This window comes from Phyllobates terribilis, unplaced genomic scaffold, assembly GCF_046119375.1.
Source record: "Phyllobates terribilis strain yellow unplaced genomic scaffold, ASM4611937v1 Scaffold_5__5_contigs__length_657084704, whole genome shotgun sequence".
Classification (NCBI taxonomy): domain Eukaryota; kingdom Metazoa; phylum Chordata; class Amphibia; order Anura; family Dendrobatidae; genus Phyllobates; species Phyllobates terribilis.
In genome coordinates, this window is record NW_027362765.1 from 137,457,997 (window position 1) to 137,602,175 (window position 144,179).

General features: G+C 42.5%; 4 protein-coding genes across 5 annotated transcripts; 1 reads left to right on the forward strand and 3 right to left on the reverse strand.

The window, feature by feature from the left end:
- Positions 1-3,921: 3,921 nt before the first annotated feature.
- On the reverse strand, positions 3,922-45,604 carry VAPB (VAMP associated protein B and C). Its single transcript, XM_073683055.1, has 6 exons — positions 45,380-45,604; positions 18,422-18,574; positions 14,024-14,127; positions 13,168-13,248; positions 9,546-9,719; positions 3,922-5,374 (listed from the first exon to the last, which is right to left on the reverse strand). The coding sequence occupies exons 1-6, from the start codon at positions 45,435-45,437 to the stop codon at positions 5,216-5,218; spliced, it is 729 nt and encodes a 242-aa protein (XP_073539156.1). The 5' UTR covers positions 45,438-45,604; the 3' UTR covers positions 3,922-5,215.
- On the reverse strand, positions 20,789-23,574 carry LOC141270957 (zinc finger protein 862-like). The gene is made up of 2 exons (XM_073681052.1): positions 23,328-23,574; positions 20,789-23,253 (listed from the first exon to the last, which is right to left on the reverse strand). The coding sequence occupies exon 2, from the start codon at positions 22,593-22,595 to the stop codon at positions 21,621-21,623; it is 975 nt and encodes a 324-aa protein (XP_073537153.1). The 5' UTR covers positions 22,596-23,253; positions 23,328-23,574; the 3' UTR covers positions 20,789-21,620.
- Positions 45,605-59,467: 13,863 nt separating the features above from the next.
- RAB22A (RAB22A, member RAS oncogene family) lies at positions 59,468-81,716 on the reverse strand. Its single transcript, XM_073683056.1, has 7 exons — positions 81,556-81,716; positions 78,543-78,622; positions 73,377-73,458; positions 65,864-65,935; positions 64,465-64,571; positions 62,231-62,340; positions 59,468-59,718 (listed from the first exon to the last, which is right to left on the reverse strand). Exons 1-7 carry the CDS (start codon positions 81,589-81,591, stop codon positions 59,624-59,626), a joined length of 582 nt encoding a protein of 193 aa, XP_073539157.1. The 5' UTR covers positions 81,592-81,716; the 3' UTR covers positions 59,468-59,623.
- A 19,956-nt stretch (positions 81,717-101,672) lies between these two features.
- Positions 101,673-138,717, forward strand: LOC141272388 (serine/threonine-protein phosphatase 4 regulatory subunit 1-like). Of its 2 annotated transcripts, none has more exons than XM_073683057.1 (20): positions 101,673-101,782; positions 104,505-104,549; positions 110,491-110,623; positions 111,497-111,603; positions 112,027-112,169; positions 115,924-116,070; positions 116,263-116,370; positions 119,182-119,247; positions 119,535-119,693; positions 123,050-123,204; positions 123,776-124,146; positions 125,046-125,251; positions 126,606-126,686; positions 126,788-126,973; positions 127,242-127,403; positions 127,792-127,892; positions 131,380-131,500; positions 132,337-132,471; positions 132,709-132,850; positions 133,800-138,717. In XM_073683057.1, the coding sequence occupies exons 1-20, from the start codon at positions 101,776-101,778 to the stop codon at positions 133,952-133,954; spliced, it is 2,730 nt and encodes a 909-aa protein (XP_073539158.1). In that variant the 5' UTR covers positions 101,673-101,775; the 3' UTR covers positions 133,955-138,717. The 2 variants fall into 2 exon arrangements, with proteins under 2 accessions (XP_073539158.1, XP_073539159.1); XM_073683058.1 differs by having other exon boundaries at positions 123,779-124,146.
- Positions 138,718-144,179: the final 5,462 nt, after the last annotated feature.

Below are 144,179 nucleotides of genomic sequence, written 5' to 3' on the forward strand. Positions count from 1 at the left end.
TGAACGAGGTAAGACTGCACTACCAGACCCAGCCAACGTTCATGAGTGGAGCTGTTCTGAAGAACTAAAAAATATTAGTGAACTCTTTCTCCAATCTCTTGGCAAACCCTTTAACTCATTCTGCAGCAACAGTCCAAACGTAATACAAAGATTATGTAATACTGGGCACATAAAGGACCATCAACTTAGAAGCTGGTAATAGCTACACGTATGAATGTAAACTTTTTCCACATTGACGGAACTTCAACATACCATTTTTCTCTATGAACTGGCTTCAGGGAGGAGGGGGGTAAACAAAGGACAAAATGGCCGAAAGATAACGATGAGTTGCCACATGGCCAGTGTTAATAGCTCTGTAATTCAAGACCCCTTGTCTTTTTAGGTGGAGTGGTCCTTTAATAGTGCAAAAAAACTCAAAATGCAATTTAAATTGGATATGAAAGATTCATTTAATTACATTCACGCACATGTAATGGGGCAAGATGTACGGAATTTGCAGCGGTGCCATCGGGTGGACAGAAGTAATAAGAGGTTTCTTAAAAGGTAAAGTCCACCAATAATATTTCACAGATTAAATCTACATAAAATTGAGATCATCTTTAGCTTGACTTCTCTAGTGATGCTTTATAAGCTTGGTGCGACACCTGTCAACACCAAAGTTTGCTAGGTGTCTCTGCTACATTGCACCGCCATACAAGTGAATAGGGCCCCATTGCAACCTTCAGGGTACAGCAACAAGCAAATCACAAAAATCAAAAGCAGTTGGACTTTTTGCAACTTGCTTGTGGAGGTCGCTGTACCCTGGGATTGTAATGTGACCCCATTCACTTGTATTGTGCTGTGATGTAGCAGCGACACCTAGCAAACTTTGGTGCTGTGGTCAAAGTCGCAATTTAGCCCCAGTCTAATTCTATGTTCTATGTACCTTCATTAAGATAGCTAAATTCAGCAAACCGTGTATTGTGGGAGCTCCGGTGACAATTACATGGTTGGAGCAGAGGTGCTAGCACACATGAGCAATTTTTACCTTCGTTTTGGATGTAAATGGGGTAGAAAACTACTTTAAAATCAGCACAAGAAAAATATCTGACTCAATGTAGATTTTTACTGTAAAATATTGTTCTAAAATGGGGTCTACTTTTAATTCAAACAATTTCTTAATACATGTATTACAAATCCCCCCTCAAAAAAAAAATATCAGAAAAGGATGGAAAGGAAAAGGTAAGTGCTTCTACCCCAGGATGACAGCTGCCTCTATTAAACTGCACACCAAACCTTAAGGGTATGTGCACACGATGCAGAAATGAAGCAGAAAATTTCTGCATCATTTCTGCATCTCCCTGGCAGAAAAAACGCATGCAGATTGTGCATGCGTTTTTCCTGCAGAATACATGCGGATCCACATGCAGATTCACATGCGTTTCCGCATGCAGATTGACAAGCGCTTTCCAGGCGATTTTAGCATCACCTGGAAAGTGCTTGATAACTAGGTCACACTATATAAATCCATGCAAACAGCATGGATTTATACAGTGTGAACCGAGAGAGTGTATATACTTACCTCTGATGGCCCGCGCTGTCCTGCTCACTCCGTTCTCCCGGCTGCCGGCAACTTTGAATTGAAAGACCTGCCGACGTCAGCGTCACGTGACCCGTCACATGACTCTGACGTCACCGCAGGTCCTACAACTCACTGCAAGTGCCGGGAACCAAGCGGGAGCGCTGTGCGGGCCGACAGAAGGTAAGAATACATTTATTTTTTATTTTATTCTTCTTTTTACAGCTTTTTTAATGGTACCTGGGTGTGGATGAGACTCTCCTCTCCTCCACACCCGGGTACCATCCGCACATTAGAACGCACCAATTACGCAAGTACAAATGCTGTCTTGCGGAATTGGCGCGTTCTAATGCAAGTCAATGGCGGCGAAATCGCCGCGTTTCCGCAAAATTAATTGACATGCTGCGGATTTTTGACCGCAGCGTTAACGCTGCGGAAAAATCCGCATCATGGGCACAGCACATGCGGATTTCCATTGGGGAACATTGCTGCCCTTCTACCATGCGTTTTTCATGCGTTTCCGCGGCGTTTACGCAACTGCAAAAACGCCGCGGAAACGCATGAAATACGCATCGTGTGAACACAGCCTAAAGGGGTTTTCCCACGAACAAATGTACATTTTAGTCAATGGATCTTGGAATAATATTAATTTCCACAATTGGATGTGTTTAAATAAAATGTTCCTGTGCTGAGATAATCTTATAAATGTGCCCCTGCTGTGTACTGTGTAATGGTTGTGTCTGACCGTACAGGAACATGGTCTGATGATACCACATCTCCTGGGCAGAGGAGGAAGCAAAGGAGTATACAGACAGGACAGCACGGGGTCACAGAAGATTATTTTTAAACAATGTTTTACTTCAAAGAAATTATCAGCTGCAATCCTATTCTGTAATATCTGTATACTCTTTTCCTTCCTCCCCTGCCCAGGAGATGTGGTATGATCAGACCATGTCCCTGTATGTTCAGACACAGCCATTACACAGTACACAGCAGGGGCACATTTATAAGATTATCTCAGCACAGGAACATTTTATTTAAACACATCCAATTGTGGAAGTTATTATTTCAAGATCTAATGATTAAAATGAATTTTTATTTTTTTTTTAGGGAAAACCCCTTTAAAAACTAGAAAAATAGGGTCAGAACCAAACCTTTATTTGGGACGGGCAATGCTATGGCTAACACCAAACCTTTCTCGTTCTATGCTCAGTGCCGAGGCAGCTCTGAGATGTGAACAGTGATCAGACTAGCTGCTATGTAAAACACTGCAGGATATTGTCACATAGCAACTAAATTACTGAGAAATGGATCCAGCACTGAAAGGAAAGAAGAAAAAAAAAGTCCTGGCTTTTACAGTGGAGCAAAAAGATTTGGGCTGCTCTAGTCCAACATCCAGCTGGGCCATACAGGGCAGTCGGACCATCTTCAGCCAACACCTTGGGCCCGGCATTCTGGGTGCCTCTTGCGTTTATTAGGCCCGGCGACATTACTTGAGGCCTAGTCACTAGTCCTCACACAAAATCTTGACACAAGTGCAAGGGGCACCCAGGAGACTAGACTCAAAGGTGAAGACAGCCCAGGAGAACCGAACTGGATGCTGGACAAAGGCAGTGCCAATTTTTTTTGCTCAACCCTACTTCCTTTATCTCTCCCATGCCTTTTGAAACCATTTCTGAGAATGACTGAAAAATTGTATGCGAGATTCCAGCCAAGCTTATTGCAAGTGTCTCAGGGGAAAGTACTGCCCTAATTGTGGGCACCAATTACTGTGGGCCTGAGTAACCAGGTCAGGGTGGGGAGGGAGCTTTTGTGGCTATCAAAAACTGGGCATTGTGTATCCTCAACAGTTAGGCCTCTTTCAGACATTTGTTTTTCTTGTAAGTGTTTCGTCCGTTTTCCACAGATAGAACATTATAGAATATGTGCACAAGAAAACAAAAATGGATGTCTGTTTTTTGATTCAAATCATGTATCAAAGTATCCAAAGCAAATCAATGGATCCATCCGAGTGCTGTCAAATTTTTTTCATTACTATTAAATGGTCTGTTTTGTTTCGTAAATAAAAACGAATGTGAATGAGGCCTTAGTCTGGGCTGCTAGAGGGATGGGGAAAAAAACGTAAAGGGGTTGTATGAGATTAGAAAACAGATCTGCATTTTATTCAAAAACATCGCCACTCTAGTACTTGGGCTACGTCTGGTATTGAAGCTCAGACATATATATATCCAGAATAAAGGCAAAATGCAATAGCAGACAGAACCACTGAGCAAGGGTGGCACAATTTCAATCTACAAACAAATTGAGATGCAAAATGCTCAAAACAAAAAGTTTACACAACATAAAAATAAACCACAGACAGATCTTTTTGAAAGATTTAATTTACAGCAGGGACACCTGATGGGTTAAATTTCTTCCCCTCCCCCCCCCCAGATTTTATAACTAAACCGCAAGGAAGGGCCGGAGGGCGCTAAATTTTCAACAAGACCCCATGTATTAAGATGTTCATACAAAACATTTTTTTGTTTGACCACACAGAACACACAAAAAAAAGAAAAAAAGAAAAGAAAAGACCCCCATAGATCGAGACAATGAACGCCAAACTATATACTGAGACATGTGCGGGTTTTATGTACGCACAACATAAACATGTCTGCATCCACATCGACAGATCACCTAAACAATGGGTAGAAGGTAAAGGATTGCGACGCGGGATAAACACTGTAAAATGGCTTTATTATGGGGCAGGGTAGAGCCGACTCCTTACCCTACCCTGTATAAAATACTATATGATGGTCTCCTTTTTGGTCCCTATTCCAAATAACTACTCCCAAGCACCCCAATATTCAATGCTATGCCAGAGCACCCCATCCCTGTTAATACAAGCCAATACCTGACACTTCTGTACATATAGACCGCGTCCTATAACCATTGCGAAAAGAAAAAATATCTCTGTACTGCACAGCTTTGGAAATTGGGTTAACCGAAAACACCCACCCCCCATATGGCTGCCCGCCCCAAACTTCAAACTGGCTACTGACTTTGTGCAAATCCAGGTAGGCTGCAGGACGCAGCACGGGAGATTTCTACACTTAAAAATGGACGTAATCCTTCATGAGCAGCAAGTATGACTATTATATTTATATATATTTATATATGTATACATAGGCAGGAGGGCAAAAAAAAAATATACATATACCACTTCCCCTCCCCCTCCCTTGGAATCAATGATGGTGCAACTGGACCTAATTTGATGACATTTGACTGAGATAAATCAGAAACACTTATCCAGAGGTTTAAAAATGTGTTTTTTTTTCCGCTGTTTGCTTTTTTTGTCTTTAAAACGACATTTTACAGAACGACGTTAAAGAATTAGGTGACTTTAGGTTATTTAATCAACAATGATCTTTGCTAGTGAATCATTCTGTACAATTTATCTGATCCTAGAAGCAAAAATGTTAGAACTGAGCAGGGGAGGAGAGGTGGGGAGGAACTTAAAGGCAGGACCTGTGAAATGTACATTTTTTTTCCTTTTTCTCACTCTCGTTATGAATAAATTTGATTTTTTTGATATGGCTAAACCATCGACAGTATGATTTTGTAAATTTGTTTTTTTTTTCTCTCTTTCTCTCTCATTTCCTTTAAAGCATGCGTCATCTACAAGGCCACTTTCCCTATGATTACACCGATAATGAAAACCAAGACTGCCAGGGCGAGTATCCGAGGATTTAAGCCTTCATCTTTTACAAGGCTAGAGGATGAAGAGACAGGGTTACTGGAAGCTTGAACTTTTCGCATTCTCAACCCATCTTCCTCCTGTTAAAATAAAGACTTGTGTTAGTGCACAGCCAAGTGGTGATAAATGGAATTGCAGCACAATAAAAAAAATTGTTATTGAGAGGACATAGCGGAGGATACCGTATTTTTCAGACAAGACGCACTTTTTTCCTCCAAAATTTTGGGAGCGTCAGAGGCAAGTAGCGAGTCACAGGAAGTACAAGCCGATTGCTGCAGCAAACACTATGCCCACTGTTAAATAAAAAAAAAAAAAAAAAGAATATTCACTGCTCCCCACGCCAATAGTCCCTCCCACCTCTATGCCCTGAAGCCGGTGCCGAGAGGTGGGAGGGACTATGGGCATGTGGAGCAGTGAATATTCATTGTCTTTAATAGCAGGAACACATGATCGCCCAGCCACTTTAGGAGCCGGCGGCTGCGGCTAACAGTGTGCCTGTTAGTAAAAGAGAATGAATATTCACTGCTCCACACACCCATAGTCCCGGGCGTAGAGAGAAGTGAATATTCCCGGCAGATGACCTTCGTGTGTGTGGGCGCATGGCAATGACGACATGTGCTGCTTATACGCTGAGATCAGCTGCTGGCATCAGAACAGGACACAGCGTTGAGAGGTAGCGGATGGAAGGAGAGTATTTTTTTTTTTTTTTTTTTTTATGTGCGCGGCGTGATGGGCATGGGGGTGGAGGCCATGTATACCCGGATGGGCATGGGGATGGAGGCCATGTATACCCGGATGGGCATGGGGATGGAGGCCATGTATACCCGGATGGGGATGGGCATGGGGATGGAGGCCATGTATACCAGGATGGGGATGGGGGCCATGTTTACAAGGAAAGGGATGGGGATGGAGGCCATGTTTACAAGGAAGGGAATGCCATGTATACCTGGATTGGGGGCCATATATACTATTATGGGGGATCATATATACCGGGATGGGGGATATTAGTACAGAATTGGGGGGACATTACCCCTGTAACAGTGTGAGCAGCAGATCCCCCCCAATAACAGTGCGCCATGATCATATTTTTTGCTTAATTTTATATTTATATATATATATATATATATATATATATATATATATATATATATATATATATATATATATATATTTTTTCCTCCACTAAAACCTAGGTGCGTCATATAGTCCAAAAAATCCGGTATATCCATATTATATACACATATATCTATATATTACACACATCTATATTGGAGTGTACGTTTTGCTTTTTTCCCTTATATTTTTTTGGGGGAGGGGGGCGGGGGGGGGTTGTGGAGGTGGTTTGAAAACTAAGTAAACAATACAAATTTTTATATTAACCCCTTCACGTCCTTGGGAATTTCATTTTTTGCTCCCCTTCTTCCCAGAGCCATAACTTTTTTATTGTCCGTCAATACTGTCATGTGAGGACTTAAACTGAAAACCTGCCATTATGATTCTCCAGGTCATTAAGAGCTCTAAGATACCAAACATGTATAGGTTCTTTTTTTATTTAAGTGGTGAAAAAAAAATCCAAAGTTTGTAAAAAATAAATAAAAAAATATCGCGCCAATTTCAGAGACCCATATCGTCTCCATTTTACAGTATCTGGGGATGGATGAGGGCTTATTTTTTGCGCACCGACTTGACGTTTTTATTGATACCATTTGGGAGTAAATACAATGTTTTGAATACCTGTTATTGCAATGTTGCAACCAAAAAAACTTAATTCTGGCATTTCAATTTTTTTTGTCATTATGCCGTTTACCAATCGGATTAATTATTTTTATATTTTGATAGATCGGGTATTTCTGAACGCAGTGAAACAAAATGTGTATTTTTTTTTTTAATGGGGCAAAAAGAGGGGTGATTTGAACTTTTAGATTTCTTATAAAAAATATATATTTTAAAACATTTTTTTTTTTACTTGCTTCAATAGTCCTTTTAGGAGACTTGAAGCTGCGATCTTCTGATCGCTTGTGCGACATATAACGGAGCTTCAGCCCTGCTATGTGTAGCAAAAATGATCATCTGCTATGAACGCCAGCGCTACGGGGCAGCGCTCATAGCAGATCTGCAATGGCAAGCAATGGGGGGGTGGGGGGTCTCCTGCAGACTCCCGGTTGTCATGTCAACACATTGGCGCCCCGCGATCGTGTGACAGGGGCGCCTAAGGGCGTGGTTTGGGATTTTGGATGCGCTTCCGAAGCAATCATATTAAATGTCACTTTCAGAGACTGACAGAAGCATTTAACTGTTAACAGCCGTGGGTGAATTGCGATTCCACCCGCGTCTGTTAGAAGCTCATAATAGCTGACCAGATCAGCTGACATGTGCCTGAAAAGATGGGGGCTCAACGCCAGAGCCCACCATCAAAGGGAGGCGATCTATGACATACCAATACATAATAGATCGTAAAGAGATTAAAGGGGTTGTCCACTCCAAAGCAAACTTTCGGCAGCAGTGCAACCTGCACTGCTAAGAGTGTGTAACGAACACACAGTCAGGATTCAGCTCTGCCTAAACCAACTTAAGAGTATTTGTAGTCATGCACCGATTAGAATCTCATCCACTTTTATTGAGAGAAGCTAGTCGGAGCATGATTACAAGGAAGCAAGCTGCATACTTAGAGTCACATGATGACCACTCGAACTGGCTAGCAGAGCCAAATCCTAAGGCTATGTGCCCACGATGCAGAAATGAAGCAGAAAATTTCTGCATCTCCCTGGCAGAAAAAACGCATGCAGATTGTGCATGCGTTTTTCCTGCAGAATACATGAGGAATACATGCGGATTCACATGCGTATCCACATGCGTTAACGCATGTGTTTCCGCATGCGGACTGACAAGCACTTTCCAGGCGATAGCATCACTTGGAAAGTGCTTGACAACTAGATCACACTATATAAATCCATGCAAAAGGCATGGATTTATACAGTGTGACCGTAAAAATAAAAAAAATAAAAGCTATACTTACCCCCCAATCCCCCGCCGCGTGTGCTGTCGCGCTCCTTCCTGGTTCCTTCCGGGTTGCCGGCATCTCGCGAGACAGCCAACGGTCATATGACCGAGACGTCATCTCAGGTCCTGGAAGGAGAAGCGCTGCAGGAGCCGCCGGACAGGTGAATATAAACTTTATTTTTTATTTTATTCTTTTTTTTACAGGTACAATGGTACCCAGGTCTGGATGAGAGTCTCCTCTCCTCCAGAACTGGGTACCATCCGCACATTGAAACGCATATAATACGCATGTACAAATGTACAGACACGGATTCTATGCGTCTCAATGCAAGTCCATGGCGGCGCTTCCGCAAAATTAATGAACATGCTGCGGATTTATGAGCGCTTCAGAAACGCTGTGGAAAAATCCACAGCATGTGCATTGACATTGCGGAATGCCATTGGGGACCATGGGGTGCGGATTACCATGCGTTTTTGATGCGTTTCCGCAGCGGAAATGCATGAAAAAAGCACTGTGTGCATGCAGCCCAAGAATGTGTGTATTACATACAGTATTCAGAAAGCTGCTGAACACTGGAGTTTGCCCGGGGGAGGGAGAAACCACTTAAAGCCTTGGTGTAAGATAAATGCAGACAAAAAGTGAGGCTCAATTATAGTGTAAAATTCTTGGCTATAGCATTACAGCTTTTTAGGTTTTTGGAGGAGACAGTGGTTTCGACATTGCCTCAATCCACACTCCCCATTGGAGTTGGGCTGCCAAACTAATGTGGCTTGTGTCAAGTCTCAAGGGGAAAAAAAAAAAAAAAAGTAACACATTGCCATGTTAGATAAAGCAACGGTCTTTTTTTTTTTCAAAGTGGTTGGAAGGTGAAACATTTTGAAAGGGGTGCTCTGCAAAACCTCTATACGTCAGTATAGTCAGAAGACTCTCTTAGCAACACTGCAACTTCCTTCTAGCAGACCCTTGAATTTTGAACATCAGGGGCATAACTTTGCGATATGCCACCCATGTCTTTGATTGGAAAAGCCCTTTACTTCCCCTTTTATTTGAATGGTGGACAATCTGAATGATCACTAGACTGAGGTGTGAACAGTGTTGTGGTTGGCGATTTGGATTCACACATGTTCCTACGACAAAGCTGAATGGCTGAAGTTAGGTGCTATCAATGGGACACTGGCAAATAGGAATGCACCCTCGGATAACGCCACATAAAAGTGCTGCAGGGAAAGTGATTGGTTTTAGGTCAGTACCTTCATCTTGATGTCCTCCCGTAGTCTCTGGACTTCTGTCTGCAGCCGCTTATTATCTTCTGACAACTTCTTATGCTCGGGGTCGTCCAGACTGGAACTTATGGATTTGAACATAGAGCTGGATTCTGTTTTTGTTACACTGCTAGAGAGGACCTTGTTTGGTTCACCATCATGCTGAAACCCAACAGAAAAATAAGAAAATTTAAACCCTTCCTGCAGAGCCAATTTTTATTTTTGCGATTTTGTTTTTTCCTCCCCTTCTTCCGAGTGTCATCATTTTTTCTATTTTGTAACTACCTTCCTGTCTGTGGGCTGTTTTTTTTTTATTTTTTTCAAGGGGAGGGGCGTGAATGAGGTGTAGCTTTGAGTGACACCATTCACTTCACCATATAATGAACTGAATAATGGTGAAAAAATAAATACTGCCATAGTTTCTTGGGTTCTGTTTCTGCGGCATTCAATCACCAGTAAAAATTACCTGGCAACATGATTCTCCAGGTTTGTAGGATTACAGCAATACCAAATTATAGTTTTTATTGATACTATTTTGGGGTATGTGCCAAGTTTTGATTGCTTTTTATTGCATTTTTTGGAAGCGGTGTCGCGACCAAATAGCATCAATTCTGGAGTTTCTAATTTTTCTCTAGTTCGTTACATTGCAAAAAGTTCTACATTCTCCATCACTAGACTATTAATGACCAGCAATGCCATTTGTTGTGAGAAAAGCATCCAGACCTTTTTTAAATGCTCTTATAACATCTATCATTACTACCCACTTGCGATATAATCAGACTATGGCGGAATGCTTTAACTGTAAAGAACCCTGCCCTAATTAGCTGCTGGAATCTCTTTTCCTCCACACAATAGCTGTCCCCTGGGGTCCTTTGTATTGGACACACATGTATTTGTACATATCAATGAGTTCTCGGAGGCGGTTTTAATTCTAAAGGCCCCGTCACACATAACGAGATCGCTAGCGAGATCGCTGATGAGTCACGTTTTCGTGACGCAATAGCGATCTCGCTAGCGATCTCGTTATGTCTGACAGGTAGCATCGATCAGGCCCCTGCTGTGAGATCGCTGATCGTTACAAAGCTTCCTGGACTATTCCTGGGTCGTTGCGCTCCCGCTGGGCAGTGTGCATCCCAGCGGGAGCGCAACGACCCAGGAATGGTCCAGGAAGCTTTGTAACGATCAGCGATCTCACAGCAGGGGCCTGATCGTTGCTACCTGTCAGACATAACGAGATCGCTAGCGAGATCGCTATTGCGTCACCAAACCGTGACTCATCAGCGATCTCGCTAGCGATCTCGTTATGTGTGACGGGGCCTTAAGCCAAGCATACCCAACCTCTCATCACAGAAGAGACCTTATATCCCAATCTAGTTACAGCCTTTGAACTGATTGACTTCCCAATATCCTTTTTAAAATGTGGTGCCCTAAACTGGATCACATATTCTAGATGTGGCCTTACAAGTGATTTATAGAGGGGGTAATACAATGGGATCGTAGGATTTTCTCTCTTTTTATACTCTCTAAAATGTTGTTTGATTTTGCAGCTGCTGCCTGACATTGAGTACTGCTGCTTAGTACATTAAGTACTGCTGCCTAACCAGAATAATTAAAAGTGTTAAATACACTGCTCAAAAAAAAAAAAATAAATAAATAAAGGGAATACTTAAACAACAGAATATAACTCCAAGTAAATCAAACTTCTGTGAAATCAAACTGTCCACTTAGGAAGCAACACTGATTGACAATCAATTTCACATGCTGTTGTGCAAATGGAATAGACAATAGATGGAAATTATTGGCAATTATCAAGACACCCTCAATAAAGGAGTGGTTCTGCAGGTGGGGACCACATCTCAGTACCAATGCTTTCTGGCTGATGTTTTGGTCACTTTTGAATGTTGGTTGTGGTAGCATGAGACGGACTCTACAACCCACAGAAGTTGCTCAGGTAGTGCAGCTCATCCAGGATGACACATCAATGCGAGCTGTGGCAAAAAGGTTTGCTGTGTCTGTCAGCGTAGTGTCCAGAGGCTGGAGGCGCTACCAGGAGACAAGCCAGTACACCAGGAGACGCGGAGGGGGCCGTAGGAGGGCAACAACCCAGCAGCAGGACCGCTACCTCCGCCTTTGAGCAAGGAGGAACAGGAGCACTGCCAGAGCCCTACAAAATGACTTCCAGCAGGCCACAAATGTGCATGTGTCTGCACAAACGGTTAGAAACCGACTCCATGAGGGTGGTATGAAGGCCCGACGTCCACAGATGGAGGTTGTGCTCACAGCCCAACACCGTGCAGGACGCTTGGCATTTGCCACAGAACACCAGGATTGGCAAAGTCGCCACTGGTACCCTGTGCTCTTCACAGATGAAAGCAGGTTCACACTGAGCACATGTGACAGATGTGACAGTCTGGAGACGCCGTGGAGAGCGATCTGCTGCCTGCAACATCGTTCAGCATGACTGGTTTGGTAGTGGGTCAGTAATGGTGTGGGGTGGCATTTCTTTGGAGGGCCGCACAGCCCTCCATGTGCTCGCCAGAGGTAGCCTGACTTCCATTAGGTACCGAGGCGATATCCTCAGACCCCTTGTGAGACCATATGCTGGTGCGGTTGGCCCTGGGTTCCTCCTAATGCAGGACAATGCCAGACCTCATGTGGCTGGAGTGGGTCAGCAGTTCCTGCAAGATGAAGGCATTGAAGCTATGGACTGGCCCGCCCGCTCCCCAGACCTGAATCCGATTGAGCACATCTGGGACATCATGTCTCGCTCCATCCACCAACGTCACGTTGCACCACAGACTTGCTTTAGTCCAGGTCTGGGAGGAGATCCCACCGGAGACCATCCACAACCTCATTGGGAGCATGCCCAGGCGTTGTAGGGAGGTCATACAGGCACGTGGAGGCCACACACAATACTGAGCCTCATTTTGACTTGTTTTAAGGACATTACATCAAAGTTGGATCAGCCTGTAGTGTGTGTTTCCACTTTAATTTTGGGGTGACTCCAAATCCAGGCCTCCATTGGTTAATCAATTTGATTTCCATTGAAGATTTTTGTGTGATTTTGTCATCAGCACATTCAACTTTGTTCTGTTCAAAATATTCAATGAGAATATTTCATTCATTCAGATCTAGGATGTGTTATTTGAGTGTTCCCTTTATTTTTTTGAGCAGAGTATTTCTACATTTAATCATTTGGACTTCTGCAGGAACGTCGATACCAAATGTACTTTTTATTATTTATTTTTTAATGGGAAAAAGGGGGCGATTCAAACTTTCATAAAACAATCCAGCGATGGGGAGCTTTCAGAAGGACCCTGGCAGCTATGGCAACCCACTGGCACCCCACAATCACATTGCAGAGGGACCTTAAGAGCACTAGAACAGGTGTGACTTAAATGCCGCTGTCAATCTCGGACAGCACATCTAAATAGTTGAAAAGCAACAACTAATCGCTATTGTTAGTGGCAGATGCTGGCTGTATAACACAGCCAACAACCGACCTATGAGCAGGCTCAGTCCCTGAAACTAGAAATGTAAGACCAAACCCTAGAAATACACTAGAAATTGGTGATACAAACTGAAGTAAAAGAAATGCCGATTTACTTACAGGCTTGTCATTTTCAGAAGGTAGCTCAAACAGGCACCGGAGTTTTGAATCCATCAATTCATCCGGCTTCGCTTCTTTCCACTAGAAAATTAAAGAAAGCTTTTTTAAAAGCATATCTAACATATATCCATTGAATATAGATTGGATAGGTCCACAGCTTTATGTTGTTGTGGAAGTCTGAAAATCCACCTGTTGTCTCACCCTAGGCTCAGATTACTGCTCATTCTTCCCATCCATGCTTTAAACTGCAGCTTTGATTGTTCAGATTACCTACTGTCTAAACCAGGTAGCTAGTGCATGGAGAGCTATTTCCCATTACAGCAAGGGAAGAATGAATGGAACATAAAATAAAGTAAACCACCAGTTAAAAACTTATTCCCAAGTGGTTAAACACTTAGCAATTCTGAGATCTGCACAGCCATGTCTGGAGTGAAGCGGATGCGAGCGTTTGATCTCTGCTCCATTCATCATCTATGGAACTGAGGGAGAAAGCCTAGTACAATCATCTGGTAGCTTGATCAGTCCAATAGATGATGAATGGAGTAGGGGGTCAAACGTGCACCTCGGCTCTAGTAAAGATGGGGCACAGCGGAGGTTGGTTCCCTGGTTCCACTAGCCCTTGCCTTAGGATAGCTAGGGGGCTGACCTATTTGTGGGGGATAACTTACTATCTTGGGCATCATATTTTGGAGAAAAAAAAAATCCATATACAAATATACTGAGCCATACAGCTATCAATAAGGGGTATCTGGCGAGATGTTATATTAACAGAACATTTGATTGTCTAGTTAGAAAGAAATGTAAAAGAACTTGGTTTTGCAGTGTCATATTTTTTTATTATGTTCTATATACTTACAACAGCTTCCATGTCGGAGGTGTCTGGCGGCGCATAAATGGACTGGACCATGAACTTATGCTTGCTTTTCTCATTAGGATCATAGTCAAACGGTTGGAGCATAACTACAGATAAAGAGGGGAAAAGATTTAAAATTCACAGATGCAATACTTGATAAACCACAAGGGGGCAGATATTTCATAATCCTGTCATATAAATGAGGCAGATTCAGTTCTAACTCTCCGCTGCCACACAGATGGCATTTCTCCAGGTCATGTGTCCTTGGCTCTTCAGGTTTCTTCATGCTGCGATCATGATGGCTTTTATTTTTACCTTTCATTAATGAAGTGTAATGAATTATACTGGGTGGAGTATTTTTGGGAGGGAGCGCATAAGTGACAGTGATAAACATACAAATTAAAAGAACACACCCAGCTACATAACTACATGTGTGCAGACGAGGACGGAACCAGTCATTATATAGGAATGTTAGATTATGAGGAGAGAGGTAGATATACAGTACAGACCAAAAGTTTGGACACACCTTCTCATTTAAAGATTTTTCTGTATTTTCATGACTATGAAAATTGTACATTCACACTGAAGCCATCAAAACTATGAATTAACACATGTGGAATTATATACTTAACAAAAAAGTGTGAAACAACTGAAAATATGTCTTATATTCTAGGTTCTTCAAAGTAGCCACCTTTTGCTTTGATGACTGCTTTGCACACTCTTGGTATTCTCTTGATGAGCTTCAAGTGATAGTCACCGGAAATGGTTTTCACTTCACAGGTGTGCTCTGTCAGGTTTAATAAGTGGGATTTCTTGCCTCATAAATGGGGTTGGGACCATCAGTTGTGTTGTGCAGAAGTCAGGTGGATACACAGCTGATAGTCCTACTGAATAGACTGTTAAAATTTGTATTATGACAAGGAAAAAGCAGCTAAGTAAAGAAAAAGGAGTGGCCATTACTTTAAGAAATGAAGGTCAGTCAGTGCGAAAAATTGGGAAAACTTTGAAAGTGTCCCCAAGTGCAGTTGCAAAAACCATCAAGCGCTACAAAGAAACTGGTTCACATGAGGACCGCCCCAGGAAAGGAAGACCAAGAGTCACCTCTGCTTCTGAGGATAAGTTTATCAGAGTCACCAGCTTCAGAAATCGCAGGTTAACAGCGGCTCAGATTAGAGACCAGGTCAATGCCACACAGAGTTCTAGCAGCAGACACATCTCTTCAACAACTGTTAAGAGGAGACTTTGTGCAGCAGGCCTTCATGGTAAAATAGCTGCTAGGAAACCACTGCTGAGGACAGGCAACAAGCAGAAGAGACTTGTTTGGGCTAAAGAACACAAGGAATGGACATTAGACCAGTGGAAATCTGTGCTTTGGTCTGATGAGTCCAAATTTGAGATCTCTGGTTCCAACCACCGTGTCTTTGTGCGACGCAGAAAAGGTGAAAGGATGGAGTCTACATGCCTGGTTCCCACCGTGAAGCATGGAGGAGGAGGAGGTGTGATGGTGCTTTGCTGGTGACACTGTTGGGGATTTATTCAAAATTGAAGGCATACTGAACCAGCATGGCTACCACAGCATCTTGCAGCGGCACGCTATTCCATCCGGTTTGTGTTTTTAGTTGGACCATCATTTATTTTTCAACAGGACAATAACCCCAAACACAGCTCCAGGCTGTGTAAGGGCTATTTGACCAAGAAGGAGAGTGATGGGGTGCTACACCAGATGACCTGGCCTCCACAGTCACCAGACCTGAACCCAATCGAGATGGTTTGGGGTGAGCTGGACCTGGTGAAGGCAAAAGGGCCAACAAGTGCCAAGCATCTCTGGGAACTCCTTCAAGATTGTTGGAAGACCATTTCCGGTGACTACCTCTTGAAGCTCATCAAGAGAATGCCAAGAGTGTGCAAAGCAGTCATCAAAGCAAAAGGTGGCTACTGTGAAGAACCTAGAATATAAGACATATTTTCAGTTGTTTCACACTTTTTTTGTTAAGTATCTAATTCCACATGTGTTAATATATAGTTTTGATGCCTTCAGTGTGAATGTACAATTTTCATAGTCATTAAAATACAGAAAAATCTTTAAATGAGAAGGTGCGTCCAAACTTCTGGTCTGTACTAATATAGATAGATAGATAGATAGATAGATAGATAGATAGATAGATAGATAGATAGATAGATAGATAGATAGATAGATAGATAGATAGATAGATAGATAGAGAGAGAGAGAGAGAGAAGGTACCATAGGTACGATAGCAATGCTGGTTCTCTCCCTCTGCCAGGCTGTGGTACCTGCCAATGATGACAGCACTACAGAGGGTCACAATTGGCAGCTGCACAGATGAAAACGTTGCAAGGAATCCCTGTAAAAGGGTTTCACCCCCAAACTATTTATTTTTGCACATAGCTCTTTCGTACGTAGACATGTAAAGGAATAGCTGGACATGGACAGTCCGACACTCCTCTGTTATTGAGAAATCAGCGTTTGAGTTGATATGCAAAACAAGACTTTATTTCTTTATTTTTAGTGGGGGTTGAAAAAAAAAAGGGGTGATTCAATTTGATTTTTTTTTTTCAATAATTAAAATTTTTTGTCCCTTTCAGGGGACTTGAATCATATATTGTAAGTGCATATACAGAAAATCACAATCTCCTATTAAGCCCAGCGATGGTCTGGATTTCTTGGAACACTGTCATAACAGGCCCACAGGCTGCATTGGCAACCCAACAGGACCCCTCAATTACGGGATTAAAATGTTGCTGTCAGAGATTGACCGTGACATTTCAGGGGTTAAAAGCAGCAGACGAAGCTCAGGTCCACTTTGCTGCTGTTAGAAACAGATGCTGACTGTGTACCACAGCCATCAACTCCCATACACCCGCTCCCAAATTGAAAAAAAAAAAAATTATATATTTATTAATAATATATTTTTTATTTATTTATTTCCATGGGAGCAATTCTTGACACGTCACCAGATCTTAAATTTAGGAATAAAAAAAATAAAAAAACTATGCAAGTTTGGTAATCACGTTGCCAAGTCATCCTATTTTTACTGCACAATGAAACACCCCCCCACCAAAAAAAAAAAAAACAATGGCTGAAATACTTTTTTTTTCCACTGCATTTTTTTTCCCAGTTAGTCCATAATATGGTTAATTGATCCGCATCATTCAAAGTACAGCTTTTCCCACAAAAAAAAACGATAAATAGTTGCAGCAGGAAGGGGGAAAACAACTCCACTTGTCTCTATTTGGGTTATACCTCTTTCTATAAATTCTACAGATATCAATGGACAGAACGGTGAGGAAGCACAAACACGTCTCCATCGATTTCAATTGGGACCGCTTTCTCCTACTGGGCGAAAGCCCCAGGGGAGTTAAAAAAATCAAGGCTGGGAGTATTCAGGTATAAGGCTGAGTTCACACGATGCGTATTTAATGCGTTTCCGCGGCGTTTTTGCAGTTGCGGAAACGCATTAAAAACGCATGGTAGAAGGGCAGCAATGTTCCCCAATTGAAATCCGCATGTGCTGTGCCCATAATGCGGATTTTTCCACAGCGTAAATGCTGCGCTCAAAAATCCGCAGCATGTCAATTAATTTTGCGTAAACGCGGCATTTTCGCCGCCATTGACTTGCATTAGAACGCGCCAATTCCGCAAGACTGCATCTGTACTTGCGCTATTGGCACGTTCTAATGTGCGGATGGTACCCGGGTGTGGAGGAGAGGAGAGTCTCATCCACACCCAGGTATCATTAAAAAAGTTGTAAAACAAGAATAAAATAAAAAATAAATGTATACTTACCCTCTGTCGGCCCGCGCAGCGCTCCTGCTTGGTTCCCGGCACTTTACAGTGAGTTTAAGGACCTGCGCTGACGTCAGAGTCATGTGACGGGTCACGTGACGCTGACGTCGGCAGGTCATTCAATTCAAAGTTGCCGGGAGAACGGATTGAGCAGGACAGCGCGGGCCATCGGAGGTAAGTATATACACTCTCTCGGGTCACACTATATAAATCCATGCTGTTTGCATGGATTTATATAGTGTGACCTAGTTGTCACAAGCACTTTCCAAGTGATGCTAAAATCGCCTGGAAAGCTCTTGTCAATCCACATGTGGAAACGCATGTGAATCCGCATGTATTCCGCAGGAAAAACGCATGCACAATCTGCATGCGTTTTTTCTGCCAGGGAGATGCAGAAATGATGCAGAAATTTTCTGCTTCATTTCTGCATCGTGTGCACATACCCTAAGAGGTCTCAGTCCTGCCTGCAACTATCCAATAAGAACAACTATTGTAAATTCATGTACATCTTAGATGATCAGACCCAACATCTTTCTTTGGTGAGAAGTTGATGGGAATCGCATACAGTTTTCCGGATTTAATTACCAAGGACTCACCAGATACATTGATGGAGGAGCCGGCATCGATGACCCCGCTGTTAGGTCTCACACAGTACCGGCGAGGTGCCGTGGTCTTCACTTTGAAACAAATGTTTTTTTCTGTTGGGTTCATGAGTTTCAGGTTTGTTGTTACGACATCTGTGAACGGACCTGTAACAGACAACGGACCTGTAAGAAGGGGCTGGAAGTAGGAGTAACTCCATTATCTTAACCATCATGAAATGAGCAGCTAGTAGGTCTACAGGGGGCGCTTCTGGCCACATACGCTGTTCGGGGATCAGGCCGAACATTGTCTAGTCTGGGTGCAATGTGAAAGCAGAACGAGCTATGTATGGGTTTGTAGCCTCTAAAACAATACCATCTTCATTCACTGAAAACAAGCAGAAATCTTGGAAAATGGAATTTGCATAACAAATAAGGTCTAAACTGGACCACTAAGGAGGTTTTATATAAGCTACTGGAGTGGCTGCAGGGGCTTGGGGGACTAAAAAAAACAACAACACTATTTTGGGAGCCGTGGCCTGGCGATGGAGGAGTAAGGTCACAAAATTCGCAGCTCCCGTCCCTGGACTGCCTCCACAGCCTTCCTAGCCCTTAAACTGCCGCAAATGACGAAGAGGAAGAAAACACCACCAGCCAATACTTACCTCTCTTCAGTGAGTATTAATCGTTTTCTCAGGAGCACGGCCTCCTCACTGGCGTCTGCGCTCTCCGATCACCTTTCCCGCTCTCCAGCATCAGATAAGGTGACCGTCTCCGGGGACTCACCGCCTCCCTCCTTTCCTGCTGAACGGATGCGGACCTCGCTGGTGGACTCAGATAGCTCCGATGCCAGGGCCCTTGATTCCGCAAGGACTTCTCATAGCACCCAATAACCTGCAAGCCCAAGATGTTTCACCAGAGGACTTTCAGCTTCCACACAGAGGCGCATCATACATGATCAGGATGGCCCTCAGCCCCCTGTTCTCTTGACTTGGGTGTCTTTCAGTACATATTGGGGACAGAGAGTCAGTGAATTTGTCCAATCCACAGTTCCTATTGCTTATAATGGTGGGGGACCCTCCTCTGCATTTCTGTGCCCTTCCTCACCTGGGTATATGGAAGGAGGCCCACATGAAACACCTTCATAACATGAAAGGGTATGGGAAGCTGTTAAGAGCACATAAGTGCCATTCCAACTAGGGAGGACAAGGAAAACTGTTTCCAGATTGGAGTCTACATATAAAGCAGAGACTGCTTCCATAAGAGGGAAGATGCAACAGTGAACAGAAAGTGATATCAATGGAGCTACAAATGCCTTCTATTACTCAACAACTGAATGTGAATGAACAAGCCATTTCTACTCAATCATATCAGCTGATTACAAAATCCTCACGAGATGGTACCACTACCCATCAAAAGTTACATGCTATTTTCTCTTCCGTCCCAGACACATACTGGCGATGTGAACAAGGAAAAGGCACTGTGCTCCACATTTGGTAGAAACCCAACCAAAACCTTTTTTGGAAGAAGGTATTCTCGGCATACCAGCTAATCACAGAGGAGGTAGGGTAGTAAAGAGCCCTCAAATAGCTCTTCTTTCCATCTTAACCGCTTCAATAAGCTACCAAAAGAAAGATATTCTCCGATTTCGCTTAACGGCCCGTTCTGTGATCCCACAACACTGGCGGTCGTCCCAAGTACCCTCCATGTCCAATTAGTACTCAGAAATGGTTGGTATCTGCCAAATTGAAAATTTGTCTGCTGAAAACTCTGGGCATTCAGAAACTCTGGAGCGCTTAGAATTTGTTTCATGACTCTACTCTTGGCCAGAACCGGGTTGGTGCTGTGAGAATATACTCTGTGTCCTCATCTTACCTCTCTTCTCTACCTTTCTTCTTTGGTACTTCTTCCCTCCCCCATTTTTTCTTCTTCTTCAAACTCTATCCTGTGAAGGTTTTTCTTATGATTGATTCTTTTATAGCAAGAAACATTACCATTGCCTATTTTGTCATCTCTAAAGTATCTGCTTCATCCTCTTATGATGGTCCAGCATGGCCATTTTGCTTATGTCAATGCAAGAAGTTTTCATTGCTATCTCATTTTAATTATCTGCAAAAGTTGCCCTTTAATAAAAAGATTCAACACACAAAAAAAAATTGTTTCCATTACTGTTTTCTCAGGGTAAAGACATTAAAGCTGCGAGCAGTGAAATATGGCGTTTTAGTGAAGGGAAGGAGCAGTCTAGATTTCTCAGCTGATTGTCTTGTGACACTTGTAGGACAGGTTTTCGACAACGTATTACATTTGCAAATGTACTACACCAGGGGTCGACAAAGTTGTTCAGAATCTAGGAGCCAGAATTTTTTTAAGCAAACTTGGTTTTTAATTTAACAAAAAAAACATTACAAACGTTATAAACAACATTTTACTTTTAAAGATAATAAATATTATATTTTGATATTTTAGATTTTAGGCAACATTCTAGTGTTTTTCACTTTGCTTTTTGTGGCCATGAACATGCCTTGTGATTTTAGAGCTGAAGTACCAGTGGTCCACAGCCTTGGCAGGATCAAACGCCTTCACAGATGGCCCATTCATGGTGATCATAAACAAGTCACTTAAACTTTCTTCTTGCATCCTTGATCTGAATTTATTTTTGACCATGTTCATCAAACTAAATCCTCTTTCACAACATGAGGTTGAGACAGGGAGCACCGCCACAATCGACAATAGGTTTCCCAGAACTGGAAATCTCTCGGTGTTGGAGAGTGCCAAATCCAGAAGCTCACACAGTTTCTTTCCTTTTCCAAGGACCTTAAACTCATACCACTCATTGAGGAGTGAGTGAATGCATTGGTCATCACTTTCAGGTGGAGATAGCTGTTTACGAAAATGATGAGCCAATGCAGTAATCTCAACCACACCGTAGTCTTGCAATGTTGTTCCTGCTGGCCAGGCAAAGGTGTCAAACACTGCGGTGGATCTTTCAATATTTATATCACTTAGAAATCGCACTGTCAAGTATTTAACTGCATGATTAATTAAATTAGCTTTTTCCTGCTGAATTGATGCAGCTACAGTGTTGCTCAGTCCATGTAGCTGTACATTTTGAAACAGTCCTTGAAGAGATGTTCCTGAGACAAATCTGGCCTCATGTTGTTTTGGTGCATCTCTAAGTGAATTGATTGTTGAAATTGTGCTTTTCACATGCAACTCAATTGTGCTTAAAAAAAAGCTCTTCCCTTTGAAATATAAGTGACAAGTTTTTAAGAATTTCCAGATAGTCCAGTAGAAAATGGAGCATGTGAACAAATTTAAAATCTGTGAGCTTTCTCAGTAAACCATGGGCAGCTGCAGAGGCACTGTCTTTTTCCGCAGCCACACTTTCTAGGTGGATTGTCACGCATTTCCAGTCTTTGACAAGTGCAGACAGAGCACCGACTTTGCTTGCTACCCATCTGACATTATGCAAGTATTGGAATTTCAGAATTGTAAGCTGCAGGTTTTCTGCTACTTGCTTCAGCTGTCGCATTCTCTTAGGTGAGTATTGATAAAATTGGTAGAGTTTCTTTAAAATAGAGTCAAAATCATCAATTAATTTAGCTTGTTTTACTGAACTTAATACACTTAAGTTCAATCGGTGTGCAACACAGTGAATGCCAATTAAATGACTGATGTTTTGGCGTATTTTCTGCACCAAGCCATTTTCGGTCCCAATCATGCTGGCAGCACCATCTGTACCAATGGCAATCAAGTGACTTGAAGAAAGCCAGCCTACAAGACCAAGTGTTCTAAGTTCTTCTGTGAGCGCTTCTAAATATCCATCTGCAGTAGCCATTTCAAGAGGAGAAACAGAAAGAAATACTTCTTTGACCCTGTTGTCCTTGATGTACCTGACATACAGAATCAGTTGTTCAACCCCTGCTTTGTCAGTTGAGCCATCTAGCATCAAGCCGACATATTTTGCCTCTTTGAGCTCACTGATTAGGTTTTTCCTGATTATTTCTGCCATATGGGAAATGAATTCTTTGCATCTTTTATCATTTGCATATTCCTGTCGCACAGCACTCCCTAATTTCTCCGTCAACTCTAGCAACCCTTCAAAATCTGTGAAAGGTCTGTTGTTTTTGGCAATATAATAGGCCACATTAAATAGAATGGTCATATGTTTAAAAATGTCTTCATCCATTTTCCTTATACAAGCAGCCAATGGAGTAGCTTCTGGAGCCAACGCTGCATGTTTAGCCTCCACACAATTTAGATGCTGGAGAGACTTTGCTGCTTTTTGAAGGTTTCAAGTTTAAAGGGTCCTGAAAATCCTTTTACGATCCTAGATGCTTGGTCAGCAATGCCAGGGAAGGAAGCACAAATCTCGCATATAGCTATACCAGTTGTATGGTCAAATTTAAGCCATGCGAGTTCTTTACACCACTCTTGCCTAAATCTCCTGGGTCCAGCAGTTTGACAACGGCTTGTTGATGGGGACTCCTCTGCTGGTGGGTCAACTCTTGTTTCTTCAGTTACCTGTTGCCCGGCACTTTCTACCTGTTGCACTGCGCTTTCAAGAGAGGTCTTTGTAAAGAACGGTGTCATTTTCAGTTGCTTTTCATTTTCTGGTATTCTCTCTGTTGCTCTGCGCTTCATTTTTTTCCTGAACCCAGAAAAGAAAAAAAAATGTGCACTTTGCTCTGCTATGCCAATTATAACTTACACATGATCTCTTTACCCTTCTTTGTCCGAGTGGACGAGGCAGTACTCCGGCTTCGTTCTCCCGGCGGCACCCGACTTTGTTCTTCCAGCAGCACTCCGCAGTCCGCCATATAGTACCCATATAATAATGGGATACACTGTGAATATACTGCCATATAGTAACCATATAATTACAGCATATACTGTGTATATACTGCTATACCCTACTTACAAAAAGATTTAGCAATGTAGGAAACTCCATTCAGTGGTGGTCCAGCAGGATAGGGTCTCTCAGCACTTCTAGAGAAGATTAAAAATCAATCTGCCTTATTATCCATATATTTTATTTTCTAACCATAAGAAGTTTCAAATCCTTTTTTGTAGGAACAACACTTTTCTAAATCAATGAAACAACATACTCACCTTAAATGTTTTTTGGAGGGAAAAGTAAAGATAAATTGTTGTTCCGTTTTTTTCTTGACATTTTGTTTTCAATTTTTACGAATGCTTTAAAAATTGCTTTTTAAAAAAAAATAAATAGATGTCATTACATTTATAAATTTTTTTATATTCTCAGTTTTTTTCTCAGAAAAATCAAAGAAACTAATTTTTTTAAAAAAAATGCCTGTTCCGTTTTTTTGTTGACAAACTGTACATATAGACCCCCTCACACACGGCGTCTCCCCGGGGAGCACGGCCTTTGTATGTACTTACACAGGTAGCGGGAGATGAGAACGGGCCCCCGGCCACAGCGATCCTTCCCCCGTAACCCAACTCTCCCTGTCCAGTCCCGGAGCATAAGGGGGGCGGAGCAAAGTGGAGAAGGCGGCCTGAGCGATACTATCCCTGCTTCCTCCGATTGGATGACTCCGTGCAGGAGGTGGGATTGGATTGAGAGTATTTTTTTTTCTTCTCAACTCCTCAAGCACCAGGCAACATTTTCTAGGCGCCAGACAACATTTTCTAGGCGCCACTGGCGACCAGGCGCCTGGGTTTGTCGAGCCCTGTACTACACATCACAACCAGAGTGGGCCTTCTGGTGGAAGTGAAGTGATAGATCATCAGCTCTCACTTCCTCTGAATATAAGTGATTTTTCCAAAGATCGGAAGAGTGAAGCCAGCGTTGACTGGCCGCAGGGATCACATGACATAACCAGAGCAGACTCTGCTGGAACAGCGCCACCTACTGGAGGCGAGTATAGGTGATGTTATTTTACGGAGGGTAAACATAGGGATTGAGAGGACAACAGTGATGGTCACAAGCCTTGGGTGCCAGACCCTCTGTGGTTGCTGCTTCAGTTTGATCACTATGTACAGTGTATGGAAAGACAGCAATAATAGTAGACAGACGATTTAGGAGGTGGAAACAAGGCTAAGAAAAATAAGCAATTCATCATTAGTCACAATATAAGAGGACGCAGGTCAGTAGAAAACTAAGGAAGAAGAAAACCCATCTGTCATTAGTACAGGACCAACATATGTATCCAAAGAATATCAACACTGGTAAAGTCTAAATATATACCAAAGTCTTAAAGGGACTGTCAGCATGATTTTAACATATGGAAGGAGTGGTATGGCTAAATAAGTGACTTTTCACGAATAAAAAAAACACCTCTTTTGTAGAGATTCAAAGTGACAGTCATGAGAAATCTGCAGTAGACCCCATGTTCAATTAAGGATGGAAGTGCACAGGGAGAAGTAGTCCAAGTGCAGTGACACGCCCCCAGTGCACTTCCATCCTGATATGCATATGGCTTCTAAATTAGATTTCTCATGACTCACATCGGATCGCTACAAAAAAAAGGGATCATTTTTAATAGGGGACAAGCGCTAGTCATACCACTACTTCCATATGTAAAAATGGGCTGACAGGTTCTCGTTAAAGAAACACTCTGGTCAAACATGAAAATTACATATTGTAGCATCATTTGCCATCTACATGAGTCTAGGGCTAGTAAATGAGTCAGACATACAGTACAGACCAAAAGTTTGGACACACCTCATTTAAAGATCTTTCTGTATTTTCATGACTATGAAAATTGTACATTCACACTGAAGGCATCAAAACTATGAATTAACACATGTGGAATTATATACTTAACAAAAAAGTGTGAAACAACTGAAAATATGTCTTATATGCTAGGTTCTTCAAAGTAGCCACCTTTTGCTTTGATGACTGCTTTGTACACTCTTGGCATTCTCTTGATGAGCTTCAAGAGGTAGTCACCGGAAATGGTCTTCAACAATCTTGAAGGAGTTCCCAGAGATGTTTGGCACTTGTTGGCCCTTTTGCCTTCACTCTGCGGTCCAGCTCACCCCAAACCATCTCGATTGGGTTCAGGTCTGGTGACTGTGGAGGCCAGGTCATCTGGCGTAGCACCCCATCACTCTCCTTCTTGGTCAAATAGCCCTTACACAGCCTGGAGGTGGGTTTGGGGTTATTGTCCTGTTGAAAAATAAATGATGGTCCAACTAAACGCAAACCGGATGGAATAGCATGCCGCTGTATGATGCTGTGGTAGCCATGCTGGTTCAGTATGCCTTCAATTTTGAATAAATCCCCAACAGTGTCACCAGCAAAGCACCCCCACACCATCACACCTCCTCCTCCATGCTTCACGGTGGGAACCAGGCATGTAGAGTCCATCCGTTCACCTTTTCTGCGTAGCACAAAGAAACGGTGGTTGGAACCAAAGATCTCAAATTTGGACTCATCGGACCAAAGTACAGATTTCCACTGGTCTAATGTCCATTCCTTGTGTTCTTTAGCCCAAACAAGTCTCTTCTGCTTGTTGCCTGTCCTTAGCAGTGGTTTCCTAGCAGCTATTTTACCATGAAGGCCTGCTGCACAACCCATTTATAAGGCAAAAAATCCCACTTATTAAACCTGACAGAGCACACCTGTGAAGTGAAAACCATTTCCGGTGACTACCTCTTGAAGCTCATCAAGAGAATGCCAAGAGTGTGCAAAGCAGTCATCAAAGCAAAAGGTGGCTACTTTGAAGAACCTAGAATATAAGACATATTTTCAGTTGTTTCACACTTTTTTGTTAAGTATATAATTCCACATGTGTTAATTCATAGTTTTGATGCCTTCAGTGTGAATGTACAATTTTCAAAGTCATGAAAATACAGAAAAATCTTTAAATGAGAAGGTGTGTCCAAACTTTTGGTCTGTACTGTATAATAAAGAGTTGTCAGTTTTCAGAGAAAATTGGGCCACAGGGAAAATTTGCTTTAAAAAACAAAAGGAGCATTACCTTACGATCAAAGTTACATCAGAGAAAATCCACCCAATGGAATCTCCACTGATCACCACAATGAGGGAACCCAGTCTCCATTGCTCAACTCCCCCAAAGGCCGGATGAGTCTGATATGAGAGGTGGCCAAGCATGCATCTTACCATTCCATTCATAGTCAAAGGCACTGGCAAAAACAGACGAGCAGAGACTGGAAAACTGGAAATGATGATTACCCACCGTCTCACCTCACAGCTAGCATGCTTTATGGGTAGATTTTTACCTATGTGATTAATTAAAAAAAAAAAAACATGTGCGCTTTCCTCCAAAAACAGCACCACATCTGTCCATATGAGGTACCTGCATTGCAGCTCAGTACTATTCACTTATGGCTGCAGTACTAGACAATTGATGGACAGGTGTGGCGCTGTTTCCGGATGAAAGCAGCAATGTTTCTCTAATCTGGGACAAACCTTTAGGCTAAGTGCACACGATGCGTATTTTGAAGCGAAATTTCCGCTTCATTTCCGCATGTCCTTTTTCCTGGAAAACGCATGCGGAATTTGGCATGCGTTTTTCGCGCGTTTTGCACATGCGGAATTGCCTTGCGGTTTCTACTGCATTGTAGATGGCAATTCCGCATGCGTAAACGCACAAAGAATTGACATGCTGCGGAATTTTCCGCACAACAAAACGCTGCGGAAAATTCCGCAGCGTGGGCATTACAATTGCGGAATGCCATAGGGGACCATGGCAGAAGGCTAACATGCGTAATTCATGCGTTTACGCTGCGGAATTTTCCGCACAAAATACGCATCGTGTGCACATAGCCTTAAACTACAAGAGAACACCTTAGTAAAAAAAAAAAGTCATATAGATTACCTAGACAATACAGTCAGCCAGCAAAAGGAATGTGGCTCCAAAAACCTTAACATATCGAAACCTGCCAAACTAGATTTTTAATCTAAATCTCCATGATCTCTCCAAGGACACACTATCACTTACAGGTCATCAGTTTTCCAGTTGGATCAATACATGAATGCTAGTTTAACCGATCCTTCAGAAAGTACTAAGGATATAGAGAATCCAAAGCCAATTCAGCTTCCTCAGAGTGAGGCCATAGGATAGGAGACCGTGAGGTATGGATAGGATAGGAGACCGTGAGGTATGGAGCCAAGTTCCTCCTTTAGATCCTAAAGATATCTCACCCTACTTCTACTGCAAGCTATGGACAAAAGCATTGGGACATGCCTTAATCACAGATCTTTTATTCAGTCTCATTGTCACAGATGTATAAAATCCATCACCTAGCCATGCAGTCTGCCATTACTAAGCGGGGTCGCTGAGTACTGAGGAGCCATCCATAAAAGTCACCAACGCTCTGCTGACTCAATAACTGCAGAGTCCAAACTTTCTGACATTCACATCAGCACAAAAACGGTGTACTGGGAGATTTATGACATGGGGTCCATTACTGAATAGCTGCATGCAAGCCTTACATCACCAAGCATAATGACAAGTGTCGGATGGAGTGGTGTAAAGCCCTCACCGGAATCTGGAGCAGTGCTAACATGTCCTGTGCATTGATGGATCACACTTCTCTATCTGACATCTCATGGATGAGTCTGGGTTGGTGAATGCCAGGAGAATGTTACCTGCCTGACTGCATTGTGCCAATTGTAAAGATTAGTGGAGGGATAATGTTATGGGACTGTTTTTGCAGAGGTCGGCCTACTCTTCAGTTCCAGTGAAGGAAAATCTTCAGTATACCAAGACTTGTAGCTTCCATCTTTGTGGGAACAGTTTGGGGAAGCCCTTTTCTGTTCCCCATGACTGTGCCGCAGTGCACAAACAAAGCTCTATAAAGATATGGTTGGGGGGAGCATCAAAAATCTTTGGGAAGAACTAGAACAGCGATTGTGACGAGCCTTTCATCCAACATTAGTGCCTGACATCACAGGATACTGAATGAATGGCCAAAAATGCCCACAGAGACCACCAAAATCTTAGAAAGTGTTCACACACGGGAATAAGCTGTTAAAAAAGGACCAACTCTATATTAATGCCTACAGATATAGAATAGGATGTCATAAAACCCCTGTAGGTGTAATAGGGAAGAGGGACAATATTTTTGTGTATAGCGTGTACGACCCAATCCCATAAGTAGCAGACTACCTATGGTGTTAGAGAATGTCTACTTAACTATAGAAAAAAGAACAATGTTTGGGAAAGGAAACATTTCTTACTGACAAATGACCCTCAGCAGGGACTCGTGAAATGGGTTGTATAGGAATAGAAACATGTCTGCAGTTTTCCAAACACAGTGATCCACAGGTTGGGTGAGGTATTGTAGCTCCAATAATTTCAACATAGCTTTTTTTTTTAGAAGAACGCAGAATGATTTTACGTTCCTAAGACACCCTATGAATCAGAGAATAAGGACCTCCTGTAGGTACTGGGTGCTACATTATGCCATATGGAGAACTTAAAATCGGACAGGCTCCAAGCACAAGATCTGAAACCCATCGGGGCAGCCCCAACAACATATCAATGGACGACAAACCCTAAAGGTTACACTCCAAGCTCTCATATCTATGAGGGATTACACAGGAGCCATGAGCTCCACTTTAAACCCCTTTTCTGCCCACCTCAGCAATGTCAGTCCTATTTATAAAGCTGGAAATGGTCTCCCACTGGATATAGCACCTTCTAAATTAGCTGCAAGGAAGAAAAAAAAAAAAAAGGACTCAAAGAAGGTCAAAAGAAATCAATGCAAAACACCATCCAGCGAACGGCAATATACCAGATGTGTAAATTATTGTGACCATGCGCTTGTTGCAGCCATTGTTTTAAATAATGAAATTAGGACAATTTCCCCTTATGTCACTGACTCGGCTTCTCTCTGGAGGGGATGAAGGCATTACAGTATGTATCAGTTAATAGTTATAATAGACACAAATACCAGTCTGGGTTTGAGCGGTGTCTTCATTGCAGGGCGATAGTATGGAGTGTGATCATGCAACTTATCAAGGATTTTGGATAATTTCTTACATTTTTGGTGACCATGTAATAATCCATAAACTATACAGTGTGTGCGTCAATCAATGTTTCTGATCAAGTGATAATTTTCTACAGTGATAATCTATATGTATATGTTCACAGGGAGTTTTTTTGTGGTTTTTAATTCAGATTCTGCTCCACAATTCACATTAAAAACGGTTTAAAATCTGCTTACAACTCGTTTCCAATGAACTTGAATGGAAAAATGCCCCTATAGAGCACGTCATATATATTATTTTTTTTATCCACGTGTTAGGAACAGCTTTCTGGTTAATTTAAGGTTTTTTTGTTTGTTTGGTTTTTTTTTTTTTTTACACACAGTTTTTATTGTGCTTTTTGATGCATTTTTGGAAAGTTTTTTTGCTATAAATGTGAAAAAAACACCCTATTGATACACTTCATGGTATAATTAAAAATACATCAATAACCAAACTGGAGACAAGTCAAAAACTGTATTCTCTTACAAAAATGCGTAAAAAAAAAATCATTTTTAGAAGTAGTTTTTAGACATTGATTTTATAGCAAGAAAAATCTCCATATGAAATACCCTAAGGTTATGCGCACATGGTGTCTTATTGCCTGGAATCCACCTGAAAAAGCGCCCCATAAAATGAACATTGATGTGCTCTATGTCAAAATGAAATCTCAAATGAAAAAAAAAAAGATCCACATGGTTACACTCCGTCTTTAAGCGCACCGTGGGCGTGAGTTTTGATAAAATCATACCCACAATATTTGAACTGTTAAACGTAGTTGGATCAAATTCAGGAACACAAATGCCGGAATATAAGACAACGGTTAAGAGGCTATTTTCTAAGTGATATATATATATAGCTATAGACACACACAATACATACATATCGGATTCCACAGTGGCGATATGGCGGTTTTCACACTTCATAAATACTCGCGGTCTGATCTCGCACATGCTGTAGCATGATAATAAAACACGCAGAGTAATGTAATTAGCATGGACGAGGCTTGGCTACAATTACAGAGGTTGGCAACCGTTGCAAGTTTATTTATACGAAGGCTTCTTTAGAAAGGCTCCCAACGCCTCCCCCCATCGCTCCTTTATCTGTCAGCTAGGCTCACCCAACCTTAGCGAGGTAGGAGAGAAACAGGAGCCCAGTCTGGGAAACAAAAGCCAGAAATTTCATTTTACAAGAAGCAGGTAATGACTGAGCAGCAAGCGCTGGGGAGAAAAAATGTGCCACTTCTTCTGCCCATTGCCACCAATCCATGTAATGCCAGTGCTCGCTATGTAATCTTACATAATCCATTCCACCGTGGGCCCTATGTCAACATTGCCTGCAAAAAGACTTTGCCTTGTTACCAATAGCAACCAGAGTCCGAGCAAGTACCCAAAGTCCTGAACTATGGAGCCCTAGGTAACGTGTGTTTATCGTCACATCGAGGAGGCAATCTCCATTTTGCACCCTATTATACCAATATAGTAATGTGGGAACCAAATTAAAGGCTTATTCCTATCTATAAACAAAAGCAATTTTCTGCTTATTAAAATATTCAGTGGTTTTTATATATTAACACTTCTGTTTACAGCTCATTACCTTGGAGACCAACCATCACCTCAGAACAACCAAACATGTGCAGCGCATACAAGCTCTTTTCTATTGAGCTTGCAAACACCCTTCTGAAGCTGGCCAGGTTTGTTGGCCCACACCGTTACCTCCCAATCCCGGCCAGCTTCAGCGCAGTGTTTACAAGCCAGAGAGCAGCGGTGGTCGGTCTCCTAGGAAATTAGCTGTAAACAAAAGAAAAAAAGTGTTGAAATTTTAAGAACGGCTGCAAGTTTTAAACAGTAGTGAATTGCAGAAGAGCTTGTTTTTAGGCTTCGTGCCCACTATGTGTTTTTCAAGCATTTTTGCAGGGAATTTCCACAGTGAAAACGCTGAAAAAACGCTTGGTAATACGTGCCCCATGGTCCCCAATGATAATCCGCATGTGCTATGCACATGCTGGGAAATTTCCGCTGCGGGTTATCATTGCGGAAATATCCGCAGCATGTCCATTATTTTTTGTGGAAACGCAGCGTAATTGCTGCCATTGACTTGCATTGAAACGCATAATATCCGTATGACTACATGTGCACATGCGGATATTAAGCGATTCAATGTGCGGATGGTACCCGGGTCTGGAGAAGAGGAGACTCTCCTCCAGACCCAGGTAACATAGTACCTGTTAAAAAAAGAATAAAATAAAAAATAAACATTATACTAACCGACGTCAGCGGTCGCGTGACCTGTCACATGACTAAATGATGTCATGGAAGGTCCTTTTACACCATCATGAGCCACCGGGGTTCCAGGGCACACCGAAGAGAAGACCGCGGGCCATCAGAAGGCGAGTATAATGTTTTTTTTTTATTATTATTATTTTTTACCATTTTTATTCTTTTTTTAACTATTAACTTGGTCACACTATATAAATCCATGCAGGTAGTGTGACCAAGTTGTCAAACACTTTTCCAAGTGATGCTAAAAATTGCTTGTAAAAGCGCTTGATAACCCGCATGCAGAAATGCCTTAAAAAATGCTTGACAAACGTTTCTACCTGACAGGACAAACGCATGTAAAAACACATGTAAAATCTGCAAGCGTTTTTCCTGCCAGTGAGATGCAGAAAACAAATCAGCAGCATTTCTGCATCGTGGGCACATAGCCTTAGAAGAGCTATTTGACAATATCAATCTATACAGATGGGAATAACCCTTTAAAGTCACTCTTACTTGTTACTGGGAACCGATGCACTCACTATACAAGACCCAGTATAATGCAACTATTAGATTGTACATGGAAAAATGACATGCATGTCTGGTCAGTAGTCAAAAGGTTGCATCTGATGAGTTATACAATTTAAAAGGGATATGCTTTGGAGAGAATCAAAAAGTGTATAGTGGGACCAATTGCAGAGTTGCAAAAACTTGGAGAATGTTACAGCAAATTGCTGCGGTTATGGGCTACATGATTTTTACCCGATGTCTGCAATTTGCGGTGAAGCATGTTCTTTTAATGTCTGCGGCACGGCAGCTTAGCCCTATTTAAATGAAGCTGAGTTGTAGCACCAGACACCACCCACAGAAAGCTGAGGCGCTGTTTTCAGAACCATGTTTTGTTTCATCCTGTAACACCCCTTTAAGCAGTGGGTATAATGGAAAGCCTCTTGGCACAGCGATCATTAGGTGGAGGAGGGGGGAAGTTTCCAGATAAAAATTCCCTGGAAGCATGAGAAAGACTGTAAACCTAGCACAGTAGATAAATCGCACGGCTCACAATAAAGACCTCTTGTTGCCGCTGCTCGTTTCCAAGGGGATTGGCCAACAAATCATGTCAAACGCTCAGCGGCTTTCTGAAGTTTGGTCACTTTTGCTGCTGCAAAGAACAAGTTCCAGCATATCAACCTGCACCAGGTGCCATCCAGACAGCGGGCAGGCTGTACCCGCTGGCGAAGTCTAAGGTCTATGTCCAGAGCTGATAACGCAGCTGTAAGGAGCTCAATGGTCCACTGCTCTCTGCCAGGAGTCAGATAAGCGATCACACTACCAGGACTGCTCCTCATTATTCACTTTACGTTTGCTATTCAACAGCCAAAAATTCTGCCCCTGGAAAAACAGGGTATTATTAATAGAGATGGGTGCGGACATAATCCAAGACTTATAACAAATGGGCTTATCAAGAATTTCTGGTGAAAATCATGGATGTACACACCGATATAGTAACCGGGATCAGCCAGCATACAGATGTGTGCACTGTACTATGTATTAGATTGTAAGCTCTACCGCACATACCCAGACTGTGCCAAGAGCCATCCTACATGTCCCAAGCCAATGTGTGTCGGTACAGATTTGCTTATTTTAATCACTACGGTAAAAGGAAACATGTCCGTTAAGCCATTTGTATAAAAAGGTGTACGTTTTAAGATTTTTGGGGTTTTTTTTTTGGGGGGGGATCAAAGTATGCCAATAGGGTGCCAAATGTCAAAAAGGTATATATGAAAAATGTTCATAACAGAAAATGATGGCCCCTTCAGATGAGCTAACACGAGCTTCCTGACTACAGGCCGCCAATCACCCACTGAATGGAGGCATAAAGATCATTGCATGGATAGGACATCACCCTATGTACACAGGGGATGAGCCGCCGAAAACATGATATTGTATGGTCACAGAGCTAGAATTTTATTAAGCGTACAGAACATACTTCAACCTGTCTAAACAGGCCAGTAACCGATCGTCCTGTAAATAGCCAGAGACTGTAAACGGTATAGATCCTTCTGTCTAATCTGAGAGCAGAATAAAGTAGTGACAGAGACTCCGATTCCAGCGATTTGTCACTTACTGGGCTGCTTTACTACTACTACAGGACTAATAAACCTGCTAACACATAGTCCTCTATATTCATGAGCTCTGTATAACCAAGCCCACACCACTGATTGGCAGCTTTCTGGGTACACTCTGAATAGGCAGAAAGCTGCCAATAAATGGTGTGGGCGGGGTTATATAGAGCTCAGCACTTAGAGAACTGCTAGATCTGCAGCCAATGAAAACAACATTTTCTTCTTGAGATGTTGCTCCAGTAAGCCGGTCAGACATGTTTTAGTCGCTATTTAACTGCAGGTTAACACAATATCGGCAGGTTAAAACAGTTTTTTGGAGGTAAAGAATTCCCTTTGAAGGGAATCTGTCACCAGGTTCTTGCTACTCCATCTTAGAGCAGCATAATGTAGCGTCAGATACCCTGATTCCAGCGATGTGTCACTTACCGAGCTGCAGTTTTGATAAAATCTGTTTATTCTCCCTGGAGCTGCTCACTTCCAGTCAGAGTGGTGCAGGGGGTTGTTATAAATCACTGCTCACTATACAGTGAAAGCGGCTGTAATAAGTCCCCGACACACTGATTGACAGCCAGGTATGCAACGTATGTGTACAGCGCAGGCCATCTACAGCATGTGACTGCTGCAGCCAATCACTGGTCTCAGCGTTCTCACATCATCTACCATGAATACGGAGGCTAGTTGGTTGTAGGGATCACGTGTAGTAGATGGGATGTCAGTCCGAGGAGTAGCAGAGAGGATGGGAGCAGCAGGAGCTTCCAAATGTAAGCAATATTATTTTTTTGTGGGTTTTTTTTGTTTGTTTTTTCAAGCATTACCCACACAAATGGACAACCCTTATTAAAACCAAGAGTAAAATGGCCTAACCTAAAAACAAAATGCAACATTTTCAGTGATATAATGTCGTCATGGAGGGAAAAAAACACAATGGAGGCCTTTACATACAGGAACACCAAGTATTTGGTAGAACTAATGCTTTAGGAAAAACAGACATTTTGCATAGAATTTACAGCCTGCGTGCCTGACAATAAGCTTGCAGGCTATATAGTGTATTATGTGAAGTGTGACTATACCTATACTGTCTGACAGTGGCTAACGCACCCCGCATTCAGGATAATCCAATATTCCTGCCCCCAATCCGCTCACGAGTGACCCATTGCTGAGGCTGCACAGATTCCCCGGTGATGTGACTCCACATTGTAGAGAGCAGCTGTGGAAATGACAGGTGCGTGTGAAGTGGGGACAGAAGATGCCACCTAGGGCTATAATAATCCCACACTCCGGCAGGACACTGCTGCACGGTCTATTTATAAGGACCATATTCCGCTCCTAAGTACCGACTGGATGGGCTTACAAGAAAAAAAACCATTAGAGGGGTTGTCCGAACACTTAACATGTTTTTACACATCGCTCAGAATCGTGTGAAATAATAAGAGTAGTAATCATCAGCTTACCAATCACCTCTCACTTTCAGGGTCACCCTGCGAGCTTTGGACTTGCTGCTCCATTACAGCTACAACCAGTGATTTGTTGCAGCGTTCATGTGTCGGTCCAGACGAGAATGCATAAGAGCAGTCATCCCAGATCAATCTGTGTAAGACTACGGCATGATCAGCCACCGAGCAAGCAAAACGCCTCTCATTTGTCAGCTGATTGGATCATTAATGAGGGCCATTAAATCAATGTTGTAGGTAGCACACTGCTCTGTGTAAGCTGAGGATGTGCTGCCGACAACACATAGAATGGGGACAGAAAAATAGTATTAACGATCGGTCTCAGTACAGTTTTGTTTGCTCAATGTGAATAAGGCAATAAACAAGCACTGATCAACTTGTATAGTCAATTGGTGCTTGTTTGGGCAGAAATTTGCCTGCCTATATGGGCCTTAGTGCACATTCACATATCAGTTTTCCACAGTCTGTACTAGGACTGCAACACGCAACCTGACCGTGGGGCTCCCAACGCAATCTAGCAGCTTCAAAAGAAAATAAAAGTATGTTAGTTTCAGGAGGTTGGACGTGGTGAATGTGCACCAAGGTCGGATTGAAATGACCCACAATTCCCAGACTGACCAAAGGTCTCCTGATCCAAACTTATAACTTCACAAGCAAATGAGGCAGTAAAGTTGAAGTTACACTGCACAATTAAGCTATGTGCACACGTTAATTATTTGGTGCAGAAATTTCAGTACCATTTCTGCATCTCTTAGCAGGAAAAATGCTGCATAAAATAGGTGCGCTGTTGCCACATTTTTTCTATGCGCTTTTTGGTGCAGATTTCCCCTACTCATTAGGCTTTGTGCCCACGATGCGTTTTTTAAGCATTTCTGCAGCGTTTTTACCGCTGCGGAAATGCTTAAAAAACGCATGGTAGAAGGCCTGCCATGTTCCCCAATGATAATCCGCATGTGCTGTGCACATGCTGCGGAAAGTTCCGCTGCGGATTATCATTGCGGAAAAACGCAGCACTACCAATTATTTTGCGGAAGTGCTGCGTTTTCGCCACCATTGACTTGCATTAGATCGCATGGATTACGCATCACTGTATATGTAGATGCGCATTTCATGCGTTCTAATGTGCGGATGGTACCCGGGTCTGGGGGAGAGGAGACTCTCCTCCGGACCTGGGTACAATAGAAAACTGTAAAAAAAAAAGAATAAAATAAAAAATAAATATATACTTACCTTCTGGCGGCCATCGCTGCGCTCCTCCTCGTTTGCAGGACCTGCGCTGACGTCATAGTCATGTGACGGGTCACGCGATGCTGACGTCGGCAGGTCCTTCAGTGTACCACTGCCGGCAAGGGAGAACGGAGGGAAGCAAGACACCGGGGGCCATCAGAGGGTAAGTATATATATTTTTTTTTTTATACCATTCTTTCGGTCACATTATATAAATCCATGCCGGTTGCATGGATTTATATAGTGTGACCAAGTTGTCAAGCACTTTCCAAGTGATGCTAAAATCACTTGGAAAGCGCTTGACAACCTGCATGCGGAAATGCAAGTGAAGAACGCTTCACATCAGCAAGTCCCTGGCAGGAAAAAAGCATGTACAATCCACATGTACAATCCGCATACGTTTTTTTTCTGCCAGGGAGATGCAGAAACGCTCAGGAAAAAATCCTGAGCATTTCTGCATCGTGGGCACATAGCCTTAGTATGAGTGAATCTGCAGCAAAAATGCTGAAAGAATTGACATGCTGCTAAACCTGCACCAAATCTGCAAGTCACAAAAAAGCAAAGTGTGCATGAGACTTCAGGATTCTCTTTCATTTTGCTGGCATCAGGAAACCCTTCAGGTTTTGTGTGCAAATCTGTAATGTGTGCACAGGCCCTTGTTGTGAAACAGCTCCTAGGAACAATTGTTTCCTGATGTTGCGGTCCGTATAATCTGGATGGTCATGCACTGGAGCCATTAAAATCAGTCACAATGTTATAATAACCCATGATAACATTAAATGAAAAGTCAGGGTGGGTCACATTCTGACCTTTATTCTAGAAATAAAAAAAAAGTAATTTAAAGAAAATAAAAACTGATCCTACACTCATCCAATACTCAAAAATACAAGATAAATTTACATTCAGCAGATCAGTTAAAAAAGAAAAAAAATATTAATGTAAGTGATGACAATTATAGCCATCTAAAGGGAATGTGCAGGTTAAAAAAAAACATGGCTCTCTCCTACAAAAATACAGCACCACAATAAGGCTATGTTCCCACAATCAGGAAATGGCAGCGCTTTGGAACCAGCATATTTTCGCTGTGTCCAAAGTGCTGCGTCCGATCACACAGGTAAATCCACACGTGTTCATTAAACAATGAGGAGTTACCGCACCCTATAAATTCTATTGAGGAAATTTCTGTTGCAGAGACTAGTGTCTCAGCAACAGAAATTGACATGCTGCAGCTCGTAAACCTCGTAAATTGTGAGCAGCAACACATCTCAGCTGCATTCACTTCAATGGGGCCTGAGCTGTAATAGACAACCCATGGACAGGTGTGGTTTTTTTTTCCTAAGATGAAAGACGACATATCTCTTAGCCTTTTAGTCTGTAGGTACAAAGAGACCATGGGACAATAACATATGGGGAAATAGTCAGGTGTTTTCAGACATCACCCTGGTGCACACTTACTGCACATCAATGGATTAAAAGATCGGCCATTACAAAGGCCTGAAAAATATACAAATTTCAAAGTTTTGTCTAAAGAGGGAAAAATAAAACCTAAAAGGGTTATATTCCCAGAATTGCAACGACTGGAACAGACCTCAGCTCCATTCATTGTTTATGGGAATATCAGGACAGGTAGACAGACCCCCAGTGTAAATATATGTAATGTCAGTGGCGTAAAGTGAAGCTTATGGGCCTCAATGCAAAATCTCCAACAAGATCCCCAAAACACGCAGATCTTAGCAGTAGTTTTTTAATATGAGACAAAAGGACATTTTGGGCCCCATAGTCTCTATGGTCCAGGTGGAATTAGAACCCCTGCACCTCTTATAGTTTCACCTCTGTGTAATGTAACGTGAGTGAGGTAATATACTCACTGATCGCTGTCTTCCCTGGTTTCCAGCTCCACTCATCTTCTCACTCACGTGACTGAAATTCTAATTTGTCGAATCACACTGTGCTGTGTGAGACCGAAGTCAATTTTAACAATGCAAGTCTATTGAGGCTCGTTCTGATACTCTATAGGCTTACATTGTAAAAAACGACTTCCAGTTCACACCCAGATCCCATTCTGGTCCGGCAAGTCTGAACAGCCATCATGTGAGTGAGAAGAGGTTCAGAGCGGCACTGGAAACTGGGGAAGATGGCAATCTGTGACGGCGAGTATATTAATGTGATTAAACTACATTACATACACATGCAAGTTTAGGGAATAAAAAATGTTGTGGAAATGCTTCTTTAATGCCTAATGAGTTCAAAATGTAAGCTGTTCAGGGATAGTAACAAAATATACGGCTAAAACCAGTCCCTGAGGAGGCGAAGCTTACGTAACTGTACATCCTGTGGTGGAGTGTATTCCATGTGATGAACCAACTCTGAGGTAATTATGTCATGGAGGAATAATCTCTTTCTACCATACCATCTCTTTCTACATACCACTATATGCTTCTGATTTTCCTTTTATCTTAATAAAAAAAAGTAAAATAAAAATGGTCATTCCAGAATGTAATATTCCCACAAAATGGGGCTGAACAGGGGCAAACAAATTAGTACGGAGCCATATAACTTGCAGTCTCGCCTATAAGCTCCATTCATATGGCTCAGCCGAATACATGAGAAGTAACATACATTTTGAAAAAAATAAGGTTTATGTAGATTAATGCATTATGACTCCATGCACCCACCATAATACCGCACCTATAGATTTATATAGGGTGATTTAGAAAAATACACCTCTCCAGTTTTTTGTGCCATAGTCAGAATTGGATTAAAAAATGTGAAGTATGAAAATTAATGTCTTGCACTTATCCTTCCCACTTCTAACTTTGTTTCTAAAAACACAAAACCCCAAAGCATGTAGGGGTATTTTTCCAGACAACACTATTCTTAAAGGGGTTGTCCTGTCGTTTGATACTGATATCCCATCTTTAGGATAGTGTCAACAACAGATTGGTGGGGTTGTGTCGGAATCTCACCGATTTTATATTGATCACCTATCTGAAGATTAGGTCATCAATATTATATTCCCGAGAACCCTTTAAAGTCCCCCATACACAGTAGGTTACAGTTAACAAAACTTAAAGGGGTTGACCAGTAAAAAAAAAAAAGTTATCAGCAGGATGAATGACAACTTGCTCAAAAAGCAAAACTGTTCAACCGCTCGGACTCGCACCGACAGGCAGAACAGGAGATTTTTATTCCCAATGGGGCACTTTTATCCCAGTTACAAAACGGAGCAGCAGGTTAAATGCCGCTCCATTCTTCCTCTATGGTAAAATTCCTTTAATTCTCCCCAGACAGATGAAGTTGAGGAAAATACGGATAAGGCTATGTGCCCACAATGCGGATTTGGTGGGTTTTTTTCTGTGCGGAAATGCAGCACAAACGCATTGCACATCTTATCCCATGACATTTTGCAAGTTCTGTGCACATGGTCAGGATTTTTTCTGAGCGGATTTTAGGTGTGGAAAAAACGCAGCATGACCATTTCTTGTGCATTTCCGCATGCAGATTTGCCTATACAATGCATTGGAAAAACGCACAGCAAATCCACAAGTAAAAACACTTAAAAAAAAAAACGCATGAAAAACACGCGTAAAATCCGCATGCGTTTTTCCTGCCAAGGACATGCAGAAATGCTCCGGAAAATGTCGGCTTCATTTCTGCATCATGCGCACATAGTCTAAGGCTGCGTGCCCATTATGCGGTTTTCAAGCGTTTTTGCCGCGGAATTTTCGCAGCGAAAACACTTAAAAAAACGCTTGGTAATACGTGCCCCATGGTCCCCAATGATAATCCGCATGTGCTGTGCACATGCTGGGGAAATTTCCGCTGCGGATTATCATTGCGGAAAAATACATAGCATGTCCATTAATTTCGCGGACACGCAGAGTAATTGCCGCCATTGACTTGCATTGAATCGCTTAATATCCGTATGAGCACATGTAGTCATGCGGCTATTAAGCGATTCAATGTGCAGATGGTACCCGGGTCTGGATAAGAGGAGACTCTCCTCCAGACACGGGTACCATAGTACCTGTTAAAAAAAAAGAATTTAAAATAAAAAAATATACATATACTCACCTTCCGATGTCCCCCGGTCTTCTCTATGGTGCGTCCTGGCTCCCTGGTGGCTCGCGGTGGTGTAAAAGGACCTTCCATGACGTCATTTAGTCATGTGACAGGTCACGCGACAGCTGACGTCGGCGGTTGCGTGACCTGTCACATGACTAAATGACGTCATGGAAGGTCCTTTTACACCACCGTGAGCCGTACAAGAGACCGGACACACCGGAGAAGGAGACCAGGGGCCATCAGAAGGGGAGTATGTTTGTTTTTTTAAATTTTTTACCATTTTTATTCTTTTTTTTAACTAACTTGGTCACACTACTATAAATTCATGCCGGTTGCATGGATTTATATAGTCTGACCAAGTTGTCAAGCACTTTTCCAAGTGATGCTAAAATCAATTGGAAAAGCGCTTGATAACTCGCATGCAGAAATGCATGCAAAGACGCTTGACAAACGCTTCTACCTGGCAGGAAAAACGCATGTAAAATCTGCATGTGTTTTTCCTGCCATGGACATGCAGAAAAAATCTGCAGCATTTCCGCATTGTGGGCACTTAGCATAAGACATGCTGTATTTCAATGCCCAATCCTCTTGCTCTTTAGGAAGATAAGTCAATACAGCAGATCTGTCGGGCAGTGGCTTGCTACTCTCTTTCCCTATTTGTGTATGGTGGTGGACGGAGTACAGAAAGATATCGGACGCCTAAGGTATATCTTCAGGCACTAAATGAGGCCTGTTCTACTGGACACTAGATTATAAATGTATACTCCTCTAGAAACATCCCTTCAAGGGGATAATGTTTCTGATCTATTGTGCAGTATGGGAGAACAGAGTGACCATAGTTATATAATGTACGATTCCATGGACCTTTGCGCCACTTTCCACCATGATGCATTTTATTTTACAACAATCCCTTCCGTCTGGGAAAAAGGGGTGGGGGGGGTGGGGGGAGACAACCCCATTAATAGGACGATGCCTACAGCAATGAATCAGATTTCTTAAATTTCACAAAGTGTGTAAGACTGTATATATATATATATATTACATATGTAGATATGTGCAGCGTTTCCGCAGGCGTTATCGTTCTCCGGATCTTCCTGAACAGCAGAGACCATTGCCCCCATGAGACGCTGGCTCTATCTGTGAAGCACTTTGACTCAAACTCAGTAATGGAATCTGCTGTAACGTCAGGGGCATAGGACACTGCTCTGATAAAAGCATGGAAAGGAGCCGGCCAGTACAAAGGCTTATGTCGCAGCAGCGTCTCGCTGCGCTTTATCTTTTCTTATGACCACTGTATGGTAATGACATGAGCATGACGAGGGGGCACAGTTTAATCAACACACAAAAATCACCAAAAAAAGTCCTAGAGACGTTCTTTCGGGTCGATAAAAATTTAATGCAGCCATTTGTTTCTGAGAACACTGACTGGCAACTAGTATGGCCGCCATTACACAGTCCTTTCCCATGCTGCTGGATTATACACCTGCCAGGTTATCCGAGGATACATCCCCCACCCCTACATCACTATAATACGAAGGCATTCAGTATTTCACACTCCCTATCATTGCAGTCAGGGCAGCCATGTTGGTTGCCATTCAGAGGGTAAATAAATGTATTGTGGTGACCAGTACCAGCCTGACCGTCAATTTCATGATCCACATTTACAGCATCATCTATGCCAAAGATGATGTTATTTGGGGTCGGGCATTGTGGCCATAATACAGATGGTAATATGTGCCCACATTGCAGTGGTCTGAATGAGGCCAGAGCTCACACTACACGTCCATTATGGAAACAGAATGGCAGAAAATACTCTGACACATGACATACAGCAATGGTGGCCAATAGCTTATAATGGGGTCCATCTGTCGTGGTCTCAGCCCTTTCACTGGGAATAGGCTTTCTTCACATCTGCATCAGAGCCTTCATTTTGAACCCGGACATAATTCTGCAGAAATAAAGCAGCATGCAGATTTTTTTTTCTGCACCTGACGGACTAAAATTTAAGTTAATGTGGTTTGTAAAGACAATGCAAATCAATTTGCAGGAACACGTCAGTAATCTGTGACGGCCTCCAACCTGTCAGCATCCACGGCTCCTCTTTTGATTGCCTGGCACAACGACGTCATTGTTGCGGCGTGATGCACAAGTGACATGGCGCCAGGACGGCTAATCAAAAGAGCCAGTAGGAAGCAGTTCTCAGGGCTCCAATACGGCAGCCACAGATCACTGGTGGTCGCTGGGCTAGGTCCTGCAAATTGATATGCACCATCTACAGTGGTCTGTTCATTTCGTTGTTCTGTTCCTACAACAGAGCCAAAAAACAGAAATGGAAATGCAAATATGAAGGCAGCAATAACAGCATCGCACGCGGCGACCATGTGGAGAATTGCGTTTAGGTTCAGAATTTCATACCTTCAATATCAAGGTCAAAATGGACATTTTTCTGGCCCAAGTATTGCAAATTGTATCATAAGTATTTAAAAAAAATTACCCAGATAGTACAAATAATTGTGATATTATATAGGTACAGAGTAATATAGGAGTTGATCAACACATGGCAAGTTCACAACTGCTGTAGTACATGTCCCATCATACACTGCTAGACAGTGTAACCCTGGATACAAAGAACAAGCCTGCAATTGGGGCTATGTGCCCACGATGCAGAAATGCTCCGGATTTTTCCTGAGCGTTTCTGCATCTCCCTGGCAGAAAAAAACGCATGCGGATTGTACATGCGGATTGTACATGCGGATTGTACATGCGTTTTCCTGCCAGGGACATGCGGATGTGAAGCGTTCTTCACTTGCATTTCTGCATGTGGGTTGACAAGCGCTTTCCCAGCGATTTTAGCATCACTTGGAAAGTGCTTGACAACTTGGTCACACTATATAAATCCATGCAACCGGCATAGATTTTATATAATGTGGCCAAGTTAGTTATATATAAAAAAAATAACAAAAAAACAAAAACATATACTCACCTTCCGATGGCCCCCGGTCTCCTTATCCGATGCGTCTGGTCTTCCTGGTGTCTGGCGGTTGTGTAAAAGGACCTTCCATGACGTCAGTCACGCGACCGCCGACGTCACGTGATCCGTCACATGACTAAATGACGTCATGGCAGGTCCTTTTAGATCATCGTGAGCTGCCGGGGAGCCAGGACACATCGCTATGGACACCGGGGCCCATCAGGAGGTGAGTATTATTTATTTTTTTTTTTTAACAGGTACTATGGTACCCAGGTCTGGTCTCTTCTCCAGACCGGGCTACCATCCGCACATTGAATCGCTTAATATCCGCATGTGCACATGTAGTCATGCGGATATTAAGCGATTCAATGCAAGTCAATGGCGGCCAAAACATCGCGAATACGCAAAATAATTGGTAATGCTGTGGATTTTTCCACAATGATAATCTGCAGCGGAAGTTTCCGCAGCATGTGCACAGCACATGCGGATTATCATTGGGGAACATGGCAGGCCTTCTACCATGCGTTTTTGCAGCGGAATTGCAGCTGCGGAAACGCTTAAAAAACACATAGTGGGCACACAGCCTGAATGTGATCTAATCCTTCAGGCAATCCTTATACACAGGGGACATCCGGGGGCTTCACATAGACCCCGCCGACAATTACATCTAAGAGCAAATAATTGGACTATATATAGTGCAGTGGATAGAAGACGCATGAATCATTGCTTTTCTTAGCTGTATTAAAGCCGGTGGTAGGGGAGGAAGATTTTCTGCTCTGATTGTAGTAAGGACTGGGAATAAACCCAATACTATGCTAATAGGAGAAGGCCGAGGATCACACTGCACCGGAGGGGGTCCGGATCAGAGGAGAAAATTCTGTAACGTGTGCGTATTATTTATTTATATATATATATATATATATATATATATATATATATATATATATATATATATATATATATATATATATATATATCGGAAAAAAAGAAAGAATTGCAATGTATCCATAAAAATTGGATTGATAATCCTTATAAGAGCCAATGCTTTTCTGAACACCCATAATGGGCGAGTCTCATCAGACATAGGTTAGAAACTAGCGCACGGCGCAATTATTTCACGAGCACGCTCATATGAACAGCCGAACACAAAATCGGTCCGAGTGCACTCAGAGAAAAAAAATAAGGTTCTCGGCCTGAGTGTGTGTGTGTGTGTGTGTGTGTGTGTGTGTGTGTGTGTGTGTGTGTGTGTGTGTGTGTGTGTGTGTGTGTGTGTGTAACATATATGAGAGAGTGGAGAGCACGCGTGTGTAATATAAAATATATATATTTCATATGCATGCGCAATATATATCACATACACTACCGGATGATAATGGGATCTTCATACTCCACCCCATATACACACTGAACTTCACATGATGACCCGGCTTTAAGGACTCATTGCTTAATTTCTGTCCATGACACCCTGTAACCTATAGATATCCTAGGGTCGTGTGCAGACTGCATAATCTGCCAATGAAAGTGGAATAGTGTTGTGCTACTATATGGAAGTGTGTGTGTGAGATTATATATATATATACACACATACACCATATAGATGCACAAGTCCATATATAGTATATACACACTATATATACCATATATATATATATCCACACAGATTACACACACGTGAGGCTGGAACATGCCGCATACACTGCTCCCATAGGCGCTGTGCAGACTTGTGCAGCACACACATAATCCGCACATATAGGGGGAAGCGCACACATAACGCATGACATTAGTCCCCTAATATTGTGCAATCCCCCATGGGCGGGGAAGCCACATGCCGCCCGTCCTTCTCCAGCACCTGCACCCCCGGGGTACCCCCCATCCCCCTCAGTTCCCGGGCGGACGCCGCCCCAGGGCTCCTCACCTTTAAATTTGAGCTCGTGCTGAGGCTCCAGGACAAGGACCTGCTCAGTTTTGGCCATGTCTCCTGTAGGGTGCTCTCCGGGAAGGGGCAGTGCATACAGCGGTCAGGGGGTGCTCGGGGCCTGTGCAGTGAGCAGTGCAGGAGCTGGTGATGCAGCAAAGCGGCGGAGGGCGGAGGCTGCTGACGTCACGCACTGCAAGGCCCTGGGCAACGGTCCGCCCGCCGCGCATGCGCAGCACACGGGGCGGGGACGAAGGAGAAGGAGGAGGAGGGCTGACTGCAGGGGACACGCAGGGCAAAAGCCGTGTGGCAGGGTGACGGGAGTGATGTGCACTGCGCATGTCTGTCCTCACCTGTATACATAATATACAGATGTGCCCGCACACAGCTCACTGCTCACATGTCCACAATTGTTTTGGATGAAACTTTAACCCCTTAATGGTACCTCGATATTATTTGTTAGTATCTTTTTTCGTTTTTATTATGTCAGAGAAGCCGTGTGAGGGATTGCTTTGGGTTTTTATTGGGGGTTGGGGTACTTAATTATCACTTTATTGTCCTGTGGTGTTTTTTATTTTGCTCCAAATTCTTCAAAATGACGCACACAACCAGGGGTGGATTATAAGTAGCCAGGACCCTGGGCAGTTTACAAGGCGTGAGCCCCCCCCCCCCCCGTCGCCCCGGTACCTGATGTGTCACGTGACATGTCACATGATCCCCCTTAGATAAATCACATGATAGGTCATGTGAGTAACATACAGGTGCTCTGGTGCAGATCTATAGACAGAAAAAGAGATTGCGGCGCGCTAAGAGCCCCACGGAAATGTCTCTGTACAGCTCTATACATAACATAGCGCTATACAAAATAGAGCAAGGGGCCACATGAGAGACCGTGACTGTTGTGGGGGGCCGAACCAATAGGCTGAAATTAATGCTGCTCAATATTAATATATTAATTAGAATTATTTTTTTACGTTAATTGTATGACTTAATATTGAGCACAATTAAAGGGAACCTGTTATGTCACTATTATAACTTACACTGTCCCCAGGTCCATGTTAGTGATGCAATGTGCACCACTAAGTCATGCTCTCACTGCGCAGTGTTGAGCTCACAGCTTCACTGACTGAGCGCAGGAGCCGCAATTCACGGCGTACGCGCGGGGACCCCATTCACTGTGCAAGTGCATTACACATTACCTGCGCTTGCAATGGGGGAAAAAGAATGCTGGTAAACATATTGAAACTGCGCAAGTGTGGAATAAACATTCAAATTCAATGGGCTGCGACCAGGCTGACTGAATACAGAAAGGGACACTACCAATGACTGAACGAGCAAGTAAGATTATAAGTATATAAAGTGATTTTAGTAAGTCACTATAGGAGTGATTTGCATGGGATAAGCATGTTAGTGATGCATATTGCATCACTAACATGGACCTGGGGACAGTATAAGTTATAGAAGTGACATGACAGGTTCCCTTTAAGTATGCTGACATCCCCCTTCATACAGTATGAACCCCCACATACAGCATAAGCCCCCACATAGCCCTCTACAAACAGTATGAACTTCCACATAATCCCCCTATATACAGTATTATCCCCCGCGTAGGCTCCTAGATACAGCATGAGGCACCGTGTAGCCTCCTAAATACAGCAGGAGGCCGCACTTAGCCATCTATACACATCAGGAGGCCGCGTGTAGCCATCTATGCACAGCAGGAGGCCGCGCGTAGCCATCTATGCACAGCAGGAGGCCGCGCGTAGCCATCTATGCACAGCAGGAGGCCGCGCGTAGCCATCTATGCACAGCAGGAGGCCGTGCGTAGCCATCTATATACAGCAGGAGGCCGCGCATAGCCATCTATATATAGCAGGAGGTCGCACAGCGGGAGGCTGCACGGTGCCCCCATACACAGCGGGAGGCCGCACGGTGCCCCCCAGATACAGCGGGAGGCCGCACGGCGCCCCCTAGATACACGGCGCCCCCTAGGTCTGGCAGAGCTCCTGCTACTGGTTTGATGCCCTTCTACGGCTTTCCTCATGTAATGGCCTGTATCATAGTATCTGTGTCATGTCCATCAGACCGTGCTGGGAGACACAGCAAACCTTGCGATATCATATATGTATGTGCCATTCTGGAGGACCTGTATTATCTGTACAACCTGAATGGGCAGCAGGTACCGCCTCGTACTAACATTAGTGACAAGGACACGAGAAAACTAGAGAAGATTCAGGTAAGATAATAAGAGAGTAAGGTTGCCTTCACATGTTTTGGCGCGCTGCAAATTTTTTCAAAATTGCAGCAAAAACATTGAGATTTTACCTCGTTCATGACAAAAAAAAAAATACGGCCTCAATGTGTGAATGCAGTGTGTCTTTAGCCACCATTTGCAAAGCTATTCAGCTTTTGGGCAGACAGATATCCCTGAAGTTTCATTTGACTTGGGGTTAGGCCAAGTTCAGACAGTTGAAATGAAAAACGGTCCAGTCGCCTATAATGGGTCTGTGTGCTCTCCTTGTGTGGTCCGTGTTGCACTTGAGCAAACCTTTATACTGTCAGGCTTAAGTGTTCCTTTAATGTTTTTGAAAAGTGTATATACAGGTGCATCTCACTAAATTAGAATATCATCAAAAAGTTAATTTATTTCAGTTCTTCAATTAAAAAAAGTGAAACTCATATATTATATAGAGTCATTACAAACAGAGTGATCTATTTCAAGTGTTTATTTCGGTTAATGATGATGATTATGGCTTGCAGCCAATGAAAACACAAGTCATTTTCTCAGTAAATTAGAATTAACAAAAAACACATGCAAAGGCTTCCTAAGCGTTTAAAAAGGTCCCTTAGTCTGTTTCAGTAGGCTCCACAATCATGTGGAAGACTGCTGACTTGACAGATGTCCAGAAGGCAGTCATTGACACACTCCGCAAGGTCACAGAGTTCCAATTTTCATTTGGAAATCAAGGTCCTAGAGTCTGGAGGAAGAGTGGAGAGGCCACAATCCAAGCTGCTTGAGGTCTAGTGTGAAGTTTCCACAATCAGTGATGGTTTGGTCATCTGCTGGTGTAGATCCTCTGTGTTTTATCAAGACCAAAGTCAGCGCAGCCGTCTACCAGGAAATTTTAGAGCACTTCATGCTTCCCTCTGCCGACAAGCTTTTTGGAGATGGGAATTTTATTCTCCAGCAGGACTTGGCACCTGTCCACACTGCCAAAAGTACCAATACCTGGTTTAAAAACAACAGTATCACTGTGCTTGATTGGCCAGCAAACTCGTCTGACCTTAACCCCATAGAGAAAAAATCTGAGAAATAAGAATAACTACATAGAATATGATGTGTATATGATTCTAATAATCCGGCATGACAAATCTCTCCTGGCTCCATTACATTATTCTCATTTAGCCAATAGCCATCCTATGTGTATAGCCAGCTTCAGTGTCTAAAGTTCCTTATGGCCTCATTCAGACATCCATTTTTGGTGTACATGTTTTGTGTTTTTCACGGTTAAACCACAGACCCATTGTATTCTATGGGTTTGTTCTCAGGTTCGGGACTAAGTATCCGAAAAAAAAAAAAAAAAAATACAGAGACATGTACATTTTCAAAGAAACTTGCCAATGCAAGTCAATGGGTCTGTAAAAAAAAAACCTGGACAGCACACACATGTGGTTCATTCTTACTGTTTAAAGGGTAGGAGAAGCTAGGAATTTCCATATCAGAAGCTAGAAATTTGCATAGTATCAAAACGGATGCCACACTGATGGTAAAAACAGACACACTGACCAAACACTGATGGTAAAAACAGACACAAGATCCAAACAGTGATGAAAATCATGTTTTTTAGTTTTGTTTTTCATGTCCAAGAAAAAAAAATGGACGTCTGAGTGAGGCCTAATGCTAAAGTTATACCATAAATCAAAAACCTAGGGAGCATAGAAGAACAAGAATCAGTACAATAAATCACATAGACCTGTTGATCATTGTGACGAAACAGCTTCTTATCTTAATCAGCCAGACATTTAGATTTTTTACGCCAAGAATAATACATTATTGTGTTGACTTTTGAATGTATGTGCATTTCTGTTGCAGGTCAAGAAGGATATATGATTATGTGTATAAACCTCAATGTTGACTTCTCTTGGTTTTGAAACAATAATGTTTGTTACAATGCTAATTGCATATTGTACTAAAGCCAGCTAGATGTTGATTTAAAGAGCCCCCTGCTATACCAACTGTGTAAATTGATTAAATGCACAAACAATGAGACCTGAGCCCCGTGGAATAATACCCTCCCTAATCCTTGCCCTGTGGATGTGTGCTTGAAAGGACAGTTGTAACTATTTAAGGGACATATGCCTCTGTAGCAGAGAGAATTGAAAGAGAGACTTTACAAAGAGAATCAAAGATCAGGCACACTCTTCAGGAGAGTAGCATGGCTCGATCCAGAGAGACACAGATTTGGATTCTACATAATTCCGGCCTAAGAGTATATGGCCCTGACTGGAAGGATAAGGATCTGCTCCACTGACCATCAGAGAACCCATGGATACATTTGGGGAGACCAGGTTGGGATGATGAAGTCACCTGGCCCTATGGATATGTTGTTTGGGGTTGCCAGGTGGAAACCTCTGGTCGCCTGGAACCCATGGAGACATTCGGAGAAGCCAGATTGAGACCAGCTGGTCATCTGGCCCCATGTAAACTCTTGGAGAGGCCAGGGTGAGACTCTCGGGTCTCCTTGTCTTGTACTTTGATGGACTGTCAGCTTCCTAAGCTTGCCGCTACCTTCTCCCAAAGTTGCAGCTGCTCTATTCCCATCGGGCCAGTGGAAGGGTGAGGACTGTGTAATGTACCATCTTGGGCATTTGCTGGGACTGCCCCACGTGTTTCTTTACCGTTTGGTGGTTCAATAAAGTATTGCCACACTGTTTTACCCTCACCCTGTATTGTCTGAGTAGTTTTACGCCCACGGAAGACCCCGGGTCTTCACAATCACAAAATACAAAATCTTTATTTGAAATAGATAAAAACAGGTTTTAGTAATAGTATATTATTAAGTGAGAATTACATAGGATAAACAGGCGAGCAACAACACAAACGTAAGGCGGTCACATCAGCAATAATTTTGCTAAGTATATAACACAGCCACCAAACTTTCACCAGTAAGGTGAAGGGGGAGAGTAAGAAAAACAGAAAGGGCACGAGGTACAAACTGGTGAAAGTAATCTTACCCATGTGCTGTAATGCCCAGGGGCAGCGGCGTGACGCATTAGCATCATTACAGCACATGGGTAAGATGACTTTCACCAGTTTGTACCTTGTGCCCTTTCTGCTTTTTTTTAACAGGCACTTGGAACTTTAGCTTTCTATGCTACCACACACGACAGACCCCATAAATGTGTACCATCAGGTAGATGACATTAGGAACTTTCCATAGGGTGATCGCTCTGTATGTCTTGAGCAGGATAAAAATAAGACTGTGGCACTGTGGGCAGGTTTTTTGTTTTTGTTACTCTCCCCCTTCACCTTTCTGGTGAAAATTTGGTGGCTGTGTTATATACTTAGCGACATTATTGCTGATGTGACCGCCTTACGTTTGTGTTGTTGCCCGCCTGTTTATCCTATGTAATTCTCACTTGATAATATACTATTACTAAATCGTGTTTTTATCTATTCCAAATAAAGATTTTGTATTTTATGATCAACAGGTCTATGTGATCTATTGTAGTGGGCTTCTATGCTCCCTAGGTTTTTGGTTTATGGTATAATGGTCCTCTCCATAGTCCATTTTGCTGGCTATGTTTATACAACTAATGCTGAAGTTACCTGAGGTGGCCCTCACCGGCTACCATCTGGCTTGCCCCTCTTGTGCCCTTGCTGGACTATGGAGCATTAGGTCACGTGTTGGTAAATAGGGCTATTTTATACATGTGTAGGCTTGTAAAAAAGTTTTGGGGTTGTCCCAAGAATTAAGAAGCATGTTACTGGTTCACAAAAACGAGCTTTTTTTTTTTTATTAGAAATTATTTTACTGTTTTCAGCAACAAAAATAAAACAAAGACTATTAAAATAGATTGCGGTTCGAAAAGTGTAATTCCTTCCCTTTACAATAGACGCTAATAACACAAATTAAGAAAAATAATATTAGCACAAAACACAATACAATGATTACATTTTTTCTTGGTACCAGCCCAAGTCCGAGGTACAAAAATTACATATTTTTTAGCGTTGCTTTTTAATATTAAAAACTAAATATTAAGCAGGATACCAGGTACATGGCAAATTAATTAGAGGTTAATTAAATAGTATGACATATCAGTTGCTCCATAGGTTATCCATGTACTGTATAGGGCCTCTCACATATTGTGGGTTTTGCCAAAGTGTAACAAAAACTACAGTATACGATGGGTGATGGTAATTAGAAATTAATCTTATTTATACATATATATCAAAAAATATAGTGAAAATCCATAGAAAATGCATCATTCTATATTACCGGTACTGTCACCTACATGTCAGTGAGTATTAGGCTGTGTGCACATGTTGCGGTTTTGCTGCATTTTTTCAGTGCAGATTTGTCACAAAACCAGAAGGGTTTCCTGATGCCAGCAAAGCAATTGAGAATCCTGAAGTCTCATGCACACGTTGCTTATTTGTGACTTGCAGATTTGGTCTCAATTCTTTCAGCGTTTTTGCTGCAGATTTCACCCATACTGAGGAGTGTAGAAAATCTGCACCAAAAACAGTAAGGCCATGTTCACACGTTCAGTATTTGGTCAGTATTTTACATCAGTATTTATAAGCCAAAACCAGGTGAGGAACAATCAGAGAAAAGGTATAATAGAAACAAATCACCACTTCTGTATTTATCACCCACTCCTGGTTTTGGCTCCCACTCCTGAGAAAAAATACTGACCGAATACTGATAGTGGGGCCATGGCCTTAAAAAGTGTGTTTTTGTCATTGAGTTTTTCCTGCCAAGAGATACAGAAATTGTGCAGAACTTTCTGCACCAAATACTTAACGTGTGCACATAGCCTTAGTGTCGTCCAATGTAACGTGCAGTGTCAGCCATCAAGTCTAAGAAAAGTACAAAGATGGATGCCGTGTAGGTATGTGTCTATATAAAATGCTTGCTATGGGGGTCACAATGATGGGTTCCACGCCTGGTTTAAGAACAACGTCCCATTTTGTACCGATGGGTATGAAGACGTGGCTGCACATGCGCGGCTTTCTCCATTCATTTCTATGGGAGCTGTGAAAGTGTCCCTTTTACTGCTCGGTTCATGGGATTGTCCCGCCAAAATCGTGACTGATGGCACAGCTGTACGTTGTGGACTTAATTTTGCATTCATTTATGTCTACAGTGGAATTAAACATTTGGCAGGTTTCTTGTTCCCAGAGAGCAATGCATTGTGGGAGCTTAGAGGATAATAATACACTTAATCTTATCCCTAAGGTAACACGATTGGCAGCACAGTAGCACTAGACCGCCATCTCTTTCCAAGGGCAACCATCCAAGTATCAAAAACAGCCAGGTATATACACATAAAAAAGGACTGAATGCTCAAAATCACTACAGCAACCAATCAGAAGGCTACTTTCATTTTCGAACTTGCATTGGAATCTGAATTGGTTGCCATGGGCACCGCAAGTTTTCCATTACTTCTACAATTGGCCTAGTGTCCTTTAATGGGCTCAATATGTCCATGAAATTCCCAAATTATTATTTCTATTGCTGGCTGTTCTGTTATCAGGAGCTTAGTTATATCACTAAACTTCTGAACTTCCTAACCTGCCATTAAAGGGGTTATCCAGCGAAGCTCACTCCTGCATCGGAGGGAAGCTGAGTCAATGATGTTACAACCCAACACACTTGCCGATCATACTTGCGCCTCAGCAGTTGAGTAGGGTCGTCATGTCATCGAATCACCGACATTGCTCACCTTCAGTGAGTGGTGTAGGATACATCATCATCCAAAGCTGGCCATATACATGAGTTAGCTGTTGGACGGACATTCGTTCAGACAGCTATCCCTTCTGACAATCATACACGTGAGCAATGAGTGTCCATGAGGAGAAAGGCAAAAGCTGCTGCCACACTCTTTTCTCCCCCGAAAACATAAAGATCAAGCTTTGAAAATACAACTACCTGATCCTCCTGTACACATTATATAGTTGTCTGGTTCTGCTGACTTTCATCTAATACATACATGGGCCTTACACCAAGTCACTTCCCTCACTATGCATCTCTTATAAGGCAAACTTCATAAATGAATCGGCTGTTCTACGAGTGGTATCAGCCATCCCTGATCTTTTTATGCCAATTTTTATTGCAGTTATCTAGCTTAGAAAATCCAGGATCCTTGTCTCTGGCTGAGTGGTGAGGGGCTATAAAGAGGGTCTCTCACTCTGGAGGACCTGTCTTGTCCTGTACTACAAAGACAACCTATGGATTTGAATGGGTATTGTGTAATGCTTCATGTCTCCTGTGGTGGCGCGGCAGGGAAACTTAATACTTCCAGGATTGCAAGTCAATGAGTGAGTGGAAACCATGAGACTGCACTCGGATGACACAATGGAGAAGATGGAGAAGTTTTGTTCTCCATCTTCTCCTCGGTGAGCTCAGATTCTCTCTTGCGAGAAAATCGGATCATACTATGCTGACACTCTGATCAGAATTTGAGCAGAGTGTCATTTGCATACTTGGATGAGAGAAATTTATGGCTGTCTGCACGAGCCCTTAAGCTTGGGGTGCTAACGATGGCACCTCTATCAGCAGCTAATTTTATGGGGATAAAACAGATGCAACCTTTAATGGATGTTAAAAAACCCATATTTATATACTATACTAGAAGATTTTGGCTTAATAGTGGGGGATGTTTAGGACCCTCATTACCAGACAAGAGATTAGTGGATGGCCCATTGATTTCAAGAGGTACTATGCAATGCTTCATTTCCATTATCACTTTTTTTAACACAAAACATACAGTTAGGTCCATATATATTTGGACAGAGACAACATTTTCCTAATTTTGGTTCTAGACATTACCACAATGAATTTTAAACAAAACAATTCAGATGCAGTTGAAGTTCAGACTTTCAGCTTTCATTTGAGGGTATCCACATTAAAATTGAATGAAGGGTTTAGGAGTTTCAGCTCCTTAACGTGTGCCACCCTGTTTTTAAAGGGACCAAAAGTAATTGGACAATTGACTCCAAGGCTATTTCATGGACAGGTGTGGGAAATCCTTTCGTTATGTCATTCTCAATTAAGCAGATAAAAGGCCTGGAGTTGATTTGAGGTGTGGTGCTTGCATTTGGAAGGTTTTGCTGTGAAGTAAACATGCGGTCAAAGGAGCTCTCCATGCAGGTGAAACAAGCCATCCTTAAGCTGCAAAAACAGAAAAAACCCATCCGAGAAATTGCTACAATATTAGGAATGGCAAAATCTACAGTTTGGTACATCCTGAGAAAGAAAGAAAGCACTGGTGAACTCATCAATGCAAAAAGACCTGGGCGCCCAAGGAAGACAACAGTGGTGGATGATCGCAGAATAATCTCCATGGTGAAGAGAAACCCCTTCACAACAGCCAACCAAGTGAACAACACTCTCCAGGAGGTAGGCGTATCAATATCCAAATCTACCATAAAGAGAAGACTGCATGAAAGTAAATACAGAGGGTTCACTGCACGGTGCAAGCCACTCATAAGCATCAAGTATAAAAAGGCTAGACTGGACTTTGCTAAAAAACATCTAAAAAAGCCAGCACAGTTCTGGAAGAACATTCTTTGGACAGATGAAACCAAGATCAACCTCTACCAGAATGATGGAAAGAGAAAAGTATGGCAAAGGCGTGGTACAGCTCATGATCCAAAGCATACCACATCATCTGTAAAACACGGCGGAGGCAGTGTGATGGCTTGGGCATGCATGGCTGCCAGTGGCACTGGGTCAATAGTGTTTATTGATGATGTGACACAGGACAGAAGCAGCCGAATGAATTCTGATGTATTCAGAGCCATACTGTGTGCTCAGATCCAGCCAAACTGATTGGTCATCGTTTCATACTACAGATGGACAATGACCCAAAACATAAAGCCAAAGCAACCCAGGAGTTTATTAAAGCAAAGAAGTGGAATATTCTTGAATGGCCAAGTCAGGCACCTGATCTCAACCCAATTGAGCATGCATTTCACTTGTTAAAGACTAAACTTCAGACAGAAAGGCCCACAAACAAGCAGCAACTGAAAACCACCGCAGTGAAGGCCAGGCAGAGCATCAAAAAGGAGGAAACACAGCGTCTGGTGATGTCCATGAGTTCAAGACTTCAGGCAGTCATTGCCAACAAAGGGTTTTCAACCAAGAACTAGAAATGAACATTTTATTTAAAATTATTTAATCTGTTCAATTACTTTTGGTCCCTTTATAAACAGGGTGGCACATGTTAAGGAGCTGAAACTCCTAAACCCTTCATCCAATTTTAATGTGGATACCCTCAAATGAAAGCTGAAAGTCTGAACTTCAACTGCATCTGAATTGTTTTGTTTAAAATTCATTGTGGTAATGTCTAGAACCAAAATTAGAAAAATGTTGTCTCTGTCCAAATATATATGGACCTAACTGTATATTAGAAAGGTGTCAGTACCCAACTAGGGAATTCATAAGGGTTCCTTGTTCACAAACCTTCTTCTACTACAACTATAGTGAGCATCTCTCTTGGGAGGAACCAGAACATCAGAATATTACATGGAAAGTTGATATATTTGAATGCAAATTGTGTAATGCTTTGTTTGTCCTGTGGTGGCGCTACAGGAGAATTGATCACCTGCTGACTGATTTTACCAAAATTAGGTCCAATTGCTGAGTATATAGAAAACAATCCCTTTAATAAATCTGCCCTACTGTGTCGGTGATTTGCGATGGTGCCATTCGCAGTGCCCATCAGGTCTATATTATAGCAACTACCAAGCATCTTGTGTAAATAATCCTGCGTTAAACATTAATAAGGTTACAATGACAATTATCAATTTCCAACTCGGCAAGGATCACAACCCACACACTAGCCGAAAAGGACAAGGAGATTTGACATAATGCAAAATATCAGCTAAAGCAAGTGTTATTTTCCTCTGTGTGTCATATCCACATGGATAGAACAGGCCGGCTGTTATCCCCACCTTGTGGACCTCACAAATTGTACTGTGAGCCTACAGGCACTATATTACTGCAATGTGCAAAATTCAGCAGAATTGGCCACTACGTTTCTACCCTTGTACTTCTGCACTGGATTCAATGAAGAGTTAGGAGCCAGAGATGCTAAATGTTACTCTGTGACAGTACACTAATTTCATTCTAGGACTTTATATTGTATATGACGCAAGATATCTAATGTGTATGGTGGGATCTTCCAATGGTTCCATAGCAGAGGTTGTTGAGAACTGCAACAATACCCAACCTATTGTCCCTGCAGGAGGCAAGCAGTGCCAGCATTTTGAAATAGCTATGCTCGGCCAAGGAACGCCTTCACGTTTATGGTGGATTCAGGCGATATAACAAACAATTGTCCAAAAACGTTTGCATGTGTATGGCTATGATTAAAGGGGTTCTTCGAGAATAGAAAAAAAAAATAACTGAAGGAAATGTCATTATAAATAAAGTCCTAAACACGGTACATTTAATTAGCTAATCACAATCGTTTTGACTGGAGAGGTGATCACTATAGAATTAAAATGACTGCCGCCTTGTTTCATTGATAGAAACCTGTCCTAGAATTGAGCATGTGCAGTAGGAAGCTCCACTGCTGCGACCTGGAGATACTTGTATTGTTATTCAGAAAGAAAGGGTGGACAGCAGTGTGAGCAGCCTCTTCAGTTCTTACCGGAGATACCAGAGGTGCTGAGGTATTAGATCAGATATAGATGGTAGACAGCAGTGTGAGTGGCCTCTTCTTACCTCAGCACCTCTGGTATCTCCAGTGTTAGCTCAGATATAGAGGGTGGACAGCAGTGTGAGCAGCCTCTTCTTACCTCAGCACCTCTGGTATCTCCAGTATTAGATCAGATATAGAGGGTGGACAGCAGTGTGAGTGGCCTTTCTTACCTCAGCACCTCTGGTATCTCCAGTATTTGATCAGATATAGAGGGTGGACAGCAGTGTGAGCAGCCTCTTCTTACCTCAGCACCCCTGGTATCTCCAGTATTAGATCAGATATAGATGGTAGACAGCAGTGTGAGTGGCCTCTTCTTACCTCAGCACCTCTGGTATCTCCAGTATTAGATCAGATATAGATGGTAGACAGCAGTGTGAGTGGCCTCTTCTTACCTCAGCACCCCTGGTATCTCTGGTATTAGATCAGATATAGAGGGTAGACAGCAGTGTGAGTGGCCTTTCTTACCTCAGCACCTCTGGTATCTCCAGTATTAGATCAGATAGACATGGTGGACAGCAGAGGGAGTGGCCTATTCTTACCCAAGCACCTCTGGTATCTCTGGTATTAGATCAGATATACAGAGTGGACAGCAGTGTGAGCAGCCTCTTCTTACCCAAGCACCTCTGGTATCTCCAGTATTAGATCAGACATGGTGGAAGCAATGTGAGCAGCCTATTCGTACCTCAGCTAATACTGGAGATACCAGAGGTGATCAGATAGTACGGGTGACAGTAGTATTATGAGGGCAGAGCTTCTTACTAGCACATGCTCACAGGCGTCTGTCGCAAACATTCTAGGACCAGTTTCTCTCAGCGAAACAAGGTGGTAGCCATTTTAATTCTATAGAAATCACCTGCCTAAGCAAAACAATTGTGATTAGCTAATTAAATGTATTTAGGAAATTATTTATACCGACATTTCATTTTAGTTATTTCTTTTTTTTTCTTCTATTCCCGGAGAACCCCTTTAATCCTTATTAAGACGTTCATTTTTCACGTACGTGTCCTATTTGTGCTTTTCGCAGATAGAACAAGTTCCTATTATAGTCTTTTGGGTTGTTTTGCAGACCAAGTGTTCAACCTTGGTCCAGCAGCCACATCAGTATCCAGTGGCCGCAGGACGGGACTCTGTGAACCGCTTCCTATCTGCCGACATACCCAGCGCCTCCTCTTATTATCAGGCCCATCGTATGGGTCACATAGTAACGATGACATTGCGCCTGTGTATACAAATCAGAAGAGGCATTGGGGATTTCAGCAGGTAGGAGACGATTCACAGGGCTCCCGCGCATCAATTCGCTCATCTTTACTGATAAATTGACAGCTGATCTCACAAAATCTTGAAACTGGACACCCCATGATGAGCTTATAATCCAGGGACCCTTTTAACAAAAGGAGATTGTCCAAATAGGACTACCCCTTTAAGTATTAATAATAGAAGATCAAGTAAAACAGAAAATACTAGCACGGTTCAGAAAAGCAATGAAAGTGGTAAAATAACATTACTTAAAATATGCACACAAGAGGAACGTGTGCCCATAGGAGAGTGATACTTCCCTTTAAGAGGTAAAGAAATGTCAAGAACACAATTAGCGTTCCTCAATTTATACTGCTGATACAATTCATGTCTTCCCCCCTATATTCAGATGTGCCCTGTCCCCTCCTACCCTATGACTATTTTGCCCCCTAAAGGACTATTCCAGTCACAGATGGGACCCCCACAGATTGCCTGAAGGAGGAGACTTATGTCCCTTATTTTCTCCTGGCGGTGGGAACAAGGCCAGATTTTCCAGTGGATTCCTTGCAGATCTGCAGCAAATTCCACAATGGAAAATTTCACCCAAGTCTGAACATATACCAACCAGCCATATACCTGTGGCAGTTGGACATGATCAGGACAGGGTACAAGCTTTTGGATTTAAGAATGGAGAGTTTCATTCACTGACAGCAAGCAGAAATGTAAATACCCATGAAGAGAAAAATAAAAGTCCTAAGAAGTTCAGATTAACTGCAGAACGGTAATAATTTGCTATTCTGTTGGGGCTTAATGTCCTCCTAGAGGACAGACATAGAAACCACGAGTTATAGTGCGAGATAGAAGAGTGTAGAGGGGGAAATCACAGATTCTGTACACGACTCGGAGTCGTAGGCAATAAAAACATGGACGGTTTATATACAACATTTTCCCTTTAAAGTAGATAAGAGTCTGTGCAAAGCTGGTAGCGGTGGAAGCATACACACTGTGTGCATAGTGGTATTCAGTCCGGGGGAGGCCCGACTGCCATAAAGTTCTGTATACTGGTACGTCTGGTCAACAGCATCTGTGATCAGCCTCTGATGATTGTCTTCGAAGCTTGAATCCCTTCCCAGTGGCAGCGCTGGCATTACCGGAGGGTATCCGTCTACCTGAACGGGTAAGGAAAAGAATAATTACAGCTACACCATTTGTGATTTATTCTAGGGTAGAGTGAAGCGAACCAGAACTGTAAAGTTCGGGGTTTATAACAGTCGAGAGAGAGGACAGAGAGAAAAAAAAAAAACGAAAGAGAGAGAGAGAAAAAGAGAAGGGTAGAGAGAAAAAAAGAGAAAAAGAGAGAGAGAAAAAGAGAGAGAAAAAGAGAAAAAAGAGAGAAAAAAAGAGAGAAAAAGAGTGAAAAAAAGAGAGAAAAAGAGAGAGAGAGAAAAAGAGAGAAAAAAGAGAGAGAAAAAGAGAGAAAAAAAGAGAGAAAAAGAAAGATTCTGTGGGGGTACTCTGTTTCCTTTGGCAGTCCCCTAGCACTACGACCTTTTTACAAAACCAAAGTTTGAGTCTCCATTGATTTTTATGGGGTTCAGGTTCTGGATAAAGTTTGGGTACAGTTCTGGTACCCAAACCAAACTTTGGACTAAAGTTCGGTCGAATTGGAACTTCCACGGGTCTACTCATCCCTATTCCAGGGTCATCAGCGTTATGAGGCTAAGTTCACACGACCATTTAAAAGATCGTCTGATTCTCATTCAGAAAAAAAAAGATTTTTACCTGGATTAGGATTCGTGTGCGTTCCGTTTTTATACATCACCAGTGGATGAAATGTACAAAACCACAAAACAGTCTCCTATGTTAATATTGGCAATATATACATAAAAACTGGATGCTGTATGGATGATCTGTATCATTTATTTTTTATTTTTTTCACACCCACAGACTTGAATGGGCAAGTCTCATACAAAATAAACAAGAGAATAGGCTTTTCACATGGACATTTGGTCCGTTAAAAAAATTTGTCATCTAAACAGCTCAAATGAATAACACATTGGTCCTAGTGGTATCCGTGCGGTCAGATTTTTGCTTCCAACAGCACTTGGATCAAAAATATGGTCGTGTGAACATAGCCTAACAGGGGTCTCCAGCCAGGTCTCTCGCACTGTACGAAAACTACAACTCCTGAGCAAGCAGGGCACGCATGGACTTTTCCAACAGTAGAAGAGCCACATGAGGAAAACGAGTAAGATGCTGATAGATGGAAATCATTTGTTCCTATCCACCTCCCTTCTATTAACACTGTCTTACTCAACACCTGAAAAAATATAAATGTACACCAATTACTTGCTCCATTAAACTTTACTTACCTAATATTAAAGATAATGTGCCATCAGAAAATAACATATTGTTCAAATGAAGTTTTTTGGGGATTTAAGATTAAGGTTTTTAAAGATTTTTTTTGGTAATCTGTTTTCATTTCCAAGTCCATACCTACAGTGAAATATCCTGAAATGCTGCAATTTTCACTACTGAGCCTCATAAAAAAATCCTCACATGTTCTCTTCTGTAGACATCACTTGTAGGATCACAATGACTGTTAACATTATATTGTTATACAGTAGATAACACAGGATCCACCATTCACAATAGCTGGATTGTGAATTCAGCTCCCTCTCTGCACAATGACCTCTGCACTGTTTAGAGAGCATGCCCACAACACTCCACAGAAGTTAATGAATATATCCAGAACATTGTGTCCCATGGCCCATGCAGCTGCTTTAAAGCACATATCCAAATACCGTAATGTGGTTAACAGTTGCATTATCAAGATGGCAGCCTGAAAACGCAAGTATAGGAAATACAAAAAATAATCTACTATCAGAATTTAAAAAGAAATGATAAAGAATATGTATCACTTTCTGGTTGTAATTAGTTAAAAACAAATGAGTGTTAAATTTCATTTCAAAATGACAAAAATGCGCAAATGGTCTTTATTAAAAATCTACTACAGATTTCTGTATCCAGCTCTTCTGCAAATCTATGTACACCAGACTGATTTACTGATGTAGTATTGTTACGGTCTACAACCAAACCTCATATATAATATTATAATCCTGCAGTCGTTTATTACTTAACATTCTCTTGAGCTCTATAGTCAAACTTGTCAGAGGAGGTTGGTATTATTCACACCCAACATGTCATATACGCCTGAAGAAACTTCCGAACTGTACTTTTCTTGCACACCGAAATTCAGAGTGATAGTGAAAGGAAGAGGAGACACAGAGTGTAGAGTATTGAGAGGGCATGCTTTACGGGGGATGCCCACTAAGCTCTGAACATGCAGCTCCACAAGCAGGTCTTGAAAATAAAAGAAGCGCAATATGGAAGTCGGCCAACAATACAGTGGATCGTGAACCTCTCCAGGTACCCAGCAAAAAGAGTTTCCTTATCTGTCATGTTGCAGTGAAGAACATGTTTTCACTCAAGAACAAAAAAGGATGACCTAGGATATGTTAGAAATGTTTGACAGATGTGGGTCCCGTCTCTCTACCTGCAAGTATCACCAGAATGGTGTTCTCAATCATCTTTCCACCTTATTAAGGTGATAGTGTATCAAAACAATAGAGCCATGTGCACATCTATATTAAGAACTCACCCATTCTCCTAGCTACTTACTAATCTCTACGAAGAGCTCATTGATGTTGATGGCATTCTTGGCACTTGTCTCCACAAACACAGCATTAATAGAGTCAGCATAATCCTTGGCATCTTTTTCCAGCACTTCTCTAAAAGAAATGGACAAAAAGAATACATTTGGTTACTAGCACAGTTTACTCTAGTTTAAGGATCGTACAGACCAATGTGTGATTGGGATGGGGCTGATCACAGGTACCTCCACTACGAAGCAAAAAGAAGCAGCCGCTGCAGTAACCAATACAGTGCCATTTTCATCCATATAGCAGTGTCTGATAAGGCACCTCAGCCACATGTACTTAGACCCGAATATGCAGCATTTCCCTTAAAAAATTTAACGGGTTTTTTTTTAAAAAAAAAAAAGTTGTCCCTGAACATTTTTTTAATATATAGGACAGATACTCCTATTCCCTGGTCCAAAGTTGGGTCTATGCTGCTGATCTGGTTTCTATGATTTGGCAGCAGTCGACGTTGTAGAGAGCATAAACTACTGAGCACACTGATTGGCTGCAGCAGTGATTTGAGCTGTCAAAGTGACGTTACCGCTGCAGCCAAATAACAGATCACAGACTTCAGCACCCTAACTAATACCAGTTCATGCAAATATCAAGGAGACCTGTTGGAGGGCTGATTTGCTGTATAAGACTAGCCAAGTTGGTGCTACCAACTATGAAGATAGGCGATTTGCATTATGCTGTCGTTTTTTTTTTTTTTATTGAAAGTGGTAAGTTAAAGGGATTTTCCACTACCGGACAACCCCAGCTTTGCAAATTCAGAAACTGAATTAAAATAAAAACAGTGTATACTCATTTGCAGCAGCGCCATTCCAGCGATGTCGGTGCCGCTGCTCCCGGAGGTAACGTGACATTGTTGTGAAACGTGACAGTTGCAGCCAACGAGCAGCCACTCGTCAGCTGCATCCTGTACTATTGTCAAAGACTTATACTAGGGGTCGAAACGTTGCTGCCATGTCTTATGTGATGCCATAATAAGGCAAGTAGATCATTTTTGGATGCTGAAACCAGCTTCTTTTATCAGAGCAAATATTGATGAGCTGCAGCTGACAAGCAGCCGCTTATTGCCTGCAGCTGGCACATGATATAATGTCATGTCATACCAGGGAGCAGTGGATTTAGCCGCCAAATACTGAGAGCCATACACATATCCAGCATAAATCCTACCTAGTCAGAATGGATACCTAAGGTGATAACTTTAGTGAGTCAATTGGCTAAAACCTTGGAAAGGAGTTTTACATCAACTTTTAATAAAAAGATCAGGCTATATGACTATGGTGGAATCATTCATTGATGATAGCAAACCAATTCTTTCAACAAAGTGAATTCATTACTAATGTCCTGGTGATTATATAGAACAAACATATTGCAAAACACTTGTCCATAGGCTGATCAGATCATTCACGTGGGCCCAGTAGGGGATGTGCTGCAGAAAATGTGAAAACTGTACATACCTGGACCATAAAATTGTACTAAGGATCGTTCACCCCAATAGAGTTTGCAATGTGCCCCATCCAATGGGCCCTAAGCAAGCGCTGATTGACTTGTTATATCATTGATCAGTGCTCAGTTTGGGCAGAAAGTTGCCTGTGTGAACCCAACTTTAGTCGGTATATCATAATATCAAAATATTATAGGTGAATCAAAAAATGAAAGCAACAAAAACATAGAATATATTAAATGCATGTAAACCAATGTTAAATGAATGAATGGAGGGGGAAAGGGATGGGTATACCCTTGAGTGTTTTTTAATTAGCCAGGTTGGTAGGCCACCCCTCAGTTGGTGTTCCAGGCGTGACACACGATGTCATGGCGAGCCGGCTAACAAAAAGAGAAGCCAGGGATGCCGACAGGTAGAAAACGGTTTGCAGGGCTCCTGTCCTACACCCATGGAATACTGACCTCGCCGCTGGATCAGGGTCCTGCAAATGTATTTCCTCATCTTTAGTATGGAGCTATCCACACATGTAAGACCGATTTCTAGGTCGCTGCCCTTTTTCTCAATCACTGCATTATTTTTTAGAATCTACACAGCCAAAGAAAAACCAAAAGGTTCTCAAAAGGCACAAAGTTGGTTGGGTATGAGCGGGTAACATCTCGGATTTCGGTCCAGGATGGTTGGATAACCCCACATGATGTGATGCTGTAGTGCTCCGCATCTGGGGAGCGGATCCGCACCCTGCATTTCTCACTGTGAGTTACCTGACATCATTCAGATCACATTTGTTTCCAGCTATCGCCACCACTATGTTAGGAGGTCCATGCTGACGTAGCTCTTTCACCCAATTTTTTAGTGTTGTGAAAGTTTCCTGAAAAACATACAATTTTAGATCAGTTATTTTTCTTATCTTTGCCTTAAATAATTAAAAAAATGCAAATCTTAAGTGATGATGGTACAATAAAGGCAAATGTATTTTGAGTGACAGCTTTCAGTCAAGTGTATACGCCATGAGTACTGACCGACGTATACATCACCCACTGACTCCCATGCAATCATGCATTTGCAGGATGCCTCTGCACAGAAAAGCTCAGATATACAATACATTTCTTTACAAACAGTTATAATACTGTACAGTGGCCCAATGTAGGCCAAAATGACAGTCTTTTGGCCTCCACTGGATGAATGCAGACCTATGAATACACTTAGCATATACGCCAAGAGCTTTTTCCAGCATATATATGAAGTGTACGGCTTAATGTGATGTGAACAGGACCTTAAACAGGATCTGTCACAAGCAAAAACCTGTTATAGTGGATGCACTCATTTAAAAAAGACAGAAGGTGGCACAAGGCAGTGATCAAATATTATTAGCATAGAGCATGGGGGATAAGCAGCTGCCAGACACATGGAACTGCTTATCTCGAGGGAATCAAAAGAGGAGAAAAATTCAGTCAATCAAATCTTGTTCTCCTTATTATGGAATATAGCAGTGTTAGCACTTCAAAAAATAAAAAAGGCCCAGGACTGGAAATAAACTCCCCAGGACTTACAATGAAGTGAATAAAAAAAACAGATAAAATCAGAAAATCTTTATTGCATATAAGGAACCTAAAATAATTACTGTTAAAAAGATGCCTCATGTGAGGGACAGAGAAGTAACCAGTGCATCACATAAACAGACGAATACATGTGACTTAAAACAGGTAAATGGAACATAAGTCTCAAATCAGTGACCACAAAAAATCCAGCATAGCACATGTACAAAAAATAAGCCAGTAGATAAATGTATATGATCGTGCAACAGTAAGAGGAAAGTATGATAAAGCAATCTTTACCTTACTATAGCACTGAGCAGAGGAGATATGCAGCACAGTGTCCCTCCACCCCGTTTCGCCCAGCTTCTTCCGGGAGCGTGTCAGGGTGGAGGACGGGTGCCGCATAAAAGGACAAACTGACCAATGAATTTGATTCACGTCATGGTCCAGTGATACGCACTGCGGGAGGCAGCGCATGGTTCTCCCGCGTGACCCCACATATAGAATCTCCCCTTGTTCTCCATTATGTCAGTTCCCAAACTAACATCTGCCAGAGCCCAAAAAAAAAAAATATGGAGCTGACCCCAAAACCATCAATACCCTACAAGTCTCAGGTATTTCTTACCTCTTTTGTGATGTCGTAGACTATGATGGCTGCCGCTGATCCCCTGTAGTACATTGGCGCTAAGGCTCGGAACTAAACCAAGGGAACAAACCAAAATAATTACAACAAATTTACCACAAACTCTTCCTAATATATAAGAAATATATATTATTAAGAATTAGTTATATTACAGTTCCTGTCACGTGTCATTAGTAAACAGGTGCATATAAACTATATGGAAAAATGTACTGGCCTCCTCCACATTCCCCATTCAGCAGCTTTTATTACCTCCCATTTTAAATCTATAGCCATTAATACGGAGTTGGTCTCCTTTTGTATCTATAACAGCTTTCAATCTTCTGTGAAGACTTTCTACAAGATTTTCGAGATGTCTGTGGGACTTTTTGTCCATTCATCCAGAAGGGCATCTGTGAGGTCAGACACTGGATATGGATGAACGGTCTTGGCTCACAATCTCTGTTCTAGTTCATCCCAAAGTTGTTGGATGCGGTGGAGGTCCAAAATCTGTGCAGCCGGTCACGTTCTTCCTCATGATACTCCCCCAACCATGTCTTTATGAACCTTGCTTTGTGCACTAGGACACAGTCATGGGGAACATAAAGGGCATTCCCCAAACTGTTCCCACAACGTAAACAATTGTCCTAAAAGTCCTATATGCCGAAGTATTAAGATTTCCCTTTACTGGACAAAAGGGCTTAGACCAACCCCTGGAGCACATCCCCATAGTATTATCCCTCCTCCACCAAACTTTACATCGGCACATTGCAGTCAGGTAATGTTCTCCTAGAGTTCACCAAACCCAGACTCCTCCATCAGACACCAGACAGAGAAGTGTGATCCATCACTCCACCGAACACATTTCCAGAGAGTCCAGTGGCAGCAGCTTTACACCACTCCATCTGACACTTATCATCATGCTTGGTGATGTAAGGCTTGCATGCAGCTGTTAGGCCATGGAAACCCATGTCATGAAATCCCCGGGACAGTCTTTTATGTGAATACCAGAGGAGGTCTGGACTTTGCAGTTATGGAGTCAGCAGAGTGTTGGTGACTTTTACAGTGCCTTGAAAAAGTATTCATATCCCGTGAACTTTTCCACATTTTTTTCACATTACACACACAAACTAAAATATATTTTATTGGGACTTTATATGATATACCAACACAAACTAGCACGCATTTGTGAAAGGTAAAGGAAATGATCTATATTTTTAAAATAATTAAAAAAACATGTTTCTGAAAACTGTGAGGTTCATTTGTATTCAGCACCCCCCCCCCCCCCCAAGTCAACACTTTGTAGGACCATCTTTCACTGCAATTACTACTGCAAGTATTTTGGGGTATGACTCTACCAGCTTTGCACATATAGAGACTGAAATTTTTGCCCATTCTTTGCATACTAGCTCTAGCTCAGTGAGATTGGATGGAGGAGTCTGTGAGCAGCAATTTTCAAGTCTTGTTACAGATTCTCAGTGGAATTTAGTTCTGGACTGTGACTGGTCCTTTCACACACATAAATATGTTTTGATCTTAACCATTCCATCATAGCTCTGGCAGTATGTTTAGGGTCGTTGTCCTGCTGGAAGGTGAAACTACGCCCCAGTCTCAAGTCCTTTGCAGCCTCTAACAGGTTTTCGTCCAGGACTGCCCTGCATTTAGCGCCATCCATCTTCTCCTCAACTCTGACCCCTGTCCTTGATGAAGAAAAGCATCCCCACAGCATGCTGCTGTTGCAACCATGTTTGATGAAGGAGATGCTATTTTCAGGGTGATGTGCAGTATTAGTTTTCCACTACACAAAGTTTTGCATTTAGCCCTAAAAGTTCACTATGGTCTCATCTACCCAGAGCACCTTCTTCCACATGCTAGCTGTGTCCCCTACATGGCTTTTTGCAAACTACAATTCTTAAAGAAGTTGTCCAGTACTTTTTTTTAAATTGCCCAATGTATTCAGCATGTGGGCATAAGTATATTAGTAAATAACGTGTTGCTGATAATGCCTGTGAGCGGCGCTATCGATGGCCGCTCACATGCATCACGTGACCCCGTGCTGACGTCACAACAAGTGAGGCGTGACTCAGCTTGGGGTCCCCGTGATGGCTGCTGGGTTGTGGGCGGGGATTATTCCCCGCGTCACACCCAGCATCCACCGTGCGCTTTCCCAATGAATGGGGAGAGGGAGAGCACGCGGTGGATGCCGGGTGTGACGCAGGGGAATAACTCCGCCCACAACCCAGCAGCCACCGGTGGAACGCGAAAGAGCGACCCTCGACTGCAGCCTGGACTTATCGTGACGTCAGCGTCGGCTGCAGCCGGGGGTCACGTGATGCCTGTGAGCGGCCAGCGATAGCACCGCTCACAGACATTATCTGCAACACAAGGTAGATACTTATGCCCACATGCTGAATACATTGGGCAACTTAAAAAAAAAAAAAAAAGTACCGGACAACCCATTTAAGGCTTGTTTTCAGAAATGTCTTTCTTCTTGCCACCCTCCCAGAGGCCAGATTTGTCGAATATACGACTAATAGTTGCCCTGTGCACATATTCTCCCACCTTAACTGTGGATCTCTGCAGCTCCTCCAGAGTGACCATAAGCCTCTTGGCTGCTTCTCTAATTAGCGCTCTTCTAGCTTGGGATGTCAGTTTAGGCTGACAGCCATGTCTTGGTTGGTTTGTAGTTGGCCATAATCCTTCCATTTTTGGATGATGGATTGAACAGTGCTCCATGAGATGTTAGAAGCTTGAATTATTTTTTTATAACTTAAAGCGCACGTGTCAGCAGGATTGTGCTCAGTAAACCACATACACTGTCAGGTGGGCACAGTTACACTGATTAAAATGATACCTTGGTTGATGAAATCTGTCCTGTGGTTCTTGTGTAATCTTTACTTTCAGTTTGGAGATAATGATATGCTTGTGCTCTGGGGCGGCGCTCTATCTGGTGCTCTGCTTACATAATCATCTGTATGCTCTTATGACAACTCACTGTGCCTTCACTGACCTGCCTCCTATTTACATAATGCATCTAGTAGTGCGGGGTTAGGTAAAATAGGAGGCAGGTCAGTGAAGGTACAGTGAGCTGTCATAAGAGCATAGAGATGAATATGTAAGCAGAGCACCAGATAGAGCCCCACACAGGCCGCCTCGAAGCACGAGCATATTATTATCCCCAAACTGAAAGTAAATATTACACAAGAACCACAACACGGATTTCACCAACCAAGGTATCATTTTAATCAGTGTAATGTCACCTACCTGACAGTTTATGTAGTTTACTGAACACAATCCTGCTGACAGGTGCGCTTTAAGCCTGCTATATTCTTCTTCACAACTTTATCCCTTACCTGTCAGGTGGGCTCCTTAGTGTTCTTGATGCTGTTTGGTCCCTAATGATCTCAAATAAACATATGAGGCTTCAAAGAACGGACGTAGTTATACTCACAATAATTTACACACAACTGAATTCAATTTATTAATTATGTGACTTCAGGAGGTAATTGGTCACTCAGCATTTTATTTCAAGGTATCAGACTACATGGGGCTGAATACAAATGAGCGTCACAATTTTCAGATTTATATTTTTTAAATATTTAGAAAACTATGTATAATTTCCTTTACACTTCACAAATACTTGCTACTTTATATTGGTATATCACATAAAATCACAATAAAATACATTTAGACTTGTGGGTGTAAAGTGAAAAAATATGGAAAAATTCAGTTTCAAGGCACTCTATGCCCTCTTCTCCTCAGCACTCGGTAACTCCGCTCTGTAACTTTACGTGGCCTCCACTTCGTGACTAAGTTGTCGCAGTTCCTTTCACTTTTCAATAATATTACTCACAGGTGATTTTGGGATATTTAGGAGGGAAGAAATGTCATGCCCTGACTTGTTACGTCCTATTGCAGCACCGCGGTGGTGTCAGTGAGCTCTTTAGAACAAGCCTGTCACAAATGTTAAAAAAGGCAGACAGCATGGTAGGGGGCTGAAACTGTACTCCGGCACCAAATGGGACTGAATGAAAACCTGAGTTATATGATAAAGTATCATACTATGGTTAAGGGCGTTTTTCACCAGAAAAGCGTCAGTTTTAACCATTTTTCCTGGACATTGTTCTTTTTAATGTATTTAAATAGTTATTTTATACTTACCGGATAGATGTGCTGCATTCCCCCCTCCCTCCTTTTGTTATTGCTGTGCTACATCAGCTGAATCTAGCACCCTTGGGTTACAGGCTATGTGCCCACGATGCAGAAATGCTCCGGATTTTTCCTGAGCGTTTCTGCATCTCCCTGGCAGAAAAAACACATGCGGATTGTACATGCGGACAGTACATGCGTTTTCCTGCCAGGGACATGCAGATGTGAAGCGTTCTTCACATGCATTTCTGCATGCGGGTTGTCAAGCGATTTTAGCATCACTTGGAAAGTGCTTGTCAACTTGGTCACACTATATAAATCCATGCAAAAGGCATGGATTTATATAGTGTGACCGTAAAAGAATGTCAAAAAATAAAATAAATCTATATTTACCTTAAGATGGCCCCCGGTGTCTTGCTTCCCTGCCGGCACATCGCGGTACGCTGAAGGACCTGCCGACGTCAGCATCGCGTGACCCGTCACATGACTATGACGTCAGCGCAGGTCCTTCAGTCCATCGCGATCTGCCGGCATGAGAGGACGAGCGCACCAGGCTCCGCCAGAAGGTAAGTATAACATTTATGTTTTATTTTATTCTTTTTTTTTTTTTTTTTTTTTACAGTTTTCTATGGTACCCGTGTCCGGAGGAGAGTCTCCTCTTCTCTAGACCTGGGTACCATCCGCATATTGAACGCATGGATTCCGCATGTGCTTATCTAGTGAAGCGGAATTCATGCGTTCTAATGAAAGTCAATGGCGGCAAAAACGCAGCGCTTCCGCAAAATAATTCGTAGTGCTGCGTTTTTTCCCGCAATGATAATCCGCAGCGGAAATTTCCGCAGCATGTGCACAGCACATGCGGATTATCATTGGGGAACATGGCAGACCTTCTACCATGCGTTTTTTAAGCGCTTCTGCAGCGTTTTTGCCGCTGCGGAAACGCTTAAAAAAAGCATCGTGGGCGCACAGCCGCAAGGTTTTCGGCTATCTGCACGATCAGCAAACGTGGTGAGCTCCTCTTTTTGCTTTCATGAAGGATAAAGTAGTGTGTTCCAATACTACTGCCCCTATAATTTACATATAGTTGTGCTCAAAAGTTTACAGCAGAATTTTTCCTTTCTTGGCCTTGTTTCAGAGAATATGAATGATAACTAAAAAAAAAAAATTTTTCTCTTCTATTGGTTGGGTGAAGCCATTTATTGTCAAACTACTGTGTTTTCTCTTTTTAAATCTTAATGGCAACCAAAAACATCTAAATGACCCTGATCAAAAGTTCACATACTCCAGTTCTTAATACAGTGTATTGCCCCCTCTAACATCAATGACAGCTTGAAGTCTTTTGTGGTAGTTGTGGATGAGGTTCTTTATTTTCTCAGATGGTAAAGCTGCCCATTCTTCTTGGCAAAAAGCCTCCAGTTCCTGTAAATTCCTGGGCTGTCTAGCATGAACTGTGCGCTTAAAAGGGGTTGTCCACTACTTTTACATTGATGCCCTATCCGTAGGATAGGGCACCAGTGTATGATCGGCCGGGGTCCCGCACACGGCACCCCTGCCGATCAGCTGTTATCGGTGCCGTAGGGCCGGAAGTGCTCACCTGCAGGGCTCCGCTGTCAAGTGGTAGTGGCCGCCGCGGTGTACTGCACATCCGCCTCCTATTCAACTGAATGGGAGGCAGATGTGCAGTACACCGCGGTGGCCACTACCACTTGACGGCGGAGCCCCGCAAGTGAGCACTTCTGGCCGGCGGCACCGATAACAGCTGATCTGTGGGGGTGCCACGTGCGGGACCCCGGCCGATCATACATTGATGGCCTATCCTACAGATAGGGCATCAATGTAAAAGTAGTGGACAACTTCTTTAAGATCTCCCCAGAATGGCTCAATGATATTGAGGTCAGGAGACTGAGATGGCCACTCCAGAACCTTCACTTTATTCTGCTGTAGCCAATGACAGGTCGACTTGACCTTGTGTTTTGGATCGTTGACATGTTGGAACGTCCAAGTACGTCCAATGCACAGCTTCCGGGCTGATGAGTGCAAATTTGCTGATAACGTGCTGCATTCATCTTTCCTTCAACTTTAACCATGTCTCCTGTGCCTTTGTAGCTCACACATCCCCAAAACAGCAGCAATCCACCTCCGTGCTTTACTGTAGGAATGGTGTTCCTTTCATCATAGGCCTTGTTGAACTCTCTCCAATGTAACGTTTATGGTTGTGGCCAAAAAGTTCAATTTTGGTCTCATCACTCCAAATTACCTTGTTCCAGAAGTTTTGAGGCTTATCTCTGTGATGTTTGGCGTATTGTAGGCGAGATACTTTGTGGTATTTGCGTAGTAATGGCTTTCTTCTGGCGACTCGACCATGCAGCCCATTTTTCTTCAAGTGCATATTGTGCATCTTGAAACAGCCACACCGCTAGTTTTCAGAGAGTCCTGAATTTCAGCTGATGTTATTTGTGGGTTTTTTTTTACATCCCGAACAATTTTCATGGCAGTTGTGGCCGAAATTTTTGTTGGTCTACCTGACCGTGGTTTGGTTTTTATAGAGACCCTGATTTTCCATTTGTTAATCACAGTTTGAACGCTGCTGACTGGCATTATCAATTCCTTGGATATTTTTTTGTATCCCTTTCCGTTGACAATTCTTTTGCTTTCCCCATGACTCACAATCCAAAAATGTCAATGACTGGATGAAAGATGAAAGACTCTGTCTGGATCCAAGAAACTCACTCAGCTTTTATGCACACACACTGATTACAAGCAAACAGGTCACAGGTGAGGATGTTACCTTTAGTAGCCATTCAAACCCATTTGTGTAAAATTCTGTGCATGTTATCAAATAACCAAGGTATGTGAACTTTTGATCAGGGTCATTTGGATGTTTTTGGTTGTCATTAAGATTTATAAAGAGAAAACACAGTAGTTTGACAATAAATGGCTTCACCCAACCAATATCCATGAGTGGAGAAAAAGGTTTTTTGTTATCATTCATATTCTTTGAAGCAAGGCCAAGAAAGGAAAAAAATCTGCCGGGGTATGTAAACTTTTAAGCACAACTATACATGTAGTTCACTTCTAGCTTTGTATCAATTTCCAGTTGTGTTATTCCAGCCATCAGTGTAAAGAATGGGGTGTTATTCTAGTTGGCATGGTGACATTTAGGGGTTTTATGTATATAAGTACAGTGGCTGTCCTGGTCTATACTAATACACAAATACACAATATTAAAAGTGTGAAGTTCAGCAACTAGAAAAACCAATACAATAGACATCTATACATAAATGAGATCACCCATTGATTACACTGCCGGAAATGATGTTCTGAGGCCAGAACCCATGAAAACGGCGCTCCGCTGTACGCAGGTACTTACCCGCTCCTGCCCAGCAGTGTCCCATATAAGAAACTTATGAAGTTCATTCTGGTACTGAACAGTCTTGGTCATAAAGGAAGCCCTGGAGTCAGAGGGAACATGACATTACTTCATTAATGGTGGTGAACAGGGTTATGGATATAATAAAACATGAAAAAATATAATTATATTTCATTCTCTGGCCATCTGTCCCAATATATTCTGATGAGTATCTTAGTTATAGTTACATTATTGGTGGATTTGGGTTGAGCCATAAGGATCTACGGATATCACGGAGGGCATCATCTGCTTGGCTCCGCTGTATTAGCCAGAGAGGAAAGAGCCGTCCTAGTGAGTAACGCCTATGCTGGGGAACGCTGCATGGCCATGTAGTCCATGGTTGTCCATTTATGTCATACATGTCAAACTCTGGCGCGTGGGCCAAATCTGGCCAGCAGGGTGGTTTTATTTGTCCCGCAAAACCATAACCACCACCCCTATGTGGGGCCATTATTCTGTATGGAGGACTATGTGGGACCCATTATTCTCTATGGAGGGCTATGTGGGGTCATTATACTGTATGGAGGACTATGTGGGCCCATTATTCTGTATGGAGGACTATATGGGGCCCATTATTCTGTATGTAGGACTATGTGGGGTCATTATTCTGTATGGAGGACTATGTTGGGCCCATTATACTGTATGGAGGACTATGTGGGGCCCATTATTCTGTATAGAGGACTATGTGGGGCTCGTTATTCTGTATGGAGGACTATGTGGGGCCCGTTATTCTGTATAGAGGACTGTGTGCTGCCATTATTCTGTATAAAGGACTATGTGGGGCCCGTTATTCTATATAGAGGACTATGTGGGGCCCGTTATTCTGTATGGAGGACTATGTGGGGCCCGTTATTCTGTATGGAGGACTATGTGGGGCCCGTTATTCTGTATGGAGGACTAGGTGGGCCCCGTTATTCTGTATGGAGGACTAGGTGGGCCCTATTATTCTGTATGGAGGACTATGTGGGGCCCATTATACTGTATGGAGGACTATGTGGAGCACTATGTGAGGCCCATTATTCTGTATCGAGGACTATGTGGGGCCCATTATACTGTATGAGGGACTATGTGGGGCCCATTATACTGTATAGAGGACTATGTGGGGCTCGTTATTCTGTATGGAGGACTATGTGGGGCCCATTATTCTGTATGGAGGACTATGTGGGGCTCGTTATTCTGTATGGAGGACTAGGTGGGCCCCAATATTCTGTATGGAGGACTATGTGGGGCCCATTATACTGTATGGATGACTATGTGGAGCCCATTATACTATATGGAGCACTATGTGGGGCCCATTATTCTGTATGGAGGACTATGTGGGGCTCGTTATTCTGTATGGAGGACTATGTGGGGCCCATTATTCTGTATAGAGGACTGTGTGCTGCCATTATTCTGTATAAAGGACTATGTGGAGCCCGTTATTCTATATAGAGGACTATGTGGGGCCCGTTATTCTATATAGAGGACTATGTGGGGCCCGTTATTCTGTATAGAGGACTATGTGGGGCCCGTTATTCTGTATAGAGGACTATGTGGGGCCCGTTGTTCTGTATGGAGGACTATGTGGGGCCCGTTATTCTGTATGGAGGACTATGTGGGGCCCGTTATTCTGTATGGAGGACTAGGTGGGGCCCATTATACTGTATGGAGGACTATGTAGAGCCCATTATACTATATGGAGCACTATGTGGGGCCCATTATTCTGTATGGAGGACTATGTGGGGCCCATTATTCTGTATGGAGGACGATGTGGGGCCCATTATACTGTATACTGGTTGGCCCGCGACTTTGTCCAAGTTTTTCATTTTGGCCCTCTTTGTGTTTGACATCCCTGATTTTTTTGAAGGGTGTTGCCCCTTGACATGGATCACCATTTGGCATCCACAGAGCTGAATGTGCTGTGATTGACAACCATGTTTATGTGACATTTTGTCACATGGACATCACAAAAGTGAAAGAAACCCTGTTCAGAAAAAGAGAAATGGAAACGGTTGCATTGGTCATATGGGATCTATCACCAGATTTCACAATAACAGTGGTCTACATATTTAATATTTAATAGATGTCTTAGACTTGGTGAGGCTGGTGCACTTACTTTAAAAATACAAGTCAGAATGGCAATGTCCACCCATCTTACCGGATTGACAGCTCCTCAGTGTCCTACCTGCTGCTGCAGCCTTACACTGCTCAGTATAACCTGCAGCTTTCAGTCAGGTGGGTAGGCACTGAATATACTTGGACTCATGAGCTCTTTCATGCTATTGGCTCGATTCATAAAATCTTAATATCAGGATCATTCAGCCATTCTGACGCTGGATTTTCGAAGTAAGTACACCAGACTCATCAGGTCAGAGATCCATTTATTATGCAGTTTGAATTGAGAAATTTGGTGAGAAAAAACACTTTAAAAGGAATCTGTCAGAAAGATAACCATACATAAAGGTCTTTGAAATGTAAATGCATCAACAACTTTATATCTTCTATCTGTTGATGCATTTCCGAGTAATTAGCATTTTCAATCATACCCTAGTACATTTAAGGAGGTGGTCCACTACAATGCATAATTCACCCATCGATTTAAACCTTTTAAATAAGTACTTTTGTAAATACCTCTTGATGCCATATGTGCCGGTGAGCAGTGCTATCGCTGCTCGCTCACGTGACCCCGGCTGCAGCCGCCGCTGACATCAACTTTCGAACTTACTTGATTCACCCAGGCGTGACCCAGTCATACGCCCCCCCCCCCCACCCGATTGACTGGGCAGCGTTTCACCGCACGTCACAGCCCAGTATCCAGCGTGCGATTTCCCTCTCCTCTGCTTTCATTGGCCGCAAGCGTGCGCTTGATACTGGGCTGTGACGTGCGGTGAAACGCTGCCCAGTCAATCAGGGGGGGTGCCTACGACTGGGCCACGCCTGGGTGAATCGACGAAGTCCGAAAATTGACGTGACATAAGGGGATACCAGCGGCGGCTGCAGCCAGGGTCACGTGATGCGGACTGAGCGAACAGCGATAGCGCCACTCACAGGCACATATAGAAGCAGAAGTTATTTACAAAAATACTTATTTAAAAGGTTTAAAATCGAAGTGCGCATCATACATTATACGGGACAGCACGGTGGCTCAGTGGTTAACACTGTGGCCTTGCAGCGCTGGAGTTCAAATCCCACCAAGGACAACACCTGCAAGGAGTTTGTATGTTCTCCCCGTGTTTGCATGGGTTTCTTCCAGGTTCTCCGGTTTCCTCCTACAGTCCAAAGACATACTGATAGGAAATGTAGATTGTGAGCCCCAATGGGGACAATGCTCATATTGTCTGTGAAGCGCTGTGGAATGAATGGCGCTATATACGGTAAGTGAGTAAAATAAATAAATACATACATACATACAATGTAGTGAATCACCCCTTTAACACCTCATTTGCATATGAATAAAAACACTGATAGAAGATATAAAGGTATCAATGGATTTACACTTCAATGACCTGTAGGCCCATATACTGTATCTGGATTAGGTGGGTGGGGGTTGATCTTACTGACAGATTCCCTTTAACATGAATATAGTAACTGAAGATGGTACACAGCAATCACCAGTGAGTGGCTTTCTCCATGATGACTATATAAAGCCTAATATCTGAACCTTACAGAGTCACTATTTTAATCAGCTCTCATTTAGACGTCCGATTTTCACATATGAGTGCTATCCATGTTTTTCATGGATAGAACTCGTACCTGTGATATTCCATGGAGCCATTCACCTGTCCATGATTTTCGCAGACTGAATGGTTTGTGGAAAATCACAGAGACATGTCCAATTTAAATCTGAATGTTGGCTCAAAATCAGAAACTTAAGTCAATGGGTCAATAAAAAAAAAAATAAAAAAATCAGACCGCACTCGGTTGACATCCAAGTGCAGTCTGATTTTCATGGACTGTCAGAATGGAAAAGGTGGATATATATATATATATTTTTTTTTTTAATTTCTGTACAAGAAAAACGGATGACACTTGGACCGTATCAGAATAATCAGTCCATTTTTGTCCTACGTGGAAAAATTGGACGTGTGGATGAACCCTCAAGGAAGGAATTGGCTGTTCACTGGTGTCTACCTGCAGCCTCCACTATGAGGACGATCATACATATGGCAGCCCAAATCTCTGCTTCTATACCAGTGTGTATGAATGTATTAGACAAGGGAGGCGGGGGTGTTGATATTTAGGCTATAGCTACCTGGTGAGAGGTGTTGGAAGACAGCATTTCCCAAACAAATTGCTATACAATTTATGATCTGCAATTTCGGTTTGAATAAATAAACAACCAGATCACAGACAAGTCTAATGGGAGTCACAGCTGTGTGCGACTATCGGTAGAAAGTCAACGATATTTGGAAACATTTGCGACTCTGTATCTCAATCGCCAAAAGTTTTAAGTTGCACTGCGACACCATAGGAAATCATCAGATGTGATCTCGCAATCTTATATGCAGTGTAGCCCCAGCCTAGAGAGGTTTTCAGTATTTTCACCCCTTCCTGATGTAATCTCACTGTCCAGGAGAATCACGTTGTCATTTTATGAATGCCGTAAAGACGAAACACAAAAAGATTATGCAGGAATAATTTTTTTTTCACTATTTCACCCCATTTGGGATTTTATTCCGTCTTTTAGTACATTTTATGGTAAAGTGAATGGCGTCATTCAAAACTGCAGCTCATCACACACAGAAAAAAACAAAACTTACGATACTTCTTATATTCTCAGTTTGCTCCATTGCCACCGCTCCAGTGGTTCCCACAGCGATGACATGTCAACCACTGCAGCTAATCACTGGCTTCAGCAGTGATTGCTGAGGGCAGGGATTGGCTGCAGTGGTCACGTCATTACTGCAGGAGGTAAGCAGAGACTAGTGGCGCTCCTGCATGGGTCAACATAGGCTACTATTACTACAGTAATATATTATATACCATTTCTTTCACTTGAGCAATTTTTTCAAAATCCCATAAATCCCCTTTAAATTTACACAAATTTTCATGCTTGGCCGAAGGTGTGCTGTAATAACGGTGTCGTCCATAATAATAAACACAATTTAAAGTGATCAGCCCCCAATACTGTTAGAAACCCCATCTTACCCGATAGTGGGATTGATGTTGGGATCAAAGCTGTCTTCTACAAACCGCCAGACAATGCTCGATTTTCCAACCCCCGTATCCTGCAGAGAGGGCAGAGAATTACCAGTCAGCGGTGTTTATACAATGTCCCTGTGACAGTGCAGAATCGGGACCTAGGAGAGCCGATCCAGGACCTGTAACTTCCAATGACTAATATCAGGAAAAGGCCAGTGACCGTTGTACCCAGTGGGAATGAGAAGCGATGCCAGGGGTTTATTTAACTTTTGTTATCAGGGAATGTAATCATCTCTTCCTCCACAGTGGGATGTTTGCAGGCTGCTTAATCGTGGATATGATATAAAACCTCTGTGACAACCACCTTCACCATCTACAGAGACAGCGTATGGCAGGCAAGCAGAATAACTAATGTCTATGTATGCCTTTGCAAAGAATTTTTTTGTTCATTTGCTTCCTAAATGCAAGGTTAAGCAACTTTCTAAATAATGTTCACTAAAAATGTTGCACCATTTGGCTGCTGCAGTGTTGTGTTCTTTATCTTAGCTGAGAGAGTTGCAAAAATGTTGCAAATCCTTCCAAGCTCCTGCTCAGGTCTGACAGCTCACTGCAACTTCTCACTTCTGGCAGTTAGAGATCACAGCAGGGAGGGTGAGGGGGTTGTACATAGATCTTAACAGTGTTGACCGGGAGAAAGCATGTAGAGTTCAGGGAGGGCAGAGAAAACAAGATCTATAAGGAGAAAGCACATGAAAATGATATATTAGCTATTGAAAAGTTTAGCACCCTGCATACACACAGACCTCAAATCCAGTCTGTATTACTGGGTGAGACACTTCAACCGCTGAAGAATCTGAAAAACTTAGGTCAGTCTGCAAACTGCATCTCAGGAGATCTGTAAATGAATGAAGCAATGGACAATGCAGCCTGAAATTTAGTGGATATCTTAGGCCAAGTTCACACGTTCAGTGTTTGGCCAGTATTTTACCTCAGTGTTTGTAAGCCAAAATCAGGTGAGGAACAATCAGAGGAAAAGTATAATAGAAAGGTGTCACCACTTCTGTATTTATCACCCACTCCTGGTTTTGGCTTACAAATACTGATGTAAAATACTGATCAAATACTGAACGTGCGAATATGGCCTTAGATAATAAAATTGCACTAAAACGTATGTAAAAATGTAATACTTAATGATCCCTACGACGATCAGTTCATGGTCGCTGAAATCAGTCACTGACAAGTCTAAGTAAAATCACGACAGCAATTTGCTAGTGACCTAAATGAGCAAAAAATAAAAAATCTGTGCTAACAAAAATTCTGCCTTATTTATACCTCTGCGTTTTTTTCCAGAATGTATCCTAAAAAAGGAGGTTTAAAATAAAAAAAAATGGCGTACAACAATGTGTATCTTTGACTACAACTACCCACAATTAACCCCGTGACGGCTATTATGGAGGTCGGACACATGATACCTCCTTTCTGCTGTTTTACATGCAGTCCGCACTCTCCTACAGGTATGTAATGTCTGGGTGCAACAGTATCCAAGGAAATCTGTAATTCAGAGAGGCTCGTCTGGAGTCAGATTTGGAAAGCTTTTACCTGGGACAATGACACACCCTCACCCCATGAATCCGTACTGGGCTATTAAGCTCAGGGCAGACCTTACTGGACATTTATAGTATCATACACTCAAGTCTGGTTGGTGGTCATGTACATTAGACAAGGGATTTGTCTAGTTTCTGTTACTGGTGCTGATATTACTGGGGGGAAGCATTGGTGGGCCAATATATAATTGTGACATGTAGGGAGGGTTTTGATTAAAACCCCTAAATCTTAAGGATCCATCAGAGTGGAGGCTCTTTCCCTCCCTTTTCTCAGTGTTAGAGGTAGTAGGGGTGAGTAGACAGATCTGCAGTGAGGGCAGAGAAAACAGCCCCTATTCTGAGAAAGGGGGGCTTCTGGTTTGCGTTCCTAAAAAAAAACCTTAAATGACATCTCTCTGCCCAGAAGCCTGACCTTCCTGTGGCCCAATGCAAAATCTATACCAAGACCCCTAATCTATCAAGTACCATATAAAGGACTGGTATCTGCTCTTGTGGCCGAGAGGTGTCATCAGGCACCAGGACCCCATTACGACCGCTGGATCTGCACTGTCTTTGGCCCAAAAATATACAGATACAGCTAAGCCCACAACTTTTCCCATATCTCCAGTCTATGGACGCGTCCCCCCAGGTCCCACCAATCACAGCAATAATAATCCTGTAGAGGCAAAATCTGGTGATACAGATTACACAACATATAAGAAACATAGCAGATGAGCAGTTGTCAGATGTGTAAACACCTTACATGTGATTCTACAGGGCCTGCGTCACCTGAGCCTTATAAAAGGACGGGACTCTGTGTATAATACTACTTATAACCTACAGTACATTATACTAGTCAGAAGGCATCCCAGGGGTCTTCAGAGGGCAGCAACGCCCCAAAACAGGGGTCTTCAGAGGGCAGCAACCCCCAAAACAGGGGTCTTCAGAGGGCAGCAACCCCCCCCTCCCCCCGAAAAAAAAAACAAAAACAGGGGTATTCAGAGGGCAGTAACCCCCCCAAAACAGGTGTCTACAGAGGGCAGGGCAGGGCACAACCCCCCCTCCCACAAAGACAGGGGTATTCAGAGGGCAGTGCAGGGCACAACCCCCCCCCCCCCCACAAAAACAGGGGTATTCAGAGGGCAGCAACCGGGCAGGGCAGGGCACAACCCCCCCCCCAACAAAATCAGGGGTCTTCAGAGGGCAGCACCTCCCCCCCAAAACACATTGCAAATGAGGGACTGAGTGTGGCAGCAACAAGCTGGTGACTTTGCACAGATTACACAGGTGGCAGCGATTCTGCATGTAGCCAGTGCCAGCTCACAGCCCGCACCTCCCTATAGGCAGCCGTATATACAGCACACAGCGGCATCGGGGACGTGCCCGTGATGCGCCCACTGGGGATTCTTCTATGTGGGCACCGCGCCCTCACTCACCCCCAGCAGGCAGACCTTCAGCTCCCGTAGCGCCATAGCATCTATGCCCGCCGATATCTAGCGGCAGCACCGGGTGTACAGGGGTAATCCTCGGCCTCCTTGGGCCTGCAGCAGCCGTGCCCGCCTCCCCATCCCGCCCAGCACCGTGTCTCCTCCCCCGGCCGTGTATCCAGCCGAGCCCTCCTCCATTGTCCCCAGACAGTGCTTCCCTGCCCTGTGCCCTCAGGGCTTGTCCTGCAGATGTTATCAGTCAGGTGATCTCCTGCTGGCACTCAGTTATTTGGGGGTTTCCTGCCCCTAACATTTCTAATAATGTACCTATTCTAGGGTACCCCATGTGCATTTCATATCCAACTCTTCACGATCCAGTATTTCTGCGTAATTATGACCCGTCGTGCTGTCCACGTGACCGCTGTTCTGACGTCACCACACCGCAGACCACAGGTGTCGCAATAAGTGACTTAACCACAGACGTGCCAACTTTAGTGCCCACTTCACAGTCTGCCATGAGTGGCACAATCAGTGCACAGAATTTTAAACTCTTCAATTCTTTTTCCTTTAGTTTTTTCCCAAGAGCTGTAACTATTTTACTTTTCCGTCGATGGGGCCCATTGTGGGACGAGTATTAATTTTACCATATAATGCACTGAAAAACAAGGAGAAAAATGACGCATTCATGTACTGAAGGTGGTTATGATGTCGCATCCATGTACTCATGGTGGTACTGGTGATTCATTCATGTACTGATGGTGATACTGGTGATGCATTCATGTACTCATAGTGATACTGGTGATGCATTCATGTACTCATGGTGATACTGGTGATGCATTCATGTACTGAAGGTAGTTAGGATCTCGCATTCATGTACTGATGGTGGTACTGGTGATGCATTCATGTATTGATGGTGATTATGATGTTTCACTCATTTACTGATGATGGTACTGGTGATGCATTCATGTACTGAAGGTAGTTATGATGTCGTATTCATGTACTGATGGTGGTACTGGTGATGAATTCATGTACTGATGGTGGTACTGGTGATGCATTCATGTATTGATGGTGGTTATGATGTTTTACTCATGTACTGATGGTGGTACTGGTGATGCATTCATGTACTGATGGTGGTTATGATGTCGCATTCATGTACTGATGGTGGGTATGATGTTGCATTCATGTACTGATGGTAGTACTGGTGATGGATTCATGTACTGACGGTGGTTATGATGTCGCATTCATGTACTGATGGTGGTACTGGTGATGCATTCAGTGTATTCAAGGTGGTACTGGTGATGCATTCATGTACTGATGGTTGTTATGATGTCGCATTCATGTACTGATGGTGGTAATGGTCAGGGCCAGCTCAAGGTTTTGGTGGTTCCTGGGTGAAAGAGTCTCAGTGGGCCCTTTTAACACATACCACGATTTATGATGCAGAGATACAGCAGAGAAATATAGGTATAGTACAATGCCAAAGATTTCACTTACTTCTTACATTACATCAGTGATATCTATTGTAAATTCTACAATAGCTCAGAAACCGGCGAATCCTCGCAGCACACAGTGCATGACCTGTGGGGGGGGGGGGATTCAAAAGTTTTCATTTTAGACCGGACCGTATAATGCTCCATACAGTATATTGAGCCCTATATATTGTTCATACAGAATAATGGACCCCATATATTGCTTCATACAAAATAATGGACCCTATATAATGCTACATATAGAATACTGGGCCCCATATAATGCTTTATAATTAATGGACCCCATATATTGCTCCATACATAATGTGCCCCATATATTGCTCTGTACATAATGGGCCTCATATAATTTTCCATACACAATGGGCCCCATATAATGCCCTATACATAATGGGCCCCATACAATGCTCCATACAGTATCTGCCCCACATATTGCTCCATACATTAAAAAAAAAAATCAAATACTCACCTCTCCTCGCTGGCCGCTGCTCTGGACTCCTCAGCATCACCGTCTACTGGCTCTCTGCACTATGACTGTTCACAGCGGAAGGTGCGCTGTAGTGGCGTCATTGCTCCCTCTGCCCTGATACGTCACAAAGTCAGAAGACGCTGGAACTGCGGAGGAACAGGGAGAAGTAAGTATTGCAAGTGGGGGGCCCTCTCGTGGGTGCTGCACCAGGCTCCCCTGATTCACGAGCCCCATAGCGCGCCGGTGTCCCTGACAGTGAGTGGGCCTCCCCGCTTGCTCAGGGCCCCAGCACTTGCCTGGGTGCTGAAGCCGGCCCTGCTACTGGTGATGCATTCATGTACTGATGGGGGTACTGGTGATACATTCATGTACTTATGCTGGTTATGATGTTGCATTCATTTACTGATGGTGGTACTGGTGATGCTTTCATGTACTGGTGATGCACCTCTTCAACCTGTTCACTAACAACTGGTGTCTTACCCTCATGCTTCAAACACGCCTCGATCACACCCATCCTCAAAAATCCCTTCCTTAACTCATCCTCTCTGTCTAGCTATCAACCCCTATCACTTCTCTCCTATCCCTAAAAACTACTGGAACATGATGTCCATTTTGAACTATCCTCCCACCTCTCCTGCTCCCTCTTTGACTGCTTACAATCTGGCTTCCGACCACACTATTCCACTGAAACTGCCCTAACTAAAGTCACCACTGACCTACTAACTGCCAAATCCAAGTGACACTATTCTGTCCTCCTTCTCCTGGACCTGACATCTGCCTTTGACACAGTGGACCATTCCCTCTTACTACAGATTCTCTCATCTCTTGGCATCACAGACCTGTAACTATCTTGGATCTCCTCATACCTAACAAACCGGACATTCAGCGTCTCCCACTCACACACCACCTCCTCATCTTGCCCCCTATCTGTCGGTGTCCCCCAAGGTTCAGTTCTAGGACCCTTGCTCTTCTCCATCTACACCTTCGACCTGGAACAGCTCATAGAGTCTCACCGCTTTCAGTATCAACTCTATGCTGATGGCACACGGATCTACCTCTCTGGACCCGATATCTCCTCCTTACTAACCAGAATCCCACAATGTCTGTCCATCATTTCATCTTTTTTCTCAGCTATAGTTCTAAAACTTAACATGGATAAAACTGAACTCATCATCTTTCCACCATCTCACTCAACCCCCCCTTCTGACCTATCCATCAAAGTCAATGGCTGCTCACTCTCCCCAGTCCCGTAAACTCTCTGCCTCGGGGTAATCCTGGATTCTAATCTCTCCTTCAAACCACATATCCAAGCCCTTTCCACTTCCTGCCGACTCCAACTCAAAAATATTTCCTGGATCTGCACATTCCTCAACCAAGAATCTGCAAAAACACTAGTGCACACCCTCATCATCTCCTGCCTTGACTATTGCAACCTCCTGCTTTGTGGCCTCCCCTCTAACACTCTCACACCCCTCCAATCTATCCTAAACTCTGCTACCCGACTAATCCACTTATCCCCACGCTGTTCCTGGCCTCACCTCTCTGTCAACACCTTCGCTGGCTCCCCATTGCCCAGAGACTCCAGTTCAAAACCCTAACCTTGGCATACAAAGCCATCCACAACCTGTCTCCTCCATATATCTGTGACCTAGTCTCCCGTTACATACCTGCACGCAACCTCCGATCCTCACAAGATCTTCTTCTCTACTCCCCTCTTATCTCCTCTTCCCACAATCACATACAAGATTTCTCCCGTGCATCCCCCCTACTCTGGAACTCTCTACCCCAATAAATCAGACTCTCGCCTACCGTGGAAATCTTCAAAAGGAACCTGAAGACGCACCTCTTCCGACAAGCCTGCAACCTGCAGTAACCCTCGCTCCACCATACCGCTGCATGACCAGCTCTACCCTCACCTACTGTATCCTCACCCATCCCTTGTACACTGTGAGCCCTCGCAGGCTGGGTCCTCTTCTCTCCTGTACCAGTTGCTGACTCGTTTTTGTGCAAGATTACTGTAATTGTTGTTTTTGCTATGTGTACCTCTTTTCACATGTAAAGCGCCACATAATAAATGGTGCTATTGTAATAAATAATAATAATAATACCTAAGTTGTATCATATTGTTTTTTATTAGCATTTTATTAGCTTAAAAAAATTCTGAACTTTCTAAAAAAAAAAAAAAAGGAATATATAGTTTGTGCTGTAATTTTCATTGACTCATAACTTTGCGGGGCAAACTGTGGTTTTTATTATATTATTTTGGGGTTACATAGAACCTATTGATTGATTTTTATTGTATTTTTTGGGGGGGTTGCAGTGACCAAAAAATGGCAGTTGAGACGTTTCAATTTCTTTTCTTTATGCAGTTTCTTTACATACATATAATGTTATATTTTCAAAGTACAGACTTTTCTAATCAAGTAAATTTTTATTCATTTTATAACAGTTACACATATACAAATGACATTACAGACTTTTACCAAATGTTTTCTTCCATTTCTTTATTTTTGAATTGGAAAAAAAAGTGATTTAAACTGTTATATATATTAAAAAAAAAAGCGAAAAACCTTAGCGTCACAAACAGGGTTTTTCCTCCACACACAGAGAGAGAATGTAGCAATTGAGCTGCCTTAAATAGCCCATTCCAAGTCCTGGAACTGGAGGTAAGGGAACGGCCAATCCCTCCCAGCTCTAATGGCCGCTCGTAAAACCCGGACCCAAAATCCAGGTCCATTAAAACACCTCTAAGCACTACGTGCTGGAGCCTGCTTCTCCAGGTTGGCACCTCAGTAACACATACCTCCCTTCCAGGTGATACTATAAAAAGAAGTCTATTAGTCCCATGTTACCACTCTAAAACTGGAACATTTTACCGATCCATAATGTGGTCGATGGGATCATGCACAATACCGTTCTGTGCCCCAACTGGGGCATGTTCCATGGCGTCACACTTCGTATTTTGGGCTAAAAATAATTTTTTAAAGTGGGTTCTATTAAAAATGTTGCACCATTTGGCTTTTGAGGCTGTTTGTTTTCATCCCCATTGCCGACTGCAAAATGGGATTAAAGGGAAACTGTCATGTCCCAAAACGCTATTAACTGCAGACATATAGGTTATTGGGGTTACAATGCTGTCTGGCCGCCGCATTTAAAGAGTGGCTACTGGGAGAAAATTAAATTTATTCCTCACCTGCGGCTTTCAGTCAGAGGCGTGCCAGTGTGGCGCCCCTGAGGGTTCGGTCGCCACAGAGGTACTGCATCTCATCTAGAGGTGTGGTATCTCACTCTCAGGTAAGGAAGGAGTACAGCTCAGGACACCTGCATCCAACACATACCCGCAGTGGGGGTAGGGCGAGATTGATCCTAAGGGAGAGCACAGTCCCGGGTCCCTAGCTGGGGGGTAGGAACTATGTAGTGGGTGTGGGTGGAGAAAGTAGCAGTCTATGACTGGTCCGCCCGATATGAGGACCAGCAAGGACCCCTGCTAGCACCTACGCCTGCACCCCCGGTTACCTGCCCAGGAGGAGAAGAGTTCCGGTGGGATAACCGGGGAGGGGACCTCATGGGGTTCCCATGGGAGACGCAGGCCCAGGCCCTCCAGAGGGAAGAGCACTGCAGGAGGGAGCTCCTGCAGCTGGAGTGGGAACGTCACGACCGACAGGTGCGGTGGGAAAGAATGGAGGCCCGGAACAAGGCGGCCAAAACCCGGGCCCGCCAAGCAAGAGCTAGCACCCCTAGTCCCCATCTGGAAGGGATCGTCGTTAAGTTCGACCTAGACGCGGGGTGGGCCTTCGTAAGGGAACCATACACCGACAGAGATGTGTTTGTGAACCGGCGGGATGTGGAACCCCCACCTCCAACAGGGGCATCCCGGCCGGAATCTGTATCCAGGTGACTACGTCACATTTACCCGGCACAAGGGCGAGCGTGGCTGGTATGCCCTTCAAGTATACCGCGTGGCAAAGCAAAGAGACCTGCCCCCGCAGCCCCAGGCTGAAGGCCCGGCTGGGTCAGCCTGAGGGAACCAAGAGTTCCCCCGGAGGGAGCACCCCTGTTAGACTGTTTGTTTTTCAGAAACTGTAAATAATTACCTGGAAAGGTACAGAAAGTTTGGTTCATTTAGTTACCCAGTGAGGGTATAGAGACATTGGGGTAGAGGACGGTGATCTCCCTAAAAACTTTCCATTGTACATAATTGCACTTCTTGAAGTGCCCTTTATTGGTTTTATGTAACAACAAATGACCTCAGAACAAAAACCTGTTTGGCGAGGCCGAAGACGTGGTCCACCACCTGGATCAGCTATGCCCTGTAGCCACGCCCAGGGCCTACATTTTGATCACTTAGATACTTTTTATACATGTTGTCCTACTCCAAGCTGCATAGGCTTGAGAGCCAACTACCAATTAAGTAAATCTGGTGATGTGCATCTCTGTAATGAGGAGGGGTGTTGTCTAATGACATCAACACCCTATATAAGGTGTGCTTAATTATTAGGCAACTTCCTTTCCTTTGACAAAATGGGTCAGAAGAGAGATTTGACGGGCTCTGAAAAGACCAAAATTGTGAGATGTCTTGCAGAGGGATGCAGCAGTCTTGAAATTTCCAAACTTTTGAAGCGTGATCACCGAACAATCAAGCTTTTTATGGCAAATAGCCAACAGGGTCGCAAGAAGCGTGTTGGCCAAAAAAGGCGCAAAATAACTGCCCATGAATTGAGGAAAATCAAGCGTGAAGCTACCAAGATGCCATTCGCCACCAGTTTTGCCATATTTCAGAGCTGCATCGTTACTGGAGTATCAAAAAGCACAAGGGACATGGCCAAGGTAAGGAAGGCTGAAAAACGACCACCTTTGAACAAGAAACATAAGATAAAACGTCAAGAATGGGCCAAAAAATATCTTAAGACTGATTTTTCAAAGGTTTTATGGACTGATGAAATGAGAGTGACTCTTCATGGGCCAGAAGGATGGGCCAGAGGCTGGATCAATAAAGGGCAGAGAGCTCCATTCCGACTCAGACGCCAGCGAGGTGGAGGTGGGGTACTGGTATGGGCTGGTATCATCAAAGATGAACTTGTGGGACCTTTTCGAGATGAGGATGGAGTGAAGCTCAACTCCCAGACCTACTGCCAGTTCCTGGAAGACAACTTCTTCAAGCAGTGGTACAGGAAGAAGTCGGTATCATTCAAGAAAAACATGATTTTCATGCAGGACACTGCTCCATCACATGCATCCAACTACTCCACAGCGTGGCTGGCCAGTAAAGGTCTAAAAGAAGAAAAAATAATGACATGGCCCCCTTGTTCACCTGATCTGAACCCCATAGAGAACCTGTGGTCCATCATAAAATGTGAGATCTACAGGGAGGGAAAACAGTACACCTCTCGGAACAGTGTCTGGGAGGCTGTGGTGGCTGCTGCACGCAATGTTGATCGAAAACAGATCAAGCAACTGACAGAATCTATGGATGGAAGGCTGTTGAGTGTCATCATAAAGAAAGGTGGCTATATTGATCACTAATTTTTTTGGTTTTTGTTTTTGCATGTCAGAAATGTTTATTTCTAAATTTTGTGCACTGACATTGGTTTACCTGGTGAAAATAAACAAGTGAGATGGGATTATATTTGGTTTTTATTAAGTTGCCTAATAATTCTGCACAGTAATAGTTACCTGCACAAACAGATATCCTCCTAAGATAGCTAAATCTAAAAAAAAAAACACTTCAACTTCCAAAAATATTAAGCTTGGATATTTATGAGTCTTTTGGGTTGATTGAGAACATACGAGTGATCAATAATAAAAATAATCCTCTAAAATACAACTTGCCTAATAATTCTGCACACAGTGTATGAAAAATGCTTTATAAGAAGAATGTTCTATAAGTATAAAGAAAAATGTTATTTAAAAAGTCTTATAATGTTTTGATAAAGAAACCAGTAACGTTGAAGTAATGTGCCTCCCATAAAGGGAAGAAATGTCATGTTTATGATCTTGGGGGTAGGGCGAGATTGCTCCTAAGGGAGAGCACAGTCCCGGTTCCCTAGCTGGGGGCAGGAACTATGTAGTGGGTGTGGGTGGAGAAAGTAGCTTAGGGGAGCTCATGAGAGGAAGGTATAAAAAGGGAAGCCATCTTGTTTAGTCAGATCAGAACAGTGAGCAGTGAGTGAGAACAGTCTACAGTGAGAGGAGTGGAGCTGGGCTCTGCAGGAGCTCTGCTCAGGCATAGGGCCTGTGGAGAGGCCCAGGACTGTAGAAAGAGGAGAGGAAGCAGGAAAGGCTCCAGGAATGGAAGAAGGAACCCCAGGGGTACGGGCAGTGCTGGAGGCCACCCGTACGCCTGAATCTACCGGGAGGTGGAGGGATCAGGCCACACAAAGGGGACCGGTCCCTCAACTAGCAGAAGAACTCTATGTCTCAACTAGAAACCAGAGGCTGCAGTATTTCAAGTCCTGCAGCCAACAGTCCATATCAGTCTCACCAAGAAGGTAGCTATAGAGGACCCAGGGGACGGAACAGACGTCGCCCGACAAGGCCCGCAGGTACCGGATTGGGACACTAGGTATGAGGTGCAGGGAGACGGCCAGAGAGAGGACACAGAAGGGGGTCCTGCTAAGTACTCCGGAGATATCTGAGGGTGGACTGAACCCCTCCCTGAGTAAGCGCATCACGACGAGGGAAGTTACTGTGGTACCTGTAACTTGGACTGCAACAACTGTGAGGACTGCACTTCATTGTCTCTGTGATTATTGCTGCGTCATCAACCCCTGCACTACAACGCCCAGCACAACCTATTACATCTACACTGCCCTGGAGCTAAGCTCTACCTGTGGAGAGCCACACCATCCCTGCTGCAGTAACATCAGCTCCAGAGGACCTGCTCCGCAGCGGCGGCTCCCTTAGCCGCATACCACAGGTGACGTCACGAACTTTGTACATAAATCCCCTGTAAATATTCCCCTATTGAATGACCGCCCTGGGTCACGGACCGGGTCACCGCCACTGTGACATCTTCCCAAACGACGACCGGCCCGGCACCGAGTACCCCACAGCCCAGGGGGCGCGTCATCAGCACAGCTACAGTCACTACTCAGTACACAATGAGCTGTGACTGTAAGAGCACCGCGGCACTTTGATCGACAGCTTTCTCTGCTGCACATGGGTGCACAGTGAGCTGTCAATCATTTTCTTCTGGTAGCCACACTTTTAAGATAGTGGCCAAGCAGAAGTGTAACTCTATTTACCTGAAGATTAACCCTATATCGCAGGTAAATAGCACTTTCTGAATTGACGGGTTTCCTTTTCAAACTTTTTTTTATTGATTTTAAGCAATACATATGAAACCAATAACATGTCATGAATTCTGTGTCTCTTTTTTTTTACTTTTGCAAACCATTTTGATATGCATATGATATAGTATAGCAAGAATCTTATTCAAACTTTACCTATTCTATATTCCCCTCCCCCCTTGCCTCTCCCCTTCCCTCTGCGTGCTCCCCCGAAAAAAACAAAACAGTATTTATGGAATCGGAACACAACCTTCAACACATTTAAGGAGATACCATTTGGTGCCCTTTGAGTTCTCAGTCTATCTTTAATTGCTGGTGATAATGTGGGAATATGGAAAGATCAAGTTGTGAGGAATCTTCCTGTTAATCTCTCTTTGTCAGTTAATGTTTCCAGCCACTCCATTTTGAATAGAAACGTTATTTTTGTTTGTATCAATGATTGGGATGATACATTAGGGTTCAGCCAGTGGTGTAGTATACTTTTCCTCACCGCTGAGGCCCATATTACCAGAACTGCTTTTATATGTTTGGGCAATGATTGTTGGGGCTCCCCTAGTATGTTGAAAATTGCCCATTGTGGTGTAAGTGGAAATGTAATATGAAGGGTATTTTGTATTTCTATGTGTGTTTCATGCCACAAATCCTGTATCTTTGAACAACTCCAAAAGTGATGAAGTATGTCCGTGTTGTGTATCCCACATTTTGAGCATGTATACGATGTTGTGTCATTTTAGCCTGTTTTTCTGGGGTTATGTATGCCCTATGGAGGATTAACAGAGCCATGTATGTATAACTAGTATAGGGAATATATTTCTTTTGTGACATTGTGGCATTCAAAAAATCTCCCACTTCAAACCCTGGTAAATCTCTTGCCCATTTGGAAGGTCCACTATTCTTCTCCTCCCAAGACCAGCGTTGACGTAGTATAGAATATATATTGCTCGTTGAAGCAATTTGCAACCTCGAAGTTTTAATCCCTTTCCGACCATGTCAGTTATAGTATGTAGCTGTGCCCTGGGACTTATGGACCAGCTACGTATTATTACGCGCGCTGCGATCGCGCCCGCACACAAGCGATCGCCGCCGGGTGTCAGCTGATTGTTACAGCTGACACCCGGTGCTATGTGCTGGAAGCGGTCCCGCACCGCTCCCGGCACATTAACCCCCGCAATGCTGTGATCGAAGTTGATCGCAGCATTGCAGTGGCAAGGGGGGAGGTGATCGGTATACTCACCTCTCCTGCCGTCGTCCAGCGATGTCTGCGGCGGCTTCCGGATGTTGCCATGACGACCCGATGTCGTCATGAAAACATCCGGGTCACCAGGAGGCAAGACGTTACTTGTCAGGACTTCATGCGCAGTGCGCGACCAAAGTAATGTCTCCCCTGTGTGCAGCGCTGACAGGCTGCATGACAAAGGGAGCTGCTTCTCTCTATGCCATGCAGCCGATCAGGCTGCAAAAAGTGAAAGTCCCATAGTAGGACAATGTGTAAAAGTAAAACAAAAAAGTAGAAAAGTGAAAAAAAAAAAAAAAAAAATTGTAAAGAAAAAAATAATCCCCAAAAAATAAAAACATATTGAACCCATAATATTTATTTATTATGAAAAAAAAAAAGAAACCATTAAAAGTACACATACTTGGTATTGCCGCGTCCGGAACGACCTGGCCTATAAAACTGTCCCACTAGTTAACCCCTTTAGTGAACACGGTAAAAAACAAAAAACAAAGCATAAAACAATGCTTTATCATCATACCGCCAAACAAAAAATGGAATAACACACGATCAAAAAGACGAATGTAAATAAAAATGGTACAGCTAAAAACGTCATCTTGTCCCGCAAAAAACAAGCCACCACACAGCTCCACTGTCCGAAAAAAAAAATATATATAGCTCTCAGAATAAAGCGATACAAAAAAATTATTTTTTCTAGAAAATCGTTTTTATAGTGTAAAAGCGGCAAAACATAAAAAAAACTATATAAATGCGGTACCGCTGTAAATGCACTCACCCGAAGAATAACGCTGCCTTATCAATTTTACCACACACGGAATGGCATAAAAAAAAAATAAAAAAAATCCTGAATTGTTAGTTTTTGTTTATTCTGCCTCGCAAAAATCAGAATAGAAAGCGATCAAAAAATGTCACGTGCCCGAAAATGGTACCAATAAAAACGTCTATTTGTCCCACAAAAAACAAGCTGTCACATGACTCTGTCGGCCAAAATATGGAAAAATTATAGCTCTCAAAATATGGTGATGCAAACACTAGTCTTTGCAAAAAAAGCGTCTTTTAGAGTGTGACAGCTGTCAGTCATAAAAACCCGATATGAATCTGGTATTGCTGTAATCACACCGACCCGAAGAATAAAGAAGTCTAATCAGTTATACCACACGAGGAATGGTGCAAAAAAATAAACTCTAGGGTTACGGTTGTGCTAGGGTTAGGGTTGGGGTTGTATTAGGGTTGGGGCTAGGGTTGGGGTTAGGGTTGGGGTTGTATTAGGGTTGGGGCTAGGGTTGGGGTTAGGGTTGGGGTTTTTTCAAAAGTAAAGAAAAAAAAATGATGACAATATGGCGATCAGTGTTGAGCGCAAGTGCTCGCTACTTGAGTTTGCATCGGGTACTCGGGTATGCACTGAGTATCGCGGGTATCTGCCCCATATGATTCTTGGCCAAAAAAAACGTTGCTGGGATCGCCTGCCATGCACGAGCGATCCCCGCATGTTTTTTTTTGGGTGTCTAACAACCGTGAAACATGCGGGGCGCCGACTCGAGCATGTCATTCGAGCATGTCATTCGAGCACCCACGATACTTGGTGCATACCCGAGTACCCGATGCAAACTCAAGTAGCGAGCACTTGCGCTCAAGACTAATGACAACTTATTCAATATGATGACCTAATGTTATCAAATTCTGTCGTACCTTTGGGTTCAAAATGTACACTATACCCCTTGATAAAATTTTTGAGGGGTCTAGTTTCCAAAGTGGGGTCACTTGTGGGGGGGTTCCACTATTTCGGCACATCAGGGGCTTCCGAAATGCGACATGGCGTTCGCACTTGATTCCAGGCAATTTTGCGTTCAAAACGTCACACAGTGCTCCTTCCCTTCTGAACCCTGACGTGCGCCCAAACAGTGTATTTTCCCCACACATGGGGTATTGGCGTACTCAGGAGAAATTTCACAACAGTTTTTAGGTTACATTTTCTCCTCTTACCCTTATGAAACTAAAAAAATTGGGGCAAAAAGATAATTTTTGTGGAAAAAGTTAGATTTTTTTATTTTCACAGCTTCATGTTCTAAACTTCAGTGAAGCACCTGGGGGTTAAGGGTGCTCACTACACATCTAGATAAGTTCCCTCAGGGGTCTAGTTTCCAAAATGGTGTCACTTGTGGGGGTTTTCCACTGTTTAGGCACATCATTGGCACATCCGATAATTATTCAAGCAAATTTTACATTCAAAGTCAAATGGCGCTCCTTCCCTTCCGAACCCTGCCGTGCGCCCAAACAGTGGTTTTCCCCCACATATGGGGTATCAGCTTACTCAGGAGAGATTGCACAACAAGTTGCATAGTGCAATTTATCCTGTTACCCTTATGAAAATGCAAAACTGGGGAATGAAAAACATTTTGGTGGGAAAAATGTGAAAATTTTATTTTCACGGCTCCATGTTATAAACTTCTGTGAAGCACCTGGGGGTTCAAGATGCTCACCACACATCTAGGTAAGTTCCCTGAGGGGTCTAGTTTCCAAAATGGTGTCACTTGTGGGGGGTTTCCACTGTTTAGGCACATCAGGGGCTCTCCAAACGCAACATGGCGTCCGCTAATTATTCAAGCAAATTTTACATTCAAAAAGTCAAATGGCGCTCCTTCCCTTCTGAGCCCTGTTATGTGCCCAAACAGTGTTTTTTCCCCAAGTATGGGGTATCTGCGTACTCAGGGGAAATTGCACAACAAATTTTGGGGTCCATTTTTTCCTGTTACCCCTGCAAAAATAAAAAAATTGGGGTCTAAAGTAACATTTTTGTGAAATAGTTAAATGTTCATTTTTTTCTTCCCCATTCCAAAAATTCCTGTGAAGCACTTGAAGGGTTAATAAACTTCTTGAATGTGGTTTTGAGCACCTTGAGGGGTGCAGTTTTTAGAATGGTGTCACTTTTGGGTATTTTCTGCCATAAAGGCCCCTCAAAGTCACTTCAAATGTGATGTGGTCCATAAAAAAATGGTTTTGTAAATTTTGTTGGAAAAATGAGAAATCGCTGATCAACTTTTAACCCTTATAGCACACTAATAAAAAAAATTTTTGGTTCCAAAATTGTGCAGATGTAAAGTAGACATGTGGGAAATGTTATTTATTAACTATTTTGTGTAACATATCTCTCTGATTTAACGGAATAAAAATTCAAATTTTGAAAATTGTGAAATTTTCAAAATTTTCGCCAAATTTCCAATTTTTTCACAAATAAACGCAAGTGATATCGAAGAAATTTTACCACTATCATGAAGTACAATATGTCACGAAAAACAGTCTCAGAATCAGCGGGATCCGTTGAAGCGTTCTAGAGTAATTACCTCATAAAGTGACAGTGGTCAGAATTGTAAAAATTGGCCTGGTCATTAACGTGCAAACCACCCTCGGGGGTAAAGGGGTTAAGAACAAACTCCATGTTATTTATCTGAGCAGAGTCTTTCTTACCACTAATATATTTTTGGGCTAGGCTACGTGCCTGAAGAAAGAGGAAAGGCCTATGTTTGAAAGAGGGGAAGCGTTGCGTTGCTATTGCAAAAGGTAGTAAAGAGAAATTTTGGTCCAACATTTGCGTGACAGCGTGGCAAATCAGGGATGTTTGTGGGCGGACCCGATTTTTTAGCGCGAACAAGCCGGAATCCCGAGCACGAATTTGAAATGCCGAACAAATTCGCTCAACACTAATCATGTTCACACATAGTGAAAATACTGCATTTTTATGCTGCTTTTTATCTGCAAGTTTGGTGCAGGAGTCCACAACACACTACCCAATAACAATCTTTTCTGGTTGTTCCGCTTTTGCCGATTTTTTTTATCTGTTTTCCCCCTTATTTGATTCATTTTTGGTGTAGATGTGAAGCAGCGTATATTATAAGCGATCGCAGGTCCAAGTCCTCTAATAGGACTAAAAAATAAAGTAAAAAGTTTAAAAATAATGTTTTAAAATATATAAAACCTTAAATCACCCCTCTTCCCCGTTCAAAAACAAAGAAACAAATAAATATATATAGATATATATATATCTATATATATATTCTTTTTTTACAAGTTGCTGAATTTTTTTAAATACCAAAATATATACCGGTAATTAAAAAAGACTTTGAAGTAAGTTTGGTATCACCCCAATAACCTGGAGAATCATGTTATCAGAGTGGTCGGACCAAGGCTCACACGTCCTGTAGTCCAGACAGTGATAATCTCCTGGTGATAAAACATTCATAGTAATGAAACAACGGCCCCCAACCCACATCCCTAAAATCTCTGTCTAAGGCTGCGTGCCCACAATGCATTTTTCAAGCATTTTTGCTGCAGAATTTCTGCTGCGGAAACGCTTTATAAACGCTTGGTAATACGTGCCCCATGGTCCCCAATGACAATCCGCATGTTCTGTGCCCATGCTGTGGAATTTTCCGCAGCGGATTTTATGTGCGGAAAAATCCGCAGCATGTCCATTATTTGTGCGTTTACGCATGCGGAATTGCCTACTCAATGCATTAGAAAAATGCAAGGCAATTCCGCATGTCAAAAACACGTGTTAAAATCCGCACGCGTTATTACTGGCAAGGACATGCAGAAATGAGGCGGAAATTTTCCGCTTCAATCCTGCATCGTGGGCACATAGCCTAAGCCCCATATCTCATGCTGCCCTCAGATTACATAGCAAAAATCTGCTGACAGATTCCCTTTAAAGGATAAAATGCAGTTTTAAATGCAGTTTGATGTGGTATTTGCAGTGGAATCTGGAGCACAAATCCACAGCTGACAGATTTCTCCCATGTATTTGGTATTTGAACTGTCATGTGCAGATTAGCCACATTCAATTGGACTGTTAAACATGTGGCTACCTGCTGTGTTTTCTGGGTGGAATCTAAGCAGAAAGACATGTCACTCATTGACATGTTTTACAAATCCGCAAAGAAAAAGTCTGTATTGTTCGGCCACATATGGGATCCAGGTTGTAGAAGATTTTTTAGGCTGATTTAGTTGCAGACTATACGCTAAAATGATCCTGGAACATAGCCTCTCCGCGTGCCGTCATACAGGGCCCATGTCGGTATCATGAGACTGAACTCAGGAAGACACATGTTTACTACTACAACCCCTGGCAAAAATTATGGAATCACCGGGCTCGGAGGATGTTCATTCAGTTGTTTAATGTTGTTGAAAAAAAGCAGACCACAGACATGGCACAAAACTAAAGTCATTTCAAATGCCAACTTTAGGGCTTTAAGAAACACTAAAAGAAATCAAGATAAAAAATGTGGTACTCAGTAAGGGTTTTTTTTTTCAGACCAAGCAGAGGGAAAAAATTATGGAATCACTCAATTCTGAGGAAAAAATTATGGAATCATGAAAAACAAACACACAAAAGAACACTCCAATACATCACTAGTATTTTGTTGCACCACCTCTGGCTTTAATAACAGCTTGCAGTCTCTGAGGCATGGACTTAATGAGTGACAAACAGTACTCTTCATCAATCTGGCTCCAACTTTCTCTGATTGCTGTTGCCAGATCAGCTTTGCAGGTTGGAGCCTTGTCATAGACCATTTTCTTCAACTTCCACCAAAGATTTTCAATTGGATTGAGATCCGGACTATTTGCAGGCCATGACATTGACCTTATGTGTCTTCTTTCAAGGAATGTTTTCACAGTTTTTGCTCTATGGCAGAATGCATTATCATCTTGAAAAATGATGTCATCATCCCCAAACATCCTTTCAATTGATGGGATAAGAAAACTGTCCAAAATATCAATGTAAACTTGGGCATTTATTGAAGATGTAATGACAGCCATCTCCCCAGTGCCTTTACCTGACATGCAGCCCCATATCATCAATGACTGTGGAAATTTGCATGTTCTCTTCATGCAGTCATCTTTATAAATCTCATTGGAACGGCACCAAACAAAAGTTCCAGCATCATCACCTTGCCCAATGCAGATTCGCTATTCATTACTGAATATGACTTTCATTCAGTCATCCACAGTCCACGATTGCTTTTCCTTAGCCCATTGTAACCTTGTTTTTTTCTGTTTAGGTGCTAATGATGGCTTATGTTTAGCTTTTCTGTATGTAAATCCCATTTCCTTTAGGCAGTTTCTTACAGTTCGGTCACAGACGTTGACTCCAGTTTCCTCCCATTCGTTTCTCATTTGTTTTATTGTGCATTTCCTGTTTTGGAGACATATTGCTTTAAGTTTCCGGTCTTGACGCTTTGATGTCTTCCTTGATCTACCAGTATGTTTGCCTTTAACAACCTTCCCATGTTGTTTTTATTTGGTCCAGAATTTAGACACAGCTGACTGTGAACAACCAACATCTTTTGCAACATTGCGTGATGATTTACCTTCCTTTAAGAGTTTGATAATCCTCTCCTTTGTTTCAATTGACATATCTTGTGTTGGAGCCATGAATCATGTCAGTCCACTTGGTGATCACTCCTTTTTAGATGCAGACTAAAGGCCCCGTCACACTTAGCGATGCTGCAGCGATCCCGACAACGATACGACCTGTCAGGGATCGTTGCTGCGTCGCTATGTGGTCGCTGGTGAGCTGTCAAACAGGCAGGCTCACCAACGATCAGGGGAGCAGCGACATCGTGGAAAGAATCTTTCCACAATGTCCTGCTCCTGGTTACCAGCCTGCTGAAGCAGGAGCAGGCTGGTAACCATGGTAAACATCGGGTTACTAGGGGCACACGCGCACCTAGTAACCCGCTGTTTATCATGGTTACCAGCCTGCTACGGTGAGTGGGAGGTTACCGCTCACTTTAGCAGGCTCGTAACCATGATAAACAGCGAGTTACTAGGTGCGCATGTGCCCCGAGTAACCCGATGTTTATCATGGTTACCAGCCTGCTACGGTGAGCGGGAGGTTACCGCTCACTTTATCAGGCTTGTAACCATGATAAACAGCGGGTTACTAGGTGCGCGTGTGCCCCTAGTAACCCGATGTTTATCATGGTTACCAGCCTGCTACGGTGAGCGGGAGGTTACCGCTCACTTTAGCAGGCTCGTAACCATGATAAACAGCGGGTTACTAGGTGCGCGTGTGCTCCTAGTAACCCGATGTTTATCATGGTTACCAGCCTGATCGCTGCTCCCGCTGGTCACACACAGCGATGTGTGCTGACCTGCTGACCAGTGGGAGGGCAAAGACCAAAAAAAGGTCCAGGACATTCTGCAGCGATCAGCGACCTCACAGCAGGGGCCTGATCGCTGCAAAGTGTCACACATAGCGACATCGCTGGTGAGGTCGCTGTTGCGTCACCAAAACCGTGACACAGCAGCGATCTCGCTATGTGAGATGGGGGCTTTACAAGCAGATCTAATTTGATGCAGGTGTTAGTTTTGGTGATGAAAATTTACAGGTTGATTCCATAATTTTTTCCTTAGAATTGAGTGATTCCATAATTTTTTCCCTCTGCTTGGTCTGAAAAAAATTACCCTTAGGCTATGTGCCCACGATGCAGAAATGCTCCGGATTTTTCCTGAGCGTTTCTGCATCTCCCTGGCAGAAAAAAACGTATGCGGATTGTACATGCGTTTTTCCTGCCAGGGACATGCGGATGTGAAGCGTTCTTCACATGCATTTCCGCATGCGGGTTGACAAGCGCTTTCCAAGCGATTTTAGCATCACTTGGAAAGTAATAATACATTAAAGCAGGGGTCTCAAACACGCGGCCCGAGGCTCCGTTGTGTGGCCCTTAGGCTAAATGAGCGTTCTCGCCAAGGGTGTGAGGTCAGGTAAGAAGAATTTTCTTTTATGTGTATGGAAAGAGCAGCAGAATGGGGGACATTGTTAGAAGAAGGGGAACAAGATGGGGACATTATTACAGTATAGGGGACCATTATTATAGAACGACAGACCATTGTTACAAGCTTGGGAATATTACAACAAGACATAGGACACTATTACATGACGGGGACATTATTACAGGCTGAGGCACATTATTACAGGACAAGCGACATTATGGGGACATTATTACAGGCTGATGGACATTATTACAGGACAGTGGACATTATTACAGGCTTGAATATATTATTACAGGACAGTGGACATTATTACAGGCTTGAATATATTATTACAGGACAGTGGACATTATTACAGGCTTGAATCTACTATATAATTGTCTTATCCCGTCTGTCTGTCTGTCTATCTGTCTGTCTGTCCTGGAAATCCCGGGTCGCTGATTGGTCCGGCCGCGGCCAATCAGCGATGCGGCATTTCTGAAAAACATGGCGGCCGTTAGCGGCTCATGTGCGGCACGGAGGTCAGCGGCGATGCAGCCGGGAGATGCAGCCGGCTACTCGCAGCATAAGTCCCCCGCCTGCAGGCGCCGCTGATCTACATGCGGCTATCGTCGGGAGATCAGCGGCTACGGCCGCTTATCTCCCGAGGACAAGTGTGACGCCCCTCCCCTCCCCCCGCTCGATCAGGACCCCGGCATCATACTTACCCCTCCCCTCCCATCCTCTCCTCTCCCCTCTCCTCCCGTCCCTCCCCCGCTCGATCAGGACCCCAGCACCCGGCGTAATACTTACCCCTCCCCTCCCGTCCCTCCCCCCGCTCGATCAGGACCCCGTCACCGGCGTCATACTTACCCCTCCCTGTGCCTCCGCAGCAGCTCCTGTGTCTTCCGCTGATGCTCTGTGACATCTCAGGTCAGAGGGCGCGGTGACGTCTTTACACCGCGCTCTCTCCTGACCGGTCACAGCGCACAGCATCAACATGCCGGCTACGCTGGAGTCCAGAGAAGCAGCTGAGAAGGGAGGTGAGTATTGGATTTTTTTTTTTTTGTATGGGGCCATAGGGGACGGATATACAGGGGATATATACGGGTGATCAAAAGCCGCCGGGGACGCTGGATGATTAGATTCATGGCCTCCTGTCCAGCCGCCAGGTAGCCCTGATCTGGACGCTGGACCAGAGACCCAGGAATCCATCCGCTCACCTCTTGTCCCAACTGTCCAGGATACAGAGGACAGTCCTGGACTGGGGTCTACGCCTTGCAGTCTATTGCAGCTGATTTTTATGCACATTTTCAGCTGCGTTTTTCAGCACCAGAAAAGTGTATGAGAAACCAGGATTCTCTGTTCACACACGTTGGTTTTTGTTTGCTATGTATTATCTGCCTTTGTTGCTTATTTGAAAAATAGACATGTCACTTCTTTCAGTGTTTTTTTCAGCGTTTTTGATGGTAAAATAGGATTCTTTTTTTTCACAGAACTTTATGTACATGCCTAAATACACACAGAAGGAAAGTGAAAAAGCATCGAAAAACACAGGAAAACCGGCATTTTTGACGCAGTTGTTTTCCTGTCAGAGAAAAGTGGGCAGCAGATTTAGCTGCAGAAAAAAACACGTGTGAACAGAGCCTAAGTCATAAAAATGTCACGATAGAACCATTTTTATTCCAGAAAAAATGGTGCAATGATAAAGTATTCATCTCCTCATACAACCTACTCCTCTCCCCCTGTTGGGAGACTACAATATCCAGCATGCCCTGTTAGTATATTTCTTTCCAAGCTGTTGGGGAGCTCTAGGTCGCTCGGCTCTGCCGTATACTGCTCCTACAGCCTCACACAGAGCGGGGGCGCGCACGCCTCTAACTCCCTCAGTGTGCGCGTCCACCTCATGACGTCTCTGAGGCGCGCACGCGTCGCTGGCTGCGGAGATGCTGAGTGCGAGCATCGGGGGCGCGCTTCTGTCCTCCCGGCTCAGCCCTCAAGATGGCCGGTAAGTCTGGGGCAGCGGGACAGATAGGTCTGCACGGGGTATTACCGGAGATGGGAGGTGTCACCCGGTGACGGTGTGCAGGAGGGGCGGTGCTGTGTGCAGGCAGAGGCCAGTGCGCGCCCGCCTCTCTCCCCCTGTGTTATCACTGCGGGGAGCGTGCAGCCATTGTTATTGCTGCTGCTGGGTCCCATGTAATGTGCAGGTGACCGGTGCCAGGCTGCAGCCACACAGAGGGCATTTTGTGGGCACCTAATTAATGGGTTGTCCTATATAATGTATATGAGTAGCCAGCTACTCCCCCCCCCCCCCATAATAGTACAGGTACTGTGCCCCCCATCATGGTACAGGTACTGCGCCCCCTTCCGTCACCGCCTGGTTGTCATACATGCACGGCAAATTTTTGCACCAAAAAAAGCATCAGACGAAGATTTCTAATATTGGCCACGCCCCTCTGTACATTAGCAGTACAGAATGCCAATAAAGATGGCGGCTGTCATTTCCGCCATTTTTCTGACCCTGTGTTAGTAGTGAGATGGGTTATATATATATATATATATATATATATATATATATATATATATATATATTACACATTATTTTTGTTAATGTATATACTTTTTCCCCTTTTCATTATTTTCCCTCCCCGAGAACCATATCTTTTATATTTTTCTTATGAGGGCTTGGTTTTTTTGCGGGATGAGTTGTAGTTTTGAAAGACTCCATTAATTTTACCATATAATGTAATGAAAGCAGGAATAATATTCCAATTGAGGTGAAAAAGATGAATTTGCGCCTTTTTTTTGGGTTGTCATGTCAGGTATAAATGACCCGACGACGCGATTGTCCAGGTTGGTTCAATTACAGCGTTCCAATACTTGTCCAGTGTATGTATAAAATTTAGTTTTTATATATTTTTTTAATGGTTAAAATAAAAACTTCAAAACTTTGATATAAACCTCTTTTTTTGTGTCGCCGCTGTTTCCTGAGGCTCCCAGCTCTTGTATTCTCTGGCTGATGGAGCCAGTGAGTCCTTGTTTTGTACAACGAGCTGCTGACATTTTGATTGGTACTATTTCGAGTTAGATAAAATGTTTTGTTCACTTTTTATTGCATTTTAAAAGGGGAAGATGAGTCTGGTGATGGAAAACCGACAATTTTGGAGTTGTTTTTTTTTTTTTTGTCACTTTCCACCCCCCCATACTCTGCATTAGGCCACAGCCCCACTATCAGTATTTGGTCAGTATTCTGACAGTATTTTTTCTCAGGAGTGGGAGACAAAACCAGGTGAGGAACAATCAGAGAAAAGGTATAATAGAAACAAGTCACCAAATCTGCATTTATCTCCCACTCCTGAGAAAAACTACTGACCGAATACTGATAGTGGGGCTGTGGCGTTAGAAAAGATCTATAATTTTGCAGAGTATTCCTTAAAGTCTCTGTTGTCACATCACTACTCCTTGGTACCTGCACATTAGTATCTGTAATTTTGCTCTATGATAAGTTGCAATCTGCAAATATAAGGGAGGGGATTACTTGACTTTGTTTTGTTTTAAGAACCAAATTATGTTAAAAATTTTTTGTACACTTCCCAATCTTCCTTCATGATAGGAGGAAATGGACTAGTGGCCATGGATGTGCTCCATCCACACATTAGACTCTGGAGCCCTCCGTTCTCCAGAACGCAGCTGGTCCCAGTGGTTGGACCTTTAGGGATTTTATCACTTTTCCTGTGGATAAGAGGATTGTTCGGCTGATTCTCCCACTGGTCAGATGAGTGCTCCTGTGTTCTATGTGAGAGAGTTGCAGCAAAAATCATCCGTCAGCCGCTTATCTCATCGCGGATATAGGATCGGGCAATTGAGTCCCATCAGTCCAATAGTTACCAGTCCTGATGCCCCTTGCTTCTGATGGTTGTCCGACCTCACAGAAATTTGTGGGTTTGGATGACTTTTATCTAATGTGTATGGGGGCCTTAAAGGTATTTAGTTGGAAAACCCTTTGAAACTAATGGGTGCTTGGTGTGCCCATTATGCAGATAAGAGGAGTCGGGCAGTATTCGGGCATCCTGCTGGGTTTACCATCATGCCAATGCACAGCACATTGTAGCCAGTGTAGCTGGTATCAGAAAGCTTGTCTATAAGTGTAGTTACTATACACTCCTGCTTCATACATTATTAGACAGGTGCTCTCACCGGGTGTCTATATACACATTACTGCAAGAATTAAAATATCCTTTAACACCCAATGTAAATAAAGCTCCAGGCTATTCAGATATATGGTCACGGTACCTGTACACCTTAGATAACTACCAGCCGGCTGATGCCTCTTCATTCTCCCCCATGCACATGAACAAACAACTCGTCTGAGCGTTCGTGTGTTCTCTATGGGGAGTGCAGAGTAAGTCCTCTGCCTGCAGATTTAGAGCACCTGAACCTCATCTCCCCTAACATCATCTGTCCGGTGAGTTGGGAGGCCCCATGTACATTACATACATGCTGAATGCAGAGTTTGTCACCCCGTTCTCCTCGGCTGTAAGGAGTCTGAAGTTCCTACATAGCGAGCGGTGGTCTCCAGCTGCTGTGAACTACAACTCTCAGCATGAGGTTGTAGCTTCAGAGTATCCAGAGAGTCACAGGTCGGAGGCCACTGCTCTGAATCGATTGTCACAGTTTTGGGAAGATTTAACCTAGTTGTACTGACTTCCTGTTCTGCTTATTCTTAGGGATCCCACTGTATTTTGTGGACCTTCAAGACGACCTGGATGACTGTGAGTGTTCGCCGACATCTGCACTTCCTCCTTCATGTGCTCCTCGCTTCCTGTGTCCTCTCGCCTCATTACATCATCATGCGCAGTGCGATCATCAGAGGGGACACGTCGCCAGGGTTAACTTTCAATGACATCTTGTGCCTTCTGTAACACCACAGAACATCTGGGATCGGGCCTCATATTGGTAGTATGGGATCACCCCAAATCCTATTGAGCTCTTATAGCCATTGCAAAGAGTAGCTCTGGAAGACTTGCCTCTATGGACAGCCTACGGATTTCAATGGTATCATGTAATGCTTCACTGGGAAAGGGTTTAATTCCAGAAACAGCACAACCCCTGTCCACAGATTGTATTTGCTATTTCAGTTCAACTTCTTTAACCAGTTTAGGACCAGGCCATTTTGCCCCATTCCTGATCATTTTTGGATCTTTTTCGTATAAGTGGTAAAAATGTTTCTTATTTTTATATTCAAATAATTTTTGCCTCTTTTTTTCATGGCACATGGGGCCTATTTTTTGTCATTTTCTATTTCCTTTTTTTACTTTGCTTTGTTGCTAATAACAAGGTAGGGGGAATATAGAGAAAAAAATAACAAATACATTTTCATTCTTCGCATTTTCCTTTATTTATTTTTTTATGACCTTAAGGAACAGTACAAAATACTTTGAATTGCGTTCTCCTTTTCGTAGAAAATATTTTTATACATTGGATTTATGTTAAATTTTGACAGGTACAGGGTTAGAAACAGCGATTAGGACTGGCAGTGGCTTTCTTTTTTAATTTTTTTTTCTTGCTTTTTTTTTTTATACACCCCCCCCATAAAGTTATTGAAGAAATTTGGGAGGTGGAGGGCTTTTCAGCAATTAAATACATTTTTATATTGTTGATTTCCCCTGTAACTGGGCATGTTATATTAAGCTCCAGTTACAGAGCAAATTTCAGCCTCCTGCTTGAACAGCAGCATTACTCTACAGTAAGTCTGCTAGGGCCCAGAAGCTCCTGGCACCCGGCGATCACATGATCGCTGAGTCTGGAGGGTGAAGCACTGTCAGCGCTTCCTATACTATATACACAATACTCGTTCAGTGCTCTGTAAACAGCAGTCAGGTGGCAGGGATGGTGATGAACCATCTGCCTTATCAGTGGGAAGTCCAGTTGTGTCTGACAGCCACCTGCTGCTGCAAGTAGACGCACAATTTTTTATTTTTGAAGAAATCCAATTTTTTTCTAATCTTGGACACCTCCTTAATAGCTACTTCCACTGTCAATAGCTGAATAAGGGAAGTGGTTGCCTAAATTAGACAACTCCATTAAAGGGTAGTTTCAGTTTTCAACCAAGTTAACATTTGATTGTATATTATGAAATATACTTGTCTTTTGGGAATCTGGTTTCCTGCTGTGGATAAAGTTTGTTTAATGGCAGCCTGTGTCTATGGCACAGTAAGACGAATGCTTGTAATCTCGTTACAGTTAATTGGGCAATGGCAAGAACCAACTTCTGTTATCAGGTCACTCTTCACAATAGGCTAACTACTGTTATCGGGTCACGTTTTGCAATAGGGGTGCAATTCAAATAATGAACCTATATGAGGTAATTTTTGTGCATTCATAATCCCTCCTATACACTTTAAATAGCTGTTAGGTTGGCAGCCAACTCGCCCCTCTCTTCCATACACAGGAGTGCTCGCTCTGCCAACTGCTCCTGTGTTCTCTATGAGGGAGCCACTGCCAGACATTTGGGGTGGTGGCTTTTCTCCACGCTGGACAATCCTCTTACCCCCGACAATCATTGGGACCCCTAATACACATTAGACAGAAATTGTCAGGTTCGTCCAACGTTAGTTAATGGTAGCCTTACAACCTACCAGAATTGGTCAACCCTCAACCATAAGCTTTCGGTAGAGAAGGAATTGGTGAGAGTGGGAGGGTTAGAGCTGTTCACACTGGTAACATGGATGAATCCATTGCTGTGATTAGAAACCAGTGGGTGCCGTACTTGCTGGTGATTGCAGCTGACAAAGGGAAAAAAAACAAGTTAGTTTCCGGCACAACCGGCTGGGTAAAAAAAGATATAAGTTTATTGAATCAAGTTAAAAATTAAAAACCTCAACAACTGACGCTTTTCTGGCCTGCTAGGATGTCCTTAGTCATAGAATAGCATGTGAGGTAAATAAGCAAGTATACAGAACCAAGGAACCAATCACAATCTCATAAACTTCCGGTAGTTGGAATTGCAAGTAGGATTTTCAGCAATTGACTGATGACGTTGTTGGGTTGTGTACTTTGGGTTATGGTAGGGTTGGTATTTTGGGGGCATTGACTGGTTAGCGGACAAGGCTACTGACTCTAAAAATAAAGTTTTGTAGATTTTAGTAACATTACATACCCAGACTTAAGTCACAGATTCCAGGTTTGCTAATTCTTGTGCAGTCAATACCCCGAGCTTCCTTATAATGGGTTATCTATTAACATCGGTCCACACTCAGGATGATGCATCCATGAGCCAGGAGAACCTAAGGCACAATCCTCTCCTCTAAATGCTTGCATAGTCAGGTGGTGAATTAATTCTTTGCCTCTAGGAAACTTTACAGCATTCTTGGTGGAGCACAGCTTCCTCCTTCTGCTATCGCATGCTGTGTTATTATACCTTGCAGTTATTTCCACTTCTAGTCACACCAGTCTTTAGGTTTTCAGGTTAATCATTTGTCAGGAGTTCCATAAACCTGGACTTCATAGAATACATTGTATACATATGTAGAGAGAAAGGGGATCAATGCTTGATTTGAATTGAGAAGATGCAGAATTTTTTGAGTGAGGACATCCTGGATCTATAAAGTTAAACTACACACTTAGGCTATGTCCACACTCGGCATTTTATCAGCGGTTTTTCTGCAGCAAAACCTGATCTCTTGGCAGGAAAGAAGCGTCAAAAACGCAGGTTTTTGTGCGTTTTTCAGGATCCCAAAGTTCAGCTTTGCTTCCACCACAGAAGCATGAACACAGGTCACCAATGCAAGACATATGTGAAACCATATTAACTAGAATTACAAATGTAACAGTGGGGGAGGTGACTTGTTCAGGAATAGTTTTTCTAAGACATTGGCAGTGCATTGAGTTTGTAATACACTATTTATTTTCACACTATGGTCTGTCATTGAGTTGCTTGGAGATTGTTCAGTTTCACACATCCGTGGGCCACAGGTATTGTTCAATCTCACACATAGCTCAGCCAATGTTTACATTTTACACATCACTAATTTAATTAAACTGTCCTAATCCAAACTGCCATCTCAGGTGACAAAGACAAGATGGTAAAATCACAAAAATAAATGAGTTTCACATACTGCTCTACTTGCCTTTTTTCGCTAAAAATGCAGTAAAACCTGATATCTATGTTCACACTATACTTTTTTCACCACCCATTACTTTCAATGGATGGAAAACGCTGAAAGAAGTGACATGCTTTATTGTGCAAAAAAACATGCAAAGCACAAAATACTGATGACACAAAACCAATGTGTGTGCATGAGATTCCTGAAATCTCATAGACTTTGCTGGTACCTAAAATGCAGCTGAAAATTTGCATTAAAAAAAACGCATGTAAAAAACCCTAGTGTGAACATAGCCTAAGATGATGGTGGAGGTTTAAGGTGAATCTCCATCCGAGAGCCATTTAAAAGGAACCAGTCAGTTCCCCTGATACATATACTTTAGTAAATATCTGTATTTCCATGAAATAGCAATTCTAGAGCATTTGTTTCTTATAACTCTGTGGTGTGCCGTTCCTCTGCTATGGCATTATACAGCATATTAACCATACTTTCAAAAAACCTATTATTTACCACACTCAATAAACATGACATGCGCAGATTTGGTTGGAAAAATTTATGGCCACGGCTTTATTAAAAATTCTTATACTTAAAAACCATAACTTTAATAAAACTCTTATAACACCGCAGCTTAGCCATAAGCTCAAGCCCGTTTACCTTACCAGCCTGGTGTCCATTCAGTCTCCTGAACGACTAACCCCAAGGCTGTGAGGAATATAAACATATATGTAGGGAGGGCGGGTGGGCAGCAGCACTAGATGAGCAGCGTCTGAGGACTGACACCCTCCTCAGGCGCTGCCATCTTTAATACCCTGCACCACCAATGTTTAATAAATATTAGGACCCTATCAGCAGCTGTCGCATAGGGAAGACACCTCACTGACAGGCTGGCTACCTGAACCAATCCCCAGCATGACGGGAAGCCATTCCAGCCACATTAACCCTTTCAGGAGAGGAAAACAATGCATAATAATGCCATGCATTCCCCTCCTGATGGTCCGGGTCTTAACATTCTTTCTGGAAAGATGTGAATTCATTGACAACTGAAAATCTCCATTCCCCTTGTCAAACGGACGTGGCCCTTCACAATGTGTTACTAGCAGCACTGATTGTCCAATGTCAGAGGGTACAGCCAACACCCCCCCCCCCCCAACTGGTAACTACCTGATGTCAAGTTTTCATAAATTTCTACGAGGGATAACAGAGGATTGGTATCGAGAAGCATTAGAAGAAAAGCTGCTCCAGACTTATTAGATTATGGGGAATGCAATTCTCTACAATGCACAAGTTAGGAGATGTCTATTTTAAAAGGAATTGCATCCTGTATACCTCTTAATAAATGAGAGTTTGCATGAATAGGGGTACGATCGTGGGGGGCAGTACAACTTCTGATCACGGGGCCAATAAGAAGCTTTGACTCTCTGTACAACACTTTCTTCTTCTCGCTGTTTGGACAGCGAGGATTACCTGCCTGGTGGGAACCATCACATGCCAATAATGATGAGCCTGGGGGCTACAATTTATTTATTTATTTTTAAAGTGCACCCTCTGTGTACCTCTTCCCTGATGAGTGAGAGACAGGGTCCAGACATTGCATCCACTTGCTTTATCAGGGTGTCTTCCACTTGCCCTCTGTCTTCATTTTCTGTATTATTCCTTTATGGGAGGGATCGGAGTCCTGCTATCTCCAATGCTGACGAATAGGAGTCCAACTCTGCTTGCTATGTGCTCCTTTTTCTTGCTTATCTGTCATGTGATTGGCTAAAAAATGACCAATATTCCTAGTATTTCCAAAATTTCTAGTCCTGCATTCACACATCCATGATGTCTGAGTAGAGACAGTCATTGAAGGACCAGCCGTGGGACTCTTGAACCGGCATAGACAGTCTCATAGGCAGCCGGTGCGTGAATAACGGACCGTACTCAGGCCATCCACACAGATGTGTAAGTGTAGCCTTAATTAGAGGCGACTAACCCCGCACTGCCTAACTAGAGGAGCTGTGCACCTTTCCTGGACAAAGCGGTGACTGGTCCTGTTTAATATATCAAGCTAATTATATGTATGCCAAGTTATACAGACAGCGCTGGAACGGTGAGTCCCATCAGTTATGTCTGTGGCCTCGACATGTGAGCTGACATGTTATTCCTCAGAATGCAGCCTGTAAATTGACGAGATCCACGGCATTTCAGAGCTTATACAGCAGATGCCTGCACCATGGGTAATCGGTAGACACACTTTAAAGGGCAATGTAGAAGCCAAGAGAAATCTTCTGTCTGCCAAGGCTTAATACTTCTTGAGATGGAATTAAAATTCTGCTCACACTTGAGGTTAGAAGAGATTATTGTCCTCCTCTCTGAACCTGCAGAGCATCACTGAGCATCTTAGCAGATCGCTATCTCCAGGCTGGAAGCAAATTAGCTTAAAGAGGCCTGTATCATCTAATGCCATTTATTATTCTGTAACCTAAGCATTCAGCGAGATGCTCCGCCGTATATATCTGTGGATACATGAAACGTACCAGCTGACTCGCAGGCTCTCACATAACACCTGTCCGGGTTTGCTTCTCTGAAAATGGGGAGATAATGTGTCTTTTCTTCTTTATCGCCACAGTTGGCTTTGAGGATTATGGACCAGACTGTGAAAGCATGAGGATAAGCGCTTTTCTAGACATTCCAGGACAGGACAACCTGACACCTCTTGCACGCCTGGAAAAATATGCCTTTAGCGATAATATATTTAACAGGTAAATTTGTACATGATTAAAAATATATTTTTTTCAGATTTGATTCAGTCAAATAAATGGAATCACCTGGATTTCTATACATTAGGAGAGTGCCCTGATACTCTCCACACTTGTGCACCTATCAAGTGTACTGCATGTATGAGCATATACGATGGCTCGCTTCACTAAGCTGTTTTTAATTGACCATCTGGGTTTGCAGATGGCATCTACAACAGTTGCAATTCCGACCAAAAATATAATTTGGCTCTTAAAGTTTAACACTTCAAGCCAGAGACGCCCATATTAATTTTTAAAGGCGCTGGAGCCCTGTTGTATAGATGTTGATTTGAAACATATTTTCTGCCTGCACCCACCACTAGAGGGAGCACGGGAACTTACTGCAGACTGTTCTCTTTCAGACCGGTGTATGCAGTAAGCTCCTGTGCTCCCTCTAGTGGCTGCTGCAGGTAACCAGATCATGTTCTGTAAATAGAATTTTTGCATTGGCGCTCTGTAATAAAATAGATTATGACTATAAGATCCGATAGCCTTACTCTAACATGTCCATTCAGCTCTGGAGAGGAGACATGTCATTTCTGTAGGGGGACAGAGACAAATAGTTCCTTTGGCATTGAAGGGATATAGTCAAGCCTCCTTCTCCATGTAGTCCTTTTCATTGCTGGAACGAAAAGACTTCACAATACTGGGGTTCTCTTATATGTCAGGGAAGTTATAGTTTAGCCACAGGTTGCCGACCAGTCACCTAGAGAGTGCAGAGAGCGCTCCCAGCCGTGACTAACAGAGTGGTGCTAGAAGTAAGCCATATCGTATGTTTGTGTGCTACATATACAATATATTCCATGAAATTTTGTTATCGACTCTCCTCCCTTACAGACAGATCATTGCACGTGGATTGCTGGACGTGCTGAGGGATTTTAGCAGTACCGAAGATGATTTTCTGACTGTCATGGAGATAGTTGTACGCCTCTCAGAGGATGCAGGTCAGTTCACCTGTCTTCTCCTATTACTGGAAATGAAGGTTTACTCTAAGTCTTATCATGAGACTGAAAAGATACATACCATTAAAAGGGATATCAGGTACCGCTCACTTCCACATCAATAGGTGAGCGGCGCTGAGGACACTGCATTGGTGAATACCCTCAAGATGGATGCACAATATCTACCAACTCTACAAGTGTCCTGCCAGAAATCTGCCGGCACGGCATCATTAGTCATCCCTGGTTGTGGAAGTGAGCGACACCGGGAAACCCCTTTAAGCTTGGGAAATATGTCAGGACATCCATACTTTTGTGGTTAGGTGGTCCTATGTTTGGCCATAAAAGGGTTTTTTAAGAAAACTGCACTAACAATAGCCACTCCTGAATTAGACTGTAGCAGTTTCTGTGATTTTACTCTGCTTCCAGAACCTACAGTGCGGACAGAGCTCATGGAGCAGATACCTCAGATCACCATCTTTCTGCAGGAGAGCCGGCCACAATTTCCCAGAGCTTTCTCTGAATACCTGCTGCCCATCCTCTTGCGCTATCTCACTGATCCCAACAACCAGGTGAGTGCGGGCACAGCATTGGCTGGAGATATATCTACCGTTGTGCCTTCTCCATGACAAAAAATATAATCTTTGTATGTATTTGAGGTCATGCATTTATCCAGTATATATAGTGGTATGAGTAAAATAAAAGTTGTATTGTCTCACCAATATGTGACCAGCGAGGATTGCTGTTACGAATTCCTAGAATAAGCACAGCGCCGCTTAGTCTCCTGTTGGCCCTGAAGAACTTTCTCTGAGTGTATATGAAAAGTAATATTTTAATCAATATCTAACTAAATATAATAACCCTTTTCCAAAATTTTGACAAAACTGAGTTTCATTCAACATTTTTTTCACCAATGACATGAAAGTAAGGTTAATAATATAAGATCCTGCCATCACTCCGTGCCGTTTTTAGACGTGCACTTTTCCAACAAGAGAATCATCCAAAACACACATCTGTTACATTTCTGAAGAAGTATCGGGTTGAAAAGTGATTCTGTGGCCAAGTGTTTCCTGAACTGAACCCAACGGAACACCTGAAGATACAAGTTGTCGACACTCTCCATCCAGCATCCAGGCTATAAAAGAGGTCGTTCTTGAAGAATGGAAAAAGATAAATGTTACAATATGTCACCAACTTGTTCATTCCATGCCTAGAAGACTTGGTGCTGTCCTTTAAAGGGAACCTGTCACCTGTAAAAAACGCTATTAACCTGCAGATATGGGGTTAATAGCGTTACAAACCTGCCCGGCGCCTGCATGCAGCCAAATGCTACAGGGAGAAAATTAACTGTATTACCCCTGCAGCATTCCGGTTTTAGTTATGGGGCGATAGCGGCGCTGGTTCAGTCACCACTCTGAGTCTACAGAGCAGTGGCTGTAACAGCTCCCCCGGCCCCGACTGACAGCCGGCCCCAATGCAGAGCCAGTGTCGGTCAGGGCTAGTGGCATGGTTACAGCAGTCACACTGTAAACTCAGAGCGGTGACTGACCCAGCGTTGCCCCCGTAAAGTTCAAGTTTGGCTAAGTGTGGGCATTGGGCAGGTTAGCAATGCTATAAACCTGCAGATTGCACCATATCTGCAGGTTAATAGCGTTTTTTTTTTTGTGACAGGTTCCCTTCAAAAATCATGGAGGTCATACAAAATACTAGATATAGTAGTTTTTGATGTGGGGTGTATTCATTTTTGCATCATCTACTTTGAGTAAAACTGAAGATTTTGTAATGAAATTTATATTAATAACCTTTCATATTACGGGTTAAAAAAAAGGACTCGGTCATGTGAAAATTTTGGATATTGTTTGTGTGTTCAATGACATATTAATTAAAATCTTACTTTTCAAAGTGGGTGACCTAATTTATGCTGTGCACTGTATATTTTATGAAAAATTAAATTAAAAATCTCCAGAATAATGATTATACAGTACAGACCAAAAGTTTGGACTATCTCTTGAAGCTCATCAAGAGAATGCCAAGAGTGTGCAAAGCAGTCATCAAAGCAAAAGGTGGCTACTTTGAAGAATCTAGAATATAAGACATATTTTCAGTTGTTTCACACTTTTTTGTTAAGTATATAATTCCACATGTGTTAATTCATAGTTTTGATGCCTTCAGTGTGAATGTACAATTTTCATAGTCATGAAAATACAGAAAAATCTTTAAATGAGAAGGTGTGTCCAAACGTTTGGTCTGTACTGTATGTCTGTAAGCAAACAGCACTATCCAGATGCTGTCGGGCCCTTAGCGTCTTATGATACAATCACATGATCCTATAATGCATGGTGTTCCCATCTCAATCGCAGTGTCTGGAGGGATATGAATGTGCTATGACTTTTAGGGGCAATGTTGCGTACAGTATTGGGAACCTGGAATTCTGAACATTTCATTGTCTGCATCATCAAAGTATTACCATTCACCATACGGCACGTAAATGATAATTTCCACTTCTTGTCATTGGTCGTCCTCTAAGCCTATAAATCAAGTTTATATGCTCCTTCCCCGGCAGTATTCTCATGTGACTCTGAAACCGGTTTACCAACTTGATGGAAATCTAAAGGGCAACTCCTAAGCTATTCTGTGCCTGAGGTGCAGTTTTCACCAGTAACATGAATGAAGTTCTCTTACCTGTCTCTGCATGTGGCAGTTCTCAAAATATTCCACAGTTAAAGTCCCAGTATATAGCTGCCTATTATTCCTTAAATAGGCCTTACGGTGATGTGGACATTTTGAACCTAGGCCGAAAACCTGTAAAAAAAAGAATATAGAAAACTGAACTATAACCGTTTGTTATGTACGGTCCATGTTCTTGGCGGCTGGTATCTTTTAATCCCTTGTGATAAATGTGCTGCCCCTTAGTGACCAAGCCCCATTTTTTTAAATCTGACGTGTCACTCTCTGTGTTAATAGCTCTGGAATGTTTCAGCGTACCCCAGTGATTCTGAGATTCTTTCTTCATGACACATTGTACTTCATGTTAGTGGTGAATTTAGACTACATATTTTTCATTTATAGGCATGCAGGTCATAGACAGTTGAATAAAATGATGCCTTGATATCTACCATCTGGTACTTGTAAATATGTAAATGAGCTGTTAAGATCTACGTGACGGACACAGATCTCCCTGAGAATCTACCTCCTGAGCTTATTTTAAATAAAAGGGGTTGTTACCAGCGTGAGACATGTAATGACTGACAGTCTGCTCTCCTGATCTACATGTCTCACACTGGTGGAGGCAGATTCTCAGGGAGATCTATGTCCTGTCCATAGATCTTAGCAGCTCATTTACATGTTAAGATAAATGTGGATTTCTCTGGAATAAGTCATCGGATCGCAGATATCAAGTTATCATTTTATTTATCTTTCTATGACCTGTATGTCCATATAGATGGGTTAAGAGGGTTGATTCTACTGACAGATTCCTTTTAACCCTTCAGGAGTTTCACAGGAATTAACGCAAAGTTGAATGAATGAAATGAAAAAATAAATATCTTTGCTAACATCCTTACCTGCCTCCATAGCTGACAGACTATGAAGCTGTTACTGGCAACAATTGAGACTACATCATCATCTCATGGTGCCGATGGGGTTAAAGAGGTATCCCACCCCCTCTCTGTTAAAAATCTAGATGCTGCTGCTATTGCCTGGAGCATTTGCATCTAGGGGGTTAAATTGCCATGATTGGTGCTAACACCGATCCTTGCCGATGTGGCAGGGTGTCACCTATAGTATATATTTAACACCCGCTGCATTTTCACCAATCGGGGGGGATGCTATTTTCTATTTTTTCAGGTCAGTATAAATGCATATTGGTGGTCTTTAACAGAAAACTGACAGTGAATACATGATGCCCGTGATTCCAGCATTATGTATCAAACAATATGAGTTCAGCGTGGTATGTTTGACCCTAAACGCTGCGGTGCTGCCATACTTTGAAAGCCGCCAGGAACCGAACCGCACAGTAGACTAGTCGGACAGGCCGGTCCCCGGCAGCTTCTCCCCACCTGTTACTCTGGAGTGATAGGTCTGTCTTTGCATCCGTGTATAGTCAGAGACCTATCAATCAAGGAGAACGGGTGGAGAGAAGCCGCCGGGGACTCGCCTTTTCAACTAGCCTCCTATGGGGCTCGTCCCCAGAGGCTATTAAACTGTGTTTTTCTCTGAAACGCCGCATCATTTTTTTAGAATAATCCGTTCCCTTTCGCAGTACTGGTATGATATAACACATGCGTACACTGAAAATAACTCTGCTCCTTTATGTTTCTACCACAGGTAAGGAAAGCGAGCCAGGAATCTCTACTGATCCTTCTAGAGCAAGACCTGATTGACCAGAGCGATCTGGAGAACAAAGTCTGCCCCATTCTTCTGGAGCTCTCCGCTCCTGAGAACGATGACGAATACAAAGTGGAAGCTGTGAATGTGAGTAAAAGGGCAGGAATTGGAAAACTCGCTCCTGCGTGTTTACACAGGCACCTACCATCCGCACAATTCTCGGAGACCTGACTACATTCCACATACCTGACCTGCACTGAGCTTTACATAACCTGCATGACTCAACTTATGCACACACGTGTGTCATGTCCGCCTGAATAACTTCTCTCTCTCCCTCAGATTATCTGTAAAATGATTTCCATGCTTGGCAGGCAGACAGTAGAGCAGATGTTACTTCCACGATTCTGCGATCTCTGCTGTGACAGCAAATTGTTCCAAGTCCGTAAGGTACGGCAATGTCAGTATTTGTAGCCGTGAGGCTTGTCAGGCCAAGTATGAGCTCCAAACCCAAACAGTGCAGTAATGCTGGGCCACTGGTGAGACTTTTGTGTGGTATAGGGACCCCAAAGCAAACTCCAAAGTGGCCTCCTTGCTGATACATAAAGCTAGTGTTTCCTTTATGCCTAGCAGGAAAAGAAAGCATTAAAACAAAGGGGTCAAGAAGCCCAATTACCAATACACCTGCATTCATAGTGTGCTGTTTTTTAATGCTTATCTATTCCGGAACGCACAACTTAGAAGGGAGCATTGGTTGTGACCTTTTTCTAGTGACCTACATAACACAAGCCGTCATACTGTTCAGGTCTTTTCTCCGTTCACACTACAGTTATGAGCCTCTATAGCTACTTTACAGGTCCATTATTGTGCTCCGAGTAGCATAAGTCTTGTCGTCATAAGGACAGATATCTCGTAGACCCTTTTTTTTTTCCTTCCAGTTTGGAAATGTACATTGTACAGATGTGACACCTCGTCATGGCTTTCATTGCAAACGTTAGCCATGGTGCGAGTGTATACATTACCGTAGAAATAGATTTGTTACATAAAAGCACAATATCTTTATTCTGATAATTTGATGCTATCCGCTCATGGCCCGCGGTGGCACTATGGAGAGACTGATGACAATGTGCCGCCCTCTGATTTTTTTTTTATGGGTGCAGTGTCCTGACCTTATATGAATACAAATTCAATAACATTGCACTTTTCAGTAATCAGAAGAGGGTGTAAGTTGTCAGCTTCTTAAGTAGTCCAGGTTCATCTACAAGAGATAATATGTCAGCATAGAACGTATGTGCCTATTCACACTGCTGTCGGGTCGCTTGTGCAAAATCATTTGAACCATCATGGGGGTCTCAGGACCTGATTTGCAGCACATTTAAGGAGTATAAAATATTTAAAAAATTATAAGTATCCTTTAAAGGCTTTGAACATTTTTGGCATGTAGGTTGTAAGCTAGTCTGAAGTTTTACACTTTTTTTTTTTTTTTTGTGGATGTGTAACTACCAGAAATACATGCTGGATGTTAGGTCTATGTGTCTTGAATTCAGTTGTCATTAGTAGCTCTCATTTATCAGCACAGCTTCATTCCTGGAGTGATTTCCCTTTCTGTAGCTCTTGAAGGATAATGTTCTGTCTGTAATATGTAAAGCCTGATTGAGCTGCCTTGAATGCTTACCTAACTCTCTCCTGCCATGTATAACCTTCTCCCCAATACCTGTTGCTGCTATCTCTAAGTCTACATTTAGATGGATGTCACCATTCTCAGGCCAGTCACATCTGCAAAGTTTGGATGTGATGTGACTGGGTTCGTGTGCAGCTCCTTGCCCTCATGGATGAGTGCAGGAGCATCCTGCCATTAAAACGTGAACTGTCTCGTCCACAAAAAGTAAAGACTAGTGCATGCTGTCATTTTCATTCCCATGTTTGCCCATATGTGCATATGGACCGAAACAGCGTTTGTCTGAATGAGACCTAACGCAAAGAAGGAAGGGGCGAGCCATCTCATTTGTGTCCAATAGCTAGGAGAAGGATGAGAGGAAAGGTTTTATGTTGCCTTTATACTTTGACCGTTAATAGGAAAATATAATATGTTGCCTTGGGCAGTAGAATATCTTTACAGCATGATTTACTACTTACATAAAAATGTATTTTTATATTGTTAATTTGACTTTATTCTGACTGATGTCATAGTAAGCACGAACCATATAATCTGATCTTATCCAGTGACTTTCATGTCACATAGCGGAAGTTTCTCCTCCACAATCACGGCTTTGTTACTGATTCTGAAAAGCGGTTAAACTAGTTATAGACTCTGTTATAGTGAAACTTTGCATCAGATGTCCTGCTGGCTTGAGGTATCTTGCATTGGACGGGCGAGTGTAGCTGAAACAGAAATGTCATACGAGTAGATGTGTAAGCAAATGTACGGTACATTTACACTATCCTATTATCGAGAACGAGCGTTCATAGAATTGCTAGTTTCCTGAAAATCGTCCATTGTAAACAGGCTGCCAATCACCCGTCAAATGAGCTAAACGCTCGTCCTTCAATTGAAATGATATTTTCGCTGGCTTAAAAATCATTGTTATCGGCAGCACATCATCCTGTGTAAACAAAACGTGCTGCCGAGAACAATGACCATCTGTGCGCACAGAACAATCTATGGGAAGTGCAGTCTCATTGTGTTAACAGGTTAAGGACCGTTGATCGCGAAACGTGTAGTCCGCAAGTTGTGTTATGTCAATGCACCTTGAGTATAAATACTCTGATACCCCATTTCTAATAGTATTCATCAAGTTTTCCCTGTAATATTCATTAGACGTCAGATCTTTCAAGACTTCAACTGCTGCTCCATTTTTTTCATATTTTTGTATTGTGGTTCCAGCTCCTTTTTTAACCATCATACAGAACTCCATGTACTTAATACAGACCTGTCTTCACAATAAGCTCCTAATCGCCCCCTAGTGGTGACTGCAGGCAGCTGCAATATTATCTTTTAGCTTTTTGACTGTCCTCTGTATCAGAAAACCAAGGCTACATCTGCTGTTATGGCAAAGCAAAAAGTAAATCTGCCCACATTTTTTGGACTAATATAGATTAGAAGAAACAAAATCGTGTTCAAGGTAGGTGATTCATCTGTCAGGAGTCTGTAATTGTCTCCAATGTCAAGCTGTAACGTGCCTCTCTTGAGAAGATGTCAGTGCCATTGTTTACTAGGTTACTGAGATATTAAAAGTTTGTTTTTTATCTTTTTATATACAGGTCTGTGCAGCTAACTTTGGAGACGTTTGCAATGCCGTTGGCCTGGAAGCCACTGAGAAGTTTTTGGTAAGGATTTACGTTGCATCACCATATTATGTTGACCATGTTGTCCAATTCTGTAGAAAAATAGGCAAGTTCTCCTTGTTAGGGCTTGTTCATGCAGATCTTGAATCGCTCTTTCATAGGCCGACCGTCTTGTAGCATGCAGTGTTTTCTTGGGTCACTAGATAGCGTACATCTTATGAAGGTCATTTTATTATAACCCAAGAGAACCTTGCAGATGGTCAGGGATACAAAATGTGAACTTGGAATAGTCTTGGTTATATCTCTATGTATAACTAATCTGTTTGCAGATCCCTAAGTTTCTGGAGCTGTGTTCTGACAGCGCTTGGGGGATGCGTAAGGTGTGTGCCGAGTGCTTCATGGCCGTGTCCTACACAACATCCAGTGAGGTCAGACGGACCAAACTCTCCCCTCTGTTCATAAACCTGATTAGCGATCCCTGCCGTTGGGTAAGTTGCTCTCCATCAGCCACGTCTTCTTATATTATAAACTCCTTCTCGATGAGGCCAATTTTCTTTTTTGTGCTATTATTTTTTTTCCTCCCCTCCCTCCTCAGTATGACGACTTGTTTTTTTGCTGGACAAGTCGCAGTTTTGAATGACACCATTCGCTTTGCCATGCAGCGTACTGGAAAATGGGGAAAAAAAATCTAAGAGCAGTAAAATGGTAAAATAAACCCCGCCATTCTACCAATGTTTTTCTTTGTTTTGTTTTTACGGTGTTCATTGTATGGTAAAAACTCCCTGGCAACATGATTTTCTAGCTCAGTAAAATTAGGGCAATAACAGGCTTTTATTGTTTGGGGTTTTAATTTTTTAGTGATTAAAAACAAAAAAATGTTTGTCGCCTCTGTCTGAAAAACCTGTTACATTTTTATTTTTTCACTGATGGAGCTATGTGAGGAGCTGAAGCTTTTATTGGTATCATTCTGTGTCATATGATATTTCGATCACATTATTTTTTTGTTTTAGAGAAGTGATAGGGATCAAAAAAAAAAAAACTCAATTTATATAATTTCAATTTCTAGATTCATTTTTTTTTTAACTATTTGGGTTAATTTATTTTATATTTTGATAGATCAGACTTTAATGGATACTGTGATAACAAATGTTTGATTTTTATTCCTATATTTTTAATGTGGGAGAAGAGGGTGATTCAAATTTTAATATTTTTACATTTGTATGGCTTTTTCTTTACTGTATTTTTAGTCCTCCTTGTGGATTTAACTTATACTATGTATTGCAATAGATAGACTAATTGACATTCTACTATGAAACCTATAATCAGGCTGGGCTCCTTAAGAGGACAAAGATGGCAACCATGGGGACCTTCAGAAGGCCCCAGGTTGCCATGACACCGATCGGCACCCCGCATTCAGCATTTTGACTGTGGCATTTAAATGGTTCAACTGCTTCGATCAGAGCAAGCTCTGGTCGCTATACAAATAAATAGATTCTGCTGATTATGGTGCAGGCTCTGCTCTTGAGCCCGCTTCATACATGAGGATTCAAAATTGTAATAGTATTTCCTATGTCAAGAAAGGGTTAACAGACCTGCTCTGCTTGTCATTCTGTGCAGACTGTAGTTGAGCTTCTCGATAAACCGCCAAACTTTAAAAACAGAAAAAAATACCGTGTATCACTGTTTGTCGAGCATAAGCACCTCGGCTCCATTTGTGGTTACTTTTCAGAGGCCCTTTCTCGAGATTGCTAGGGGTCACCCCCTGCAGTTAGTAAGATATTCCCTATCCAAAGGATAGGGGATAATGTATTATCTTGGTGCAAATATTTTAACCCCTTCACACCATGGCGATTTTTCATTTTTTTCTCCCCTTCTTCCAAGAGCCATAACTTTTTTTTTATATGTCTGTAAATATGACCATGTGAGGGCTTGTTTTTTTGCGGGACGGCTTGTACTTTTGATTGGTACAATTGATTTTACCATATAGCGTACTGGAAAAAAATGGGGTATTCCCATCTTGTCCATTTTTTTTTTTTTCAAATCCTCCGTATATGTAGTAAATCTCTCGCCCATTCCACAGCCGAAACCTTCACTTATCATCAAATTGGGACCCAATAGCGCACTATCCAGGACTGGAACCATAACTGTGCATGTGCATATCTCTCCATTGATTTGTATGGGAGTTCTGAAAAATGCTGTGCAAGTTTAATAAATGTCTGATAGATGCAACAACCCCCCCCCCCACTCCGTATATATGTGGATATGCCGTAAATGTGTGATATAGGAATACCCCTTTAATTTTTCTGTAGGACAGGACAACCCCATTTTTTGTGTGTATCTGTATAGAGGGAGAGGATGCTTTATTGCTGGGTGTTTATACATGGACATAGCCCTTGGCTTACTGTATTATCTCCCATTACTCCTTGCTCCAGCGAAGCATACAGACAGCATAATTTCACCGCTGACAGCAAGCCTACTTTTCCAGGAGCTGATAGGCCATTCTTATGAGTGGGCACAAGTCCTGCCAGTGGGGGGGAGCTTTATTATTTCTGCCATGCCATGTGCTGGGAGCTGCAGAGCAGCTGTAGGCAGCGAATTCCTACAACATAAGTGCTTCCAAATGGTAAATTATTGACAGCAGGCTGGATATTTCTAATGCTGGCGACATTAATAGAGCGACTGCTCTGATCGCAGACACTAACTCGCTCATATTACCAAGCGAATTGGAAAACTAATGATTCAGAACTTCTCAAATGTGTTTGCACTTAAGATTTTGGGGGAGGGTATTCGTGTTACTTCATCTATGAATTGTATTTCTGCCTGTAATTAAGCACAGACGCTGGGATTTATTTGTATCCTGTGGTTATTTTTTAGCTTTTTTTTATGATATTATGTTAACTAGTTACTGTCTTTTTTTACTTTTCTTGAACAGGCTGGCTTGGTTGTTTTATGTGTCGCCTCTCTTTTAGATTGCATGTAAAATTCGATATACAATGGGGCACTAAACTGCTGCCGATCAATTGCTTGTTTGCGGATCTGCAGTTGTTTAATAGCCTGATTACACAGGGAGAACTACTCATAAGTGCACTAACCATTCTGTAATAATCGTTCGTAGCGCATCGGCTGCCATTGTTCTCGGCAGCGCAGGTGCTGTTTACACAGGACGATGCGCTGCCGAGAATGATGATCTTTTATCCAGCACAAAAGATCATTTCACCCAACGAACGAGTGATTGATCAGTAGCTGGTTTAGACTGCACGATTATCCATGAAATAAGCATTCCTAGGGAAAGTTAAAATGGGCCCTTAGTATATATGATAAGCTTGCATTTAGATTACTTTCTAAACAAGAGAATACAGCAGCACTCTGTAAGCGCTAAGATGTATGCAGATATTGAATATATGAAATTTGAACAGTATTACTCCTATATAGAATATACTCATAAAAATGAAGATACTTAGTGCATAAATTGGCCAATTCATGTGTGCCCATGAACCACAACAAGGTGACATTTCTTTGATGGGACCCTAAACCCAATATTTATCAAACATGCCTCTCCCAGGCTATAAGCCTACATAATTAATGGGTACTCAGGAACTAAAATTAATTAATTATCCTACCTGCCCAATAAAGTTGTAGGCTTATAGCCTGGGAGAGGCATATATTCATTGTTTGCATACATCTTAGCGCTTACAGAGTGCTGCTGTATTCTCTTGTTTGTATATTATGTAGTCATGGCATGCATCTGTTCACAACTAGCTTTGTTCTGTTCATAGGTGCTGGTCAGTTTTTTTTGTTTTTTTTCAGGTTACTTCCCTATTAATCGTACTGATTTATGTCACAGGTTCGTCAGACTGCATTTCAATCTCTGGGACCGTTCATCTCCACCTTTGCTAACCCGTCATCTGCTGGGTTATATGTGAAGGAGGATGGGACGCTGAGCATTAGACCACCTACAGATGACATGCTGACAGACGACAGTGCACATTGCAGCTCCAGGTGAGACCACCGATAATTATACTCATCATGTGGATATGCAGATTTCTTGTATGAGTATCAGGGGACACAGCACAATGGGTAAAGGACTGTCACCCAGCTGCCCATCAACCACGACAATGTGACCTTTCTTTGATGACACCCTAAACCCAATATTTATCAAACATTATTGTTTAGGCTGGTGTCAGTAGCAGGCAGACTTGGCACTCACCTTCTCTAATGGTACCAGTTTCTTCTTACCCTGGACAAAAAACTCTTCTGCCGCTGTGTTTCCACAACTGGAACATTCTTGATGGTCGTCTTAGAGGTTACCAGGTCCATTTCATCCTCCGAGTCCGGTGGCCTGTGCACTCAAGAGGACAGTGCATCAAAATATTTGTTGTTCTGTTAATTTCTTGAAAAAAAATTAAATTGCTGGGTGACATAAAAAGTATCTGTAAGGGTCTATTCAAACTGCTTTATCTTGTGCATTCATGTCTCGTCCGGGGTTTTTATTGTAATAGTAGAAAAAATAAGCTGTTTTATGTAGATTGTTTGGGTTAATGACCTATTGTCATATACAACTTGTGTCCAGCAGCGAAAAGGGCAATATCTTCACCGAAGCAAATCGGACCAGTCTTAATTCTCCTACCATAGAATACTGCAGCATTTCTTCCAATAATAGTGAACATGTCACTAGCAGTCCTCCTGCAGAAAGCGATGGCAGCCACAGCAGGAGACCCCCAGAAGGACGGCCTGATGTGTTTAACTCCTTCTTATACTGGAGAAGCCCTCTGCCCGACATAAGTGAAGAACTAGATTTACTGCCTGTAGCCGCCGAGTCAAAGAAAGATACTGACCTGGAATCTGAATCCAATCCCATCTGCAAGTCCTACATGGCCAGTAGTGACATAGAGAAGGTTCTTCAGAGCTTGCAGGGGCACATGGATGATCCAGACGTTCAAGGTAATTTACCCCCCAATTACATGGACTCTAAGACCAGTATCTGGTACCTACACATTCTGTTGATACTGTGACCCTATTACCTATGTATAATTCATCCACTGTAATAACACGCGTAATATATACACTGTATAAATTGCTGCTTTTACTTTAACCCCTTCCTAACATAGGATGTACTTCCTTCATTGGATGCCTGCTACACTATAACCTGCACCCGCCTCTAACAGCAGCGACCAGAGCAAGTCATGATAGATGTTGTTTAACCATTTAAATGCTCTTTGGGAACCAATGGCTTAACATGGCAACCTGTGGTTGGGCTTCATAGGAGATCATCATTTTTAAGATATATTAAAATACTTGTGTGTTGCAGTACATAGTACAACTGATCAAATGATCACAGGTACATATCAGCATAGGCGGACTGAAAAAAAAAGAAAATCTTGTTAAAAAAAGAAAAATATAAACCCGCACCCCTTTATACAAATTAAAAATAAGCGAATTAAAAAAAAAAAACATGGCATTGCTGCTCTCATGTAAAAATTCCAACTAGGAAAATACATAATTAACCTATATAGTAAACGTAATGGAGAATAAAATCTTAGCACCGGAATTGCCATTTATTTTTAGCCACCTTGCATCTAAAAAAAAAAAAAAAAAAATGTGATCAAAACGCAAGGCAATAATGATTTATCAAAACTGGTGTAAGGAAAGTAATGCAGTTCCTTTCATGAATCAGTAAGATCTATTTTTCAGGGATCCTTTGAAAATAAAGGAAGCTAGATCATTGGCAGACCTGAAAATGGTGCAAAAGTGGAGCAAAGTAGTACAAGGCCAGTGAGATGCCTCTGACATCTATAGGTAAGATTTATTAGGATAATAAAGTTTTCATTCTGTCCTTTTAGCTCAGGTTCAGGTGCTGTCAGCGGCTCTAAGAGCAGCAGAACTGGACTCGGTAACTCCAGAGGAAACGGCAAGTGCGCAGGAGAGTGGTCAGCAGTCCGAGGAGAGCGGTCAGCAGCCCGAGGAGACCCTGAGTAGTGTCTGCACCCAGTGTCCCAGCCCTACACATCAAGATCAAGAGGAAGCCAACCTCACTTCTCCAAATGCAGTGAGTTTTTTTTCTGAGCATCACAGGATCTCTTGCTTCACATCATTATTCACTATAAACCATGACAATACATTATTTGTAAGCTCTGACCTGTAAAGAGCCTTCCCGACTTTTCCTGATGTTAATATATCAGCAGTAGAGTGCACATGCCCAAGATATAGGTTAAGACATTCACAATAACAGGTGTGGCTAAATGCCTATTGTTATTGTAAATGTCATAGCTGTCATGCTTCAAGATCTTTTTACAGTAATGACTTGCTCAATGCGGCCCCATGTTATAGGAATTGTCCGGGCTGAATACTATGTGATGACCAAGGAGCGTAGATTCTCTTGAAATAACAGAATCTGCCATATTTGCCTGTTGACACCCCAAGTTTTTAGTGCAGGATGACCCGTGATCAAATGTTTCTCTGTCTCAAGCAAGCTGACCTCTGCAGCCAGTCATAGGCCACAACGGTCCCGTGATAGGTAAATAGTGACGTCATCACTTCCGGTGGCAGTGCAGGCCATGGAGCAGCTTGCACTGGATCCACAGGGGTGACTGCTGGTATGTAATGGCAGATTTTCAGACAATCCAAGCCATTAGACAACACCATTAAGTAATGCACTTTGTATGATCGGTCAAGGGGAAATATGGGAAGTGATGTGTTTTTGGAAGCTCAACTCGCTCTAGTTGCTAAAAATACTGCCACCTACAGCCATGAAACGTTTTCACACTATGACTTCTAGTTTACACTAGGGTCATGGTTACAGATTTGTTTAGATCCATTTTGTATTTTTATTCTGACAAGTTTATCTATTCTATAATGGGACCATTGAGCCCTGGAAGAACAGAGCAGCAGACTGTGATACCCATCATAAAGCCGCAGTAACATATCCTATCTCCTCTTTAGATTGGCTATGCTATAAAGTGTCTGATGGTAGGTATCACTGCTGTGACCTGCATGTATCTGCAGAACAGGGATTCCCCGTTTTGCTTAGTGACACAGCCGCTATTTGTGGAGAGGTAGCCACCTTTCGCTGCTTTCTCCATTGATTTGACTTCTATACGAGTTCAGCATACTTGATCTACTGTTTTTGGAGACTCCCCTAGAAGTCAATGAAGCAAGAGGTGCATACATGGCCATCTCTCCAGTGACTGGCTGTGGCACCAGACAGGTCAGAGGACCTTTTTCTGTAGATAGTTGCATGCCTCCTGTGGACACCCCATCTAATAGGTGAATAAACCCATTTATTCATGACAATGTGGGCATAGACTATGACTCTGTATAGTTCAGTAAGTGCAAAAATGCAAATTGGACTTTTAATGTCAAGATAGTATGAAATAATATATTCCCCATTTTTAATGATTTAGACAACAGACGATGAACCACTGCTTCCAATCGTCTCTTTCCAGGAAGAGGAAAGCTACGAAAGTGAAGAGATTAAAGTCCAGGTTGGTGTAAACACTTGTATCTGTTCAACGTCTTCTGCTCATTCTGGTTTTGTCGGAATAGTAAATGGTTGACATTTGGTTCTTCTATTATTTCTCCTTAGGATGTTGTTCCACAGCCATTGCTGGACCAATATCTCTCTATGACTGACCCAGTCCGTGCCCAGACAGTAGATACAGAAATTACTAAGCACTGCGCTTACAGTCTACCAGGAGTGGCTCTAACTCTGGGAAGGCAAAACTGGCATTTTCTGAAGGACACGTACGAGACCCTGGCAGCTGATGTCCAGGTATGGCAAGAAACTGGATTTTGCCTGGAGATGTCTGGCTTCAGCTCAGCTCCTTCCTTCTCTATGGCATGTTATTGGGGCATGTAATAATGGCTTTTGTTTTTAGTCCATAGCAGCTAATAATAATTTTTGTAGTCTTCATTTTTGTAGTGTTATGAATGATTAAAGGGTCTCTTAAAAGTAGGGAAACCATGTTGCAGAGCTGTCTTTCCAGTGGTTAATATAGGTGAAAAAACATGTCTGACCTCTGCGTTGCCTGTTTCCTTAGTGGAAGGTACGAAGGACGTTGGCCTTTTCCATCCACGAGCTTGCTGTCATCCTTGGGGATAAGCTGACCGCAGCGGATCTTGTTCCCATTTTCAATGGTTTTCTGAAAGACCTGGATGAAGTCCGCATTGGAGTCCTTAAGCATCTTTATGATTTTCTGAAGGTAATGTGATGGGGGCTAAAGAGGTCTTTTTATTCTCACAAAATAACAAGAGTCCATTTTTTTTTCTAACCTTAAAGGGATGTTCCCAGCTCAGGCATTCACAGCCAAGATGCAAACGCTTGTCAGGTGGCCAGGATTTTGTAAGTGGCCTTGTGGGCTGTGCTATGTTTTTGCAACAGCCATAGAGTGTTACGGAAACAGTGTAGCGCTGCCTACTTGTCTGCTTCTATAATCTAGACCACCTCTGTCTGCTGCCTATATGGCTGAGATGGGCATTCCCCTGTAAAGATACTGTTCATCCACGAAGGCCAATGGTGGATGGTTGCAGTGATGAGCTAAGAAATGTCACAGATGAAGGAATAGATGGTATATCGCTGTTTTTCTGCAGCTTCTCCATGCGGACATGAGGAGGGAATATCTGTACCAGCTGCAGGAGTTTCTTACCACAGATAACGTCAGGAACTGGAGATTTCGATACGAGTTGGCAGAGTGAGTGTGACTTATTTCCAGAGGTCCTTCATGGCAGGAAGAACGATGTTACTTATGATGCTTATAGTAGCAGGACTGAGATCACAATGAGATTGTACATTATATATGTTATTTTTCTCCTGACTTCCTTCTTCTGTTAGGAGAAGGCATTATTTCCTTATTACTTAGTAACTCACCTGTAATGTTTTGTATGCCGCACCAGGAGACATGCGGGTTCTGTTTCCATGCATTTATGAAGGTAACACATTCGGGACATATCACTTACCCTGGTAAAGTCACATCAAACTCATCTGGCGTAAACCTGCTGTAAATGGATAGTATGAGCAAGACCTCCCCTTTCCATATATCCTACTCGGGCATATAAACGTCAGAGAGCGAAGCCCCCTGTGAGCTCTCTACTTTATTAGCCAGTGCAGCTAACAAAGAACATCTCTCACTCTGACGGACGGTATCCATACTTCATTTCTCTTGTAAAGGAAAATCATAGCTAATCGCTGGGATTGTCTTTAACCCCTTAACGGCTGCCAATACACATAAAAACGGCAGCTATTAAGGGTCCTTATTCACTCACCACCGTTTTTAAACAGCGTTGAGGAATAAGAGAATAGTGCCTGAAAACAGTAACTGAATTGCTGTTTTTTGTTCATTCTGTGTCTGAAAAAATCTGAATAAAAAGTGACCAAAAAACATTATGACCCAAAATAGTACCAAAAAAATCTCCAACTTGTCGCTCAAAAAATTAGCCCTTATACAGTTCTGTTCGCCAAACAATAATTTTTTTTTACAACTGTCAGAATATGGCAATGAAATAACTATTTTTTAATAAAGCATTTTTACTGTGTGACAGCAGCAAAAAAATTGTCTTATCACTCATACCACTAGGTGAACCGCGCAAAAATAAAAATAAAGTATATTCTTGTATTCCTGTCCATTTGATCATTCTACCTCCCAAAAATCGGCACAAGGCTCGGCTCATTTATCCTGCGATCTCCGCTGAGCGCGTACGTTGAGGTTTCCGTGTAAATCCACAAAAGCGCGATTCAGACAAAACCCCGGACAGAGCCACTCACGTAAAAGGCAGATGGAGTCAATTTGGACTGGTCTGTGTTCCCGCGGTGTCCCATCATTTTAGGCGTCTTTAGTAGTGTTGAGCGAATTTGTTTGGCATTTCAAATTTGTGTCCGGGGTTCCGGCTTGTTTGCGCCAAAAAATTGGCTCCGTCCACGAACATCCCTGATTTGCCACGCAGATAACATCTGCGTGACAGTGTGGCAAATCAGCGATGTTCACGGGCGGAGCCGATTTTTTTTGGCGTGAACAAGCCAGAACCCCGAACACAAATTTGAAATGAGGAACAAATTCGCTCAACAATAGTATTTAGCTCACAAGTGTGGGCGACAACAGATCTGTGCATGCCGAAAAAAGATGGATACCACTGGAGCAGATGCCAGACAGACTCCAAAGTGTCTCCATCTGCCTCGTTATGGTGGGTGGTTCCTTTGGGGGTTTCGTCTGAATCACATTTTTGTGGGATTTACACGGAAACACCGACATAAGTACTCAGCATAGAACACAAGATTGTGATCCCAGCCTTATACTGAAAGCAATAATAAAATGTTATGTACTCTAAAATGTTACCAATAAAACCCTAATTTATTCCGCACTAAACCAGCCCCCACTGAGGTCCATCATCTGTCACTGGAAATATAGGAGGTTCCCACGTTACTGGTAGAACAAAAGCTCTGAAAAAGGGACGGCTCCCCCTCCTCAAATAAAATCCAGTGAAATATGCACTTCCAAATCCAAATGCCCCCTCATTCTAAGCCCCACTGTGCCTAAACCGCAGTAAGCAGCCAAATGTCTGGCATTACTGTATCAGGCGGAGCCCAATTAACATTTTATGGGGTGTGTGTCTCCAGAAGCACTAGCTGGCCACAATGTATGGGGGCACTACACTCTATGTGGTCAATGTATGGGCACTAAACTCATACATATTCGCAATTCTCCAGAATAAAGCACAGCGTTGATGTTACAAAATAGTCACTGCAGCCATATATAAATTCATTGAGAGGTGCAATTTTTACAATGGGGTCACTTTTGGGGTTTTTCTGCTGTTCTGGCACCTTAGGGGCTCCGCAAATGACTCCCACAAACTATTCTACCAAAATCTGTGCTCCTTCCATCTCAGCCATGACGTGTAGCCTAACAGTCATTTTTGACGACATATGGGGCATCACCGCGTTCGGGAGAAATTGTGCAATAAATTGTGGGATCCAGTTTTACCTATTAACCCTTGTAAAACTGACAAATTTGCAACAAATACAAAAATTACATTTTTACCACTAACATGTTATATTTCTATGTCTTAATGCTATAAAATTCTGTAGTGCACCTATGGGTTCAAAATACTCACTACACGACCAGATGAAATCCTTAAGCAGTGATGTTTCCAATATGGGGTCACCTGGAGGGGTTTCTGCTGATCTGGCACCTCAGGGGCTCTGCACATAAGACAGTGTCTGCAATTTATTGCAGCCAAATACCAAATGTCGCTTCTTCCCTTCCAAGCCCGGCCTTGTGTCTAAACAGAACTTTTTGACTACATATGGTGTATGGCCACTCTCAGAAGAAAGTGGGTAACAAATAATGTTGTCCGCTTTTTCATGTTACGTCTTGAAAAAGTGAAAAATTTGGGGCTAAAGCAACATTTTCGTGAAAAAAAAAATGTCTCAGAATCACTGGGATACGTTGAAGCATTCCAGATTTATTACCACATGAAGTGCCACTGGTCAGATTTAAAAAATTTGGCCTGGTCATTAAAGGGGTATTCCCATCACAAAGATCATATCCCAGTATGTAGTAGGTATAATAATATTAGCAAATACCTCCAATTAGAAATGTAGTATAATTCTGATAAGTTATGTCCCTTACCCCATGGGCAGGGCATTGCCGTAGCTTAGGTATCCGTGGTTACGACCACGAAACACTGTCACATATGAGTGGTCGTAACCACGGATACCTAAGCTACGGCAATGCCCTGCCCATGGGGTAAGCGACATAGCGAATCAGAAGAACTACATTACATCTCTAATTGGAGGCATTTGCTAATATTATTATTATTACACCATATTGGGATAGGACCTTGGAGATGGGAATAAACCTTTAAGGTTAAAATTGGCTCGTTCACTAAGGGGTTAAAGCTAATTTACGGCTTTGCAACTTAAAAATACATATTGTACCTGTGTGAACAAGATTCGATCTGGATAGGTTTTTACCCTGTAATTGTTAGGGGGAATGTTTCCATTCACTGACAGTAAGCAGCAAGAATTGAAGCAGTAAATATAATAGGAAGTTCATTATATATAATCTATTTAATTAAACTTTACATAAAACAAATGAAAAAATAAAATTACATTTTATTGTATGGTTTTGCCAGGAACTTTCCTGAAAGCAAAGACTGAAAATATTACTGTTTGTTTTTTTTCAGGCAGCTGATCCTGATCCTGGAGCTGTACAGTCCCAAAGATGTGTATGATTATTTACGGGTCATAGCGCTGATGCTCTGCTCAGACAAAGTGTCTGAAGTCAGGTGGATCGCTTTCAAATTGGTGAGTTGGAAATCCCTGACTTACCATAGAGACTGTGACTATAGTCACAAAAGACAACCCAGTATACATATATACAGCGCTGTGCAAAAGTCTTGGGCAGGTATGGAAAAATTGTTGCAAAGTAAAAATGCTTTCAAAAATAGAAGTGTCAATTTAGTTTATTTTTATCAATGGACAAAACACAAAGTGAATGAACAAAAGAGAAACTTAAATCACATCAATATTTGGTGTGACTGCCCTTTGCCTTGAAAACACCATCTGTTCTTCTAGGTACTCTTGTATATAGTTTATGCAGGAACTCGGCAGGGAGATTGTTCTAAACATCTTGGAGAACTAAACCCAGAACTTCTGTGGATGTCACCTGTGCAAATCCTTCTGTCTCTTCATGGAATCCCAGAGAGACTCAATGATGCCGAGATCAGGGCTCTATTTTGGCCATATTATCACCGCCAGGACTCCTTGTTTTTCTTTATTCTGAAGATGGCTCTTAATGACATTGGCTGTGTGTTTGGGGTCGTTATTCTGCTGCAGAACAAATTTGGAGCCAATCAGACGCCAAGATGTTGTATTGAAGACTGAGGGCGGTCACCAAATATTGATATGATTTAGATTTCTCTTTTGTTCATTCCCTTTGCATTTTGTTAATTGATATAAATATACTTTCTCGGTCTCTTCATTGTCAACAATTAACATTTCTATTTTTAAAGCTCTCTTACTCAGCAGCATTTTTTACAAACCTGCCAAATCCTTGCACAATATTGTAAATGATTAGGCGCAAAAACACTTGTTGGACCTCTGTGTGATATAAACCTCGTGTCCTGTGGTTTTTTTTTCAGATTGTTGAAATTTTGCGTAAGTTTTACGCAAATGGTGAAAACGAATTGGGCATCAACTTTATTAATGAGCTCATTGTGCAATTCAGACATTCTTCTAAATGGGTTGGACGCCAGGCGTTTGCATTTATCTGCCAGGTAGTTTGACCATTTATGTATTTTTATTTATTTATTTTTTTTGCGGTTGGTGTGCACTCGCCTGATAGTCATAAGGTCCCATCTTATGGGAAAGCAATGTGCCTGCAGTTTTAAAATTGCATTTTTTTTACTGTTATTATTTTGTGCTGATCAAGCCTGGATCCATATAATGAATGACTGTTGTCTGCATCCTTAATGGGATAGAGTTCTGTAAAAAGCAGTTAAATTTTTTTGCAGGCGGTGGTACAGGAGGAATGCATGCCCGCTGAGCAGTTTGTTATTCACCTTCTCCCCAATCTGTTGAGTCTGGCATCCGATCCTGTGCCCAATGTACGAGTGTTACTAGCTAAGGCTTTGAAACAGACGCTTCTGGAGAAAGGTAATCCATCCCCTTAATATTTAGTTACAGATTTATGCTTTAGCTGAACGTTTCTTCCTAGATGGCCAAATGGAGAATGTATCCTCACTTGTTCTCCTGCATTATCTCCTTTGTGTATAAGAATTAATAGGTTTGTAGTCTAGCAGACCACTGCTAATGATGGCAGCATTAATATCTCACATTCTCAATTTTTCAGAAGCTCACCTCTCCCCTGCCTTCCAGCTTCTTGCTTGGTGGGGGGGTAATGTCCTTCTTGATTGTCGCTTTGAAGCAGCGGCAAGGTAGTGCCACTTTCCCCAACTCTGAACTCTTCTTTGCTGAAAGCAAAGTTCGTTTTGCCTCTGCAGCATCGGAGAAGCCTGATGAATTCAGGCAGCTTGTAAGCACCGGACTACTTGACTAGGAGACTAGTCACCACAGTGGTGGCCGGTAACCTTGACAACAAGTGGTAAACAAAATAATTTGAAAAACCTTCCGTTCTTGAGAACGGAGAGGATTTTATTTCTTCTAAATAAAGACCTCCTTCCTGGTAAACGTTAAAGACGATGGATGACTACTGCCCCTTCGGTCTGCTGACCAACATGGTGATAAATCAGAACCCCCCAAGATCTTATATTAAAGGCCCTGTTACGCTGGTAAAACGAATGCTTGTTCCTGATCTTTGCCTCTCCTCAGCATATCCAATCAGCTCGACAAATGGGTATATTATTTTTGTGCATGGAGGAGGAGTAGATAAACAGGTAAAAATCATGAACTACAGTCCATGTTTTCCTGGATAGGAGACAATCTGTGTATATTGGTTGTATTGATGGAACCCAATATAATTCGCCATCTTAACAGACCAAAAAGAAAAAAATTAAAATTGGCTTTTGTTAGTGGAGGAATAAGGTTCCCTGCATCATATACAGTATGTTGTGTCAATCGTATAACTGTGGACTCGTTCTTCCAGCCTACTTCACTAGCCTGGGTAACCCGCATCTTGATGCTGTGGAAAAGACTGTGCAGGCTATGCAGCTGGACCGAGACCAAGACGTGCGGTTCTTTTCTACGGCAGAGCCAAAGCGACACCTCCGGAGCACACCCTTGGAACAATCTGTCGACTGAGAGCCTGACCTGTGTATGGGGTTTTTATTGTTTTTTTTAATCTTTCCAATAGGTCTACCAGTCCTATGATGTACATTTTGTTTTTTGGACCTGGTCCAATGACTGCAGCATAACCCAACGTTTTAATGGCATGAGACGTATTATATAGCAATTTTTTTATACATAAATTTAATACCGCAAAGATGCATGGTAACTGCAAAAGATGATTACGCTTCTGTCTGTGAAACCCATTTATTATGGAAACCCGGTTATGAACCAAGGGCTTTACCCTTAATGGCTTAACAGAAAACAAAAATAGCCAATGTTCAGTGTTTGTATATATACCTGTATAAGATGGAAAGCTGTACACTATCTTCTTCTGTAATATGTTTTTGAATATATTTTATATATTTTTTTAACAAAAAAAAAAAACCTGTGGTTGAGTAAATTTTGGGGGGTGATGGTTGCATATGTGAATAATAATGAGCCTGTACGGTCATACATAATCTTATTTTTCTGTCAGACTGCAGAGAGTATTGTGCGATTGTTATGCAAAGATGGCAGACGTGAGGTTATAGAATTTGCAGGTTATTTCCGTAGATCAGTCAACATAAGTGACGACAGCTTGCCACTGTAATACTAGACACAGCCTGTGGACATGAGTGGCACTATTTCTGGAAAATAAAATGGCTGACACTTTTCTGATCTTCTACAGAAACTTTAAGAATCACTTTAAGTGCAGATGTGAAGCTCATCTGTCTCAGGGTTGCTGAACCCTCATGGTTTGGGCGAGCCAATTGGTTTCAGAAGCCTCCTAAGGCTGGTTTCACATATCCGCCATAGTCCGAATAGGGGCCGCGAAGTTACACGTGCCGTGTGCCTCTTGACCTTGGCCTTATATTTGGCCGTGATGCGGTTGAGTTCCGGTCCAGACATCACTGTCCATACTCGGTGTGTCTGACAGGGGAAGCCAGCTTAAGAGTGCAGTCAGACGGCCATATAAATCGGACCACAATGCATGGACTGGCCGGCGGCTCTCCTGACCCGGGCGTGACAGCTTCATGTCTTTCAAGGCAGCTGTCACACTCTTGTCGGGAGAGCCACGGTCAGTCTGAGCACTGCGTTGTGATCTCGCTCCGATTTATATGGTTCCTGATTGCACCCTAAGGGTAAGAAATCTGAATATAAAGTTTGCAATATCTCCCTACCCCCCATTAGTTTATTTGTTTCAATCATTTTATTTATTTTTAGGACTAATCTTTTGAGGGTGAAGGCAACATCCTCAGGGAGGGAAAACTCTGTGCTTTACTAGAAAGGATATGCAAAATTATCTATCTTTCACTCCTTTAACGGGGCATGTCCAATTTTGTTAGAGCTGATCACATGATGCTCCTCTGCTGAGACCCTCAGTAATCTGCAAGGCAACACGGCAGTAAGTGTGCAATTTTTCTGCAGTGCCTCCGCAGGGGAAATGAAGCATTACATGATGCCCAATAAAAGAGATGGGCTGTTTGTGTAATCCATGTATGTGCCGAGTCCTTCAGAGCAGGAGGACACTCTTTGCAGCAGCTGCTCTCCACTTTGGCATATATAGCGGTGCTAAACAGGATCCCCCTCTGTTCCGCCAATCTCTATAAAGTGAGAATTCCCTATACATTGTGTATACCAGTGTGACAGCCCTGGAGTATATATAATTTACTCATTACAGTAAAACATTTCATGTACTGTATATAGCCCCATAGATATTGTGGGATAGGAATAGACAAACCCACCACTGCCGTTTTACTTTCGCCCAATCATTGTATAAAACACAACCTGTGACTTGTGACTTTCTAGCTGCGGTGAAACTACAACTCTAAGCATGATTGGAGTTGAATGGGGGTTGGGTGGGTAATATTTTCTATGATGATAATTTTCTTTCTTACAATAGTGCATGTCTGACAGCACAGCAACATTTCAGATCATGCTGCTATACCCAGTAGCCTCTTCTGCTTGTGTGGTTTTTCGGTACAATATAAATATAATATATAATTTTAATGTGACCATAAAGAAATCCCTTTTTCATATTTTAATGCGAAGCACACTCCTTTATGAATATCTTTTATTTTATAAGCACATTGTATAGAGCAAAACTGTAAATATTAAGAATTGCACTTGCTCAGAAGACATTCCCATAGCACAGTCCCCATCCCCAGATATGTAAGAACACATTGGTTGACAATGACTCTCGCCCGATGACTACCGTTCTCCTCTGCAATGTGGACCGCTCTTCCCCTGGAAATTAGAGGGGATCAGAGGCGTGGACTCACCATCATGTAACCTAAAGAGTGATCATGCCGGCTGCGGCACTAACTTGGAGAAATCTAGATTTCTCTGTTTGTTTTTGCACTGTACAATGTAGAAGAAAATAATTTGCAAAATGTAAACCATTAACAAGCATATTGTTTGCTGCTGATGGAGCTTGCTGTTGACGGTAAACAAATATCCTAATAATCTGATTAGCATAACAATACATAAAGTGTAACTTTTAACCTTTCAGATTAAGTTGCCATGCATGTACATGAAGAATTACACTATTTGTGGCTATTATATGACTTGTATCCTGCATTATTTGCAGTTTTATTCTCTCTAGTCACTAGAAGTTTCAGTATCTTCTCTGTTTGTCCCCTCTCCATAGACTTCTAAAGGCAGCAGGTGTAATCGAATCCTTCACTGAAGACAGAGCTGTAGACAGATTAGATCAGTTTTTGAGAGTGAATGATCAGTGAAGGAGATAAGGGACTAATAACTGGGGAAAGAAGCATATTTCCCTGTTAAGATATATTACATATCTTGTCGTTTATAAAAAAAAAAAAAAAATTATGTGTAGTTACTCCGTAAAAGTCATAAAATTTACATCATGGGTGAATCCAATTTGTTAATAAGTGTGTTCTTTTAATTCCAAGACACAACCATTCAACCAAACTAGTAATACTATGTTAAACCTGCACATCAGCAACAGCTTGCTGACTTTTTCTTAATGGCAACACTGTACAATTATTTTTCCTACACCGCAAAGTAATGATCAATTGAAAAATTAGTTAAAAATTGATTTATATTTTACATTTGCTGACTGTAGAATTTTTTTGAGGGGGGAGTGGGTGAGTGGATTTTGTTTCCCCACTTTTATTCAGTGACTTCTATTGTACTATCAAGCAGATGTGAAAATTTTTTATTAGAAGTGAATGTCAATGGCAGCATTTCTCTTTGTAAGCACTGGTGTATGTCCAGAGTATTTGGCTGACTTGTCTGATCACTGATAAATTTATACAGTTGCCACAGTAGTCACCACATGCTGCCCAATGCTACTTACTTGATGGGAAAACTGGCATAGCTGATATAAATCCTTGGGGTGAGGCATACTATCTGGCAATGTTTGTTTAAGGGTAGTGTCATAGAAAAGTTCCTTATCTGCAATTCTTCTAAGCCAAGAAAAGATAAAAGAACTTGTTGGAACCTTAAGCTTTCTTAGAGCCGTACCTTTCTCAGGGATGCATAGGGCGAAAGAAAGGTCTACAAGTGGGTACATCATCATAGCCCACCTTGATCACTGTACACCCAGGTTGTATAGATCACTAGCTTCACTGCAGTTTATCTTCCAGATATTGTGGTAATGTTGTTCATGCACCTGTATAGACATCTACATATACTACGCAGAGATGTCATGTACATTCACCTGTCTGATACTATGCCTTGCTTCACATCAGCACCCTGTCCAATTGATCTTCATTTTGTTAGTTCAACTTGCAGACTTTGACAATTTTTGTTTATCATTGTCTGTAAAATGCTATGCAAATGCTTCTGATCTGGAGTTATATCATTACTCCAATCATATCCAGACCTGCATATAAAAATTATAATCTGGTGCCTGCAAGTGGGAATCTGTTTAAACTTTGCTGACAGGTACTTGTTTGACTCAGACTTGTTTAACTCTTGTTTGACTCCTGCTCGTGTTTTCCTGTTATAATCACTTCTAAACACCACAAAGTATCACCACTGGGCTCGCTCTGCATGGGCACCAAAATTTGAAAGCATATTTTAGCAGTGATTGGAGACATAGTATCAATGAATATCAGGCCGAGAAAATGAAACATTCTTCATAAGGGTCCTAAAATAAGATATTCTGGTACTTTTTTTCATTTTTTTTTAACATTTCAATTGACAGTTGAGTTTTTTATCGGTGTTTCATCATGTGTTTTTTGGGATTGCATTTTCTACACACACAGCTAGGAATGATGGGTAACCACGTTAGTTGGCACAACTCTGTTAACCATCCCTGAATGGCTTCCTCTCTGTATATATTGTTTTTTCAGTATAGCTTCATTCCTTTGTACATATGTGTAATGTATATATGCACACACAAAATAGAGCGGTGTTTTATGATCAATTATCACTGTACAGTAATTACCAAACCGGCAGCTATGACCTGGTTACAGTGTTGGCAATGCACTTTGTATCGGGGGCACCATCACCAGGGTCTGTTGGGGATGTGTTCACACTTACGTACAGTTATTGTCTTTTATGTTCGCTTTTGTTTTGTTTTTTTACTTGATAGAAAGTCAAGCACTTAATATTTGTTTTCCTGGATCATGAATAGACTGTTCCTTGCAGTGACCGTGTACACTGTCCCTTTAAGACGGACACTTTAGGTGACGTGCACTTCACTTTAATAGCTGTGTATTATTCGCAGTGTTCTGGAAACCAGTTTGTATTAATCTTAATAAAACTAGATTTCTATTTAACAATTGTATGTGACTGTGTCTGGGGGGTTGGGTATGACATGGTGTGGTAGAAAACCCCTACATTTTCCTGTATTTTAAAGAGAATCTGTTTTTTGCTGCTCCATCTGAGAGAAGTATAAAGTAGGGGTAGAAAACCTGATCCACTATTATGTCACGTATTAGGCTTCTTGCTGAGTAATCTACTGCATCTCTGCTAGTCCTTTAATTTATGAGCGCCTGCTATGTAGTCCTCGATATTTATCAGCTTTGTGCATCACCATTGCCCACCACTGATTGGCAGCTTTCTGTGTACACCGTGCATAGGCAGAAAACTGCCAATCAGTGGTGTCGACAGGGTTATACACAGGTCATCACTGACTAGCAGATCTGCAGCAGAAAAGAACAATGATTTGTATCAAAACTACAGCAAGAAGCCCATAAAATGACACAGCACTCCAATCGGGGTCTCTGTCCCTATTTTATGCTGCCCTAAGATTGAGAAGCATAAACTTGGTGACACTGCCTTTCATTATATTTAAAGGGGTATTCCATTTTCGGTAAGTATACAGTTTTCTATTATACTTTCTGTATCCTACAATTTTTAAGATCTCGAATTGCTGTTATTCAATAGTAACTCCATAGCTTACTCCCAGAGGAAAGTACTCTGTCCTGTCTTGGAGTGAGCCATGCACAAGGCCCAATCTGCAATCTAAACATTACAATAAAGGTTCCCAGTTAATGACCGCAAGCAGAGATCTTGGAAACCATAAGGGATTGATACACAATTTTCCAATGTACTTCTGTGTCTTTTCATTACATGATGAACATTCTTGCTGAAATCATAATACCTTAGTGACTTAAAGGGAACCTGAATGCCCCACGACTAGTCACCCACTAATTGGCATATCGCCACCAAAGCTATGAAATCGTTTTAATTAATATGCAGTAATCCTTTAGACAATAAAAAGGCTTATTAGAAAGGATATTCACATAGAAATAAATATATGGCAGTGGCTTGGGCTTCCTGGGCAAGCTGTCAGGCTCCCTTTAAAGGGTCATATGGACATCATAGAAGAGGGAAAGCGGCTCATGTTTTGGGAGATTCCATTTGACCATTTTTCTCAGTAACCCAAAAATTAGCATGACTGGCATGTAATACCAATTTTTTCTTGGAAAGGATGGACAGAATCTCCCTGACTACCAGGATTCTTGACACTTCTATGTGTAATTTACATCTATAGATGTCCAGATTTCACCATGCAAGTAAGTAAGCAAATTGCTTCAGCATCTGATAGCAACATTATATTAAAGGAGTTGTCTCCACTTACGAAAATTGCAAACTGCTTGAAAAAATTAGCAACTTTTGCAATTCTCCACTCATTAGATATCCTCTCTGCTCTCGTGAAAGGATGGATTTTTAATTCTAGAGCTTTGTGCTTGTTGTCTTGGTTACAGGTCACCACTGCAATCCATCATAGGTGGCCGGGTTTTCTAAGCAAGGAGCGTGTGCTTGCTATTAGTGTTGAGCGAATTTGTTCGGCATTTCAAATTCGGGTTCGTGTTCGGGGTTCCGGCTTGTTTGCGCCCAAATTGGGGTCATACTTTGATATGATGTGGTCAAATGCCACAAAGATGTTAATAGAGAAAAGCCCTCACTTAGACATCTATGAGTCGCATACGTGTTTCATCAGTGATTTTCTCGACTAGAAGCCGATAACCATTAAATTCTATGGTGATATTAATATATCCGCGTGTCTACAAATAAATATTTAGACACATGTCTGTTTTAGATCGGAGTCATTGTTCAAAATCACTCATACTAGTCTGTGGGTCTGTGCAAATCACAGACGGCACACGGCTGGCACCAGTGATTTGTTCATGACTAACATTGTAATTGATAAGAGAAGCTTTGCAATTTTATTTTTAATTATACATGAAAATTGCTGACGAAAAAACTGACACACAGAGCAAACACTGATGATACTCAGACTTAAAATAGTGATAATACTCGGATTGTTTTTTGCATATGTGAAATATGCATATCTGAATTAGGCCTAGCTGTAAATTTCATCTTACCATGTGAGTCTGGTCCTGCAATAAACATTAGAGAAAACTTGGGTGACCACAAGGTGGCGCCATTGTATTATAAATCCTACCTATATTAGTGGAAGCCACAATTTGACTTTTCAATGACTTATGATGCTGTATAGCACTGTTTGCATAATATAGTATTTACCATAATTTGAAAGTGTGACCAACTATTAACACATGCTTGTACCTCGACTTACAATCGTTATAACTGTTGTAAAATGGCCACCGGACATGTCCTTGAGGGGAGAACTGTATCGCTGAGGTTGGCAACTCCAGTGATGTAAAACCAGAAAAGCATGCTCCAGCACAAGTAGTGCTGAGAGGGTTAATTAGGTGTATCAGGGCTGTTTTTTTCGAGCAGTCATAAGAGATGGGGGGGATTGGCTGCTCACATATACCCACCCCCAGGGCATGTGTATAAAATAGAGACCAAGTGTCTGTGGCTGGAGGTGTGGAGACCTCCAGAGTGTTTTGCCAAAAGGACACTGACCGTGACCATGAGCGGTTGAACCCGCCATATTGTATGGACTGTTTATTTTCTGTTTTTGTTACACTGTGCTGGACAAGGCTTTATTTTGTTTACTTCTAAAGTGCGGTTTATGAAGCATAATAAACCTGCCTTGGACATTTTAAAGAGACAGTGTCCCGTGCCTACCTCTAATGCGGCTGAAGTGAGTAGAAAACCCTACACTGTGTCAGTTTCCTTGCATTGAAGGAACCCTTAGGACACTCTCGTACACTGGCAAAGACACAAAAAACACAAAAACATAGTTTATTTTACGGAGTTTACACAAATGCTCTGGATCTGCAGGTACATTGCAAAGGGTGAAGTCTGACTGTGCATAAATTGACACAAATCCGTGGCAGAAAATCTCAACATGTTCGAAATAAGGGAACATGCCCTAACAACTTCTATTTTTTGACAAATCTAGAATTAAGGATTATAGTATGTATTTCCAGCCACTTTTATAGGTGTCACATCTTTCCTAGGCACTACTGAAAGCCGATCTGTCACCAGATTTCAAAATCCAAACTGCATACATTAATAAATAGGTCACTTAGACCTGATGAGGCTTGTAAACTTACCTTGAATATCCAAGTCAGAATGGCTGTATAATCCTGATATTACGATGACCAATTTATGAGTCCAGCTAGAGTAGCTCATTTTCAAACTGCCTAGGACATTTTTTTGATGCTTACCTGCCAAATATGAAAATGAGCATTTATCAATATGTACAGTTTGGATTGTAAAATCTGGTGACCGATCCTCTTTAAAGGGGTTGTCCAGGTTTGGGGCCCAAGTCTTGTGAATCCTCACAGTATATGCTGTAAGGATTCTCTGGTGCCAGTGGTGGGAGCTGGCGGTCATGTAATGCAAGTATGCAATTTATATACTTTCAGCCACATTCTGACTAGACATGTTCAGCCTTGCTTGATAAACTTGTATTCAGTGAGGCCGCGCATGTCTAGTCGGTACGTGACCGTATGTATGCAAATCACATACTTGCGGTCATGCTCTCATCACCGGAGAATCCTGACAAGCGCGCATACTGTGCGCTGTGAGGATTTACAAATCTGCAGTCACATAGAGTGACTACAGACTTAAACCCCAAGCTTGACCAACCCTTCTAAGCTATGATATATTATTGTGCATTTATATTTTATCTGCTACACAAAGTCTTAAGGTGCCCATACAACTTAAATAGGGTTTGGTCTTGGATCTTTGATTTATGGGTATCTTTAGAAACTTCTATGTCTACAATGATACTTATTGTGCAAAGTCCAGTTGTTTGTCTGGATCTAAAGCTCTTATCAGACCTGTTGTAGTCACTCGGCAAAGAAAAAGTTGTTTTTATCATTGACTCTCTCACTTACATGTATAGAAAAGTCAATGTTTTGTAAAAAAGTTTCTGATGTTTTTTTTTTTTAATAAAATGAGAATGTGTCCACTCTGACACGATAGGAGCCAAGAGCACATACAGTGTGCACACTCCCACCTTTCTCTCCTTTGTGTATCGGCCCCTGCAGACAGGAGAAAGGGATTAGAGCACACCTACACTTACACTGTGTGCTGTCAATCAACATGTGTGGAGGATTGTAATTGAGGTGTTGGAACAGTGCACTGAAACCTTGGCTACACCAACATATGTAATAAAACTGGTTTTATATAAAACAAGATTGGTGAAATGTGTACTACAGGTAAGATTTTTATAGGGGTTAAGTCTTGTATATGAACGTAGAAATGGTTTAATTAGAGTTTAGGGGTACAGACTCCCTTTTACAGTCCAGGTCGTCTTTATTGGCACCCATGAAGTTTAAGTACATAGTGTGGAATATCTCCTGAAAAAATTAATCAAGCGAAACTGTTTTTTTTGTATAGAGCACTTGTGTTAAATACAAAAGAGCAAATGATAAACAATAATTTAGAACAAAAAACAATGAGAGGGAAAAATAGTAAAACCTAAAGCTTGCGGTGTCACTGGTATTGGCACCCTTTTTATTAATTTAGTGTGGAAACACATTTTGACACGCCTGTGGTAAATTACAAAAGAGATTCACCTGTGATTGTCGGTGCCCATGTGACATGATTTAGCCAATGAATGATGACTTCAGTGTTTTAAAAAGCCACATGGTAGGCTCTGTTCCTTTGTCACAATGGTGAAGACAAAGGAGCTGTCTGAGGACATCAGAACTGCTATTATTAGCAAACACAAGACTTCCAAAGGGTATAAGGCCATCTCCAAAGACCTTGGTATCCCAGTTTCAACAGTGCGTAATATTATTAAGAAGTTTGACAAGCATGGAACAGAACCTCCCTGAATGTGGGGAAAGTGGAAAATTGACAAGAGATGTCTTCGAAGGTTGGTGCGAATGGTGGAAAAAACACCACATCAAACATGCAAAGACCTGAATGCCAACATGGAACATTCTGGGGTCATGGTTTCAACAAGTACCATACGCCGTACACTAAACCAAGCAGAGCTTTATGGGCGAAGGCCAAGGAAGAAACCATTGCTGATGAAAAGACATAAAAAAAGAACGACTGATCTTTGCCAAAAAGTACCTTGACAAACCACAATCCTTCTGGGAAAATGTTCTGTGGACAGATGAAACAGAACTAGAGCTTTTTGGCAATGCAAAGCAACAGTTTGTTTACAGACGGCACAATGAAGCTTATAAGGAAAAGAACAACTTACCAATAGTTAAGCATGGTGAAGGATCCATAATGCTGTGGGGTTGCTTTTCTGCATCTGGTATTCCAGGCCTTGACCGTATCACAGGAATCATGAAATCAGAGAATTATCAAGAGATTTTAGCGCAAAATGTCCTACCCAGTGTAAGAAAAGTAGGTTTGAGTTGAAGATCATGGGTCCTCCAGCAAGACAATGACCCAA

Excerpts from the sequence above, each read along its gene's own strand:
- LOC141270957 (XM_073681052.1), bottom strand. The coding sequence starts at position 22,595 with ATGGATGAAGACATTTTTAAACATATGACCATTCTATTTAATGTGGCC.
- VAPB (XM_073683055.1), bottom strand. The coding sequence starts at position 45,437 with ATGGCCAAAACTGAGCAGGTCCTTGTCCTGGAGCCTCAGCACGAGCTC. Across the intron at positions 14,128-18,421 it reads CTCCTCCATCAATGTATCTG|TTATGCTCCAACCGTTTGAC; the intron begins GTGAGTCCTTGG and ends CTTTATCTGTAG. Across the intron at positions 5,375-9,545 it reads GGGAGGACATCAAGATGAAG|GAGGAAGATGGGTTGAGAAT; the intron begins GTACTGACCTAA and ends TTATTTTAACAG.
- RAB22A (XM_073683056.1), bottom strand. The coding sequence starts at position 81,591 with ATGGCGCTACGGGAGCTGAAGGTCTGCCTGCTGGGG. Across the intron at positions 64,572-65,863 it reads TCTACGACATCACAAAAGAG|GAAACTTTCACAACACTAAA; the intron begins GTAAGAAATACC and ends TATGTTTTTCAG. Across the intron at positions 62,341-64,464 it reads TGTGATCTGAATGATGTCAG|AGAAGTGCTGGAAAAAGATG; the intron begins GTAACTCACAGT and ends CATTTCTTTTAG.
- LOC141272388 (XM_073683057.1), top strand. Across the intron at positions 104,550-110,490 it reads TCAAGACGACCTGGATGACT|TTGGCTTTGAGGATTATGGA; the intron begins GTGAGTGTTCGC and ends TTATCGCCACAG. Across the intron at positions 119,248-119,534 it reads AAGCCACTGAGAAGTTTTTG|ATCCCTAAGTTTCTGGAGCT; the intron begins GTAAGGATTTAC and ends ATCTGTTTGCAG.